The 144,179-nt window shown below is 46.8% G+C and overlaps 1 protein-coding gene across 1 annotated transcript; it reads right to left on the bottom strand.

Moving 5' to 3' along the window:
* Positions 1 to 77,608: 77,608 nt before the first annotated feature.
* On the bottom strand, positions 77,609 to 78,494 carry LOC103634952 (uncharacterized). The gene has a single exon (XM_008657525.3). It carries the CDS (start codon positions 78,381 to 78,383, stop codon positions 78,012 to 78,014), a length of 372 nt encoding a protein of 123 aa, XP_008655747.1. The 5' UTR covers positions 78,384 to 78,494; the 3' UTR covers positions 77,609 to 78,011.
* Positions 78,495 to 144,179: the final 65,685 nt, after the last annotated feature.

Raw genomic sequence — 144,179 nt, 5'->3', positions numbered from 1 at the left:
GTCTCATGGGCAAGGCATCCTCCCTGGATCCAAGTCCATAGACCAACATATATCCCATTATCAAGATGAATACAATCAATTCCTGACCTCGCGCGAGTGCTAGAAAAATCACTCGACTTCTACCGAGATCCTGATTAGCAAGCAGCTACTCGACCTAGCATACTAGTATTCATCTCAAAAAGGAGTCCTAAGTTCATGCAACTAGAGGTTTCAAGCAACTCCTACACTTAAGTGCACATTACAGTCCTACAAGCATTAAGTGTAGTAAAGTAGCATATAATAACATGGTTATGCATAAAACCGGGGCTTGCCTTCAATTGCTGGGGCTGCGGGGAGATCCTTAATAGCAGCCTCTGAAGCCTGCTCCTGGTCCTCCTCTTGGACAGGTCCTTGCTCGGGGATGAGCACGTACTCTCCGTCGGCAAGATTACAATCTAATGAATGCAATGCGTAAGATATATGCATGATACAATAGGTGCTTTAGAATTTACAACTTTTAAAGATGTAGGGTCTTTAGAATTTAAGCAGGTTAACCTTACTTATGTAAAACCTTTTAGTGGTATACTTAGTAAATTGGGTTAGTTTTAATGGGATGAGGTTTATTCCTTCTTCTCTTTTCTTTTATTCTCTTTAATGTTTTGGAGTAGGTTTGAACTACAAGTTGCTTTTATAGAATTCCAAAAATTCTGCAAAAATTTCAGTGGCTTGCTACTGGTGTATGATTCTCTGTCTCAAAATTTGGGGTTCAGAAAGTGAATGGTTTTCTCTGGACAAAATTGCCAAATTTTAGGGCAGAAGGGGTACTTTGAACTACAACTATTATTTAACAGTGGGTAATTCTTTAAAACTTATTTTTGCTGGCTTTTAGGTGTCATAACATGACTTGATACAAATTTCTAGTCATTAATACCTCTTAATTCTTTTCCTATGGTTTTCTTAAGGTTTCTAGCCAAAGGGGTGCTTTCTACTACCACTATGTTTGAAAAACATCAAACAACAGAGTTCTTATTTTTCTTAGCTAGTATTTTGTGCAAGAGCAATCATTCTGGAGTTTGGTTTCCTTTTGCTTAAGGGAAGGGGTGGTTTGCATTATTTAAGTCAAATGGCCTTTCTCACAAATTGCTAGCAAAAGGCATGGGTTCACTTCTTTTTCATGGGTTTGAATTTTTCTCTGGTGGTTTATCTCATCATGGACTTAGCTAATTTTTGGTTGCCCATTATCTCATTATTTGAGGTTGTTTATGATTTATTGGGAAAATGCCTTATAACCACTTTGTATTTATTTTCCTTACTTAAAAAGTTAGGCTGGGGTGCTCTGTATTTTTGTAGTGGGGCTCTGGTGGTTATAAGTTCACTGGATTTTTGTTAACCACTTTGGTTATGGTCTTGCAATTTTAATAATTGATTTTCAGTCTACATAAGGCTGATTAAAGCATCTTAATTAGAAACTGGTCCTAATTAATGGTCTCTGCATTTTTCCTAGGTTCTTGGTTGCATAAGTAAACTAGGAAAAATAGTACTAATCACTGTTCAACATTTTCTAATGCTTTTCTGATTTTCTCTAAGTTGTGGACAAAATGGCTTTAAATGAATAACTACACCATAATCTCTAATGCTGGGGGTTCTACTATTTTTAAACAATGTCTAATTAGGGTATAAGCATCTACAAATTTTCTTAAGCTCAGTACAGAAGAAAAACTAATTTTCCTTAATTAAACAAGGTTTAGGGGGTTTCTGTTTTTAAATTTAAACTCTAAAATTTGGAACAGAAAGCATATGGTTCAATAATTTTAAATGATAGATCATAATATTCCAGAGCTAGCAAAATTGGTTTGACAGCTTTTTATTAAGATTTCATCAAGTTATGAATTTTCTAAGTTCTCTGGTTATTTTAAAAGAATAACAGAATTGATTAAAGGGAAAAACACTTTGCACTGGGGTCCCTGGCGGTTTTTCTAGGTTTTCCTCGCGAATCAGTCCTTAGGTTACTATTCATATGAGTCGCTGACATTACAGAAAACCCCTCGGGTTCTACAGAACCTAACCCGAGGTCCTTCTTCTACCTCAAACAGTAGCCGCGGCGAAGAAAAGGGCGGAGGGGCTTACCGGCGGCGAGACTGTTCCGGTGAAGTGGTCGAGGGTGAAGGGGAGGTCGCGGGGATCACAACGGTGTGCGGAACGTCGACGGAGATGACCGGAGTCGGTCGGTCCACGCGCGCAGGCGGGGATGCTCGTCGGCGGCGAGGAGACCGGCCTGGTCACGGCGAGATAGTTCAATCAAATAGGTCAGGGAGGTCCACGGGATGCCAGAGAAGACATGAGCGAAAGGAATTGGGCGGAGACTCACTGGATAGCTCGGTCCACGCGCGGCGGCGGAAGACCGAAGTCCGGTGAGGTCGATCTCGGGCCTCCGGTGAAGTCCGGTCGGGTCCGAGGGCTTGGCAAGCTTCACGGGCTACTGGCGGAGCTAGCCAAAGCACTGGCTTGCCCAGAAGATGGCTGGGGTGGGCTGGCCACGGCGGTCGTAGCTCTGGCGGCAATGGCGGGCGGAAATTCGCTCGCCGGAGCTAAGGAACGGTGGCTGGCCGATGAGGGTGAGTGCGGGGCGAAGTGGGGCGCGCCTGGGGAGGCTTTATAGGCACGGCGCGGTGCACGGGCGGTCGTGGACCGGCGAGTGCGCGCGGGCGTGCACTGGGAAGGCGCGGTGCGCGAACGAGCGTGAACCAGGGGTGTCAGCCGCGGTCGAACACGTGTTCCCGTTGCCTCTGCCCCTGTTCAAGCGCCGATTGGGAGCAAATCTTCGCGAATTTGGGCAAGATCACTGCAAGGGATTTGTTCACCAGACCAAGCTTTGTCTTTTGTGTATGGACGACGTGCGGTTTTAGGCTAGGGACAGGGAGTTGTAGCGTCACCAAGGTGCCAGTGTCAGAATGCCTGGTCCCGAGGTTGAGCTGTGCCAAAACCGTGTCAAAAGGATTTGGTTTGAGTTCAAACTTTCCCAGAATGTGTTCAAGGTAATTTGGCACGACTTTGATATTTGGATCTTCTGGCTTTGAGTTTGGAAAAGCAGAGAACACAGGTGATCTTTGAGAAGAGGTCTGAAATTCAGAAATTCAGAAATCTGAATTTCTCTAAGGGTTCATTGATCAAGGGCTGATTTGGAGATTTATTTGAGTTATTTTGGCTAAGCCTTCTCAATCTTTCTTGTTGCTTAACAAATATACTTTAACTTATATAATTGGCTCAACTCAAAATTTTAAACTTTTCATCCTCTTTTCACATCTTCTTGAATTTTGTTCATGGGGTTTACTTAGGGTTTTGAATTAGGGTTGCACATTCTTTTCTTTCAAAAGTCTCAATTGTTTTGATCATGACACTTTTAAGTATATACTTGGTGAATTCTTCCTCACTTAAATTGTTTTGATGTTCATGCTTACTTTGGTTCACATAAAATAATGGTTCTTGGTTTGGCTTTTTAAGAGAAACCCTAAGTGACACTGGGGTGTCACAGCCTTCCCCCCTTAAAGGAATCTCGTCCCGAGATTCGGGCCAGAGTCCTCCCGGGGTGAAGCGAAGGGTGAGACTAGTAGGAAAAAGGATTTTGATTGTTATTATTAGGGCAAAACTGCTCTTCGAATGTCATTCTCTTTGCAACTTCAGAAGGAAGTCCTTTTAAGTTTTATCCTTTAGTTACTTCATTCTGAATTAAGATCATATTTTTGGAAATTAGATTCGAAAGGCAGGAGGAGGGGTTGGGGGTGATTACATACCAGCTTCCTTAGGTAGGCAATCGGGGAAGTTGGATCTTAAGAATTCCTCGGTTTCCCAAGTAGCTTCCTCCTCTGAGTGATTACTCCACTGGACCTTAAACATCTTGATCGATTTAGCCCGAGTTGATCTTTCCTTGCAATCCAGAATCTTGGAGGGGTACTCTTGGTACGAGAGATCTGGCTCTATCTCCAATTCTGGCTCTGCTAGAATCTCAGTCGGCAATCGAACACACTTCTTCAGCTGAGATACATGGAATACGCTGTGAATGGCAGACATCTTTGAAGGTAACTTCAGCTTGTATGCCACGGGTCCACATGCTTCTATGATCTCATAAGGTCCAATGTAACGAGGGGCTAACTTGCCTTTGATTCCAAACCTCTGCACTCCCTTGGTGGGTGATACCTTGAGGTATACAAAACTTCCCACCTCGAACTGGAGAGGTTTCCTTCTTCTGTCATGATAGCTCTTCTGCCTGGCCTGAGCAGCTTCTAGATTCTTCCTGATCAGCTTGACCTTCCTTTCGGCTTCAGTCACCAAATCAGGTCCAAAAACTTCTCTTTCACCAGGCTGAGACCAATTGAGTGGTGTCCTGCACCTTCTCCCATAGAGAGCTTCAAAAGGTGCCATCTTTAGGCTGGACTGATAACTATTGTTATAAGCAAACTCTGCCAAGGAGAGGTGCTTATCCCAGTTCTTGCCACAATCGATCGCACAAGCTCTCAGCATATCTTCCAGAATCTGGTTTACCCTTTCCGTCTGACCATCAGTCTGTGGGTGGTAAGCTGAACTCCTGATTAGCTTGGTTCCCAAAGACTCTTGCAATTGTTCCCAAAATCTGGCAACAAATTGGGCTCCTCGGTCAGAAACAATGGTCCGAGGTAATCCATGCAAACACACGATTCGGTCAATATACAATTCTGCATACTTCTGAGCCTTATCAGTGGTGTGCACAGGAAGAAAATGTGCCACTTTCGTCAATCGGTCCACAATAACCCAAATTGAATCATGACGACGAGAGGTGTTGGGTAGACCCACAATGAAATCCATGCTGATATCGTCCCACTTCCACGAAGGTACGGACAGTGGTCGCAAAGCTCCAGCGGACTTCAAGTGGCTTGCCTTAACCCTCTGACAGGTGTCACACTCTGATACATACTGGGCTATCTCCCTCTTCATTCTGGTCCACCAGTACAAAGGCTTCAAATCATGGTACATCTTGGTGCTTCCCGGATGCATAGAGAATTTGGAGAGATGAGCCTCATCCAAAATTTTCCTCTTGAGATCCTGGTCCTTAGGAATTACCAATCTGCTTTTGAACCATAACACACCTTTCTCATCCTGGCGGAAACAATTATACTTTTCAACCTTCTGATGGAGATTCTTCTTGATAATCTGCACTCCCTTGTCACTGAGCTGGGCCATGATGATCTGGTCTTGCAAAGTTGGCTCAACAGAAATGTGAGACAAAGAACCAGAAGGAATCACTTCAATTTGCATCTTGCTCAACTCATCACACAAGGTGTTAACACGGGAATCCATCAGAATACAGTTGCATTGCAACTTCCGACTCAAGGCATCAGCTACCACATTAGCTTTCCCTGGGTGATAATGTACCTCCAGGTCATAATCCTTGATCGGCTCTAGCCATCTTCTCTGCCTCATGTTGAGATCAGCCTGAGTAAAAATGTACTTAAGGCTCTTATGATCAGTGAAGATGTTGCAGTGGGTTCCCATTAGATAGTGCCTCTACATTTTCAATGCATGAACCACTGCTGCTAACTCAAGGTCATGAGTGGGATAATTTTGCTCATGAGGCCTGAGTGCTCTTGAGGCATAAGCAATGACTCGGTTGTCTTGCATCAAGACACAACCTAGCCCGGTGCCAGAGGCATCGCAATACACATCAAAAGGCTTGCTGCTGTCGGGTTGCGCCAATACCGGTGCTGTGGTCAGATGCTGCCTCAATACATGGAAGGCATCTTCGCACTTCTGACTCCACACAAACTTGACTTCTTTCTTCAGCAACTCAGTAATAGGCTTCGCAATCCGAGAGAAGTCCGGAATAAATCTTCGGTAATAACCGGCCAATCCCAGAAAACTCCGAATCTGGCGAACAGTCGTTGGTGGCTTCCAATTCATCACCTCTTGCACTTTATCAGGATCAACAGCTATTCCATCCTGAGAAATAGTGTGACCCAAGAATTTGATTTCCTTTAGCCAAAAATCACACTTGGATAACTTGGCATAAAGGTGGTGCTCTCGCAGACGTTGAAGCACTACATGCAAATGCCCGGCATGTTCTTCTTCGTTCTTCGAGTACACCAGAATATCATCGATGAAAACCACTACGAACTTGTCCAATTCCGGCATGAAAACAGAATTCATCAGATACATGAAATATGCTGGTGCATTTGTCAGCCCGAATGACATCACCAAGAATTCATACAGCCCATATCTGGTTGAGAATGCCGTCTTCGGAATATCACTTGCTCATATTTTGATCTGATGGTAGCCAGAGCGAAGGTCTATTTTGGAAAACACCTTGGCCCCGACCAACTGGTCAAAGAGGACATCAATACGAGGCAAAGGATACTTGTTCTTGATAGTTACCGCATTAAGAGGGCGGTAATCTATACACAGCCTCAAGCTTTCATCCTTCTTCTTCACAAATAGCGCTGGACATCCCCAAGGCGAAGTGCTTGGGCGAATAAATCCCTTATCCAGCAACTCTTGCAACTGCTTCTTCAACTCTGCCAACTCAGCGGGTGGCATTCGGTAGGGCCTCTTAGAAATTGGGGCCGTTCCCGGTTGCAACTCGATGGCGAATTCAATATCCCGGTCCGGTGGCATTCCTGGCAATTCATCAGGAAAGACATCTGCATACTCACAGACCACTGGGATCTTCTTCAGGGGTAACTCCGTCATAGAGAAAGCACATGACTGAGAAGAACCCTGACTAGGCAGAATCAAAGTGAAATTCCCGCAGAAAGGAGAATTAACTTCCACGGTACGACTGGCTACATCAAGCACAACTTGGTGCAAGGTCATCCAATTTGCTCCTAGAATAATGTCCACATTTTCCAATCCCAACACAAGAAGAGTGGTTTTGACAATGTGGCTTCCCAGTTGAATAGGCACACTTTGGTTTAATTGGTTAGTTGCAATTTTACCCCCAGGTGTGACTATCATGAATGACCCTTTTGAGTGAGAGAATGGCAGTTTGCAATTAGCACTGAACTTTTGGCTAATGAAACTATGAGATGCACCAGAATCAAACAGAATTAAAGCAGGTTGATTATAAACTGAAAAGGTACCGGTCATGATAGGAGCTCCTTCTGGCACTTCCTCTAGAGCAGTGAAGTTGAGCTTCCCTTGCCTGACTTGCACCTTCTGCTTTCTTCCCTTGTCTTGATTTGGTGCTGGCATCTGCCTCTGCTGGTTCCTGGGACAATTCTTGGCATAGTGGCCCACATTGCCACAAGTGAAACACTTGTTCCCATTGCCCTGGCGGAACTGCTGCTGCTGCGGAGGCTGATTGTTCCTTGGGGCGGGAGCTGGATAGCGGTTGGGTGCCGGCTGCTGCTGCTGCTGAGGTGGCCTGATCACCCATCTGCCTGCCTGCTGCTGAAAACCCCTGCTCTGATTGTGAGAAACAATCCGGAACCTCTGAGCCTGAGCGGATGGTGCTGCCATTGGTGCCTTCCTCTTCTTCTCTGCTCGGTGAGCAACAATGCAATCCTCCTGAGAGATGGCCATGTTGACCAACTCATTGAAGCTATTGGCCCGGACAGTGTTGAGTCGTTCCCGTAGCTTGGTATTGAGACCCCTGCGGAAGCGATCCCTCTTCTTTTCATCAGAATCAGCATGATACCCTGCATACTGGCATAAGTCGTTGAAGGCTTGCGCATACTGCAGTACCGTGTGGGTTCCTTGATTGAGGGCCAGGAATTCATTCAACTTCCTATCAAGAATGCCAGCTGGAATGTGGTGTCCTCTGAAGGCAGTCTTGAATTCCTCCCAAGATACTTCATGATCAGCGGGGAGCATAGCACGGAAGTGGTCCCACCAAGTCCGAGCTGGGCCGCGAAGCTGCTGTGCGGCGAAGCGAGCCTTGGCCTCATTAGGGCAGTCTCCCGTGAGGAGGGGAAACTTGGACTCGACGACGCGAAGCCACACGTCGGCGTCCAACGGATCCTCTGCCTTGGTGAACAAGGGCGGCTGCGTGCTCAGAAACTCCTGGTATGTTGCCATAGCCGGAGGTCGCTGATGCTGGCCTCCACCATGATGCTGTTGGTGGGGCTGGCGCTGCAAGAGCTGTCGCAGAATCTCATTCTGCTGGGCCATCAGCTCCTGCACTGTGGGAGCTGGAGGAGGTGGCGGGGGAGCTTGCTCATTCTGCCCGCGACGCTGCCTCGCTGCCATCTGAAAACAGAGATTGTCGCCAATGTTATCCTAACTCATATTTTCGAACGACAAGATATCATCTCATATGGAAGGAAAAGGCCATAATCATAATATTAGGTTCGAAAATGAAGATAACATGGTGACAAGGATCCCACAGATATCAAAAGTTTACAGGGTTACATTAATCAGGGGAAAGTACCCATAAGCCTAGTCCAAAATGTGATACTACTAAGCTCACATAGGTTTCTATCCGCCTAAAAATGTCAAAGCGACTGCTTAACCCTGAGCGGTGGAAGCGACACTGGATACGGGTGAAGGAGGCATCGCGGAGGTAGTCCCATTGGCACCAGGGGCTGGTCCTAGCTCCTCGGGAGCCTCTTCTCCCTCGCTTCCTGCTTCATTGGCCTCCATCTCCAGGTGGTGCATGTCCAAGTGGTCATTGGCTTCCTCGAGTTCCCTCTGCACGTCGTGGAGCTGGTTCTCCAAGACATCAATAGTGTTGTCTCGGATCTCCACTTGCGGCTCCAGGGTGGCGATACGCTGGCTCAGCCTCTCCACCTGCAGATCCTTCTCCACCAACTCTGTGGATAGGTCGACCACAAAATCTTCCCGACTGTCGAGAGTGAGCTTGGCAGCCTGAGCGATGTTAGCAAGAAGTGTCATAGCATCGCTCTGAAGGGCCTGAAGGCGGTACAGCGCACTCATGCACTGGACAGTGACCCTCCCAACCAAGTCAGGATACATTGCCCACACATCCTTCACATGGCTCACGCGGTTACACCACATGGGATCATCCTTCTTCTCAGCAGGGAAGAGTCCCAAGGGGTGCATCACCATCTCCAGGGGATGGTAGCCACAGAAAGTCGTCAGAGTCTTCATGGCTGCTGCCTCAACGGTGTCGTCCGTCCTAAGTCCAATCGTCTCAGAGTCAAGAGAACGCCAACCCGGCTGAAGGGGATGAGCCTCCAAAGTCAGCCAGACCCGACAACGAGGTACCCGATGCTCCTCATACAACTGCACCGTGTACAAAGGGGGCGTAGGGTAACCGGCGGAGTTAAGCACTTCCCACAAGATGGAAGGAAAGCCATCGCGAGAAAGGAAGTCAGAACTGAAACGAGAGTCTCCTCCACTGGCGGGGGTGGGTGAATTCATCTGTGGAAGGGAATCAAAGATAAAGATTATGGTGGAAGGAAAAAGAAAAAGAGAGCCCGGATGATTTCGAAGAAAAGGGGGTTAGCTCAATTTTAATTCATCTTTATGTTTTATAATGCATGCATGCGGAAAGAAACGTTGCCTCTCAAAAGGAAAATAGGGTGCCTTTTTAGGGCATCCTAAAATATAAGTATTGGCCCACAGGGCCTAATTAGTTAGCCACCTATTTCTCCCTCTATGACTAAGGCCTTTCGTCCTAGGTCTAGCGGTCTAGTCCTGACGATCCGTAGTAGTTTCTAGGCAGGTTTTAGATTTTGAAAATTGGTATTCATAGTTTATTGTCCTTCTCTGTGGTGGAATTTGCTCCGATACCAGCTGTGGCAGAACCGCCCGAATTATTCCAGCTTAAGTGCCTAAGTCACGCCTCAGGGGCCGTAACACACTTAAATCGGAATAACCCGTCAGTCCCTCAGATCTAGTCTGATAGAGCCACTTAACCAGGATCAAATTCCACAATCTCACTCGAAGGTGAGTCACAGAAGAAATACAATAAAACAGGAAACCTCAAATTAAGTACGGAGTTATTACATAAATCGGAGTTTTTGGAGTAGCAAATAAAGTTCTCAAATTAAGTGCAGCGGATAATCGATGTCGTCGGTAACGAGGAAATGGGCAAGGCCTAGCCCACTACTCCTCATGCTCCTCTCCTGCCGGAGCAATATCCCACTCGACCGTCCAACCCGGTGGCAGGGTGGTAGGCCAAGTCACACCATCAACTACATCCTGCATGGTACCTGCAAAAATGGTGCCACAAGCAAGGCTGAGTATACTAATACTCAGCTAGACTTAACCGGTGTGAGGAGTCTACTCCTCTACCTCTAGACTATGCAGCTGTTTGGCTGAGGGGTTTGGTTTGCCAAAAGCACTAGCTGTTTCTAAAATCAACTTTTAGCTTTTCAAATTCTACCATCATTATCTTAGCTAGATTTGCTCCTTCTAAGCATACATGGTAACAATCAATTAGTTCAATCAACAAGTTATCTCATATAATCCACATTCCACTTCTTACTCGATGCAGTACAAGGAATCAAGCAGTCTCATTAGCTGCGAGAAGCAGACGATTCGAATCGAGTTTTAAACCTTGCAAGGTAAACCTAAACACACGGCATGTCAGGGCACTCCGACCCCACACATGACAACCGTCCCCATCGATTCCCCGTTCGCGTCCAGGCCTCACCGCCTTGGCATACAATGCTCCACTGACCCCGGCTGCCGCCGTGCAGTGACCGCACTTGTACCCACCATAGCTAGCATGGGAGACCCTGTCTCAGGTCGCATGAGGGATAAAGTCCGCGCCCGGCTTCACTCAGGTACTAGGTTTACCGGTTACCATTTTTCCCGGCATGTGCTTAGTACGTTCAAAAGCTTGACTCAGGTATCCACACATTAATCCTTAATTCATTTTTCCCGTCTCATGGGCAAGGCATCCTCCCTAGATCCAAGTCCATAGACCAACATATATCCCATTATCAAGATGAATACAATCAATTCCTGACCTCGCGCGAGTGCTAGAAAAATCACTCGACTTCTACCGAGATCCTGATTAGCAAGCAGCTACTCGACCTAGCATACTAGTATTCATCTCAAAAAGGAGTCCTAAGTTCATGCAACTAGAGGTTTCAAGCAACTCCTACACTTAAGTGCACATTACAGTCCTACAAGCATTAAGTGTAGTAAAGTAGCATATAATAACATGGTTATGCATAAAACCGGGGCTTGCCTTCAATTGCTGGGGCTGCGGGGAGATCCTCAATAGCAGCCTCTGAAGCCTGCTCCTGGTCCTCCTCTTGGACAGGTCCTTGCTCGGGGATGAGCACGTACTCTCCGTCGGCAAGATTACAATCTAATGAATGCAATGCGTAAGATATATGCATGATACAATAGGTGCTTTAGAATTTACAACTTTTAAAGATGTAGGGTCTTTAGAATTTAAGCAGGTTAACCTTACTTATGTAAAACCTTTTAGTGGTATACTTAGTAAATTGGGTTAGTTTTAATGGGATGAGGTTTATTCCTTCTTCTCTTTTCTTTTATTCTCTTTAATGTTTTGGAGTAGGTTTGAACTACAAGTTGCTTTTATAGAATTCCAAAAATTCTGCAAAAATTTCAGTGGCTTGCTACTGGTGTATGATTCTCTGTCTCAAAATTTGGGGTTCAGAAAGTGAATGGTTTTCTCTGGACAAAATTGCCAAATTTTAGGGCAGAAGGGGTACTTTGAACTACAACTATTATTTAACAGTGGGTAATTCTTTAAAACTTATTTTTGCTGGCTTTTAGGTGTCATAACATGACTTGATACAAATTTCTAGTCATTAATACCTCTTAATTCTTTTCCTATGGTTTTCTTAAGGTTTCTAGCCAAAGGGGTGCTTTCTACTACCACTATGTTTGAAAAACATCAAACAACAGAGTTCTTATTTTTCTTAGCTAGTATTTTGTGCAAGAGCAATCATTCTGGAGTTTGGTTTCCTTTTGCTTAAGGGAAGGGGTGGTTTGCATTATTTAAGTCAAATGGCCTTTCTCACAAATTGCTAGCAAAAGGCATGGGTTCACTTCTTTTTCATGGGTTTGAATTTTTCTCTGGTGGTTTATCTCATCATGGACTTAGCTAATTTTTGGTTGCCCATTATCTCATTATTTGAGGTTGTTTATGATTTATTGGGAAAATGCCTTATAACCACTTTGTATTTATTTTCCTTACTTAAAAAGTTAGGCTGGGGTGCTCTGTATTTTTGTAGTGGGGCTCTGGTGGTTATAAGTTCACTGGATTTTTGTTAACCACTTTGGTTATGGTCTTGCAATTTTAATAATTGATTTTCAGTCTACATAAGGCTGATTAAAGCATCTTAATTAGAAACTGGTCCTAATTAATGGTCTCTGCATTTTTCCTAGGTTCTTGGTTGCATAAGTAAACTAGGAAAAATAGTACTAATCACTGTTCAACATTTTCTAATGCTTTTCTGATTTTCTCTAAGTTGTGGACAAAATGGCTTTAAATGAATAACTACACCATAATCTCTAATGCTGGGGGTTCTACTATTTTTAAACAATGTCTAATTAGGGTATAAGCATCTACAAATTTTCTTAAGCTCAGTACAGAAGAAAAACTAATTTTCCTTAATTAAACAAGGTTTAGGGGGTTTCTGTTTTTAAATTTAAACTCTAAAATTTGGAACAGAAAGCATATGGTTCAATAATTTTAAATGATAGATCATAATATTCCAGAGCTAGCAAAATTGGTTTGACAGCTTTTCATTAAGATTTCATCAAGTTATGAATTTTCTAAGTTCTCTGGTTATTTTAAAAGAATAACAGAATTGATTAAAGGGAAAAACACTTTGCACTGGGGTCCCTGGCGGTTTTTCTAGGTTTTCCTCGCGAATCAGTCCTTAGGTTACTATTCATATGAGTCGCTGACATTACAGAAAACCCCTCGGGTTCTACAGAACCTAACCCGAGGTCCTTCTTCTACCTCAAACAGTAGCCGCGGCGAAGAAAAGGGCGGAGGGGCTTACCGGCGGCGAGACTGTTCCGGTGAAGTGGTCGAGGGTGAAGGGGAGGTCGCGGGGATCACAACGGTGTGCGGAACGTCGACGGAGATGACCGGAGTCGGTCGGTCCACGCGCGCAGGCGGGGATGCTCGTCGGCGGCGAGGAGACCGGCCTGGTCACGGCGAGATAGTTCAATCAAATAGGTCAGGGAGGTCCACGGGATGCCAGAGAAGACATGAGCGAAAGGAATTGGGCGGAGACTCACTGGATAGCTCGGTCCACGCGCGGCGGCGGAAGACCGAAGTCCGGTGAGGTCGATCTCGGGCCTCCGGTGAAGTCCGGTCGGGTCCGAGGGCTTGGCAAGCTTCACGGGCTACTGGCGGAGCTAGCCGAAGCACTGGCTTGCCCAAAAGATGGCTGGGGTGGGCTGGCCACGGCGGCCGTAGCTCTGGCGGCAATGGCGGGCGGAAATTCGCTCGCCGGAGCTAAGGAACGGTGGCTGGCCGATGAGGGTGAGTGCGGGGCGAAGTGGGGCGCGCCTGGGGAGGCTTTATAGGCACGGCGCGGTGCACGGGCGGTCGTGGACCGGCGAGTGCGCGCGGGCGTGCACTGGGAAGGCGCGGTGCGCGAACGGGCGTGAACCAGGGGTGTCAGCCGCGGTCGAACACGTGTTCCCGTTGCCTCTGCCCCTGTTCAAGCGCCGATTGGGAGCAAATCTTCGCGAATTTGGGCAAGATCACTGCAAGGGATTTGTTCACCAGACCAAGCTTTGTCTTTTGTGTATGGACGACGTGCGGTTTTAGGCTAGGGACAGGGAGTTGTAGCGTCACCAAGGTGCCAGTGTCAGAATGCCTGGTCCCGAGGTTGAGCTGCGCCAAAACCGTGTCAAAAGGATTTGGTTTGAGTTCAAACTTTCCCAGAATGTGTTCAAGGTAATTTGGCACGACTTTGATATTTGGATCTTCTGGCTTTGAGTTTGGAAAAGCAGAGAACACAGGTGATCTTTGAGAAGAGGTCTGAAATTCAGAAATTCAGAAATCTGAATTTCTCTAAGGGTTCATTGATCAAGGGCTGATTTGGAGATTTATTTGAGTTATTTTGGCTAAGCCTTCTCAATCTTTCTTGTTGCTTAACAAATATACTTTAACTTATATAATTGGCTCAACTCAAAATTTTAAACTTTTCATCCTCTTTTCACATCTTCTTGAATTTTGTTCATGGGGTTTACTTAGGGTTTTGAATTAGGGTTGCACATTCTTTTCTTTCAAAAGTCTCAATTGTTTTGATCATGACACTTTTAAGTATATACTTGGTGAATTCTTCCTCACTTAAATTGTTTTGATGTTCATGCTTACTTTGGTTCACATAAAATAATGGTTCTTGGTTTGGCTTTTTAAGAGAAACCCTAAGTGACACTGGGGTGTCACACTACACCATCCTGAGGCACGAGTATACATGGTGCAAGGTCTACTCACCGGAATTCGACGACTTACGCAGCTACCCGCGGCGCACGGCGGAGATGTGGCGAAACGCAGCTTCGGTGAGGAATTCCCCCCCGCGCCACCATCAACTGAACTCCGATTAACTCCACCCGGCGCACAGTTAGGGACCCAACCGCCACCGTATGGCCCAATCGCAGTCCACTTCCCCACTGCCGGCGCGAATCTGACGAGGCGGTGATGTTCTTCCCCGCCTCCTTCGCCACGGCCGCTCGTACTCGCGCGGATTGGGTTCGGGATAGCTCCTAGCAGTATGGGCATGGGAGGACGCCCCACTCCCCGGGTCTAATGGGGGATGGTGACCCCGCATTAGCCGGAGCGGCCACGGCATACCGGAGAAGCTCCGTCTGGATCGTTGGTTAGTTGTGGCATCTGACCACTAGGCCCCACCAAACCGTGACCGAGCAGAGAGGTTCCGAGTGAAGCGCAGCTGACCGGAAGTCCCCACATGAGCGAAATGCGAGGCGCGCGTATAAACTGACAAGTGGAGCCCGCACGTCAGTGTGTCGTGTGTAGAGGAAGCCGATCGGGCCGCGCGGGTGGATTGGCCAAGTGGGCCAAATTCTGTTTCCTAGGCCCATCCGAGTTAAAAGCTCTTTTCCTTTTTATATTTCTTCTTCCCTTTCTTTTCCTTTTTAATTTCTAGAATTCAAATTTGAATCCAATTTCAAATGTCAATTTATATTCATTTTAAATGTACCATTTGAGCCCAATAATATGGAATGTCCAAACATTTTTATACATATTTCTTTATTTTTGTATAGAATTTTCCTTTCTTCTTTAAACCCTAATTTGAAAATTAAGGTTAAATTCCCAAATTTCAATATTAATGTATTTTTTCTATATAAATTTATTGTCACAAAATGCACACAAAATAAAATCCAGCATGATGTATAATTTATTTGAGTGTTATTTTGTTAATTATTTATCTGTGTAAGTAATGTGTTCACATGAAATGATAGATAGAAATAACACACTCATATATATAAAGGATTATAATTCCTCTTTTTAAACATTTCTTACAAAATGGGTGTTACAAATCCTACCCCCCTTAAAAATAATCTCGTCCTCGAGATTTAGGAAGAACGAGGGAAAAGATGGGGAAAATCTATGCGAAGCTCTTCTTCTCTCTCTCAGGTTGCTTCATCTTCTCCATGGTGACTCCATTGCACTTTGCACATCTTTATCACCTTATTTCTTGTAACCCGAGTCAATGTATCAAGAATCTTGATCGGGTACTCCGTGTAAGTCAAATCACTCTGAACACTGAGCTCTTCCATCGGTAACTGTTCCTCGGGGACACGGAGACACTTCTTCAGTTGAGATATGTGGAACACATTATGCACATCCGATAGACTAGCAGGTAGCTCAAGTTGGTATGCCATCTCTCCAACTCTCCTAAAGATCAAGAATGGTCCAATATAGCGTGGGGACAATTTGCCTTTAACTTTGAATCTCCTCATTCCACGAAGTGGGGACACCTTGAGGTACACATAATCTCCTTCTTCAAATTCCAGTGGTCTTCTTCTATTATCAGCATAGCTCTTTTGCCTGGTTTGAGCCACCCTCAAATTCTCTCGAATTATACGGACTTATTCTTCTGCTTCTTGAATCAATTCAGGCCCAAAGAACTGTCTTTCTCCAGTCTGATCCCAATATAGAGGAGTCCTGCATTTCCTGCCGTACAGAGCTTCAAAAGGTGACATCTTCAGACTGGCCTGATAACTATTGTTATATGAAAACTCAGCATAAGGTAGACTCTTATCCCAACTTCCTCCATGCTGAAGGGCACATGCTCTCAACATATCTTCCAAAACTTGATTAGTCCTTTCAGTCTGTCCATCAGTCTGAGGGTGATAAGCCGTACTAAAATTCAAATTCGTGCTCATGTTCTCATGAAAGCTTCTCCAAAATCTTGAGGTAAACTACGAACCTCGATCAGACACGATCTTCTTTAGTACTCCATGTAAACACACAATACGAGCCATATATAACTCTGTTAGCTGAGAACCTTTATAAGTAGTCTTCACAGGAATAAAGTGAGCCACTTTAGTCAATCTATCCACAATCACCCATATAGCATCATATCCTTTCTGGGTGCGAGGCAATCCAGTAATGAAATCCATACCAATCTCTTCCCATTTCCACTCGGGTATCTTCAATGGATGCAATAGTCCAGCTAGCCTCTGGTGTTCAGCCTTAACTCTTTGACATACATCGCACATAGCCACATGTGCAGCCACATCTCTCTTCAATCCATACCACCAATATTTCTGCTTCAAATCCTGATACATCTTGGTACTACCAGGATGAATAGAATAATCCGAATCATGAGCCTCCTTTAATATAGTCTCACGAAGGCTTTCAATATCAGGAACACACATCCTGTCCTTGAACCATACGGTGCCTTGCTCATCTTTCGCGAATTCCGGACCTCAACCCTCAGTAATCAGATCCTTAATCTCTTGTATTTTAGCATCACCAATTTGTCCTTTGCGAATTTCTTGCTCCAAGGTAGGTTCCACATCAATAATAACTCCTTCAGTGTGAGCAACTATCCGTAGGTTAAGTCTCCTGAAATCCTCAACAATCTCATCAGGTAGCTGGGCAACAATAGCTGAATGAACATGCTCCTTGCGACTCAAGGCATCTGCAACCAAATTTGCCTTGCCCGGGTGATAGTGAATCTCCAAATCATAATCCTTAATAAGCTCCAACCAACGGTGTTGCCTAAGGTTGAGATCCTTCTGAGTAAATATATACTTCAAACTCTTATGATCCATATATACTTGGCACTTGGTTCCCATAATATAGTGTCTCCAAATCTTAATCGCATGCACAATGGCTACCAATTCTAAGTCATGAGTGGGGTAGTTCAATTCATGTCTGCGTAACTGACGAGAAGCATAGGCAATCACATGTCCTTCCTGCATGAGCACACATCCTAAGCCTTGGCCACATGCATCACAATAGATATCAAATCCTTTCTGTAGGTCTGGCATAACCAATACTGGTGGTCACATCAATCTCTCCTTCAATTGATCAAAGTTGTCTTGACACTTCTCGTCCCACTTAAATTCTCTTCCTTTCTCCAAAAGCGAAGTCATAGGTTTGGCAATCTTAGAAAATCCTTCAATAGATCTCCGATAATAGCCTGCTAATCCCAAGAAACTCCGAATCTCAGTAACTGTAGTGGGTACTCTCCACTCCACTATCTCCTTAACCTTAGCAGGATCAACTAAAATCCCTCCATTAGAAATAATATGACCAAGAAATGGCACTTCGCCAATCCAAAACTCGCACTTGCTGAACTTGGCATATAGCTGGTTATCTCTTAGCTTCTGTAGCACCAACCTCAGATGTTCCTCATGATCACTATCACTCTTGGAATAGATAAGAATATCGTCGATGAATACCACGACGAATCTGTCCAAATACTCCATAAACACCTTATTCATCAAATTCATAAAATAAGCTGGTGCATTGGTTAGTCCAAATGACATAACAGTGAACTCATATAATCCATAACGAGTCGAGAAAGCCGTCTTGGGAATATCCGATGGCCTAATCCTCATCTGATGGTAACCAGATCGGAGATCAATCTTCGAGAATACCCTAGCACCTCTCATTTGATCAAATAAATCCTCAATGCGGGGTAATGGGTACTTGTTCTTCACAGTAACATCATTAAGAGATCTATAATCCGCACACATTCTTTGTGATCCATCCTTCTTCTGTACAAACAAAACCGGCGCTCCCCAAGGTGAGGAACTCGGACGAATGTACCTAGCCTCTTGTAACTCAGTTAACTGCTTCTTCAGTTCCTTTAACTCTTCTATAGACATCCTATATGGCCGTTTAGAAATAGGGGCAGTTCCAGGTAAGAGATCAATAACAAACTCAACTTCTCAATCAGGTGGCATCCCTGGTAACTCCTCTGGAAAGACATTCGAAAATCTCTAACCACACGGATGTTGTCACCAACAAACTCCTCAGGTATAAAGAACATTGCACGTTTGGATGAGGTGGTCACTGCAATATTAACTTGAAATCTTTCTCCTTTAGTGGTAGTGAGCTCTATGGTACCTCTACCACATGCTATAATGGCCTTTGCCTTTCTTAACCATGACATACAAAGGATCAGATCTATACTGCTTGACTCTAATATTATAGCAGTAGCTCCAAATTCTCTCCCCATAATTGTTAATGTCAATCTACGTGTCATTTGATTCGCCTCAACAGGCCCTTTAGGTGTAATTACTATCATGGGTTTTCTCATTTTTAGCAGTGGTATTTCATTTGTGTTGGCATATCTAGCAGACATAAATGAATGTGTAGCACCAGAGTCAAATAAGATGGTTGCAGGAATTGCATTAACATAAAACATACCAAGTACGATGTCAGCACCATCCGGAGTAGCATCAACGCTGACTTGATTAACCTTGGCAATAGAATATCCCTTGCCAGATCCTGGAGTTTGCTGTCTGTTCTGAACTGGAGTAGTAGCAATCCTCTGTGGGTAGACATTTGCTGTCACACCCGGTTTTAGAAGGCAAACCGAATGCGAACCATGTACGTGCCAGGATCAGTTATTCACGTACACAGCAGTTACATAACATGGACATCATCACACAGTGCTCAAAATAGTATTAATAAGGGAAATAGTAGTCGATTACATCATACGTCTGAGACGTCCATATAGTCCTTACAATAAATCAAAATGTGGAAAAGAAACGTAGATAACCGCGGCCTTCACAGGCAGCCGACTGGGGGTTGCCGCTAACCCATGCCTAGAACTCGTCGTAGTCTTGGAACTCCTGGAAGTCTCCTTCCACAGCTTCATCTTCGCCTGAGCAGTGGTTGCAATGCTGACAACCTGGGGATGGGGGGGTTGGTGTGTAGAGCAAGGGTGAGTACACATCAACATACTCAGCAAGTATCCTGTTTGGCTGTAGTGGACTAGCTTTATGTGGGGATAAGTCAAGCAGTTGCTTTTAGTTGGTCAGATTATTATTTACTAATAGAAAGCCAGGTTTTAGCATTAACCCAAATTATTAGCCCGATGTACCCTTTCCAAACGGAAAGAATACCACTTACCAGTACCATAGTCATAATCAAAACCATCGATCTCATAGCCACCTGTACCAAAGTATCTCTGATCAAGTACCACTAATCACTGGAGCTCCCTTGGCCGCTCATAACCGCGAGCACGGCTGATATATCAGTTTTCAAACACTCTGCAGAGGTTGTGCACTTTACCCACAAGCCGTGATTCCCATTCTGCCCGGAGATCATGACTCTCCATTGATCACTACCAAGGTGACCCAGCAGGGCATCACTACGTAGCCTTTACAAAGATTACCCGGGGCTGTAGCCACCCGTTAGGTTTCCTAAATGCACCGCACTCCTCCCCAAGGGGCGAACCCAAACTTGGCAGAGCGAGCCGCATACACCGAGCCCCATTGACGGCACGACGGCTAAGTGAACTACACCCCGGATCCTCTAATTATTCAGCTAAGGGCACCCCATTCCACCCTCATGGTTGCACTGTTTTCCCGGGCGGTCATCCATAGAACAGGTCCTTATGGAGAGGCACTCGAGAAACCGCTCGAGCCCCCTTAAAGGCCACAAGTATAACATCATAATAAGAAGAGGGAAAACAGCGTATCATAGATAATCTCATCATGTTCATTGATTATAGTTGAGAAATAGCATAAAGCTAAACAATAATAATCCAACCCAAATAGGTAAACAAGGACATGGATAACAAAAGCTAGTCAATCCTTAGGCATAAATGTGTAAAGCGGGAGGTGAATTAAATAATGAATAGGACAGAGATAGGTCAAGGGACACTTGCCTCCACCAACCGACTGCTGCTCAGGGGCTTCTCCTGCGAGTTCCTCGGGCTCTTCAACCGGATCGTTCTCTATGCGAGCGCAAACATACATACATCCACATATTTAATACCAAAGAACAGTACACCATACAATAGAATGCAATAAGTAAACAGACGTTCCACGCGGGTTCGCGAGTACGGTCAAGAGAGAAAGAGGAAAAGACAGTCGAGAAACGATTACGTTACATGATTATAGATTAACTACTCGCTTAATGGAAGGAAATTTAATGTAGACACTATGTTTAGCATAAAGTAAAGTCATGTTTCATGTCTAATTATTATAAGCAGGTGGAGATAAATAAAAAGATGGTTGCGCGGCGAGACGCGCGACAAAGCTCTCTAAAACAAATTAAGAAGTTAACGACTCGTCGCGCGACCGAGCACGCAACGAGGCACTTCGCCTTAGTTACGAGGAGACGTTAAGCGTCGCGCGACGAAGCGCACGACGGCATACGTCGACTAAACTGAGTCCAAAGTGGAACGTCGCGTGAATACACACGCGGCGTTACACCTTAAACAACCTGAAACAAAAAATGGATCGTCGCGCGACGAAGCGCACGACGCAACACAAGATGGAATCCGAATTTAGACAAATCCGTCGCGCGGCGAGGCGCGCGACGCAACACGCTAATTAACAAATAATCACCGCGAGCGCGGGCGAGCGGAGATACGGGCGGGCGAGGCCGGAACGGGGGAACGGGCGGCCGAGCCGGGGCCGGGGCCGGGGCGGTTGAACCGGCTAGGGGCGGCCGAGCCGGAGGCGGGGGCGGGCGAGCGCCACGCGCAGGGGCCGGGGAGGGGAGGGGGAGGGCCGAGCGCCGCCGCGGGGAGGGAGACCGGGCGGGGCCGCGCGAGGGGACCGGGGACGGGCGCTGCCGCGCCGGGGAGGGCCGAGCGGGGGGGGGGCCGAACGCCGCCGGGGCCGTGGCGGGCAGGGGTGCGCGCGGGCAGGGGGAAAAGGGAGGGCGCGCGCGGGGGGGAAAGAGGAGGGGAGGGAGAGAGAGAGAGGAGGAGGGGAGGGGAGGGGAGCTCACCTCGGGGTCCAAAATCCGGTGATCGCCGTCTCCAAACCCTAGGGCACCACGGGGAGAGAGAGGTGGAAGAGGGAGAGGAGAGGTTGTTGCGCGGGAGATCCAAATGAGAGAGAGAGAGAGAGGGAGGGGCGCATGGGAGGTTGGCGCCAGGGGCGCGCAGGCCGGGGCGGGCCGGGCCGGCTGGGTTGGGCTGGACTGGGCTAGGCCGGGCTAGGCCACTCCGCGGATCGAAAACCCACGACGTGCACGGACCACTAAACGGAATTAAATCACGAATCGAAATCCGGAACGGAACGAGACAAACACTCAACATCAGACAAAGAAAAGTGCTTCGGCATGATGCAACACCCATGACACTTATGTTTTGGTTTATACATGACACGGCATTTGTCGCTATACTGGTTTGAAATTGGGAAGAAGGAGCAAACGGGGAAAGAGAAAAGAGAGTAACGCCCGAATTTGGTGAGAGAAAAGAAGAAAAAAATTCTACCCCCAAATTCAGGGCGTTACATTTGCATAGTGTCCAGTCTTCCCACACTTGAAACACGTAGTGCCTGGACTCTATCCTGAAAACTTCGTCGAGGTGCCAGTGGGGGTAGCCTGTCGAGGAGGTGGAGTCCTCAGAGGTGATTGCTGAACTGGGCGCTGGCCTCCGGCAGTGCGAACTGGTGTACCCTGGGGTGAACTATAGCAAGGACGGACACTGCTGCTTCCTTGTCCTTGAGATATAGCCTTTCTCTTCAAATCTCCTAGCTGAACACGCTTGTTTTTAATAGCTAGGGCCTTATCGAGCAACCTCTGAAATGGTGGAAATGTGTGTGCCACTAGAGCATACTGCAGTGGTCCATTAAGTCCTTCAATAAAATGCTCCTGCTTCCTCTCATCTTCAGCAACTTCATCAGGGGCATATCTGGATAACTGAATAAACTTGTCGCGGTACTCGCTGACTGACATACTTCCTTGCTTTAGCGATAGAAATTCCTTCTTCTTAATCTTCATCAATCTAGCTGGTATATGATAATTCCGAAACTGTGTACTGAACTCTGCCCAAGTGATAGTATCAGCAGCATCGTGGGCAGCATTATATGAATCCCACCAGTCAGCAGCAGGACCTGTCAGACGTCCAGAAGCATATAAAACCTTCTCCTGGTCAGTGCATTGTGCAATATTCAACATCTTCTCAATGGACTTCAGCCAATCATCTGCATCCAATGGATCAGGAGAGCTTGCAAATGTAGATGGCTTATGACTCATGAACTCCCTATGCTTATCTCGGGGTGGAACTGGTGGTGGTGGAGGAGGCAGTGGTACTTGTTGCTGTTGCTGCTGTTGCATTTGCTGTTGCAGCTGCTGTTGCGCCCTCCTTTCCTGGCATATCTCCTCTCGCTCCTGGCACAACTCCTGTCGTATCTCTTCTCTTTCCTGGCGCATCTCTTGGCGTTCTTGCTGCATCTAAGCGCGCATATCCGCCATAGTGTCCGCCATTTGCTGCATCATCCTCATCTGAGCAGCAATCAGTGGGTCAACTCCGCCTGGTGGAGGATTAGGAGGATTCATTTCTGTTGGCTGTGGCTAGGGTTGTCTATATATCCATCGAGTGTGTCGATTAGGAGGCAAATCAATTCCACCACCCCGCCTGGTATTGACCATCTGAGTTAGATACATATGGTAAGAGAATAGTAGACAAGGCAGGTATTTACAAATCAGGTTACTTTGGGGGATTTATTAGCTAAGCAGATTAATATTTCACCTACTAAATCTAATTCAATACCTTATGTTGGTACATGCTAAGATGTCCATCTATAATAATTCAATCAATCAAAGAAGCAAATCAGGCATTTAGCATCAGCACAATCAACCAATCATTTTTAAATAAAGAAAATAGTTTTAAATTTTGTCTTAGGTTCCCTATCTCTTAAAAAGATCATAGTGGTAGGATTCCAAGGTGTGAAATCCTTCTTGTCTTAGAGTAGAAAAGATAAGAGTAACCAGAGTAGAATAGCAAAAGGTGAGACAGGATCAAGATGAGATGAGTATAGAATGAATCAGAGTAAGGTAAGTAGGAAAGGGTTTTATCCATTTCTATCTAGGTTTCGTCCTACAGTCAACATTTCCTCTGATACCACTTCTGTCACACCCGGCTTTAAGGAACAAAGCCAGGTGCATCTCATACATGCGCCAAGAAGACAACATATATAATAACAGAGTGTATAGAGACAAATGTCACAAAACATCAGAGTTTTTATTACATAGCGGAAGACTTATTACAAAATAAAAGAATAAATATAAAACAAACTAAGGATCGTCGTCGCCAATGTCAACTGAGAAACGCCACCTAGATCAGATCAAACTCCTCGCCTTGTGGCTCCTCCTGAACCACCTGTTCTTCTCCTGTGGGGGGGGTGTGAGACAGCAAGGGTGAGCTCACACAAGATCATAGCTCAACAAGTTGTGGGGAACCAGTGGACATGAACTCACAAAGGTGGGGGTTCATGTAATGTGTAAGGCTAATCAATGACAGGGTTAAAGCTGATCGTTGCTTTTAAGTAGTTGGTCAAACTTTTATTAGCAGTTACTAAGTGTAAGTAAATACCAAACCTTAAATGAAGTAATTGAACTAAATTAATAATAAACCCATGCAATGCAAATGACAAAATTGAATTTAAGTTCCATAATTTAAACATCAGAGAGTCCTGAGCTGCTCATGACCGTGAGCTCGGCTAGTATACCAGTTTTACACTCTGCAGAGGTTGTACCCTTTACCCACAAGTCATGTTACCCATCTGCCAAGGGGTCGCGACTCCCATACACCTCTACCTAGGAAGCGCGACAGGGCAACACTACGAGGCCTTTACAAAGTTCCACTAGCTTCCGAAAACCCGCTACAGTTTATGGGAAGAGCACTTGCAAGAATCCCCCGTCTGACCGCCATCGCAGCTAAATCAACCCGAGAACCTCCTTGCATGCAACTCCCCTACTGCCCTTGCCCCTTTCGGGTAAGGTAGTCTTCCACTAGCTTTCCTAATTAGTCAGCCAAGGGCGTCCCATTAAACCCTTATGGTGGCACGTGTTTCTCAAGTTAAGCTCTATGTTCCAATTAACATTAATGAACTTGACATGAACATAAATAGAATAACAAGAATAATTGGAACATAGACATAATAAATGATTATCCCAAAACCATGTAAAGCAATAGCAAACTACCCAAGTGATTCAGGGGTAAACAAGGTAATGAGATAAACAATCTAGGGTAACCTATTGGGTCTCATCAAAATTAACCTATGCATGAATAAATGGTATTAAAGAATATTATTGGGTAAAAAGTGGTCAAGGGCACAACTTGCCTTCAATGAGCTCCTGCTCAGCTACTTCAATCTGCTGCTCACCAAGATCCTCAGTCACGGGCTCTTCTACTCGCCACAATACAAACAAGCACAATATATAGGGAAAATTAACATCACACCAAACATGTGAACAAAATACACAGTAATAATCTACATATTAAAATAAAAACCTAGGAACAGAAATCATAATTTTTGAAGTTATAAATTTTAAGTTATGAATTTTCAAAGGTTTTATGTGCTTAAAATAGGATTAAGTGAGAGATTAAATTTCTTACTGTTTTCATGACAAAACAGAGACTCTAAGTTATAGAGAATAAAATTACAAAATTTTAGAAACTGGAACGAAGTGATTTGGAGCTCATATGAATTTTCTATGAATTATTGAAGTTCTAGTAATTGTTTTCATACTAAAAATCTATTTTCAATTCATTTATTCAATTTTAAGTCAGCTCCAGACTAGGCCTCAATTCTTGGAAAGTCCAGGGGGCTCTGGGTAAAATCTGCTAAGACACATAACGCTGAGCACGGACTGCGGGTTGGTTTCTATTTTCTGCAAGGGCTTAATTGCTAATTTGACCGGCCGAAGAGGTATGGAGACGGCTGGGCCGCTGGATCGTCGCCCGACGGTCCCGATTAAATGAAACACCCTATGGATCATCAAGCGCGCGGGATCATCGGATTTATGATGGACGATCCGGATCTACCGAGGTGGATGACACGCACTAACACATCGGGACCGCACACCCTGGAATCTATGGCTTAGATCCGACATCCCAGCGTCTAATCGTGGCCGTTGGACGAGGATCAAATAGCCCCTACGCTTCTTCCCACCTGAGACACCGCGCGGCGGCCCCAGCACTCTGAGCGCGGCGGAGCATCGTCGGAATATAGCTTCCTGGTGCCCAAGGGCCCTAGCTCTAATCTAGGAGGTGCCACACAAAGAGTAGACGAAGGCAAGAGCAGGTGCCCAGTTCATACCGGTGATGGTGGTGCGACGCGCGCAGACCATGGAAAGGGTGTGATTCCGCCCCTATTCTGATCTACTGCGAGGAATTACCGTCGTACAGCGCCCCAACACTCAAATCCACAGGTGCTACACCATCCTAAGGCACGAGTATACATGGTGCAAGGTCTACTCACCGGGATTCGACGACGAACGCAGCTACCCGCGGCGCACGGCGGAGATGTGGCGAAAACACAGCTTCGGCAAGGAATCCCCCCCCCCCCCCCGCGCCGCCGTCAACTAAACTCCGATTAACTCCACCCGACGCACAGTTAGGGACCCAACCGCCACCGTATGGCCCAATCGCAGTCCACTTCCCCACCGCCGGCGCGAATCTGACGAGGCGGTGATGTTCTTCCCCGCCTCCTTCGCCACGGCCGCTCGTACTCGCGCGGATTGGGTTCGGGATAGCTCCTAGCAGTATGGGCATGGGAGGACGCCCCACTCCCCGAGTCTTATGGGGGATGGTGACCCCGCATTAGCCAGAGCGGCCACGGCATACTGGAGAAGCTCCGTCGGGATCGGTGGTTAGTTGTGGCATCTGACCACCAGGCCCCACCAAACCGTGACCGAGCAGAGAGGTTCTGAGTGAAGCGCAGCTGACCGGAAGTCCCCACATGAGCGAAATGCGAGGCGTGCGTATAAACTGACAAGTGGAGCCCGCACGTCAGTGTGTCGTGTGTAGAGGAAGCCGATCGGGCCACGCGGGTGGATTGGCCAAGTGGGCCAAATTCTGTTTCCTAGGCCCATCCGAGTTAAAAGCTCTTTTCCTTTTTATATTTCTTCTTCCCTTTCTTTTCCTTTTTAATTTCTAGAATTCAAATTTGAATTCAATTTCAAATGTGAATTTATATTCATTTTAAATGTACCATTTGAGCCCAATAATATGGAATGTCCAATCATTTTTATACATATTTCTTTATTTTTGTATAGAATTTTCCTTTCTTCTTTAAACCCTAATTTGAAAATTAAGGTTAAATTCCCAAATTTCAATATTAATGTATTTTTTTTCTATATAAATTTATTTTCACAAAATGCACACAAAATAAAATCCAGCATGATGCATAATTTATTTGAGTGTTATTTTGTTAATTATTTATCTGTGTAAGTAATGTGTTCACATGAAATGATAGATAGAAATAACACACTCATATATATAAAGGATTATAATTCCTCTTTTTAAACATTTCTTACAAAGTGGGTGTTACACTTGGGTCCTTTCACATTAGAAACAAGCACCTTGGGTACCCAAACACAAGTCTTTGACCCCTTGTGTTTGGCTCCAACATATTTGGCAACTACTTTGCCTGATTTGTTAGTTAAAACATATGAAGCATCAAAAGACTTAAATGAAATAATAGGCTTATTTGATGCAATAGGAGATTTCTTTTTAGGCATTTTAACATGGGTAGAACGCCTAGAGCTAGAAGCCTCATTCTTATAAATAAAAGCATGGTAAGAAACAGAATGAGTCTTCTTAGCATGAATTCTCCTAATCTTATCCTCAGGATAATCAGCAGGATATAAAATATAGCCCTCGTTATCCTGAGGCATGGGAGCCTTGACCTTAACAAAATTAGACAATCTTTTAGGGGCATTAATTTTAACATTGCCTCCCTATTGGAAGCCAATGTCATCCTTAATGCCAGGGCGTCTCCCACTATAAAGCATACTACGAGCAATTTTAAATTTTTCATTTTCTAATTCATGCTCGGCAATTTTAGCATCTAATTTTGCTATATGATCATTTTGTTGTTTAATCATAGCAATGTGATCATGGATAGCATCAACATTAACATCTCTACATCTATTGCAAATAGACACATGACTAACAGTAGATGTAGAGGGTTTGCAAGCATTTAATTCGTCAATCTTAGCATGTAACATGACATTTTCATTTCTAAGATTGGAAATAGTATCATTGCAAACAATTAAATCCTTAGCCTTAGCAATTAATTTTTCATTCTCAATTTTAAGGCTAGAGAGTGATGCATTCAACTTGTCAATTTTAGAAATCAAACTAGCATTATCATTTTTGAGGTTGACAAGAGAATCATCACAAACATCTAACTTCTCAACCTTAGCAATTAATTTGGCATTTTCATTTCTAAGGTTAGAGATAGTATCATGGCAAATGCTAAGCTCACTAGTCAATTTTCCACATTTTTCTACTTCCTGAGCATAAGCATTTTTAACCTTAACATGCTTCTTGTTTTCTTTAATAAGGAAGCCCTCTTGGCTATCCAAGAGTTCATCCTTCTCATGAATAGCACTAATCAACTCATTTAATTTTTCCTTTTGTTGCATGTTAAGATTGGCAAAAAGATTAAGCAAATCATCCTCATCATCACTAGAGTTATCCTCATCACTAGAAGTTGCATACTTAGTGGAGGATCTAGATTTTACCTTCTTCTTCTTGCCGTCCTTTGCCATGAGACACTTGTGGCCGACGTTGGGGAAGAGAAGACCCTTGTTGACGGCGATGTTGGCGGCGTCCTCGTCGGAGGAGGAGTCGGTGGAGCTCTCATCGGAGTCCCACTCCTAGCAAACATGGGCATCGCCGCCCTTCTTCTTGTAGTACCTCTTCTTTTCCTTCCTCTTTCCCTTCTTGTCATCGCCCCTGTCACTGTCACTAGAAATAGGACATTTTGCTATAAAGTGACCGGGCTTACCACACTTGTAGCAAACCTTCTTGGAGCGAGGCTTGTAATCCTTCCCCCTCCTTTGCTTGAGGATTTGGCGGAAGCTCTTGATGATGAGCGTCATCTCCTCATTGTCGAGCTTGGAAGCGTCGATGGGGAGCCTACTTGATGTAGACTCTTCTTTCTTCTCCTCCGTTGCTTTGAAGGCAACGGGTTGCACCTCGGGTACGAAGGAAGCGCCTTGCTCGATGATTTTCTTAGAGCCTTTGATCATCAATTTAAAGCTCATAAATTTTCCTATAACCTCCTCGGGAGACATTAGCTTGTATCTAGGATCACCACGAATTAATTGAACTTGTGTAGGATTGAGAAAAACGAGTGATCTTAGAATAACCTTAACCATTTCATGGTCATCCCATTTTGTGCTCCCAAGGTTGCGCACTTGGTTCACCAAGGTCTTGAGCCGGTTGTACATAATCTTCATCCCCTACAGATGGTACCTGTACTCCAAACTCAACAACATCCCAAATGCTAGTGTGGAGTGAGGTTAGATGGTGCCTCATTTTATCACTCCACATACAATAATCTTCACCATAAAAAACGGGTGGTTTGCCTAATGGGACGGAAAGTAAAGGAGTACGTTTGGAAATGCGAGGATAGCATAGAGGGATCTTACTAAACTTCTTGCGCTCATGGCGCTTAGAAGTGATGGACGGCGCATCGGAGCCGGAGGTGGATGGCGATGAAGAATCGGTCTCGTAATAGACCACCTTCTTCATCTTCTTCTTTTTGTCGCTGCTCCGATGTGACTTGGAGTGAGAAGGGGATCCCTTCCCCTTGTTGCCGGACTCTCCCGATGGAACCTTCCCGTGGCTTGTGGCGGGCTTCTCGCCGGTCACCATCTCCTTCTTGGCGTGATCTCCCAACATTACTTCGAGCGGTTAGGCTCTAATGAAGTACCTGGCTCTGATACCAATTGAAAGTCGCCTAGAGGGGGGGGGGTGAATAGGCAAATCTGAAATTTATAAACTTTAATCACAACTACAAGCCAGGGTTAGCGTTAGAAATATAATCGAGTCCAAAAGAGAGGGCGAAAACAAATCACAAGCAAATAAGAGAGGATGACACGGTGATTTGTTTTACCGAGGTTCGGTTCTTGCAAACCTACTCCCCGTTGAGGTGGTCATAAAGACTGGGTCTCTTTCAACCCTTTCCCTCTCTCAAACGGTCACCTAGATCGAGTGAGCTTCTCTTCTCAATCAATTGGGACACTTAGTCCCCACAAGGACCACCACACAATTGGTGTCTCTTGCCTTGATTACAAATGTCTTGGGAACAAGAAATGGGGAAGAAGAAAAGCGATCCAAGCGCAAGAGCTCAAAAGAACACGGCAAAAACTCCCTCTTCTAGTCTCTATTGCTTTGAGTGGAATTGGGACTTGGAGAGATTTTGATTCACTCTAATTGTGTCTTGTATTGAATGCACTAGCTCTTGTATTGAATGTGTTGGCTGAAAACTTGGATGCCTTGATGTGTGGTGGTTGGAGGGTACTTATAGTCCCAACCACCAATATGGCCGTTGGTGGAGGCTGCTGTCGACGGGTGCACCGTACAGTCCGGTGCGCCACCGGACACAGTCTGGTGCGCCAGCCACATCACCCAACCGTTAGGGTTCGACCTTTGGAGCTTCTAACAACTGGGCCACCGGACAGTCCGGTGGTGCACCGGACAGGTCCTGTTCACTGTCCGGTACGCCTTCTGGTGCCTGCTCTGACTCTGCACGCGTAGTCCGCACTGTTCACTATTCACTTTTGTAGACGACCGTTGGCGCGCTAGCCGTTGCTCCCGCTGGCACAACGGACATTCCGGTGCTACACCGGACAGTCCAGTGAATTATAGCTGAGAGCATTTTCCAGAAACCCAAAGCTGAGGAGTTCGGAGTGAAATCTTCCTGGTGCACCGGACACTGTCTAGTGGCACACCGGACAATCCAGTGCGCTAGACCAGGGCAATCTTTGGTTGGTTTTGCTCCTTTCTATTTGAACCCTTTCTTGGACTTTTTATTGGTTTGTGTTGAACCTTTGGCACCTGTAGAACTCATAATCTAGAGCAAACTAGTTAGTCCAATTATTTGTGTTGGGCAATTCAACCACCAAAATTATTTAGGAAAAGGTTTGACCCTATTTCCCTTTCACACTTCCACGATGCTCTCGATACCCTATTGCGTCGGGCCTTCAACCGACACACTTGGTCCATCGAATACCGTTGTGTAGTCTACCAGCATCGTCGCGGGCTCTACCCAGACCAGTGGGAGGCTACTTGCTTGGTGCGCCGTCCAGACGATGATCTCCAGGGTGCAAAGGCCTTCTCAGAGCACTATTCTATTACTGAGAGGGATACTGTCAAGGCAGCCATGCAAGATGCAGCATGACGAGCACTTTCTCAGTATTGCTCGTTGTTCAGCGGGGTAGCTAATGGCCTTGACCTGAAGTACTATCCTCGTCGTTCGACCGGCAGTGCTGGAGGTGTGATTGTCTCGCCAGTGGGTGAGGGCAATCCCAGGCTGAACAACATGGTCAATCTGGTCACCATGCTCAACACAGAGTTGGACCACGCCCTTGATGAGTTGGGCAAGGTTCGGGCGGAGGTTGCGGTTGTGTGCTGAGTGCGCAGCACGCCACTATTTGGATGGTGGTTCTCCCGCCCCTATTAGGATTCAACACCCTTATCGTTCACCGCCCCGTGGTCGCTTCGACTATGGTACCCCAGACTGCAGGACCCAGATAGATTTGGATCCTTAGATCGACAGTCAGAGTCTGTAATAATGCTTAGTTCAATGTCGTAGCCTAAGTCAGTTTTAGTTAGAGTTAGTTTGCTTATCTTATGTTGGATGCTTATTATGATGGACATGTACTGAAGTTGGATCTTTGTAATGATTGTCACCAAGGTGTGGGTATCCCCTGCAACTTGGTGTAGTTATTAATAAAGTCAGTTATTTAGTTGGGTAATCCCTTTATTTCCCCTTTCCTCTTTATCTGAGAAGCTATCAATGAAGATGGTCATTTGTTCAGTATTATGGAGATTTTCTATACATCTTTTCTTATGCTGAAAGACTGCAGAGTCAGATTTGATATATGTGTGTGATTTATACAGATGTCTGAGAACAGGCACAGAGGTGCGAGGCGTGCTCAGCCTGAACAGCAGGCACCCCAAGAGGAGGCAGCCCTGCAGCAACATTTGCCACCGCCACCACCGATGACCATTGAGCAAATGTTCTTGATGCAGACCCAAGCAGTTCATGCAATTGGACAGACCTTAGCAGCTATGCAGCAGGTGCAGCAGCAGCCACCACGCCTCAACCTCCTTTGCAAGTCCAGATGCCACAAGTGCCCAGAGACAAGCGGGCAGAATTCATGAGAGGCCATCCCCCAGTCTTTGCCCACTCTGCTGATTCCATGGACGTAGAAGATTGGCTGCGTACCGTGGAGCGTGAGTTGCATACTGCCCAGTGCAACGATTGAGAGAAGGTGTTGTATGGTCCCCGATAGTTGAGGGGAGCAGCACAGTCTTGGTGGGAGTCTTACCTCGCCACCCATGCTAACCCTAAAGCCATCACTTGGGAGGAGTTCAGGGACAACTTCCATCGCTACCATGTGCCCGAGGGACTAATGATAGTGAGGAAGGAGGAGTTTCTCGCTTTGAAGCAAGGCCCCCTATCCGTCAGTGAGTATAGGGATAAGTTTCTGCAGCTGTCGCGTTATGCCCCAGAAGATGTCAACACAGATGCTAAGAGGCAGTACCGCTTTCTAAAAGGATTGGTTGACCCTCTCCATTATCAGCTGATGAACCACACCTTCCCTATCTTCCAGCATCTGATCGACAGAGAAATCATGACAGAAAGGAAGCGTCGGGAGATAGAGGACAAGAAGCGTAAGATTGGTGGACCTCAGGTTGGAAGCAGCAGCCGTCCTCGCTACTCAGGCAACCCACCTCAGCCATTCAAGCAAGGTCACCAGTACCAGCACCAGCATCAGCGTCAGAACCAGCAACAGCAGTACCAGAGGCAGTTTCCTCAATAGCAGCAGCAGCAGTACCGTCAGAATAGCCAGCAAGGAGGAGGTCATGCATGTTTCCACTGTGGGGAACAAGGCCATTGGGCAAATCATTACCCAAAGAAAGCAGCTCAGCAGTAGCCAGCTCCCAATGCCCGAGTTAGGTAGAATGCAATGCAGTGAGGAAGCAACAACCGTGGGCAACCTCGTGCCCAGTATGGAAAGGTGAACCACTTAGAGGCTGACACTATCCAGGAGACTCCAGGAGTGGCACTAGGTACGTTCTCGGTCGAGTACCATTCTGCAAATGTCTTATTTGATACTGGAGCAACACATTCTTTTGTGACTGCATCATGGGTAGAGTCACATAATATACAAGTAGCACCCATGTATCCACCTATGAGGGTTAGTTCAGTTGGTAGAAGAACCCAAACAGATAGATTTTGCCCTAGTGCAAGAGTCCAAATAAGGGGGATAGAGTTCCTCGCTGATTTAATAGTTATGGGTAACCAGGATACAACTATAGATGTCTTCCTAGGGATGAATTGGCTAACCAAGTATCAGGCCAGTCTTAGTTGTGATAAGAGAACAGTGAAGTTAGTGTCCCCATCAGGAGAAGAAGTGTTAGTAGAGTTGGTCTTGTCAGAACCCAGAAAAGGGAGTTGTCACCAAGTCACTGCCCATATTGAGGAGATTAAACCATCAGAAGCTATCAATGTAGTATCAGAGTTCCCAGATGTGTTTCTCGAGGAGTTACCAGGTATGCCACCTGAAAGGAAGGTTGAATTCGCCATAGAGCTTGTACCAGGCACCGCCCCTATTTCCAAGAGAGCCTATCGAGTGTCCGGACCAGAATTGGTGGAACTCAAGAAGCAGATTGATGAGCTATCAGAAAAGGCTACATCAGACCAAGTACCTCGCCTTGGGCAGCCCCAGTGTTATTTGTGGAGAAAAAGGATGGCACGAAGAGGATGTGCATCGATTACCGAGCTTTGAATGAAGTCACTATCAAGAATAAGTACCCCCTGCCCAGAATTGAAGATTTATTCGACTAGTTGGGAGGAGCCAGTGTGTTCTCGAAGATAGATATGAGGTCAGGTTACCATCAGCTTCGAATCCGACCTTCGGATATACCGAAGACGATGTTCACCACCAAGTATAGACTGTATGAGTTCATGGTCATGTCATTCGGTTTGACGAATGCGCCAGCTTACTTCATGTACTTGATGAACAATGTGTTCATGGACTACCTTGACAAGTTCGTAGTAGTGTTCATTGATGACATTCTTATATATTCCCAGAATGAGCAAGAGCATGAGGAGCATTTGAGGAAGGTACTTCAGAGGCTACGAGATTGTCAGCTGTATGCCAAGCTTAGCAAGTGCGAGTTCTGGATCAGTGAAGTCCTATTCTTGGGTCACATTATAAACCAAGAGGGATTGGATGTAGATCCGAAGAAGGTAACAACTATCTTGGACTGGAAAGCACCAAAAGATGTCCGATGAATCAAGAGTTTTATCGGAATGGCCGGTTATTATCGGCGTTTCATTGAAGGTTTCTCCAAGATTGTCAGGCCAATGACAACCTTGTTGGCAAAGAAGGTTGAGTTCAAGTGGACCCCAACATGCCAGAAGTCCTTTGAGACATTGAAGGAGAAATTGACAACGGCACCAGTACTAATTTTGCCAGATGTTCACAAGCCATTCTCAGTGTATTGCGATGCTTCATACACCAGACTGGGATGTGTGTTGATGCAGGAAGGGAGAGTAGTGGCATACTCGTCCCGACAGTTGAAGATTCATGAGAAGAACTATCCTATTCATGATCTGGAGTTAGCAGCCGTGGTTCATGCATTGAAGACCTGGAGGCATTATCTTTATGGGCAGAAGTGTGATATCTACACGGACCACAAGAGCCTCAAGTACATATTCACTCAGTCAGAGTTAAACATGAGGCAGCGAAGATGGCTAGAGTTGATCAAAGATTATGAGCTGGAGATTCATTATCACCCAGGCAAAGCGAATGTAGTTGCAGATGCTCTTAGCAGGAAGAGTCAAGTCAATATGTTGGCCGCTCACCCGATGCCATATGAGCTAGCGAAGGAATTCGACAGATTGAGTCTCGGATTTCTGAACAACTGTTGGAACTTGCTCTCAAGCGCAAGGAGGCCAACAAGGGTGAACAGTGGTGACAACAGGGTTACGTGCCAGGAGGCAATAGCTCTGTTGATCTAGCCTCTCACGGGCACTGTGCGGGGGTATTTATAGGTACCTGAGCGCCCAGCGCCTTGTGTTAAGGACACATGTGCCCTCAGCTACCCAGGTTATCCCCAGAATATTCCCATAAAGCAGGGTTACAGACCGTAATTACAGGAATGCCTTTACAAATGAGGCCCGTAGCACACAGCGACCGCGCTGGGCCCGTTACAATGGCCCAGATCGTACGTGGGCCTCCGAACTGGACGAGGCCGCACGGTGGGAGGACCTCGTCGCAGGCCTTCGTCTGGCGTCGTACCGAGCGAAGGGTGTCCCTGCCCGTTGTGTCTTCGTCGGACCGGCGGCACCGGCGAGGACTTCGAGCGGAGGGTGGTGGCTATGCCTTCGCCCCAACATTTGCCCTCCGAGGGACCAGTTCGACAAAGTCACCTTTTGCCGAAGACGTCGCTAGATGGCGGAGACGCTGCCCTCGCTCGAAGTGGTTCCGCGGGGGTTTTTGATGTGACCGTTGATTGACCACGTATTGTTGGATTGCGGGTTTCCCGAAGCGCCACGCTCTGCCTATAAAAGGGGGCGGGGGCCGACGCTTTTTGAACTTTACTTTCCGCGCTCCGCGAAAACCCTAGCCGCCCGCCGTCTTGCTGCTCGTCTGCCCGCCGTGCTCTTGTTCGCCGGAGATCTGGCACGAGTGAAGCAGACTGCCCGCCGCCGCCGACGGTATGTAGCGATGTCGTCTTCCTCTTCTTCCGCTGCCGCTACGCCGCCGGCCGGTTCCTCGCCGCCGGCCGCCGCCTCGTCGGAGGAGATGCTGAGCAGTTTGATGCCGGAGGAGTTGCGCGCCGGCGATTCTGTTGATTTCGGCGTGTCGCGAATGTCGTCGGCCCGCGTGGAGGATATGCAGCGGTTGGGCTACTTCGGCGGCGGAGTTGCCCATGCCCCGGGGACGGAGAAAGTCCCCGAGCCGGAGGGCGAGTTGGTTGTTTTCGAGGCGTTTTTCGCCGCCGGTCTCCGCTTGCCTGCACATCGGTTTGTTGGCGAAGTCCTGCGCAGGTTCAACGTGCAAATACATCAGCTGACGCCGAATGTCGTGGTGGCCCTGTCAAAGTATGTCTGGGCGACGACTTCGTACGGCGGACAACCATCGGTCGAAGTTTTTGCGAAGCATTATTGTTTACACTGGCAGAAGAGGATGATCGGGGACGAAGTTGCTCAGTTTGGGTCCTGCACATTCACGTCGAAGACCGGCAAGACCACGATGCCAGTAGTCGAGTTGGTCCCTTGCGCCCGCAACAAGTGGGGCAACTGGAATGAATTTTGGTTTTACGTTGCTGAGGGTACCGTCGAAGGCCACGAGGGACTTCCCGTGTCCGAGATGTGCTCTTATTTTTACTCGGCGTACCCGCCCTTTGAAGTGGCGGAGGATGACGTGGACGAAGGGGCCCTTCGGTGTGCCGCCGGCCAGAGTAGTGGGCGCGACTTGGTTGAAGAGTTTGTGGCGTATGGGGTATGGCCTTTGGCGCATGGTTGGGCGTTGGGCGAAGTATGCCCTCGCCAGATGCCTTTCCGTGGAGGAGAGATGGTGCGGAGTCCCGCCTTCGCGCTAAATCTGCGAAACCGTGATCTGGCCGCCTTCGTGCGTGAAGCTGAGGATGAGGCGGCGCGGATTGTTGGGCGTTATGTGCCGAGGACCGAGGGCCAGCGCAGCTGGGAGATCCGCGGGTCGAATGACCGTCTGAATAGGGTCTTCGAATTGAACCAACTGCCATATGACGGCTATCCTGGTCAAGACGACGCGGACCGCCGGGGGAAGAAACCGGTGGTGGAGGCTAAAGACGACCCTGCGCCGGCGGCCGCCCCATCCTCTAAGAAGAGAAAACTAGGTACTGCCATGGGAGGACTTGGGGTTTCCGATGGGTTTGCTAGAGAGTTGATGAGGACATGCGCGGCCCCGGGGGAAAGGATGTCTTCGCCCGAGCTCCGGGAGTCTTCGGCTCGGATGCTGAAGGTTACCGGGGGCTGCTGGCCTAGAAATGTTCCTATCCCCCCCGCGGCCGACGAAGACTCTTTTACATCTCGCATGGTTCGTAAATGGAGAGTTTTTCCTTACGGGCGGAATATTGCTGCTGTTGTGTCGGCAGTGATGGACAAGGATCGCCAGGGAGCTGCACAAAAGCGGCAGGCGGCCATCCGGCTTGTTGAAGCCAGGCCGAAGAGGCAGCGGTTGGGTGCGAAGGCTGCGGCCCCCGGCGGAGGCAAGCCGCCGCTGCCGGCGAAGTCGGGCGCCCCTGCATCTAGCAAGGTGCCGGAGGCAACGGCAGGCGCCGGGGGCTCCAAATCGGCAAGGGTGGTGCCGCCTGCCGGCGGAGTGGCGGAGGTCGCGAAGGCGGCCCAAGCGTTGCCGTTGTCAGGCAAACGCGTCGCCGACTTCGCCACCAACATTAGCGTGGACGACTATCTTGGTGGTAAGTCGCTGGGTTTTTTTTAATGTATTGTTGTTTTTTCGTTGATACGTTGCAGGGTCGGATGAAGGCCAACTTGTTATGGTTGCGCCTGCCGCGGCGACAGCGGTTGCCGCCACAGCGCCGAAGGCGAAGGGCGGGGCTCTTGGCGCCGGAGGCGAGGTGTCGGCCCTCGCGGTTGTCATGGATGAGGCGGGCGTTGCGACCCGCCGGCTGAAGGAGGTGACAGAGGCGCTAAGTCAGGTCCGCTGAGCTGGACTTCGTTCCCCCCTTCTTCTTTTTTTTAGCTTGCTGGGGCCGCGGTCTTACGATTGCTCTGCAGGTGGCTGACTTCGCCAGCCGCACTGCGTCGGGGGCCCTCACGGCAGCTGTGGCTGCCGAAGTCGAGAGACTTCGGACACAACATGCTGACGCCGTCCGTGAGAAGTCGGCCGCCGACAGCAAGTGTCGCAAGCTGGCGGACAAGGTGGCCACGCTGGAGGGAGAGAAGGCTGACCTCCGGCGTCAGCTGGCGGGGGAGAGGAGGGAGACCAACGAGGCTCTTGTTAAGGCGCAGGCTGCGCAGGCGGAGGCTAACCTCGCACAAGCGGAGGGCAATCTTGCCAGGGAGCGCGCCGAGCAGCTGCAGGAGCGGCTCACCGCCCTGGAGAGCCGCGTGGAGAGGGCCGAGGCCATGTCGCGCGCGGAGGCGGAGCGGACGCGCCAGCTGCTTGTGGATACATACCGTGGGCTGGGCGCGGGGACCGGTGATTTCGAAGTGCCGGACCGGGAGTCCGGACTTCGCTGCCTGGAGTGGGTGCAAGAGGAGTTGCAGGCTCTCCCCACTGTCGTGGAGGGGTTTATGGCGTATGCCTCCCTGGTCACCTGCGAGGGGGCGATGAATGCGCTCTCCCGGGAAGGGTGCCGGCACTTCGAGGTCTTCGACCAAGTCGAAGAAGATTTTGAGCGAGATATCTTTAAGGTTGAGGACCCCGTAGTGAAGGAATCCGCCGGAGCTATCTTCGACCGGCTATGGGGCGAACACGGTCGCGAGGTGGTCAGAGAGCGGGCTGAAACGGCGAGGGTTCAGGTAACGTTTTCGAATGTTTGGTGTTTGTTGGATGTAGGCTCTGTGTGTGTTTGATGAGTTTGGTGTGTTTTGTCTTAGGCGGCGCGTGGCGAGAGGGTCGACGACTTTGGGGCGCTGAACAACATGTTATCTGACCCGGAGCCAGCCCCGGCGGAGGCCGTGCCTGGGCCCGTCCTGGGGCCGACCCCGGAGACTGTGGGAGACGCGCCGGGTGCCTCCGTAGCCGCTGCGGCCGGCGAAGGCCTGCCCCCAGAGGTCGCCGAAGTCGCACCTGATGCCTCCGCGGCGGCTGCGCCGAGCGCCGTAGATCCCGCAGCGGTGGCGGCGGAGATAACAGCGGAAGCAACGGCGGAGCCAACGGTGGAGGCTCCCGCAGCGTCAGGGCCGTCGCAGGTGGCGTAGTGGGTGTAGAGGGTTGGGGAAATTTGTACATGTTACTGAATTTTGGTTGCTGCGCAGGTTCAAGATTTTGGGCCTGCGCACACAACCGCTACTACTAAAATTTTGGCGGCTTCGACCGCGGAAGATGGTAATGAATGTGGTGGGTCTGCATCTGAGTTTTTGGATTGTGCTGACTCTGGGAGCTCAGTTGAGTGGACTGAGGAGTCGTCGGAGGAGGACTTGGACTACTTTGCGGCCTTGGATGTGGCTGCGGCGGAGGCTTCGCCGCACGTCGCGGACGCAGGAGATGTGCCAGGTCCTAGCACCGGGCGACAACGACGAAGGGCGGTTGCGAAGCGTAGAGTTAGTGGGACGGAGGGGGCTCGGCTTCGTGTGAGTGGGACTGGCCGGCAGGAACTGTTGTCTTTGCCGGCCGCCGTGAATACGGGTGAAGGGGAACTGCGAAGTCTTTTTGCGGGTGAGGAGCTTAGGATAATGTTATTTAATTATAGGGAGATGGGAATTATTCCTAAGGTTGAGCCAATGTAGAGTGTGGTGCCCTCGCTTGTATATGTAGAGGCATGTATGATGAAGTTGTGTGCCCTCGCTTGTATACGTGTGCGAAGGCGTTGTATACTTTGTCTAGTATGTTTTGTTATGCTGTGCTGGTGTGATTATAGTTCGGCTGCGCCCTTAGGCGGCTTCTGCGGGGATAGCCTTCGCGGTAGGCTTCGGTTTTTCCGCACTTGTGCTAATCCGGCTGCACCCTTGGTCGACTTCTGCGCGGATAGTCTTTGCGATAGACTTCGGTTTTTTGCGCACTTGTTGTGCTAGTCCGGTTGCACCCTTGGGCGACTTCTGCGCGGATAGTCTTCGCGGTAGACTTCGTGTTTTTTCGCACTTGTTGTGCTAGTCCGGCTGCACCCTTGGGCGACTTCTGCGCGGATAGTCTTCGCGGTAGACTTCGTGTTGTTTCGCACTTGTTGTGCTAGTCCGGCTGCACCCTTAGGCGACTTCTGCGCGGATAGTCTTCGCGGTAGACTTCGTGTTTTTTCGCACTTGTTGTGCTAGTCCGGCTGCACCCTTAGGCGACTTCTGCGCGGATAGTCTTCGCGGTAGACTTCGTGTTTTTTCGCACTTGTTGTGCTAGTCCGGCTGCACCCTTGGGCGACTTCTGCGCGGATAGTCTTCGCGGTAGACTTCGTGTTGTTTCGCACTTGTTGTGCTAGTCCGGCTGCACCCTTAGGCGACTTCTGCGTGGATAGTCTTCGCAGTAGACTTCGTGTTTTTTCGCACTTGTTGTGCTAGTCCGGCTGCACCCTTAGGCGACTTCTGCGCGGATAGTCTTCGCGGTAGACTTCGTGTTTTTTCGCACTTGTTGTGCTTAGTCCGGCTGCACCCTTAGGCGACTTCTGTGCGGATTTGTCGCACGCGAGGGTGGCTAGCGCTTAGCCTCGCGGTGACCTCGAATTGGTCGAATGTCGAAGACCGTCGTCGCGGTCTTTTTTTCGACGCATGTTTTTGCGGGGGATTTTTCACACATATATTACATGGCTCCGCCTCGTTAAAAACCTCACCCCCCGGAGGAAAAGAGTGCGGGCCGGTACAAGATTGTTTTTGGCGAATTACAAGGCCAGAATCAGCCCCGATGAGTCAAATAAAAAATTTGCGAAGGTTGTCGATGTTCCAGGAGTGCTCCAGGTCTTCGCCGTTTGGCGTTGTGAGCCTGTAGGCGCTGGGGGAAGCTTTTGTCTTGACTATGAAGGGGCCCTCCCACTTGGGCTCCAGCTTGCCCCTGGACTCCGTCCGAGCTGTTCGGACGAGTATGAGGTCCCCTTCGCTGAACTCCCTCGGGATGACTGCGTGGTCGCGCCATGCTTTGGTCTGGGCTTGGTATTTGTTTAGGGCCTGTAGGGCGAAGACCCGCTCTCCGTCAATGAGATCTTTTGAAGTTGGCTCGTCCACGTCGGGGACGGCTGACGGAACTGTACGCGGGGACCCATGCTTTATCTCTTGCGGGGTCATGGCCTCCGACCCGTATAGAAGGCGGAAAGGAGTGAACCCAGTCGCCCTGCACTCAGTTGTGTTTAGCGCCCAGACTGCCTCCGGTAACAAATCGGTCCATCTGCCTTTTTTTCATCGAGGAGCATCTTCTTGACAGCTGTGAAGATTTTCCCATTGGCGCGCTCCACGACCCCATTGGACTGCGGGTGATAGACTGAGGCGAAGGCAAGCTTGGTGCCGATGGAGAAACAAAAATCCTTGAAATCTTGGCTATCAAACTGCTTGCCGTTGTCAACTGTTAGCTCGGACGGTACTCCGAAGCGGCAAACAATGTTTTGCCAGAAGAACTTTTGGGCAGTCTTTGATGTTATTGTAGAAACAGCCCTCGCTTCAATCCATTTGGTGAAGTATTCGACGGCTACGAAGGCGAACTTGAGGTTCCCCTGAGCGGTGGGCAGGGGCCCGACAATGTCCAGGCCCCAGCGCTAGAGAGGCCATGTATGGGCAACCAGCTTTGTATACTGCGAGGGGCTGCCTGACCGAGGAGAAAACTTCTGGCAGGCTTCGCAGGACCTTGTGACCCGATTCGCGGCGCAGATCATTGCGGGCCAGTAAAACCCTTGGCGGATCACCTTGGCAGCCAGGGCCCTTGGCCCTGCGTGCGAGCCGCACGTGCCACTGTGGACTTCACGTAGGATCTGCATGACTTCGGTTTCGGTGACGCACTTAAGCATTGACTGACTGACCCCTTTCTTGTAGAGTTGGCCCTCAATCAGTGCGAAGTCCCGGCTTCGATGTCTGAGGCGCTTGGCCTCACTGACGTCGGCTGGATGATAGTACCCCTGTAGGAACAGGGTTATTGGTGCCCGCCAGTCTTCGGTCATGATTAGGTTGACTATGCGATGGCCCTCGCTATCATTAGTTATTTGGAGCCCTTCGGGGCTTCGGACGGCTGGCGTGCCGATGGTGTGAAAGAACACGTCGGAGGGCAAGGGCTCGCCCCTGGCGGCAGCCTTGGCCAATGCATCGGCCTCCTCGTTCTTGGCCCTATCCACATGCTGCAAGGTGAATCCCTTGAACTGTCTCTCGAGAGTTCGGATGGCTGCGAGGTATTGCATGAGCGCGGGGTCTTTTGCTGCATAGTCTTTCTCGACCTGGCCGGCAACTATCTTGGAGTCTGTTTTGATGATACATGTGGTGACTCCGAGGGCCCTTAGCTTGCGGAGGCCGATGATAACCGCTTCATTCTCTGCTATATTGTTTGTGCATCTGTCGGATTCCAGGGCGAAGCTGAGGCGTGCTGCATATCTGTGTTTGACTCCGGCTGGTGAGGTGACGACTGCAGCGACGCCTGCCCCCGCATGGCACCATGCGCCGTCGCAGTGGATAGTCCAAACCTTCTCTGTGGACGGGTCTGGCTGCGTTATTGGCCCTGTCCAGTCGACGACGAAGTCTGCCAGGACCTGTGACTTGATGGCTGTCCTGGGCTCGAAGCTGATGTGGTAGCCGGATAGTTCGGCTGCCCACTTGGCAATCCTCACCGATGCCTCCGGGTTTCTGAATAGTTCGCCGAGTCCCCTGTCTGAGGTGACTCGGACCTTGAATGCTTCAAAGTAATGGCGCAGCTTGCGCGAAGACATAACGAATGTGTAGGCGATCTTCTCCAGCTCTGTCATGTTGCACTTGGACGGTGTCAGTACTTCGGAGACATAGTAAACAGGGCACTGTCTGACCGCACCCTCAACCGTCTGCTCTTGCACTAGTGCCGCGCTGACCGCGTGCGGCGAAGCCGCGACATAGAGCAATAGGGGGAGCGAGGAGTTGGGGCTCGTGAGGATTGCCAGCTCCGACAGGTACTGTTTCAGTGAGGCGAAGGCCGCTGCCTGCTCCGGTCCCCAGGCGAAGTCTTTTGCACCGCGGAGTGTTTTGAGGAAGGGGAGACTTTGCTCGGTGGACCTAGAGATGAACCTGTTGAGAGCGGCCAATCTGCCTGTCAGGCGCTGGACGTCCCTGGCGGACTGCGGAGGCGTCATGTTTATGATGGCCTGGATCTTGGTTGGGTTGGCCTCAATGCCGCGATGTGATACCAGGTAGCCTAATATCTTGCCCTGGCGAACACCGAAGACGCACTTTTCCGGATTTAGGCGGAGTCGTGCGTCTCGCATGCTCGCGAATGTCTCGGCGAGGTCGGCGAGATGGTCCTCCTTATTCTTGCTGGCGACGACGATGTCGTCCACATATGTAAATATATTTCTGCCAACCTGCCCTTCGAGTACTGTTTTGGTGAGTCTGGAGAAGGTGGATCCGGCATTCTTGAGTCCCTCCGGCATTCTGATGAAGCAATAAGTGCCGAAGGGTGTTATGAAGCTGGTGCTGGCCTTGTCTTCCTCCATCATGTATATCTGGTGATAGCCGGAGAAGCAGTCGAGGAGTGACATGACCTCGCATCCGGCCGCGCTATCGACTATTTTGTCGATCCGTGGCAGCGGGAAATTGTCCTTTGGGCAGGCCTTATTGAGACTGGTGAAGTCTATGCACATTCGCCATTTCCCATTTTTTTCTGCACCATTACAACATTGGAGAGCCACGTGGGGTAAGCCACTGGCTCGATGAATTTAGCCTCTAGGAGGCGGTGCACCTCCGCCTTGGTGGCCTCTGTCTTTTCGTCGGACATTTTGCGAAGCCTTTGCTTTTTTGGTCGCACCGAAGGGTCAATTCCCAAACTGTGCTCAATTATGGATCGGCTGACTCCGACCAGGTCGAGGGCGGACCAGGCGAAGACATCTTTGTTCTTGGCCAGGCAGCAGAGAAGCTTCTCTTCTTCATGTGATGTAAGGTCTTCGCTGATAGTGACTGTCTGCTTGGGCGTGGCCTGATCGAGGGGGACAATCTTGGTCCCGTCTTGGCTCTGCAGCTGTGCCTTGTCGTGCTGTTTATCGGTTGGGCTGGCGGGCGCGGGGACTTCGCGCTGGGTCGTGAGACAGTGCACGTTCCTCTGACCAGGCACGAAGTCCCGCTCTATGTTGCGCGCCGTCTGCTGGTTGTCGTAGACCGTAATAGCGCCTAGCGGACCTGGTATCTTCATACATAGGTACAGCCCGTGGATGGCAGCTTCGAACTTATTAATGGAGCCCCGGCCCATGATGGCGTTGTATGGATATACCATGTCCATGATATCAAAGGTTACTTGCTCACTTCGGGCATTGGGTGCTACACCGAAGGAGAGGGGCAGCTCTATCTTGCCAACGGGAAAGGTGCCCTTGCCGCCGAAGCCATACAACAGGTTGTCCGAAGGCTTGAGCAGGCTGTGGCTTATACCCATGCGGTCGAAGGCATGGAGGAAGATGATGTCCGCCTGACTGCCGTTGTCGACTAGGACTTTGTGTAAGTCCCAGCCTGCCACGCTGCAATTGATGACCATGGCGTCGATGTGGGGGGCGCTGCGCAGGTCGACGTCTCGTGCGTCGAAGGTTAGCGGTATGTGGGACCACTTTGTCTGCACGACTGGGCTAGTGACGGCGACATGGTTGATGCTGCGGTAGTGGTCCTGCTTCTGCCGCTTGGTGTCGAAGTCCGTGCTTGACCCCCCTGTAATCATGTGAATGACTCCGCGATATGATTGATCGGTGAAGTCTTCCTGCTTTGGGGCGTGGGGGATGTTTTGATGTTGCTGGGGTGGAGGAGGTACGATTTGTACTTCCTGATGGTGTTGGTAAGCGTGGTGCGGTGGATGCGGAGCGGGGGCGCGGATATATGGTGGAGGGGGTTGCTGGTAGTTGTGCGCGACAATTCTGGGGTTGTCGGCTGGCTGCGCCCGTGCCATTCTGTCTCTGGTGGCCTTCATTTCGGGGCAGTCTTTGGTTTGGTGGGCGCAGTCTTCGCCGTGAAAAAGGCAGTAGAATCGGCGCGGCGGCTGCGCGCGCCCTCGGCCCCTGCCACGAGTTCCATTTCCGCGGCCCTGGGGGGGATATTCCTGGCGGCGAGGGGGGTCAGCAGCGGGATGCTGGTTGGCGATGTTGTGTACTTGCTGCTGACTGCGGCCGTCTCGACCGGAGTCTGGCTGCGGGGTCCTCGTCCATGTGCGGCTGGACTACGGGGCATCTTTGGGCTTCCGCTGTGACTCAACCTTGCGCTGGTGGAGCTCTTCGGATTTGGCATATTTTTCAAAGAGCTGATATAGCTCCTGGAGGTTCTTGGGTGGATCTCTGATACAATGACTGTAGAGGACGCCGGCACGAAGGCCACTGATGGCGTAGTGGATAGCGATCTGATCATCGACGGAGGGCAGCTGTGACTTGAGTGTTAAGAATTTGCGGTAATACTCCCGCAGGGTCTCCTTTTCCAGCTGCTTGCAAAGCGAGAGCTCGGCCAAGGCGTCGGTGTCTGGGCGGTACCCTTGGAAGTTGAGCAGGAACTTGTCCCTGAGACTTCTCCATGAATCAATGGACAGCGGAGGCAATCTGGTGAACCAGGTGAGTGCTGGGCCCTCTAGGGCGATGATGAAAGACTTCGCCATTGTGGCGTCGTCCCCTCCGGCGGATGCAACGGCGACCTGATAGCTCATTATGTATTGCGTCGGGTCGGTGCTGCCGTTGTACTTGGGATAGGCTCCTGCTCGGAAGTTAGCTGGCCAAGGCGTCACTTGCAGGTGTGGCGCGAGGGGACTTCGCTCGTCGAGGTAGTTGACCCCTTGGAATGGCGCGCCGTGCTGGAAGGTGTAGTCACGCTGGGGGAAACGCGGGTTCTCCGGCTGTGCTCGGTGTTGCAGGGGTGGTCCATGCTGCAGGCCGAGGTAGTCTTCGCGCGTGTCTTCCGGTTGTGCTCGCGGCTGGAGGGTGGCTCTTGCTGCAGGCCAAGGTGGCCTTCGCGCTGCATTAGCGCGATCTCGCGCTCGAGGTCTTGGGCCTTCTGCTCCTCGTCGCGTATCATTTGCCGCACTTTGGCTAGTGCGGACACACGTTGGCGCTTGGCCTCCAGTAACTCTTTCTGCCTCTGGAGATTGCGGTTCTTGAGGCACAGAGCGCGCAGCTGTAGCTGTTCTTTCGTTGAGACACCGAGGACCTCACCGTCCTTAGTGAGGTTCGCGCCTTCCAGTGGGGCGAAGCCTGGGGGCGGCTGCGATTGTCCTTCGGGCCCTCAGGTGCGGAAGGTGTCGTCTTCGCAGGTGCGGGGAACATTGTCTTCGGTGGGCTCTTGGTGGGTGGATTGGGTGAGGGCGAGGGCCTTGCCCTTTCTTGCGGCGAGCAGTGCTGCCTTCGCAGCCTCGTCAGCCTTCGGGTTAGCTCTCTTAGGTGCCATCGCGGGTGGTTTTGTCGTAGCACGAACGGTGGGCGCCAAATGTTGGAACTTGCTCTCAAGCGCAAGGAGGCCAACAAGGGTGAACAGTGGTGACAACAGGGTTACGTGCCAGGAGGCAATAGCTCTGTTGATCTAGCCTCTCACGGGCACTGTGCGGGGGTATTTATAGGTACCTGAGCGCCCAGTGCCTTGTGTTAAGGACGCATGTGCCCTCAGCTACCCAGGTTATCCCTAGAATATTCCCATAAAGCAGGGTTACAGACCGTAATTACAGGAATGCCTTTACAAATGAGGCCCGTAGCACACAGCGACCGTGCAGGGCCCGTTACAATGGGCCGGATCGTACGTGGGCCTCCGAACTGGACGAGGCCGCACGGTGGGAGGACCTCGTCGCAGGCCTTCGTCTGGCGTCGTACCGAGCGAAGGGTGTCCCTGCCCGTTGTGTCTTCGTCGGACCGGCGGCACCGGCGAGGACTTCGAGCGGAGGGTGGTGGCTATGCCTTCGCCCCAACAACAACACCCAAGGAGTGACAATTGAGTTGGAGCCCACTCTAGAGCAAGACATCAGGAAAGGTCAGAAGGATGATGAGAAGATCAACGAGATCCGGCAGCTGATCATAGATGGAAAAGGCAAGGATTTCCGTGAAGATACAGAAGGAGTGGTATGGTTCAAGGACAGATTATGTGTTCCCGACATCAAATCGATCCAAGAACTGATTCTCAAGGAAGCCCATGAGACAGCATACTCTATACACCCTAGTAGTGAGAAGATGTACCAAGACCTGAAGAAAAGATTTTGGTGGTACGATATGAAAAGGGAGATAGCAGAGTATGTGGCAGTGTGTGACAGTTGTTAGAGGATTAAAGCAGAACATCAGAAACCTGCAGGTTTGTTGAAACCATTGTAGATTCCTCAGTGGAAATGGGATGAGATCGAAATGGACTTTATAGTCGGTTTGCCCCGCACTCGTACTGGTTATGACTCTATCTGGGTAGTAGTGGACCGTTTGACAAAAGCGGCCCATTTCATACCAGTCAAGACCACCTACAACAGTGCAGTGTTGGCCGAACTATACATGGCTCGGATTATGTGCTTGCATGGCATTCTGAAGAAGATAGTATTAGATAGAGGCACCCAGTTCACCTCTCATTTTTGGTAGCAGTTACATGAAGCCTTGGGCACACACTTGAAGTTCAGCTCAGCTTATCACCCACAGACAGATGGTCAAACAGAGAGAACCAATCAGATTCTAGAGGATATGTTGAGGTCTTGTGCCTTACAAGACAAGATAGGTTGGGACAAGAGATTACCATATGCAGAATTCTCTTACAACAACAGCTATCAAGCCAGTTTGAAGATGTCACCATTCGAAGCGCTTTATGGAAGGAATTGCAGAACTCCACTGCATTGGGACCAACCTGGTGAAAGACAGGTGTTCGGACCAAATATTTTGCTTGAAGCCGAAGAGAACATCAGAATGGTCCGAGAGAACTTAAAGGCAGCACAATCCAGACAACGAAGCTATGCTGACACCAGAAGAAGGGAACTCAGTTTTTAAGTGGGAGACTATGTCTATTTGAAGGTGTCACCCATCAGAGGAACCAAAAGGTTTGGAGTCAAAGGCAAGCTAGCACCCCGATATATTGGGCCATATCAGATTCAAGCAAGACGTGGAGAAGTGGCTTATCAACTCAGCTTACCGGAGAATCTGTCCGCTGTGCACGATGTGTTCCATGTGTCTCAGTTGAAGAAATGCTTGAGAGTGCCAGAAGAGCAGTTGCCAGCAGAGGATCTTGAAGTTCAAGAAGATCTGACTTATATTGAGAAGCCAACTCAAATTCTGGAGACAGCAGATCAGGTCACTCGGAGAAGTACCATCAGGATGTGCAAAGTCAAATGGGGTCACCACTCAGAAGAAGAAGCAACCTGGGAAAGAGAAGATGATTTGAAAGCCATGTACCCTGTGCTCTTTTCTAGCTAGCCCTGAATCTCGAGGGTGAGATTCTTTTAAGGGGGATAGGTCTGTAACACCCTGATTTTGGGGGTATAAAATTTCTATCTAATTATCACCCAAAATCATGTGTTACTCTTCTTTTTCTCACTCTAGGTTTTCTCTCTCTCTAGACTCTTTCTCCCTTCTTCCTTTTTGATTAGAAATAGCCTAAACTAGTGGAGGTTAATTATTTATCTTTGCCAAAACCTTATGAGTCATGACATGTTGCATCATGCTGAGTTTAAAATATTCTTTGAAGTGTTGCACAAGTTTGAATTTATTTGAATTTGAAACCTAGTTTGAATTTGGATTTGAAAAACCCTAGAGAAAAGAAATAGAAAAGGAATTAGAAAATTCAGAGAAAAAGAAAAAGAAAAAGAGAAAGCAGCCCAGCACGACCCACGCAGCGTGGACTGGGCACGCCGCCTATCACTGGAATGGACAAGCGCACGTCTTATCCGTAATGATTGCAAAGACGCGTGTAGCCCAGGGGCTTCATGCCAGTTTCCGCCCGTTGGCTTACGCCGTGCGTAGTAGGCCACGTGGCAGCATCGGGTCTCTGCCTGGGTAGGGAGCAGGAGTGTATGTGATAAGGTCCGGATCCCACTAGATCAGGTCTGGACACGTGCCGGCACCGGACCCCCGACTGGGTCCTGATTAAGGCCCGAGTATGTTCTGTCCTGGAACCCTGGGACCCCATACAGAGGGGTCCGGATCCCATTCCAGGGGTCCGGTTCGCACACGTGGAGGTCCTGGACCCCCATGGGAAGGTGCCGGACCGCCTAGTGGGGCCAACCTGTCGGTGCCAGTTTCCTTCGCCCGCTCTCTCTCTCTCTGTCTCACGGGCCCGGTTCGCCAGTCGCCGAGTCGATGCCCCGAACGCCCCTTTCTCCTCTCGCTGCGCTGTGGACCCTCCCTGTCAGTTCCGCCCCCTCCGCGTCACCGTGGACCGGCGTGTGCGCACTCACGCACGTCGCCGGATTTCTCGGCCACGACGCCCCCCACGCACCCAGCTCCCTTCTTAGAGCCCCGCCAGTGTCCCGCGCACACCCCTCACCTCATTTCGCGTAGCTTCGCCCTCTCTCGCGCTCTGCCCACGCCGCCAGCCGCCGCCGGAGACCCGCGCCCGCGTTCCTGACCATCCAGCTCGCTGGAAAGCGCGCCAAGCCTCTCCGAGCTCTGCCCCGAGGTGAGACACCCGTCCCCGTGCCCAATTTCCCTTATTGCGCCCTGTGCTCGGCCAGTTTAGCCTTCACCAGTGCTCGACCGCGGCGGTCTGCCGTGCTCGCGCGGTGACCGGCCGATTTAGCCCGGTCTAGTTCCCAGAGTAGGTCCATGTGTCACCTCTGCCTCTACTGAAGCTAGCCTAGGCCTTAGCGCGCCTTAAGTCCCCTCCCCATGGCCGGAATGGCTCACCGGAGTTACTCCGGCCCGCCCGAGACCTTCTCACCACCGTTCTCCCTTCTCTGCCCATGGATTCATGGCCTCTTCCCCGCCATTGAGTTCGCCATGGTGCCCTCTCCCTCTCTGCCCAACTCCGGCGACCCCGGAACCACCCTAGCTCGCGCCAGCCTCAACTCCGGCGACCTCAACGCCGCAGAGAGGAGCGGCGCCGCCCGCAGCCGTCTGTTTCCCCCTGGTCTGATCCCCTCCGTCCGATTTAGATTGAACGGCTCGGACCACGGATAACGCTTCGCGCATGCGTGCCCTAACACCCTGGCCCGCCTGTCAGCGCCCAAGTCCTCTAGCGCTGGGCCCGCTCGGTCAGTGCGCCCTCCCCCTCTGGCGCTGATGCCCCTGGCCCGCTTGTCAGTGCTCGCCCGTCCGCGCGCGCGCCCTCGGCCGCAGATCTAATCTCAGCCGTTGGTTTTAGATCTGACGGTTAGATTCACCAGATACCCCTTCGTGTGGCTGTTTTATTAAAGAGACCCTCGGTTTATTGGAAATCAACCCGTTGTCCCTAGTTTTCGCGCACAGGCCCCTATAATCTTGCAGATTGAACCCTAGACTTTTAAATATTCATAGAATTAGCCCTAATTTCATATTTTGAATTCCTAAACTTGTTTATTTCATAACTTTTGCATATGAACTCCAAATTTAGTGATTCAAATTGCAAAATGTTCATAGAATTATTCTCTGTTTAAATAAAATGGTTTCACTTACTGTCTACACACTCTAATACTTAGAATTGAATATGAACTAGTGTAGATATATTTTTATTTACTTAATAAAATAAATAAAAGGAGAACCTTAGAGATTTAAACTTGTGTAAGCTTGTGAGACTAATAATGTGTATTACATAAAATCATCTCTGGTCTAAATTTAGGTCACAATAAAATAAGTTGAACTATGTTTATGTACTTGTAAGTAACACTTAGGGGAATAGTAATCTATTTTCAAATAAAGTTGATATATGTTATAGTTTATGTTATACTTTGAATTCATTATCCCTTATGTAGTATTGTGTCTTTTTAAGAGGTGTTCCAATGTTTGTACATGTTTGGTGTGATGTTTATTTGTACTTTCCAAATGTATTGAATGCATGCTCGCTTTATTTAGACAACGAGCAGTCCGGGGTTCCTGAGTGTGTAGTTGGAGACCTCCTTGAGCAGCAACCTAGTGAAGGCAAGTGTCCTCTGACCTATTATGTCCTACATACTTTATGATTCACTGTCCCACATTACTTTATGAAACCTAAGGATTGACTAGTCTGTATTCACTTATCCTTGTTTACCTTTTCAGGTTATCATGGTTAGCATTTTGCTATTGCCTTAACTTAAATCAATGAACATGATGTGAATATTTATGATACGATACTATTATCCTGATTATGTGAATGATCTTGTGATACCTTAGGGGACTCAGACCTTTTTCCTGAGTACCTCTCCGTAAGGACCTGTTCGTGGAGTGACCACCCGGGATAACAGTACAACCATGAGGGTGGAATGAGACGCCCTTAGCTAATTAATTATATGAACTTGGGGGTGTAGTTGGCTTTGCCGGAGGGCCGTCAATGGGGGTCGGGGCGTAGTGCTCGCTCTGCCAAGGTTGGGGTGTAGAGGTTCTTTCGATTTGGTTTTGTTAGTCACCCACCTTGGGGAGGTGTACTGCGTTTGTACGACTGGAGAAACCTAACGAGCATCTATCCACCAGGGGAACCTTTGTAAAGGCTATGTAGTGTATCCCTGGCCATTCACCTTGGTAGTGAAGATCGGGTCTATACAACCTAGGCTGGAAAGGGATCACGACTTGTGGGTAAAGTGTACAACCTCTGTAGAGTGTTAAAACTGGTATATTAGCCGAGCTCATGGTTAAGAGCAGCCTTGGGATCCTCTTTGATTATAAGAACTTTGGATACTTTTATGATGATGATTAACAATGATGCTATAAAATCTGATCTTTGGTATTTCCTCGTTTGAGGAAGTACTTTTGGGTAATAACTGGGTTTATTACTAAAAGTTGGCTCTACTAATAATAATAAATACTTGACTAACTTAAAAGCAACTGCTTGACCTCAACCCCATATACAGCTAGTCCACTTTAGCCAAATGGGACATTTGCTGAGTACGTTGATGTGTACTCACCCTTGCTTTACACACCACCCCACCCTAGGTTGTCCCCACTGTACTCAGTACTCAGGAGGTGATGCTGGCAACATGGAAGATTTCGAGGAGTTTTAGGACTATGACGAGTTCTAGTTCTTTCTTAGTGGCAAAGCCCCAGTCAGCTGCCTATGTAGGCTTAGCTTCTACGTTTTGTAATCCCACACTTTGATAATTATGTTGAACAATGGTTATGTAATAGACTCTGTGGATGTCTTGGACATCTTGATGTAATAAAGTACCTTTCCGCTATTTATTTCGAGCATCGTGTGATGATGTCCAATTATGTAATCGTTGTGTATGTGAGTTTCTGATCCTAGCACGTACATGGTTCGCATTCGGTTTGCCTTCTAAAACCGGGTATGATAGAGACCTACTCTTAGGAACAAAAATAAAACTATTTCTATAGGTATCTATACGCTTGAGTGTTTGTTCTTATTATACCTGTCTGATTTGGATCTTTGATTGAGTGTGCTTAGTCGTGGAGTAATGTCCACAATTACATCTGCATATACGTATAGGCATAAATAGAATTCATAAGATAACTAAACAACTTAAATTATCCTTCATTAAAGTGTATCTATTTCATATAGATCCCTCTTATCTTATAAGGCTCTCTCTTATCTTAATAGATCCTTCTTACCTTAAAAAATTCTTTCTTACTTTAATGGATCCCTCTTAACTTAAAAGGAATCTATCTTATCCTAATAGGTTCATCTTGTGTTAAAAAACTTCTTATCCTCTTAAATTGTTTATAAGATAAACAAGACCCACTAGAATATATCAAATAGATCCATTTTATCTTGGAAGGTTCCTCTTATCTTAATAGATCCATCTTATCTTACAAGATTCTCTCTTATCTTGAAAGATTCATTTTATCTTAAAAGGTTCTCTCTGGTCTTAAAAGATTCTTTCTTATCTTAATAGACCCATCTTATCTCAAAAAGATTATGTCTTATCCTAATAGATCTAACTAATCTCAAAAGATTCTATCTTATTCTTAGAGACTCATCATGTCCTAATGAGCATACTTATCCCAACCACTTTGCTTATCTCATAAAAGTGTAACAAACATGATCTACTCCAAAATAAATTAAGTAGATCTTATCTAGTCAAATCTAGTGATACCAATTTAAATCCTGATCCCATCTAATCTGATTAGATCTAATCTAATGGACAAACATGATAGATAATACTAGGAAAATAGATTGGACCCTACTTCTATAAGCATGTTTTAACCTAAATTGGTGCTCTAGATTAACAAGACCACATACAGCTACCTAACCATATGTGACTACCTTAACCATCAGATAGTTGCATAACCCCTCTGTTTTAACCTGATAGAGATTCTAACCTACCTACACTATATAATCCTATCTCAAAGGATTCTAACACATATTAATAATACATATTCTACCCTAGTAGATCTATCTAACTTAAACTAAGTTTAATCCAGTTATATCCAATCTAATCTAGACCCTACCTAATCTAATATGGTCTAATCTATGTTACAAGTATTAACTAAACCATATTCCTATAAATGGGTTTTAAACCTAAATTGATGTCTGAAACCAACTCGTTTGTGAAACCATGACCTAGCCTATGTTATAGGTTGCCCGACCCATTTATCTCAAAAGCAAAGTAAAACTCTGCTCAATCTACCTACCTTGTGTACCCGCAATTGTTATCCCAACTTGGATAATGGCATCTAACACCACAACCGATGGTCCCTAATTCAGACCCCCAAAGGAAGCTAGATTATGCTATAGTACACTCATTCTATGTCAACACTCACCAAATAGCTAAAACATGATGTGCCCTTGTTTCTATATCACACTCGCTAATGGCATGAAGGATTTTAAGTGTAAAAAATATACTAATTGGAAGTTCCACTTAGATAAAAAAAGAAGATACTAGAATTTCATAAAGATAAAGTCAGCTTGTTATGCTTAGCTAAGTGGTATTCTTAAATGGGATTATAGGATCTAATGTGATCTAAGCTAATATGACCTAATCCAATGTGATCTGCTTAAACAGATTAGTGGAACTTGAACCCTTTTAAAGGTGTTAACTTAACTTAGCGCATTAGATTAACTCAACCATGAACCAACACAACCAATAGTGTCATGATGAATTGATTAATTATCTGTCCCCACCTAACATCAAACAAAATTTTGACCTACATCATGTGGTCTATCTCACCCATATCTGTCTCATCTTAGCAGATTCTATCCTACCTTTGGATATTCACCTTATACGACTAGCTACCATAAATCTGTACATAAAACAAAGATTAAGCCCTGCTAAAGAATCTTTGGATCATAACCAGCTACTAGCTTATTCATTCTGCTTACCAAATACTTTTCCTTGCAAAACTATCTTACCATATGCTTCTAACTCTCATGGTCAATACTAGAAAGGAAAGATTATCAGGCAACAACAAACAGAAATGAATCCTCCAGATCCTCCACCGGTTGAGATCGATCAAGTGGTTGCTACCCAAATGATGGTAATACAACAAATGACAAACATGGTTACCAAAATGCAAAATCAGATAAGACAAGAACGCGAAGAAATACGTCAGGACCGGCTGGAGATACGTCGAGAAATAAGGCAAGCACAGTTGGAAAGACAACAACAACAACGCCCACTACCTCCACCACCACCACTAGCTCCACCAAGCTACATAAACATATATATATATATGTATTACTACTATTTGTAAGATCTAAGTGTTAATTTAGTTAATAGTTGGTATGATACTATTTCAGGAGGAATAATAAGGTCTAATTGATCCCATGTGTTGATAATAAGTTATGCATCATGCTGAGATTTTTGTTTGTGCATATGTGTTGAGATAATATGAGTATACATACATATTCTTACAAATCTTGAGGACGAGATTTCTGTTAAGGGGGTAGGATTTGTAAGACCCAAAATTGGGTAGAGAAAAAATATAAAATAAATAAATAAACAAATATATTTATGATAGCGTTTTGAGAATTGTTAAAACCCTTGGAAAATTCATTTGGATCTTTTCTTCTCATAATCAATTAATGGGACTAAATTAATTAAGCAAACAATAAATAAATAAAAGTGCATCTCTCACTGCTGACTTTGTTGTGAGGTACTTTATTGAACACATAAATTTGACCTTAAAGTATAAATGAAAATATAGAATAGAAAATGAGAAGCAAAAAATGTTTATGGACCCATTTATTTCTTCTATAAATAAATGACAAGGAAAATAAATAATAATATGGTAAACAGTGGGGATTATAATAACATTATTACTAATTTTGGCACTCGCAAATCTGAAATACAAAATGAGAATTTGAATTTGGCATGGGTACTTGAAATTGAAAACAAATCAGAAAAATTCATAAAAGAAATGGAAAAGACCCACCAGCGCTCATGGCCCGAATTCCAAGTCCTTGGCCCACTAACCCCAGCCCATTGCCGACCGCACACTGCCCTCGCTTGGCACCTGGGTGCTGACATGTGGGACCGAGCGATCAGCCCCTCGCATCACGAGCCGCGCGACCCTGTTGAGCTACCGAAGTCATTGACTGATGGGTCCCACCTGGCGGACTTATCCCTTCCTCTTTCTGTTGCTCAACCCATCATGATCCTCGGTTGTGTTTGCAGGGAAGGCCAGCCGGTCTCCACCGTGGACTTGGCCGCCGCGCTATAAAGGCTGCAGCCTTTGGCCAGCACCTTCCCCGCCCCCTTGCAGCTGTGTGCCCTCAACCAGTCGCGTTCGGCCCGGGTGCCATGCGCTAGCATGCTTTGAGAGAGATGAAGGGTCAACGACGTCGACTCTCGGCCGTGTGGTCGCTCAGTGTTCGTGGTGTGCCCTAGGATGTTCACGGTCGTGTGCGCAGCGGGAGCTCGGTGTTGTCGAACTTGGAGGCAAATTGGAGTGCCACTGATTGCTCACCGAATCATGCTCTCATCCCACAACCGCGCTGCATCACACCCTGGCTGGAGTCGGCATCGCGAAATTGTCGGTATGCGCCACGATCCCTGTTTTGATTTCACTCACCCGAGGTATAGCGCCGATTGGGCTAAACGATAGATCACCATAGCCCTTAGAATTTGTCGCCGGTGTGGTTGTTGGCCACGGTGCCACCGCAGCTCATGAGCAGACCACCTCCGTCGCTTCAAACCTCCGATTAAACGCCCCCATGCTAGCTATTTTTCTCTGGTCTGAATTGGAGTAATCGATTGGGGATCTTGGGCCACCAGGCACGTTTGCGCCCTCTCGCCGGCGGTGCGCCGCCGTAGAACTTTTGCTCTGTCGGGCCTAGACAGGAGAATTGGGGGGGGAAGGTAGATGAGTCTGGGGCCATTGATCTCAAAACGGGTGGAGGAGATTAGTTCTTGGTATACCGGTTCATGGGGGCACTGCGCGCCGTTGGATCTGGCGTCTGTGGCTCTGATCTAAAGTCACTCATCCCTTCGGGCAAGTCTAATCTGGGTCGTCAATACCTAATCGGATGGCCATGATCTAGGCGTACCCCTTCGGCCACGTGTTTTTACAAAAGAGCCCCTGTGCTTCATAGGATTTAACCCGTCGTGCACGGCTTTGGCGCCTGTGTCTTAGGGCTCTTTACGCGGAGGTCCCTAAGTATTCACTTATTCATGCGCGAAGTCCAGGGAGCAGAGAAAATAAACAAATAATCCTAGAAATTGATTTTTAGTATTAAAATAAATCCAGAAACTTAATTAATCCTTAGAAAATTCATATTTTGTTCAAATAAGTTCATTCCAGTTCCTATAATTTTGTAATAATGTTGTTTATCATCCCGTGTCTCTGTTTTAACATGAAAATGGTATTCAAATTTATCTCTTAGTTAATCTCGTATCAAATACATAAAACCTTAGGAAATTCGTATCTCCTCCGTTTTAAATCCGATTTGACTCGTTCCAGTTGCATTGGCTTTGTATAAATATCTACTACACAATAGCAACATTTATTATATGATATTCCATACTTTTATATTTGGGTTAATGTAACACCTCGGGATACACAAACACCCCAGAATGCTACTAAACTACACCTCTAACATTCGTATATAAAATTTCGACAGCATCTCCTTTGAAAATTGCATAAAAGGTGAAGCAACAAAGTATAAATAGATATCATGATAAGAAAACATAATCGACATTAATAATCTACTAGCAATGGGAAGACAACCATAACGGTATGAACTAAATTAACCAGTGCGCACAACTAGTCAGAAACAAACATCCTTTGGCAAGAAGCTTCTAATTAAATCATGACTACGCCTAAGCAGCGTTATTATGAGAGTGAAGGTGGATGTGCTGCTACTTCCCACTTCCCTGGATGAACAACAAGCACCCGCATTGAGTAATGCAAGAGTGAGATGAAACATCTCAGCAAGCGAATTGTTTTGACGAGATATTTAAACCACAAATTGAATTAATCAACATTTTAAAAGAATCACAATTAAGACCAGAAATACTTGTAGATATAGAACTCAGTAGTCTGAATATAACCAATACCATCTCATTTCCTCGAACAACCACCATAGGTTCTATAACACTTCTCTGCGTCAACAAAACCTACAAATATCACTTCAATGTATGCGTAGGAATGCAAAGTGTAAGTACTCTGTCTTCATACCTCTGAAGGTATAAAACCACATCATCTACAAATATCACTTCAATAAATGCATATGAATGCAATGCATATGTCCTCTGCCTTCATACCTCAAAGGGTATGAAGCCGCATCGTACCCCTCCTCGGGCAACGTACGATGCTAAGTTGTACCGGTACGGTCGGACCATAGGTCACGACCCAACTTCAGATGCAAGTGAATCATGCAATGTATATGGCATGCTGCATTTATCAATATACTTCACTTCCTTCACATACAATACAACCTCAAATAATACTTCATTTACCTTCAGATACAATACCAACCTCAAATAATACTTCATTTACCTTCAGATACAATACCAACCTCGAATAATACTTCATTTATCTTTAGGGGTGTGAATTAATCTCATGAGTCATACTCGAATCATAATCATCATCAATATATGATTGAGCATCAGTATAATGCAAGCAAGTAAAGTATCACCATAGAGTCCAATTATGAAAGAATCCAATACTTCTGAATATTAGAGTGTAAGCAATAGAAATAACAGGTCAGAACGGAAGCAACCACCGCTACATTCACTTGCCTTCATCGAAGAAGAAGAAATGTACTAGGCATGATCTAGAGTGTAGCCACCTGCTAGCGGGCATAAAACTTAGTACAAATATTTCACAAGCATTTGCCAACAATCAACAAATCGCTCCTACACTTGAAACCAAGACCTGGTGGTAAGCCTTCCACCCTGAACCACATGTCATACAGCAGCAGCGCTGTTTGTTAATTTTGTATCTTTAAAATTATAACAGTGGTGATATCAAAAAAATAATCTAGGAGTATCTACACAAAATACCTTATAACTTCGGTATTCAATGGATAATTAATTCTGCCATCTATAAGTTCTAAAACATCTGACAAGATAACTGACTGAATCTATTTCAGACAGCAGCGTAGTTAACTTCAAAATTCGATATCTCACAAACCACTCAACCAAAAATCATGAAATTCTACTGGCAATAAGAACTTTTATCCCTCTACAGAAGTCTCCATAGTTGAAAGAGCCAATTTGGCCATTTACCTAATGAAACCTACCAGTGAACAGACCCGCTCATTTTTGTTAGGCAAACAGGAACAACCACAGTAAAACAAACATAACTGGAGTTTCATAATTCATATGAATGCACTTTTTAACAATCTGGAAAGCTTATGAAATTATCTACAACTTTTCTTACAAACCCAAGGTTCAATTCTGTTGATAAAATTGCCTAAATCTTAATAGAACAGATTCTGCACAGAATTATGAGACTGAAAAACTGCTATAATAAAATTGCAATAACTTTCTGATCTCATGTCCGATTGAGGTGTTCTTCACAGCCACGGAAAGGTCTACAAATTATCCGACTCATATATAGACTTTTCATTTTTTTGAGGCCACTAAGACCACGGAAAACTGGCATGAACAAAAACTGTCGAATCTGCCATTCCGCAGAAAACTAAATTCGAGATCAAAACCTAACCCCACATGTAATCCAACCTCTAATCCTTTAATCTCCATGATCCACAACGTCCAAAAGCACATAATTATAGGGAGGAACAAGGATTTCATCCATACCTAGGGTTTTCCCCAAGAAAATCTTCAAGAAGAGATGGGGAAGAACATCTCCTTGATCCTCTCTTCCTCTTCAATTCAACGTGCTCCTCTTCTCGATCCTTGCTGCATGGGGAGATCTAGAGGGAGGAGGGAGACATGGAGAGGGTAGGGGGCGGCTACCATTGGGGACGAGAACAAGAGAGGGAGGGGGCAGTTGCAACCCAATTGGGGAGAAGGAGAGGGGGCGGCTAGGGTTTTGGAGGAGAGGGGGGCTCCCATCCACCGGATCGAGATCAATGGCCCAAACTCGTTATCCCCTTTGAGCTCCTGACCCCAGCGGAAAAAAATGCCAAAAGATCTACTGTTTTCTGAGGAATGCCTCCTAAAACTCCAAACCTCAATGCCACAGAACATCAAAGAAAAGAGAAAAAAAGTTTAACTTCTTTTCAGAAAATTGGGGTATCACACTCTACCCTCCTTAAAAAGAATTCGTCCTCAAATTCGACCACTCCAACAAAACATCCAAGGTACCCCATATAGCAGCACCATGCAAAACATGGGTCCATTATTGGTCTTAATTAACACAAGAACTTCTACATCGACTAATTGTCTAAGGAAACTACAGAACCTGACATCAAGCATGAACCAACATGTAATGAAGCTCAAACCAAGTCATAGATGCAATCAACACTACGATTTCACAACATCGAATTTGGATGCAGCCATACATCAGCATCAATGTCTTAAAATGACACTCTTTTATGAAGGGTTAATACGCACTAAGCACAACCTTTACCAACTTTAACAATTCATTTTAATTCAATGGTGAAACATCCACACCAGATGAATGTATAAGAAGATCAAACACCTCACCTCACAGCACCACGAAACAAGTAGTTCTATTGATACAAAACTCCTAATCTTCCTAAACCTTGTTCTCGCCATAATGAAAAGATAATCATGTAATCTAACATACTTTGCACCCCACCAAAAGGGAGAAAATCTACAGAACTAATGGAGCAATAAAGCCGACAAGAAGCCAATAACATCTTGCGCGGCACAGTTTATCGAAGAAATGCCAAAAACTCTACATAGAGCACTGACAGCCCAACAACAACACAATACTTGCTTAACCCATGTCACTATACTTCATTCAACATCTCAACTAAGAAAAATATCCAACTAGTAAGGTTAACCTACACATAATATAAGTCTTCATCTACTGTAGTTCAGAAATTTACATTTCATTCTATCATATGATGCACTCAAAGTACCAGACCTAAAGGGTCAATACTAACCCCGTAACCCTTCACACATTTGGCAAACATCTCAAGCTGATGTAAAAACCACATCATTTAGGAATAGGTGACTAACCACACACAACCAACTCTAGGCTAGGCAATGACTTCATTCAAACCAATATATAAGTGGTCCAACAATGGCTCCACAAACATGCATCAGGGAGAGAACCATTAGATCCTCAATGTATTAATACATAATCAATGGATCAATAAAATCAAAGATTTTATTCTACAATTAGCATGACTAACATGCAACCACTTTAAACCACATCTAGGCTTTATGGCTACTAAAACACACGATAGAAGAGAGACATGTAAGCCATTCTGGCTATGTAAAGACTTCCCCCAAAATCCATATAAAAGTACCAATATTCATTTCTTTCAGAACTGGTTTCTCGACATAAACAATCATTCTTTGCAAAGATAGTTGGAGCTATCCACCAACCGCCCAACAACTTAAATTCAAATTAATGGTTACCTTGTAACCCAAAACACGCAATTCTCACTCCTCTTAGAAACATCCTCAATCAAGCATATATATATATCACCAGCATAATAGCAACTTCAATCTCACAGAAGACCAGCGATATCAATCGCATTAATAAAACAATATCAAAATTTAGAAATGAATTATATCAGGCATTAAGTCATAAATAACTTACCACATCACCGTAAAGGATTAGGGAGGATGAAATTATTTCATCTGCACTTCAAAGACATGAACATATATCAAAGATATTTGAACCCATACACTTCTTATATGTGCAAGTGAGTCAAATTTATCTTCAAATTGCCAAGAATCTAAAGCCTATGCTTTGATACCAACTGTAACACCTCGGGATCCACAAACACCCCAGAATGCTACTAAACTACACCTCTAACATTCGTATATAAAATTTCGACAGCATCTCCTTTGAAAATTGCATAAACAGGGAAGCAACAAAGTATAAATAGATATCATGATAAGGAAACATAATCGACATTAATAATCTGCTAGCAATGGGAAGACAACCATAACGACATGAACTAAATTAACCAGTGCGCACAACTAGTCAGAAACAAACATCCTTTGGCAAGAAGCTTCTAACTAAATCATGACTGCGCCTAAGCAGCGTTATTATGAGAGTGAAGTGGATGTGCTGCTACTTCCCACTTCTCTGGATGAGCAACAAGCAACTGCATTGAGTAATGCAAGAGTGAGATGAAACATCTCAGCAAGCGAATTGTTTTGACGAGATATTTAAACCACAAATTGAATTAATCAACATTTTAAAAGAATCACAATTAAGACCAGAAATACTTGTAGATATAGAACTCAGTAGTCTGAATATAACCAATACCATCTCATTTCCTCGAACGACCACCATAGGTTCTATAACACTTCTCTGCGTCAACAAAACCTGCAAATATCACTTCAATGTATGCATAGGAATGCAAAGTGTAGGTACTCTGTCTTCATACCTCTGAAGGTATAAAACCACATCATCTGCAAATATCACTTCAATGAATGCATATGAATGCAATGCATATGTCCTCTGCCTTCATACCTCAAAGGGTATGAAGCCGCATCGTACCCCTCCTCGGGCAACGTACGATGCTAAGTTGTACCGGTACAGTCAGACCATAGGTCACGACCCAACTTCAGATGCAAGTGAATCATGCAATGTATATGGCATGCTGCATTTATCAATATACTTCACTTCCTTCACATACAATACAACCTCAAATAATACTTTATTTACCTTCAGATACAATACCAACCTCAAATAATACTTCATTTACCTTCAGATACAATACCAACCTCAAATAATACTTCATTTATCTTTAGGGGTGTGAATTAATCTCATGAGTCATACTCGAATCATAATCATCATCAATATATGATTGAGCATCAGTATAATGCAAGCAAGTAAAGCATCACCATAGAGTCCAATTATGAAAGAATCCAATACTTCTGAATATTAGAGTGTAAGCAATAGAAATAACAGGTCAGAACGGAAGCAATCACCGCTACATTCACTTGCCTTCATCGAAAAAGAAGAAATGTACTAGGCATGATCTAGAGTGTAGCCACCTGCTAGCGGGCATAAAACTTAGTACAAATATTTCACAAGCATTTGCCAACAATCAACAAATCGCTCCTACACTTGAAACCAAGACCTGGTGGTAAGCCTTCCACCCTGAACCACATGTCATACAGCAACAGCGCTGTTTGTTAATTTTGTATCTTTAAAATTATAACAGTGGTGATATCAAAAAAATAATCTAGGAGTATCTACACAAAATACCTTATAACTTCGGTATTCAATGGATAATTAATTCTGCCATCTATAAGTTCTAAAACATCTGACAAGATAACTGACTGAATCTATTTCAGACAGCAGCGTAGTTAACTTCAAAATTCGATATCTCACAAACCACTCAACCAAAAATCATGAAATTCTACTAGCAGTAAGAACTTTTATCCCTCTACAGAAGTCTCCATAGTTGAAAGAGCCAATTTGGCCATTTACCTAATGAAACCTACCAGTGAACAGACCCGCTCATTTTTGTTAGGCAAACAGGAACAGCCACAGTAAAACAAACATAACTGGAGTTTCATAATTCATATGAATGCACTTTTTAACAATCTGGAAAGCTTATGAAATTATCTACAACTTTTCTTACAAACCCAAGGTTCAATTCTGTTGATAAAATTGTCTAAATCTTAATAGAACAGATTCTGCACAGAATTATGAGACTGAAAAACTGCTATAATAAAACTGCAATAACTTTCTGATCTGATGTCCGATTGAGGTGTTCTTCACGGCCACGGAAAGATCTACAAATTATCCGACTCATATATAGACTTTTCATTTTTTTGAGGCCACTAAGACCACGGAAAACTGGCATGAACAAAAACTGTCGAATCTGCCATTCCGCAGAAAACTAAATTCGAGATCAAAACCTAACCCCACATGTAATCCAACCTCTAATCCTTTAATCTCCATGATCCACAACCTCCAAAAGCACATAATTATAGGGAGGAACAAGGATTTCATCCATACCTAGGGTTTTCCCCAAGAAAATCTTCAAGAAGAGATGGGGAAGAACATCTCCTTGATCCTCTCTTCCTCTTCAATTCAACGTGCTCCTCCTCTTCTCGATCCTTGCTGCGTGGGGGATCTAGAGGGAGGAGGGAGACATGAAGAGGGTAGGGGGCGGCTGCCATTGGGGACGAGAGCAAGAGAGGGAGGGGGCAGTTGCAACCCAATTGGGGAGAAGGAGAGGGGGCAGCTAGGGTTTTGGAGGAGAGAGGGGCTCCCATCCACCGGATCGAGATCAATGGCCCAAACTCGCACTCCCCTTTGAGCTCCTGACCCCAGCGGAAAAAATGCCAAAAGATCTACTGTTTTCTGAGGAATGCCTCCTGAAACTCCAAACCTCAATGCCACAGAACATCAAAGAAAAGAGAAAAAAAGTTTAACTTCTTTTCAGAAAATTGGGGTATCACAGTTAATCTATGTCATTGGATTAACTTCTTTAAAATTAAAATAGTATTCTAATTTTATGGTTATAATTTAACTAGATAATCTTTAATCTAGTAATGACTTAGTTTAAAGTTGAGTTAATAAGATATTCTCTCATATGATGTATACTAATCAATTTATAATATAGTTTAATAGTTAAATCACATAGATCTTTTATAAATCATAACTCCTTAATAGTAATTTCGATCTTAGTAGTTCTCGATCCCATGATCTCGTAGCGACACATAGATCATTATTATGCAATTTGTTCTTATGTTTGGTGTGATGTTAATTTTGTTTATACATTGTTTGTTTGTATTGCTACGACTAGCAGTGAGGTCATGAGGATCTGAAGAATCATCCTAGTAACTGGAATCTCAAGTGCCAGGCAAGTTGTGCCCTTGACCACTTTTTACCCAATAATGTTCTTTGTTATCACTATTCAATGCATAGGTTTAATTTTGATGGAACCAATTGGTCACCCTAGTCTGTTTATCCTTTTTACCTTGTTTACCCCTGAATCACTTGGGTAGTTTTGCTATTGCTTTATATGGTTTTGGGTTAATATTTCATTATATCCATGTTCTAGTTATTCTGTTATTTTACTTATGTTCATGTCAAGATCATTAAATGTTAACTGGAACATGGAGCTTAACTTGAGAAACATGTGCCACCACAAGGGAGGAATGGGACCCCTTGGCTAACTAATTAGGAAAGCTAGTGGAAGACTACCTTACCCGAAAGGGGCAAGGGCAGTAGGGGAGTTGCATGCAAGGAGGTTCTTGGGTTGATTTTGCTGGGATGGCGGTCAGACGGGGGATTCTTGCAAGTGCTCTTCCCATAAACTATAGTGGGTTTTCGGAAGCTAGTGGAACTTTGTAAAGGCCTCGTAGTGGATCCCTAGCCATTCACCTCGGTGGTGTCTAAGGTCCTTGCAAACCCTAGCGACAAGGGATACATGACTTGTGGGTAAAGAGTATAACCTTTGTAGAGTGTACAACTGGTATACTAGCCGAGCTCACGGTCAAGAGCAGCTCAGAACTCTTGCATGATGAAATATGGAACTTAAACTCAATTTGTCATTTGCATTTGCATGTGATTATTTATTAATTTTGTTCTATTATTTATTATGGTTCGGTATTTACTTACACTTAGTAACTGCTAATAAAATTTGACCAACTTATTAAAAGCAATGCTCAGCTTTAACCTCTATTGTTGATCAGCCTTACACAGCACATGAACTCCTACCTTTGGTTAGTTCATGCACATTATTCCCCACAACTTGTTGAGCGATGAACATGTGTGAGCTCACCCTTGCTGTCTCACACCCCGCACAGGAGAAGTATAGGTGGTTCAAGAGGAGCCACACAGCGAGGAGTTCGATTTAATCTAGGTGGCGTCTCCTAGTTGACTTTGTGGCGCTAAGGATGGATTTTAGATCCTTTTATATATTTATCTTTTTATTTTGTAAGACTTCAGCTATGTAAAAAGTACTCTAATTATATTGTGACATTTATCTCTATACACTCTATTATTGTATGTGTTGTCTTCTTTGGTGCATATATGAGATGCACCGGCTTTGTCCCTTAAATCTGGGTGTGACAAGCTAGAAGATGTCCTCATTAAAAAAAATCAAAGCTTGGAAGAGTTGACTAAACAATATGAGGAGCTAAAGTGCTCTCATGTTGATTTGGTCCAAAGGTACGAAACTATTTCAATTGAGAAAGATAACTCTTTATTCTGTGTCGCTCAATTAGTAAATAGGAATACTTTGCTTAAGGACCAAATAGAAAGGCTAAAAATTGAAAATCTAACTTTTCAAGAAAAACATGATATGCTTCTATGTTCTCATGAAAATCTTATGGGTGATCATATCATGTTAAACATTGCTCATGAGGTTGTGATAGAAAACTTAAAATCTCAACAACCTCACACATGCACATGTGTTCAAATTGAAACTATATTGCCATGTGCTAATGCTTGTTGCTCGTCAACAAGTATATCCTCCTTTGAGCTAGAATTTCCAGGAATAAAAGATGATACATGTCAAGAGCTCAAGGAAGAAAATGAGAGACTAAGAATGAGCTTGACACAACTAAAAGGGAAATGCACTGCTCAACCTTCTCAAGGTAACCGTGGTTACATGGTGAAGAAGCTTGAGACGGGAACAACCATAGCATGCACAAAACCCCTCGAAGAAAAAGTCAAGAACTTAAGGAATGTCAAGAGGAAGGAACAAAAGAAGAAAATAAATACCTCTGCCAAAAGCCTCAACCATGCCTCAATGCAAGGTAACATCCAAGGTAATGATCAAGCCACACTTCACACTAAAAAAAGTAAGAAGTGTAGTGAATGCTTTGAAAAGGGGCACTTGATTAGGTCATGTCCCTATATTAATGAAAATGGATTGATTATTAACAAGGATGATAAAAATTGTTTTAGATGCTCTGAGAAGGGACATTTAGTTAAGTCATGTCCCTATGTAAAGCAAAAGGGCATAGTTTTAGAAAAGAAAATATTTACTAACCATGTAGCAAGCAAGAGACAAGAAAAGAAGAAATCTTCAAAACATGAAGATAGCCCCTGCTACATATGCCGAAAGAAGGGACATCTATGCAAGGATTGTCTCATTGGTAAATATCCCTCTCCTAGCTTGTCAATTAATTCATATGTAATTAGGCAACCCAAAATTGCAACTTGTGCTAGAAAGGTAATGAGTTTACCAAGTGCTAGCACAATGGACATTTGGGTTCCTAGATCTTTGTTGACTAACCTTGATGGACCCATCAAGAGATGGGGACCAAAATATGCTTGACAAGCTTTGCAGGGGAAGGAGATGATAAGAAGCTTTGGAAGTGCTTGAGCGGGTTAATTCAATTCTTATTAACTCAAGCTATCAATCTTACAATGTTCTATATCTCTAAGATTGACCCAAAGTTATTTTGAATTATTATATCTAAAACTCATATCATCTCGAGCAAGATACTGATGTTGTAGGAAATAAAGGATTATCCTGTGTGGAAAACCAAAGCCTACAACATAGAGGAAAGCCAAAAGATGGTAACACTTATGTCTTTAAGTGCAAGTATCTTCAATTATCATTTCCCTTGTGTCTTTTGTAGTCACATTGAAAATGAAGCACTTAAAAATGTTTTTAAATTATGTCATCATTCTTTGGAGAAAATTCCTCTCATATGGTAGATTGCATTTTCATCATTCCTATATTATGGAAATCTACATGCTTTAAATTGTTGTAAGTACCTTATGGCATGTTTTACACTAATCATCCTATTATTGTCATGTTCTAGACATAGAGAGATATTCCAAGTTCTTAAAAGAATAAGGTGTCATATAAGGAATTCAAATCCTTAGGACACTTGTAAAGGGAATCTCTCTTTATGACTAGAATCATGAGACTAATGCTTTTGTCTAATTGGCTGAAGTAGTCTCACATCTAGAGAATGAATTTCTCTATGGAAATGCGTAATCTAACATAAAAGGAAAAATCAATCCAATGATTTATGATGTATTTCTTCTTGCTTAAATTGGATATGATTCTTCTTCATCAATCGCTCTCCATGTTATGAATTAGATTTGTTCCCATGATCTTGAGAGATTAACTATGCTTATTTTATGAGTTAAAACTGAGCATAACATCATCTATGGGATAATCTAGTTCATGTTATGAAGTTTCCATGTTTTAGTAATCTACTTTTCATTCCTTCTCAAAAATGATTACTAAAAGGGAAACTAGTGCTTGTGTTACTAATGACATGTCTCTTGAGCATATTTATAAAAATCTACAAGAGAGTGAGTGCATGTTCAATTTATTAAAAGACACAAGCCTCAAGGTTGCTCTTCACCTAAAGGAAGAAATCTAATAGCAAAGGTATGGGAACTCATCTCCTTAATCAGTAATAGTTCCCATCAATTGGTATTTCTTCTAAACTATCATAATCCACCTATGTGAAGATTAGATTCCTTTTTGGACTTAAATCAGCTAAAGGTGCTTACAATCTTGCTTTCATATGTCCACTAGTCCATTAGAATCTAATTCATGTCCTTGCAATATCTGTGCTCATATTGATATGCTTCCAAGTTATGTCAATCAATTCTGTGTGAAGAAACATCAATATGAAGAAGTAAATTTCCTTTGATTTGACTATAAATTTTAAAAGGTGCATATTCCTTTTTCTGTCGCTATGCACTAATATAAAGGATTTTACTTCATGTCTGTGTGACTTGTGGATGATGATTTGTTTGTATCTCTTATCTAAAGAAATCATCATTTGTCATATACTCCCTTGTGCTTCTAATATCACTTTTTCAACTATTTTCAATAAGTTTGAAAGGAAAAAGAGACAACTATAAAGGGAGGACACTCAAATGAAAAAGAAAATGTCAAGAACAACAACACCTGCTTAGACAGTAAGATCTTCAAATTAATCAATGGTGTGGTTGTAAGTATTCTAAACCTTTTTCATTTTGAGAATACCAGGCATAAACTGATTATTACAAATTTTATATGCCTTAATCAAGATGAATTATGCTTTCCCCTATTTTGTCTTTAAAAGTGAATGTATCTAACCAAGTCATTCAAATACTTCATACACATCCTTAAGGGGGAGCCCATTTCTATATTTTGATTATGTTGGAACTAACACTCAAGTATGTGCATATGATTTGTGCAACCTTCATTATTACACTTGTGATCTACTTGATGTGTGATAATAATGGTTTGTTTAAGGAAAAGGATCACTAGTTGAAAAATTCTCGCTTGTGCAAAATAATTCTATACTATGTCTTGAGCTTAGGACTTAAGTAACCAAAACCAAGGATAAAGCACAATGAAGAGAGTGTCTCTATGTGAAGGTACAAAAGGGTAAAACTACTTGCTATCATTTGCACATGTACCTAGATCTTTCTCTTATACATATATTGCATATCTTTAAAGATACAAGAGGAAGAAAAGGCATGTCTATGCATAACCCTGCTTCATACCTAGTTTAACCTCTCAAAATTTCATTCCTACTTTGATGCATTTCTATTAAATCTAGGTGAAGTAATATTCTTGTCAAAGAGCTTAAAGCTTACCTTGTAACGAGGATAATTTACCTTTATTTCAAAGGTGGAGGCTCCTTAAGATTCTTTGAATCCTTACGGGTAAATGCTTTAGATGTTTATAACATGCTTTCTTAAGTGCATAGTCTGTCATGACCATCACATTTATATTATGACACATTGCACGTCACAATTTCTATGATATAGATATGTTCTCATTAACCTCATCATGTGCATTCGACATTTAAGGCCAAAATATGTATTCCTCTCAAGGCACATACTCAGAGGGAGTAATCTATATTATAGGATTATGATAAAGCTTAATTGATATATCTTTTGAACTTATATATCTCCTTCAGTTGGTACTTGCTCTCAATTCATATTTTTGCTTATACCAAGGTTCAAGCGTAGAACTTGCATCCTCGGTCCTCACATGTTCTAAAGTGCATTAATCTACAAATATGCATCACTTGTATGCACAAGTTTAGGGGGAGCAATTCTCTACACATTAAATCTTTGAGACTAACCATTCTTCCAGTATATGTTGTGCTTAGTCTCAAATTGAAAGGGAAATGGAGTTTTGAGCAAAGGGAGCGCTTCTACTTCATATTCGTTCGGTATCAAACACCCTTGCTAAAACTCATACATTTCAATTCCAAATCTATTAAAAAGGCCTCAAATTTTTCTTCATTTTTGGTGCTTAATGCCAAAGGGGGAGAAAGCATCAGGCCAAAGCAAAAGGACCACACCACTATGTTAAAATTCAAAAATTTCAATTGGTATTTCAATTGGTATAATTTCATTTGGTATCTATTTTCAAAAATGGAAATCATTTCAATTACAAAAACCCTCTTGACAGCTAAGGGTAGAACTTTTTCAGGGGGAGCTTTTGTTTAGCCAAAGGAAAAGCATTTGAAACTAGGGGAGAATTTTCAAAATCTTGAAAATGCTTTTTGAAATCATATTTTATACCATTGGTTATTTGCAAAAGAATTTGAAAAGACTTTTACAAAAGATTTGCAAAAACAAGCAAAGTGGTGCAAATGTGGTCCAAATTTACAATCATGTCAATTTCACTTATATTCACTTAGAACAACTTCCATTTCAATAGCTTATGAACACTTGACCAGTTGCAAACTAGTTACAATTTCATACTTCATATTTGCTTTGGTTTGTGTTGGCATCAATCACCAAAAGGGGGAGATTGAAAGGGAAATGGCCATAAAAACCATTTCTTATATTTTGGTGCTTGATGACCTTCACAACCATTCGAACTGACTAGTTTGCCTAGTCTCTGGTTCATAGGTTCATAAGATCAACAATTCAGTTTCTAACTCAGAATCAGCTCAGTTCCAACCAAATAGGGGTAATACATGGAATAGATGAACTACCAATAGTTCTACTCTTTGGACAAATTCTAAATACCCCGAGAAACCTTTTCAACAAGTCTAGAAAGGTTGGAAAGCTCGAAATCAACATATCACTATTGTGGAGCTAGTACTGGGCAAAAGAAGATATATGAGTGAAAGAATCAAAATGCAAAGAGAAAATGAGGATGCAACACCTCAATAGAAGACATAAAAAGAAGCAAAAGGTCCAAGACTCAAGATCATAAGAAGCCCAAAAGAGTCAGCAAAGAAATCCAACAACAGGGCAAGACAGGCTCCAGCCTGCGGTGCACCGGACAGCGTCTGGTGCCCAGGCTGGCACGCCCAACGAACTGGCCGCTCTCGTGAAAACAAATAGCTTCACGGCTAAAATTCACCGGACTGTCCGGTGAGTCTAGGGCCAACGGTCATCTTCACCAATGGTCGACTGCTACGCGGTCAGAAAGGACAGAAGGGCAGAAGTGGTCAGAGAAAGTCAGTCGCACCGGACTGTCTGGTGTGCCACCGGACTGTCCGATGTGCCACAGGGCAGACAAATCCAACGGTCAACTCCAACAGGCGACTGACGTGGCTAGCACTGGACATTGAACAGTGCCGTGTCCGATGCGCCCGTCGACAGAAAGATGTTGCTTTCTGTCCAATAGCCATATGGGGGTTGGAGCCTATAAATACCACCCCAACCGGCCATTTCTATGTGTGGGAGCCCAAGCAACATATCAAGGCATATAGTTAACATATCCAAGCCCTCCCAACCACCTCCATTCATTGATCTATCTCATACACAAGATTTAGGCCACATCAAAGCCTCACAAGTGCCACAAAAGAGAGATCAAGCAAAATAGAGCTACTCGTGTGTGTTTAGCGATAGTGCCTTGTGAGAATCATTAAGAGAAAGTGTGTGCTACATCTTGTGATCATTTGAGCGTGGAGTTTTGACTCCCATTCATCTTTCTCCAAACTTTTTGGAGACTTGTAAAGCTAGCAAGAGACACCTAAGAGTGTGGTGGTCCTTGCGGGGTCTTAGTGATCCTTGAGATTAAAAAGAAGCACTCACCAGTCTTGGTGATCGGTGGAGACTAGAGAGAGGGAAAGGGTTGAAAAAGACCCATCCTTAGTGGACTCCTCAATGGGGATTAGGTTCTTGGTGAACCAAACCTCGGTAAAACAAATCACCCATGTCACTTATGCTTATTGCTTGTGATTTATTTGTCTTCTCCCTATCTAAGTTCTCTTACACTATTCTTTGTTGATATCACTTTGTGTTGTCTCAAGTTAAATTCTTATTTATAGAAGCAACGCCACGCAAGAAAGAACTTGTGTCATTTCTCTTCCCATTTTAAGCCCTCTTGCATTATTCTCCATAAACATTTAGGTTGTGTTGCTTTTGTTAATTCCACATTATTTTAAAGCAATACTCTTTTAAGCAAAGGACTTAGTTTTATACTCCGATAAATTGCTCATATTGTTCTAACAACTAATCAAGGGATCAAGTCTAGGTTTAGAGTTATAATTTTCAGGTTTCGCCTATTCACCCCCCTCTAGGCGACTTTCAATTGGTATCAGAGCTTGGCACTTCATATTGAGTCTAACAACTTGAAGTGATGGCTCGAAGAAGATCCCAAAAGAACAAGAAGACACATTCGCAGAAGAACAATGAGGTAACTCTTGAGATATTACTTTTCGATTGTTCTAATTATGCTTCATGGTCTATTAGTGTGATAAATGCTTTTAGAACCATAGACTCACAATTAGAACAAATCTTAGACAAGAGTATTATACCTTGTAGTTATGTTAAGAAAAATGTTTCTGTGGAAGATCAAAGATGTTTACGCTTAAATCATCTTGCTTTTGACATCTTAGGTAATTCTCTTAACAAAGAAGATTATCATGCCTTCATAATTAGATATAATGAACCTATTCATGATGCACATGACATTTGATTGGAATTAAAAATAGATTTGATGAGTCCAAACATGTTAGTTCATATGATGCTTCTACTTCCTTTATTCCTTGTGATACTAACACTTTGAAGGAATAAGAAGAAAATGAACGTTGGAGACCAAACGATGAATCCACCTCTCCAAAAGGTTGGTCCTCCCATTTCAATTCCCACATATGTTGTGTGGCTAATGAAAATGATAGCGGAAGCACAAATGAGGATGAGGAGGATGAAAGAAGCTTCATGCAACTCTACACTCATCTAAGCCTAGAAGATAAGGCGGTCATGCTAAAACTTTTAAAAAGAGCGAGAGAGCAAAGCGAAGCTCTTCACAAGCTAGAAGATGTCCTCATCACAAAAATCCAAAGCTTGGAAGAGTTGACTAAAGAACATGAGGAGCTAAAGTGCTCTCATGTTGATTTGGTCCAAAGGTATGAAATTATTTCAATTGAGCAAGATAACTCTTTATTCTGTGTCGCTCAATTAGTAAATAGGAATACTTTGCTTAAGGACCAAATAGAAAGGCTAAAAATTGAAAATCTAGTTTTTCAAGAAAAACATGATATGCTTCTATGTTCTCACGAAAATCTTATGGATGATCATATCATGTTAAACATTGCTCATGAGGTTGTGATAGAAAACTTAAAATCTCAACAACCTCACTCATGCACATGTGTTCAAATTGAAACTATATTGCCATGTGCTAATGCTTGTTGCTCGTCAACAAGTAAATCCTCCTTTGAGCTAGAATTTCCAGGAATAAAAGATGATACATGTAAAGAGCTCAAGGAAGAAAATGAGATGCTAAGAATGAGCTTGACACAACTAAAAGGGAAATGCACTGCTCAACCTTCTCAAGATAATCGTGGTTACATGGTGAAGAAGCTTGAGACGGGAACAACCATAGCATGCCCAAAACCCCTCGAAGAAAAAGTCAAGAACTTGAGGAATGTCAAGAGGAAGGAACAAAAGAAGAAAATTAATACTTCTGCTAAAAGCCTCAACCATGCCTCAATGCAAGGTAACATCCAAGGTAATGATCAAGCCACACTTCACACTAAGAAAAGTAAGAAGTGTAGTGAATGCTTTGAAAAGGGGCACTTGATTAGGTCATGTCCCTATATTAATGAAAATGGATTGATTATTAACAAGGATGATAAAAATTGTTTTAGATGCTCTGAGAAGGGACATTTAGTTAAGTCATGTCCCTATGTAAAGCAAAAGGGCATAGTTTTAGAAAAGAAAATATTTACTAACCATGTAGCAAGCAAGAGACAAGAAAAGAAGAAATCCTCAAAACATGAAGATCGCCTCTGCTACATATGCCAAAAGAAGGGACATCTATGCAAGGATTGTCCCATTGGTAACTATCCCGCTCCTAGCTTGTCAATTAATTCATATGTAACTAGGCAACCCAAAATTGCAACTTGTGCTCGAAAGGTAATGAGTTGACCAAGTGCTAGCACAATGGACATTTGAGCTCCTAGATCTTTGTTGACTAACCTTGATGGACCCATCAAGAGAGGGAGACCAAAATATGCTTCACAAGCTTTCCAGGGGAAGGAGATGATAAGAAGCTTTGGAGGTTCTTAAGCGGGTTAATTCAATTCTTATTAACTCAAGCTATTAATCTTACAATGTTCTATATCTCTAAGATTGACCCAAAGTTATTTTGAATTATTATATCTAAAACTCATATCATCTCGAGCAAGATACTGATGTTGTAGAAAATAAAGGATTATCCTGTGTGAAAATCAAAGCCTACAACATGGAGGAAAGCCAAAAGATGGTAACACTTATGTCTTTAAGTGCAAGTATCTTCAATTATCAATTCCCTCGTGTCTTTTGTAGTCACATTGAAAAATGAAGCACTTAAAAATGTTTTTAAATTATGTCATCATTCTTTGGAGAAAATTCCTCTCATATGGTAGATTGCATTTTCATCATTCCTATATTATGGCAATCTACATGCTTTAAATTGTTGTAAGTACCTTATGGCATGTTTTACACTAATCATCATATTATTGCCATGTTCTAGACATATAGAGATATTCCAAGTTCTTAAAAGAATAAGGTGTCATATAAGGAATTCAAATCCTTAGGACACTTGTGAAGGGAATCTCTCTTTATGACTAGAATCATGAGACTAATGCTTTTGTCTGTTTGATTGAAGTAGTATCACATCTAGAGAATGAATTTCTCTACGGAAATGCGTAATCTAACATAAAAGCAAAAAATCAATCCAATGATTTATGATGTATTTCTTCTTGCTTAAATTGGATATGATTCTTCTTCATCAATCGCTCTCCATGTTATGAATTAGATTTGTTCCCATGATCTTGAGAGATTAACTATGCTTGTTTTATGAGTTAAAACTGAGCATAACATCATCTATGGGATAATCTAGTTCATGCTATAAAGTTTCCATGTTTTAGTAATCTACCTTTAATTCCTTCTAAAAATGATTACTAAAAGGGGAACTAGGGCTTGTGTTACTAATGACATATCTCTTGAGCATATTTATAAAAATATATAAGAGAGTGAGTGCATGTTCAATTTATTAAAAGACACAAGCCTCAAGGTTGCTCTTCACCTAAAGGAAGAAAGGTAAAAGCAAAGGTATGGGAACTCATCTCCTTAATCAGTAATAGTTCCCATCAATTGGTATTTCTTCTAAACTATCATAATCCACCTATGTGAAGATTAGATTCCTTTTGGACTTAAATCAGCTAAAGATGCTTACAATCTTGCTTTTATATGTCCACTAGTCCATTAGAATCTAATTCATGTCCTTGCAATATCTGTGTTCATATTGATATGCTTCCAAGTTATGTCAATCAATTCTATGTGAAGAAATATCAATATGAAGAAGTAAATTTCCTTTGATTTGACTATAAATGTTAAAAGGTGCATATTCCTTTTTCTGTCGCTATGCACTAGTATAAAGGGCTCTCGGGAAAACGAAGAGCTTCGCGGCTAAAATGCACCGGACTGTCCGGTGTGCATCGGACTGTCCGGTGAGTCTAAGGCCAACGGTCATCTTCACCAACGGTCGACTGCTACGCGGTCAGAAAGGACAGAAGGGCAGAAGCAGTCAAAGAAAGCCAATCGCACCAGACTGTCCGGTGTGCCATAGGGCAGACGAATCCAACGGTCAACTCCAACGGGCGACCGACGTGGCTGGCACCGGACATTAAGCATTCTTCCAATTACAAAACCCTTGCTTGTGAATGCATCAATACCAAAATTTTCATGTCTTTGTTGTTTGAATAGATAACAGTAAAAACAAAAGGCAGCATCTTTGGTAACACTATACTCTAACCAATTATGGTTCTTGAACCATGAATCATGAAAACTTCTTTGTCGATCTCCCATCTTTTTAGGATATATATGGCGAATTGGTTGACATGGACCCTGTAACAAATACCCTCTTCTAACAGCATCCCTAATGTTAACATTGTATTCATCAATTGGTTTTCTAAGCCCAGGATCAACAACTATATTGAATACCTGCTCAGAAGGTGGAATTTCTTGCTCTTGTTCATGTGAAGTTGGATTTACTACTGCCTCAACAGTAGCCTCCTCAGTTGCAATTTCTTGGGCTTGATTGTTACTGGTTCCGATTCCCACTGTTGGTTGAGAATTGAGGTTTGATCTTGGCTACACATTAGGCATGACAGGTGTCAGAGCTGGAGAGAAAAATAATTGCAATGTTCTATGCCTCTTCTTCATTTTGATTGTTACTGGCTCCTTGTATTGTATCTGAAACATTTCACAAACACAATAAATCTCTATAAAACATCTAATTAAAGCCTTAAAAGTTAAAAGGGATTGAAGTCACGATTAACCATGAACAATGACTGACCACTTTTGGAAGAAAATCTAAATCTAAAGTCACGGTTAAGATTTGCCATGAACAATGACGGACCTGTGGAATGGAAGATAATCTAAAGTTCTAAACCATGAACAACGAGGGACGGGCTGACGCTGGACGGGTGAGCTGGCGAGGTGACTGGTCAGCCGCAGCCGCAGGGCGCGACGGCGCACGGTGTGTGGCCGGGCGGGTGCGGGCGAGGCGAGCCACAGGCGGCAGGCCCGTAGGCCGCAGCCGCACGGCGCATCCGCGCGTGGCCGGGCGGGTGCGGGCAAGGCGAGCCACAGGCGGCAGGCCCGTAGACCGCAGCCGCACGGCGCGTCCGCGCGTGGCCGGACGGGCGAGGCCAGACAAGGCCACACCGCCGCAGGGCGCGAGTGCGCGATGGCGCACAACGCTTGGCTGGGCGGGCGGTCGAGGACGGGAGTGCGCGTGGCGGCTAGGGTTCAGTCTTCGCCTCTTCGGTGTCTGTCCGTGGGCAGTAGGCTGCGTAGAAGTTCTAATTTTTTTTGGCCTGTGCCCGAGGTCGTGGCCCAGGTGGCCATGGGCCTAGATCCGCCCCTGTTTACGGGGGAATGAGAATGTGTTTTGCTTCCCTTACAACCTTAATAAGTAGTACAAATCTGTCGTACTTCTCATTAATGAAATTCACTTGAAGCCAAAACAAAAAGGAACCAGCTTAAGAACCCAAGAAACGATAATGAACTCAAACACGAATATTCGGTAATGAAAAAAGGTGGCAAAATATGTTAAGAATGTTTGACTAATTTAGAGAAACCTAATATACCACATGTAATTAAAAGAACAGAGGGCCTAAGTTGCAGCTTCTTCCTCCAACGAGTAGCCCTCACCACCACTGTTGTTGTCACATTTAATTTAGACCGTGATTGATCCGCGCTAACTATCTAGTACAGTGCCTTAAAAGCTAAAAGCGCAAGTTGACAGCACACTGCATGGTTCTCCTCCATGAACTGTGGCAACTCGGCGTGGACGTCTCTCCTCTCAAGCCCGGCATTTGCAAAGAAGTCAAGCTACATTTTTGGTCTTGACATGTCTATCCATCCCTGATTGGCCATTTCAGTATAGAAAGTTGGGGCGACGTGATGTTTCCACTTGTGCGCGATTAACTCTTCCCGCTTTTCACCGCAACCGTTTGTTCGTTTTGTATGCATGCATGTGTACCTGCATATAATTTGTTCGTTTTGTACTGATAGGTAGCCAGTGATGTGTTGTCATGCATGTGACGTTATTGGTCTGTGCTAGATATAGCTACATCTTCTCTGTTGGTTCATTCAAACTAAGGGTGTGTTTGGTATGGTTCCAGAGCAAAACTCTAAGGGCTAATTTGAGAGTCCAAATACCAGAGAGTATTGGAGGGGCTAAAATCCCCTCCTTATTCAAAATTGAATAAGCAGGGGAGTTTAGCCCCTCCAATCCCCTCCGGTATCGTGGCTCACAAACTAGCCCTAAGGAGGAACTGGTCAGGGCATGTCAAACACCTAACTCCAGAGTTGTAAACTCTATGGAGTTTTTGGAGCTGCAGTATAATTTTTTAGAGTACCTCTTTTGCTGCTCCGAAAACTCCAAAAAAACAACCTAGTCATGGAGTTTGGAGTCATTTACCGCCACTGCCACCGATTATAAGAAACAATCTAAACTATAAAGTAGAGCTGCTCTACCCAAAGTTTTAGAGTAAAGCTGCTTTAGGGTGGAGCAGAACCATATCAAACACGCCTTAATTAAGTACATTATTTTTTAGGAAGCATATCGGGTGCACATAGTTCTTTGATGTATATATAGTGTACATATTAATAAATCGTAAGCATCATCACTATCATCATCATCTATATATTGCCATTGCCGCATCGGTAATGCACGCAACATGCATTGATCTACTAGCATCGGATCAGATGATAGCGATTCTTTTTTTCAGCTGGATGGTAACTCAAAATTAAAGGGAATCCCACGTGAAACGTCGACGAGCTTGAACTCGTTTTTTTTTTCGCAACATTCCACACACCACACAGCAACCAGAAAGCGCCATGAATAAATGGACAATATATGTATAACCCAAAAACTTCAAGTTTAGCATGTATATGAATCTGAAACTCCGGTGCTGATGCATGTGATGTGTGTGCGCGTCATGGCTTGTGAGGAGATCTCTCTTTCTGAAACTGAAGCAGGAACTCTGGAACTGAGATTACAGAGGGTATAATCAATATTAATAGTACGCGCGCGCTCGCATGGTTGCGCTACCAGTACTTGGCACGAGGTCGAGGTGTGGCGATCGATGGTGGAAGAACATGGGCCGGCGCACGGGGCGTGGAGGTGGGAAGACGGAGAAGGAGAGGTAGCTAGTGGCCGACGCCGGGGCTGGGCACCGAGCCCAGCATGCGGCTGCGGGGTGGCGACGATGCCTCCTCAACAGTGATGGTGGGCGGCGGCGGCAGAAGGTCGAGCTCGAGCGGGGGCGGCCTTTCTTGCACCGACGCTGACGCAGGTGTAGATCCGGACCTGCTACTGCTACTCGTCGTCGTCGCTGCGTGCACTTCTTCCTCCTCCTGCTTCTGCCGCGGTTCTAGACGCCGTCCCTGGCCATCGCTCGGCGTCGTCCTGGCCGCTTGCAGCTGCAGCAGAGACGACGACGCCAGGCCGAGGAGCGCGACGAAGACGAAGGCCGCCGCGGTGCGGCGTAGCGACGACGACGGAGACATGGCAAGCTGCATGCGTGTACGGGTACGTGCCCCGTCCGGCGCCGGCCGGCCTCAGATCCCCTGCTGGTGTCTCTGTGTGTGTTGGCTGGGTGCGTGCGATGCTTGCATCGCAGTCGCAGCTAGGGCCGGGATGGCATGTGAGCGACGTTGCAGCGTATTTATATACATATACAGGTGGTATGCTGTGCTGTGGCTTGTGGGCTTTGGCTGTGCTGACTGATCCGTGCAGTGTAGAGCCCGCAAACACGTCACTGCGGATCAACAAGGCTAATAATGTAATAGTGTTGCCGGCGGCGAGGCCTCGGTAGATAGAAAATCCATGCCCCGACCGACCATGTCCTCCATGGCGGCAGCCGTAGCTCATCAGTCGTCGTCAACGACGTCGATGCATGCATGCATGGTGAATGGATCATCGGATGCATGCAAGTTGGCTGTAACTGATGAGAGAAACAGACGAATACAGCTCCTCCTCTCCTGTATGCTACGAGCAAGGTAATAATGTACCTCACATATATAGCGAGTTTTATGATTGTTGTCGTATTTCATATAGCCAACAAAAAAACCTAATTATATACTTAGTTTAATACTTGTGTGTGTGTCTATATATATATATATATATATGGTTCCCCCAAATTAAATTAAGTGAGATGTATGTAGCCGCCGTGCTGGATCGGTAGGCTCTTGACCAAATCGTAAGCAAGCAAGCAAGGCTCTGTCGTGGAAGACTGGAAGTCGTCACACACGCACCTCTAGGTACCTTGATGTGCATGCGTTTTGCTGGTCCAGTGGAAGACAAAACCACCTGATTTACCGTGCCTCGATCGCGTACTCTCGCCGACTCGCCGCATGCATGCATGTGATTATATATATGTGCTGACCTACACATCTACCTGCACCATATAGCCAGTACTACTTGTACGAGAATGTACACCTACCAATACACCTTTTCTATTTCTACGATGCCGATGACGGCGAGTACATGCAACAACTGCATAGTGGGCACTGGGAATTGAGTCGGGGCGTTGTGCTTTTGTGCCAAATGGGTTCAGCCCAAAAAAATAAAAAAAAGGAAAACAATCACTACCGGAATCCGAGGCTTTGCCGAGTGTTGGCCTCTTTGCCGAGTGCCTTTTGTCGGGCACTCGGCAAAGAAGGTTTTGCCGAGTGCCACGCTCGGTAAAGTTAGGAACCCGGCAAACCGTGCTTTGCCGAGGGCTGAACACTCGGCACAGAACGACACTCGGCAAAGACAACTTTGCCGAATGTTAAACACTCGGCAAAGGGGGCTCTCGGCAAACGTTCAATGTAGTTCTCCTAGGTTTCTACACATAGTGTCCCACAACTTTCTCCAAACATTCTAAAATTTTTATCGCAGCCTGTACATATGATATCATGACACGTGAACAAGTTTCAGGATTTTCTGACTTTTTTTGTGTTTTATACAATTTTTAAACATGTGTATGGCAAGTTCACGGCTATGTTTAGTGAGCATGTTGCTCGAAGTTTCCGGTCCGCTCCTGAAATCGGTCGTAACTTATGCTAAGTAACATGAATATCATTTTTGCATGCACGGTTTTCCAAGTTTCGAGTGACCTACAGTTCAAATCTAAATTTTCCGAAGAAATTCAAATAAACGAACTAAATCTACTAACGATTGAAAACTCTGTTAAAATTGTCCACAAATGATACATGTAGGTCTACATAGTGTAGGAACACACCACAAAAGTTTGGTTGCCAAAAATAAAAAAAATAAAAAATACTTTGCCGAGTGCTGTCCAGTTAGCACTCGGCAAAGACAACTTTGCCGAGTGCCTGTCCTTGGGCACTCGGCAAAGTCTGTACAACACATCTTTGCCGAGTGCTCTACAGCTAGCACTCGGCAAAGGCGACTTTGCCGAGTGCCCGAGATCCAGCACTCGGCAAAGTTTATTTTTTAATTTTTAAAAAATCTTTGCCGAGTGCTGGATCGCGGGCACTCGGCAAAGAACGTTTTAATAGCGTTACAGCGCCCCCACTCACTGTCTCACTCTCACTCTCACTATCTCTCTGCCGCCACCAGCCGTCGCCCGCCGTCCCCCGCCGTCGCGCCGCTCGAGCCGCCCGCCGTCGCACCGCCACCCGCCGTCGCGTCCGCGGCTAGCACCGCCGTCGTCGCGCCGCCACCCGCTGTCGCGCCCGCTGGTATATTCCCTTTGTTTTTTGTTTTATTTTATTTTCTGTTTTTATTTCTTTTGTATTTCAATTTATAAATTCGAATTCAATTCAAATTTCACATACTAATGCTTAATTCATGAGAGAAAGGAGAAACAAAACAATTCACTCATATCAACATTTGAAAATATTTATGTTTATTAACTTCTAATTTTAGAGTATGTTTTAACTTCTAGTTTTGAGATCCAAATCTAATTATGACAACTCACAATATAGAGATGTGACTTGCATTCATCGTGTCGTTTGTATATGTGCGTGTCAGCCATCGTGCTGTTAGATCTATTTGCAGGTTTTGGAAACCTCCTCGTACAGGGGAAGTGCTGCCGATTTTTTTGACATGCTTGTTTATTTTTTACAGAGAAGATACTTGTCTTCCTAGCCACTGCGGGTCTGCCAGCACCGCGTCGCGTCGCCACTGCACCGACCCGCCACAGCCCCGCTATCCTGATTCCACCGTCACCCTAGGTATAACCTCTACATCCGCATCATGGTCGTAGATCACGTAACCCAGTTAGACGTCTCCCGTTCGAAAGAGATACGGTGTAGATATGCAGATCTTTGCATATCTACAAATGTATCAGTTTCGAATTGTCCACGTTTTTTGGACAGCCTGCGGTTGCGTAGATGGTGTTAGTTTCCATGCTCTACTCCGGTCCGAGATAGAGTTTCGGCGTCACCTCCCTGTTGTTCTCCGGACAGTACACTCTCCCTGTCAGGTCGTGTATCCGGAGAACAGCGGGTAGGTGCTGCCGAAATTCTATCTCGGATCGGAGTAGAGCATGGAAACTAACTCCATCTACGCAACCGCGGGTGGGATTAGGACCTATCATCACCTATTAGAAGGTAGGAACGTAGTGTACATGCATTACATGTCTATATTAAACTATACTCGGTTATATATGTTAGAGGATGGAGGACCGTGAGTGGATGTACACGGGCCGCGTTCGACATAATGATGTCACCCCAGAATGGATTAGGAAGACCGATGCTTTCGTGGAACGGGCATATGGCGAAGCTGCTAAAGGAGCTAGCCTAGTCCCTTATCCGTGCAGCAAATGTGACAACCGGAAAAGAAAACCAAAGAAGGCCATGGTAGAACATATTTGGAAGAATGGATTTACGTCGAACTATACTCGGTGGATCTTCCATGGTGAAGCGCATCGCACGAGAGAGGAGGTGGTGAGACAACGCGTCGAGGATTACGATGCTGATGCCGGGGTAGCGGACATGTTGAACGACTATCACGAGGCACAGTTCGCCGAAGGATGTACGGAGGACGAGCCAGAGGCGACCGCAAAGGCATTCTACGACATGTTTGACGCGGCACAGAAACCCCTTCACGGCAAGACAAAGGTTTCTCAACTGGATGCCATTGGGCGTATAATGGCGTTCAAGTCGCAGTATAGCATGAGTCGAGACGCCTTCGATGGTTTGTTGACAGTTATTGGCAGCCTGCTTCCGGAGGATCACGTTCTCCCAAAGAGCATGTACGAGGCACAGAAACTCCTTCGTGCACTCAAGATGACGTATGAGCAGATACATGCTTGTCCGAAGGGCTGCGTCCTATTTAGGAAAGAACACACTGAGGCAAAGTACTGTCCGAAGTGTAAATCGTCTAGGTTCATAGAGGTAGACTCTGGTGATGGACAGAAGAGGCAGCTCGACATCCCCGTGACAATCCTACGCCACCTTCCGTTCATACCGAGGATCCAGCGTCTATACATGACAGAGGAATCCGCGAAACAGATGACATGGCACAAAAAAGGCAAACGATACAATCCTGACAAGATGGTTCACGCATCCGATGGTGAAGCATGGACCCACTTTGATGTCATTCACCATGAGAAAGCTAAAGAGGCTCGTAATGTTCGTGTTGTGCTGGCCACAGATGGGTTCAATCCCTATGGAATGATCGCTGCCCCATACACATGTTGGCCTGTGTTCGTTATCCCCATCAATCTCCCCCCTGGCGTATGCTTTCAAAGACAGAACATATTCGTGTCGTTGATAATTCCTGGAGACCCGGGGAATAAAATGGGCGTGTACATGGAGCCTTTGATTGATGAATTGGTCCGTGCTTGGGAGGAAGGGGTATGGACGTACGACCGAGCTACGAAGACAAACTTCAAAATGCATGTTTGGTACCAGTACTCCATGCATGACTTTCCGGCGTACGGGCTATTTTGCGCCTGGTGTGTTCACGGTAAGTTCCCATGCCCAGTTTGCAAGGAAGCTCTTAGGTTCATTTGGTTGAAGAAGGGTGGCAAATATTCGTCATTCGATAAACATCGACAATTTCTCCCTCCTAACCATGCATTCCGACTAGACATCAAGAACTTTACGAAAGGTGTCGTGGTGACAGACCGCCCACCTGCAATGATGACTGGTGCCGAAGTTCGTGAAGAGATAGATGGTCTCGTGGCCAACCCAGAAGGTGGTTTTGTGGGATATGGTGAGCAACATATGTGGACACATAAGTCAGGATTGACTCGGCTCCCCTATTATGATGACCTGCTCCTTCCACACAACATTGACGTGATGCACACTGAAAAGAATGTCGCCGAGGCACTTTAGGCAACAATTATGGAGATTCCTGATAAGTCAAAGGATAACATAAAGGCAAGAGTGGATCTGGCAGAGTTATGTGATAGACCAAACCAAGAGATGAAGCCGCCTAGTGGTGGTAAGACATGGAGAAGGCCTAAGGCCGATTTCGTCCTGAGCAGGGCCCAGAGGAAGGAAGTACTAGAGTGGATCAAGATGTTAATGTTCCCTGATGGGTATGCAGCTAACCTTAGTAGGGGGGTGAACTTATCTACTCTGCGAGTCTTAGGGATGAAGAGTCATGACTTCCACATATGGATTGAACGAATTCTTCCGGTGATGGTTCGAGGCTATGTCCCTGAGCATGTCTGGCTAGCGCTTGCAGAGTTGAGCTATTTCTTCCGCCAGCTTTGTGCAAAAGAGTTAGCTCAGACCATGATTGCAGACTTGGAAAGGATGGCACCCGTGTTACTATGTAAGCTGGAGAAGATCTTTCCACCTGGCTTCTTCAATCCGATGCAGCATTTGATTATTCATCTCCCGTATGAGGCACGAATGGGGGGGCCCGTGCAGGGACGTTGGTGCTATCCAATCGAGAGATGTCTAAAGACTATCCGAAAGAAATGTAGAAATAAATGCAAAATCGAGGCTTCCATTGCAGAGGCATACATACTGGAGGAGGTGTCAAACTTCACAACAACTTACTATGGTGACAAACTGCCGAGCGTGCATAATCCACCCCCTCGTTACAATGATGGCGACAATGAATCGAACCTCAGCATTTTTCGAGGGCAACTCGGAAGCGCAAGTGGTTCGACCACCAAGACCCTGAGACATGAAGAGTGGCGCCATATCATGCTATATGTATTGACCAACCTTGAAGAGGTGACGCCATACATGGAGCAATTTCTTCATGAATTCTGGCGTCGATCAAGGGACCCAACTCCACAGGAATATGATACCCTTCTTCGAAAGGGTGCGGGAAATGGATTGCCCGATTTCATTTCCTAGTTTAAACGTAAGGTACGTGCTTAGTTTGTCATTTGAAGTTGCTCTTACGTGCGAATAATATAACAATCTAGCGTGTTTGAACTTGCAGGGCCAAAGAGAGCCATCTATGAGTGCCGAGTTGAGACAAGTAGCCAATGGCTTTGCCTATAGGGTCAGGAAATTTTCTGGGTATGACGTCAATGGATACCGTTTTCGCACAACAAGCTACGACCAAAGCCGGCCCAATCGAAAAACCACGTGTTCTGGAGTCTATACGCCCGGGCTTGACGAGGTCGAGTATTATGGAAGAATTGAAGATATATATGAACTCAATTTTTATGGTTCCAAACCTCTTACTCCAGTGATATTCAAATGTCATTGGTTTGACCCTGAAGTTACGAGACGGACACATTCTAATCTTGGGCTAGTCGAAATTCGACAGGATTCCACCTTACCAGGAGACGATGTCTATATTGTGGCCCAACAGGCCACACAAGTGTATTATCTTCCATATGCGTGCCAAACGAAACAACATCTTAAGGGTTGGGATGTTGTGTATAAGGTATCACCGCACGCTAAATTACCTGTTCCAAACGATGAAGATTATAACTTAGACCCGGACACATATGACGGAGAGTTCTTCCAAGAAGATGGGCTCGAAGGGCAATTTGAGATAGACTTAACCGAAGCGATCAGAATGGAAGTAGATATTGAAATGGTTGTTGATGACGAGGATGATGAGGTGCAAAATGAGAATGACTTAGAAATACTTGAAGGCAATGCCAATGACGAAATTGCGCCTTCAGATGATGTCGACTATGAAATGGTTGATAGTGATGATGACACTTATGATCCGGCTAACCCGGACACATATGAAGATTATTTTTAATCGATGTAATGCTATATTTCATTTATTTTGCATATGTTTCTAAATACATATTTTTTATCTGTGCTTAATTGTTTACTCTTAATTGCAGGTTGTTGGACAAAGATGGTGGGCGGTGGGACGAGGACGAGGAGTGGGAGGGGGAGGAGGAGCACCCGTAGGACGGAGGAGCAGGCGCAGCAGGACGACGCCGTACAGCAGCAGGTGGAGCAGCAAGCCGCTGTCGATGCGGCACAGCAGGACGACGACGATGCGGCGCAGCAGGACGACGACGACGACGACGCCGCTCAGCAGGACGTCTCAGGTTCTGGCTCCTCAGGTTCGAGGAGTACTGTCGGGGACCATAATTAGGGGTACCCTCAAGACGCCTAATTCTCAGCTGGTAACCCCCATCAGCATAAAGCTGCAAAGGCCTGATGGGCACGATTAAGTTAGGGATCAGTCCACACGAGTGACTCGATCACGCTTCACCCGAGCCTAGCCTCGGCCAAAGGCAGCCGACCTCGAGAGACTTCCGTCTCGCCCGAGGCCCCCTTTTTATGGCGGACACATCACCGGCTCGCCCAAGGCCTTGGCTTCGCTCAGAAGCAACCTTGACTAAATCACCACACCGACTGACCAAATTGCAGGGGCATTTAACGCAAAGGTGGCCTGACACCTCTATCCTGACACGCGCCCCCGGCAGAGCCGAGGTGACCGCCGTCACTCCACCGCCCCACTAGCCAGTCTGACAGAAGGACAGCGCCGCCTGCTCCACTCCGACTGCAGTGCCACTCGACAGAGTGAGTCTGACAGGCAATCAGGCCTTACCAAAGGCGCCACGGCGAACTCTGCTCCGCCCGACCCCAGGGCTCGGACTCGGGCTAAGACCCGGAAGACGGCGAACTCCGCTCCGCCCGACCCCAGGGCTCGGACTCGGGCTAAGACCCGGAAGACGGCGAACTCCGCTCCGCCCGACCCCAGGGCTCGGACTCGGGCTAAGACCCGGAAGACGGCGAACTCCGCTCCGCCCGACCCCAGGGCTCGGACTCGGGCTAAGACCCGGAAGACGGCGAACTCCGCTCCGCCCGACCCCAGGGCTCGGACTCGGGCTAAGACCCGGAAGACGGCGAACTCCGCTCCGCCCGACCCTAGGGCTCGGACTCGGGCTAAGACCCGGAAGACGACGAAACTCCGCCTCGCCCGACCCCAGGGCTCGGACTCCGCCCTGGCCTCGGCCGAACGACTTCCGCCTCGCCCGACCCCTTGGCTCGGGCTCGGCCACGGCAACAGAAGGCAGACTCAACCTCGGCTTCGGAGGAAACCCCACGTCACCCTGCCTAGGGCACAGACCGCCACGTCAACAGGAGGCGCCATCATCATCCCACCCCGAATCGACTCGGGTCACGGAGGACAAGACCGGCGTCTCATCCGGCCAGCTCCGCTAGAGGGGCAATGATGGCGCTCCACAAGCTCTATGACGACGGCGGCCCCCAGCTCTCTTACGGAAGCAGGACAACGTCAGCAGGGACTCGACCGCTCCAACAGCTGTCCCTCCATCAGGCTCCGCCGCACCTCCGGCAGCCACGACACCACACCAGCAGGGTGCCCAAATCTCTCCGGCTGCCACATTGGCATGTACCTAGGGCGCTAGCTCTCCCTCCGCTAGACACGTAGCACTCTGCTACATCCCCATTGTACACCTGGATCCTCTCCTTACGACTATAAAAGGAAGGACCAGGGCCTTCTCAGAGAAGGTTGGCCGCGCGGGACCGAGGACGGGACAGGCGCTCTCTTGGGGCCGCTCGCTTCCCTCACCCGCGTGGACGCTTGTAACCCCCCTACTGCAAGCGCACCTGACCTGGGCGCGGGACGAACACGAAGGCCGCGGGACTTCCACCTCTCTCACGCTCGGCTCCGGCCGCCTCGCCTCTCCCCCCTTCGCGCTCGCCCACGCGCTCGACCCATCTGGGCTGGGGCACGCAGCACACTCACTCGTCGGCTTAGGGACCCCCCTGTCTCGAAACGCCGACAGTTGGCGCGCCAGGTAGGGGCCTGCTGTGTGCTGACAAACAGCTCCCCGTCAAGCTCCAGATGGGCAGTCTCCAGCAACCTCTCCGGCCCGGGACGGTGCTTCGTTTCGGGACTCTCGAGTTCATGTCCTTCGACGGCAGCTACGACATGACACTTCTTCCACCGCCGCGCGACTACGACAACGGCGGCCGACAACCCGCCCGCCGGCGGCGGAATCGACGACGTCTTCCCCGCGTGGTGAAAGAGCAATATTCGGGCTCGCTCCGTTCTCTCCCCGGCCAACGGAGGAGGAGGCGGAGCCGTCAAGGCCAGACGGGAGGCCGCGCTTCGTCGGCCGTCGAGCGAATCGACGCCCCCGACGCCCCGACGGAAGGCACGCCGGACGTCGACCTCGCGTTCGAGACGGAGGCGAGCGCCGTCCCCCCGCGGCACGCTGACCCCGAGCAAGAAGACGACGCCGGCGCGCTCGCGGAAAGCCTGCAGGACGTCGCCCTCGAACCAGAGATGACGGCGCAACCAGTCCCCGATGTGACTACGTCGCTCCTCGTCGACCAAAAGGTAACGACTAACTCCCATCTTGCGTCATTTCGACTCGGCCTCAACCCGCCAAACGACCTCGTTTTGGCGGGCGCTCTCATTGAGGCGAGTGCAACCCCACTGAGGTTCTGTATGCGGTCACCTTGGGACCGACTGACGGACGTCTCGACCTACGGGCCCTCTGGGTCCGGGGAAGATGACGATCCCAGCATCGGTTGGGATTTCTCCGGACTTGGCAACCGCAGTGCCGTGCGGGACTTCATGACCGCATGTGACTACTGTCTGTCCGACTGTTCCGATGGAAGCCGCAGCCTTGGCGACGAGAGCTGCGGCCCAGGCCTCGAATGTTTCCACATCGAGCTAGGGGATCCCACCGAAGGCAACCATCTTGGCATGCCGGAGGATGGTGATCTCCCTAGGCCGGTGCCTCGCGCCGACATCCCACGGGAGCTAGCTGTGGTCCCCGCTCCGGCGGGGGGTTACGACCCACAACTCGAGCAAGTCCGCGAGGCGCAGGCCAGGCTCAACGAGGGAACAGGAGCGCTTGAGCCGATCCGTCGGGACGTCGGACAGGCATTGGTGGGCCAACCCCTGGCCGGAGAAATACGTCATCTGCCCCAAGGTCTCCAGCACCGCGTCGCCAACGATGCCAGGATCAGGCCGCCGCCCGCATCCAGTGGGGTCGGTCAGAACCTGGCAACCGCAGCGATGCTCATCCGCGCGATGCCGGAGCCGTCAACCACCGAGGGTCGGCGAATCCAGGGAGAACTCAAGAATCTCCTGGAAGGCGCTGCGGCCCGGCGGGCGGAGAGCACTGCATCCCGGAGGCAAGGATATCCCTCGGAACCTCATGCCGCGACTTCCCGATTCATGCGGGAAGCCTCGGTCTACACCGGGCGCACGCGCAACACCGCGCCTGCGGCCCCGGGCCACCTCGGCAACGAGCACCATCGACGCGACCGTCGGGCTCACCTCGACGAAAGGGTGCGCCGAGGCTACCACCCCAGGCGTGGGGGGCGCTACGACAGCGGGGAGGATCGGAGTCCCTCGCCCGAACCACCCGGTCCGCAGGCTTTCAGTCGGGCCATCCGACGGGCGCCATTCCCGACCCGGTTCCGACCCCCGACTACTATCACAAAGTACTCGGGGGAAACGAGACCGGAACTGTGGCTCGCAGACTACCGCCTTGCCTGCCAACTGGGTGGAACGGACGACGACAACCTCATCATCCGCAACCTCCCCCTGTTCCTCTCCGACACTGCTCGCGCCTGGTTGGAGCACCTGCCTCCGGGGCAGATTTCCAACTGGGACGGCTTGGTCCAAGCCTTCGCTGGCAATTTCCAGGGCACATACGTGCGCCCCGGGAATTCCTGGGACCTTCGAAGCTGCCGGCAACAGCCGGGGGAGTCGCTCCGGGACTACATCCGGCGATTCTCGAAGCAGCGCACCGAGCTGCCCAACATCACCGACTCGGATGTCATCGGCGCGTTCCTCGCCGGCACCACTTGCCGCGACCTGGTGAGCAAGCTAGGTCGCAAAACCCCCACCAGGGCGAGCGAGCTGATGGACATCGCCACCAAGTTCGCCTCCGGCCAGGAGGCGGTCGAGGCTATCTTCCGAAAGGACAAGCAGCCCCAGGGCCGCCCATCAGAAGAAGCTCCCGAGGCGTCTGCTCCGCGCGGCGCCAAGAAGAAAGGCAAGAAGAAGTCGCAATCGAAGCGCGACGCCGCCGACGCGGACCTTGTCGCCGCCGCCGAGTATAAGAACCCTCGGAAGCCCCCCGGAGGTGCAAACCTCTTCGACAAGATGCTCAAGGAGCCGTGCCCCTACCATCAGGGGCCCGTCAAGCACACCCTCGAGGAGTGCGTTATGCTTCGGCGTCATTTCCACAGGGCCGGGCCACCCGCCGAGGGTGGCAGGGCCCACGACGACGACAAGAACGAAGATCACCCAGCAGGGGGTTCCCCGAGGTCCGTGACTGCTTCATGATCTATGGAGGGCATGCGGCGAATACCTCGGCTCGGCACCACAAACAAGAGCGCCGGGAGGTCTGCTCGGTGAAGGTGGCGGCGCCAGTCTACCTAGACTGGTCTGACAAGCCCATCACTTTCGACCGGGCCGACCACCCCGACCATGTGCCGAGCCCGGGGAAATACCCGCTCGTCGTCGACCCCGTTGTCGGCGATGTCAGGCTCACCAAGGTCCTGATGGACGGGGGCAGCTGCCTCAACATCATCTACGCCGAGACCCTCAAGCTTCTGCGTGTCGATCCGTCCTCCGTCCGAGCAGGCGCTGCGCCCTTCCACGGGATCATCCCTGGGAAGCGCGTCCAGACCCTCGGGCGACTCGACCTCCCAGTCTGCTTCGGAACACCCTCCAACTTCCGAAGGGAGACCCTGACGTTCGAAGTGGTCGGGTTCCGAGGAACCTACCACGCCGTGCTAGGGAGGCCATGCTACGCGAAGTTCATGGCCGTCCCCAACTACACCTACCTGAAGCTCAAGATGCCGGGCCCCAACGGGGTCATCACTGTCGGCCCCACGTACAAACACGCGTTCGAATGCGACGTGGAGTGCGTGGAGTACGCCGAGGCCCTCGCCGAGTCCGAGGCCCTCATCGCCGACCTGGAGAACCTCTCCAAGGAGGTCCCAGACGTGAAGCGCCATGCCGGCAACTTCGAGCCAGCGGGGACGGTCAAGGCCGTCCCCCTCGACCCCAGTGGCGACACCACCAAGCAGATCCGGATCGGTTCCGGGCTCGAACCCAAATAGGAAGCAGTGCTCGTCGACTTTCTCCGCGCAAACGCCGACGTCTTTGCGTGGAGTCCCTCGGACATGCCCGGCATACCGAGGGATGTCGCCGAGCACTCGCTGGATATTTGGGCCGGAGCCCGACCCGTCAGGCAGCCTCTGCGCCGATTCGACGAGGAGAAGCGCAGAGCGATTGGCGAAGAGATCCACAAGCCAATGGCGGCAGGGTTCATCAAAGAGGTATTCCATCCCGAATGGCTTGCCAACCCTGTGCTTGTGAGGAAGAAAGGGGGGAAATGGCGGATGTGCGTAGACTACACTGGTCTCAACAAAGCATGTCCGAAGGTTCCCTACCCTCTGCCTCGCATCGACCAAATCGTGGATTCCACTGCTGGGTGCGAAACCCTGTCCTTCCTCGATGCCTACTCGGGGTATCACCAGATCCGGATGAAAGAGTCCGACCAGCTCGCGACTTCTTTCATCACGCCGTTCGGCATGTACTGCTATGTCACCATGCCGTTCGGCTTGAGGAATGCAGGCGCGACGTACCAGCGGTGCATGAACCATGTGTTCGGCGAACACATCGGACGCACAGTTGTAACACCCGGTTTTAAAGGGACAAAACCGGGTGCATCTCATACATGCGCCAAGAAGACAACATATATAATAACAGAGTGTATAGAGATAAATGTCATAAAACATCAGAGTACTTATTACATAGCGGAAGTCTTATTACAAAATAAAATAATAAAGATAAAGCGAACTAAGGATCGTCGGCGCCAATGTCGACCGAGACACGCCACCTAGATCAGATCGAACTCCTCAGTGTTAGGCGGCTCCTCTTCGACCACCTGCTCTTCTCCTGTGGGGGGGGTGTGAGACAGCAAGAGTGAGCTCACATACGTTCATAGCTCAACAAGTCGTGGGGAATAATGTGGCATGAACTCACCAAAGGTGGGAGTTCATGTAGTGTAAGGCTGATCAATGAAATAGAGGTTGAGGCTGAGCATTGCTTTTATAAGTTGGTCAAAATTTTATTAGCAATTACTAAGTGTAAGTAAATACCAAACCTTAATAATAATAAAGAACAGTAATAGTAAAATAATCCCAAATGCGATGCAAATGTCAAATTGAATTTAAGTTCCATAATTAATCATGTGAGGGTCCGAGCCGCTCTTGACCGTGAGCACGGCTAGTATACTAGTTTTACACTCTGCAGAGGTTGCGCATCTTTACCCACAAGTCGTGTATCCCATGTCGCCTGGGTTTGCAAGGCCCTTAGACACTACCGAGGTGAATGGCTAGGGATCCACTACGAGGCCTTTACAAAGTTCCACTAGCTTCCGAAAACCCGCTACAGTTTATAGGAAGATCCAGTACAGGGTTCCTGGCTGACCGCCATCGCAGCAAAATCAACCAGGGACCTCCCCGCACTGACCTCTCCCCTACTGCCCTTGCCCCTTTCAGGTAAGGTAGTCTTCCACTAGCTTTCCTAATTAGTCAGCCAAGGGCGTCCCATTATACCCTTGTGGTAGCACTGTTTTCCCGGGTGGTCGCTCCATGTTCCCATTAATTTAATGATCTTAACATGAACAGTAATAGTAACAAGATAATAACAGAATAATCATGAGTAGTGTATCTCCATACCCAATCCACATAAAGCAATAGCAAATACTACCCAAAAATATTTCAGAGGTGAACAAGGTATAGAGGTAATCAAAACTGGGGTAACATAAAGGCTCCCATCAAAATTAACCTATGCAGATCATTAAAATTAATAAGAACATGGCTGGGAAAGTAAGTGATCAAGGGCACAACTTGCCTTCAATGAGCTCCTGCTCAGCTACTTCTACTTGTTGAAGCTCAGGTTCCACAGTGGGTTGCTCGTCTACTCGCATCAACACAATACGTACATAGTATAGCCAAAATCAACATCACACCAAACAGATGAATGAAATATACAGTAAAAATCTACACATTAAAATGAAACCATAGGAACTGGAATCACTAAATTTTGAGTTATAGAATTCAAGTTATGAATTTCCTAAGATTTAAGGTGATTATAATAGGATTAGATGATAAATTAATTTTCTAACAGAGTTCATGTCGAAACAGTGATTCTAAATGATAGAGAATATTATTACCAAATTTTAGGAATTGGAATGACTCAATTTGGAGCTAAAATGAATTTTCTATGAATTAACTAAGTTCTAGGAATTATTTTTGTATTAATAATACCTTTACTAATTCATTTATATGTTTTAAACGTGCTCTGGACTGGGCGCCAATTTCTGGAAAGTCCAGGGGTCTGCGCGAATAAAATCCTAGACTCAGTGAATAGTAACACATGGACTGCGGGTTGATTCTATAATATCCCAGGGGCTCTTTAACAAAGTATACCCGCGAAGGGGTATCGACGATTTCTGGCCGTCCAGATCAGATCCAGAGGCCAGGAATGGATCACGCATGAACCAACCTCGCACCCGCGTGACCGCCCGATCAACACCCAACAGTCACGATTTAAAGAACCTAAATCTAATCTGATGCATACGATGCAGGATCGACGGCTCGGATCAAACGCGGCGAAGGGTTAAGTCACTTCTAATCCTGGCCATCGAAATCCAAATCTACGGCTTGCACGTCGTCTTCAACCCCCGACTCCCTCTCTCTCTTTTTTTTTTCCACGGCCGAACGCCAACACCGTCCGCGCCCCGCACGGCGAGCGCACTCCAGAATCCCGCCCAAACTACGACCAAGTGATCTACCCTGCGGCAATCTTGAGAAAACGCATAGGGGAACACACCAGACTTGGTGGAGGACATCTTACCAGCGAATCGTGACGCAAGGACTCACGCGCGCGCTGCTCCCTTCCTCCCAGTGACCGAACGAAGCGGCACAATGTGCCCAGCGGCAGCGAGCATACCCACCAGGCCCGCCGGTGATCCAGAGCCCCAAATCCAGCGATGGCTGCATGAAATAGGAGCGACGAACAGCGCCCTGGAGTGCGCGACGGCCGCGACGAACTCCCGCCGTGAGGACAGGCGCGGCATGGTCTCTCACTCATCTACCATCACACCGGCCATGAAGCACAGCGGCCAGGGAGGTCGACGGCAGGCGCTAGCAGGGACACGTGCAAGGTGGAGTTTCAACGGCTGGCGAGGGGGAGGTGAGAGCGGGGAAAGAACTGGAGCCAGATCCACGAGAGGAGGCTTTATGCAGCTGGAGAGGTGCGGCCACCGCGGAACTCGCGTAATCCGTTGCCGAAATCGCCGCTCGAATTTCCCTCGATCCACCGCGTTCGCGATTAGTTACGTGGAGAGAAGACGATTCTGGTGTGGCGGTCCCACACACAGGAGAGCTATCGAGCGAGGCGAGCGAACGCGGTCCACCAGGCAGTGTTCGACCGAGCAGTACTCACATGCATGCGGCAAGGAAAGCGACTAACCAGAGCCCACCAATCAGTGGCCCGGCAGAAGAAAAAAAAAACAAAAGAATCCCACCAGCAGTGGAACGACGGAGCGAGCGAGCTGGACTCCAAGTCTCCAAGCCGCGTTAGACGTCTGTCGTGAGAAAACGCATAGGGGAACACACCAGACTTGGTGGAGGACATCTTACCAGCGAATCGTGACGCAAGGACTCACGCGCGCGCTGCTCCCTTCCTCCCAGTGACCGAACGAAGCGGCACAATGTGCCCAGCGGCAGCGAGCATACCCACCAGGCCCGCCGGTGATCCAGAGCCCCAAATCCAGCGATGGCTGCATGAAATAGGAGCGACGAACAGCGCCCTGGAGTGCGCGACGGCCGCGACGAACTCCCGCCGTGAGGACAGGCGCGGCATGGTCTCTCACTCATCTACCATCACACCGGCCATGAAGCACAGCGGCCAGGGAGGTCGACGGCAGGCGCTAGCAGGGACACGTGCAAGGTGGAGTTTCAACGGCTGGCGAGGGGGAGGTGAGAGCGGGGAAAGAACTGGAGCCAGATCCACGAGAGGAGGCTTTATGCAGCTGGAGAGGTGCGGCCACCGCGGAACTCGCGTAATCCGTTGCCGAAATCGCCGCTCGAATTTCCCTCGATCCACCGCGTTCGCGATTAGTTACGTGGAGAGAAGACGATTCTAGTGTGGCGGTCCCACACACAGGAGAGCTATCGAGCGAGGCGAGCGAACGCGGTCCACCAGGCAGTGTTCGACCGAGCAGTACTCACATGCATGCGGCAAGGAAAGCGACTAACCAGAGCCCACCAATCAGTGGCCCGGCAGAAGAAAAAAAAAACAAAAGAATCCCACCAGCAGTGGAACGACGGAGCGAGCGAGCTGGACTCCAAGTCTCCAAGCCGCGTTAGACGTCTGTCGTTTGGGCCCCATGGTGTCAGTTGCTCAGAGAGAGAGAAAAAAAAGGGCGAGCTGATGTGTTGGAGTGGGCTGGGACGACCGAGAGGGAAAATCGGCCAAGCGCCATTTGTTTCACTTTTCTTTTCCTATTTTGTTTTCTATTTCAGATTTTTCCTTTTTCTGTTATTTTCTGTTTTCTTTTCTTTTATATTTTTTTGAATTTCAAATTCGAATCTAAATCCTGTTGTGAATTTTGTACTTAGACTAAATGGACAAATCACAAATGCCAGTATAAAAAGGTGTATTTATTTATATATTCTTCTTCATATTTTATATAGGACATTTCCTTTTCTAAAATGGTTCTTGGTTTTTTTTCCAAAGCTAAGTTCTCAATTTGCAACTCTCAAGTATAATTTGAGATATCAGAATTTACTAGTTCATTCCTTCATGTATTTATTTAAAAAAAATTATACAGATTTTGGGTATTACAAATCCTACCCCCTTAAAAAGAATCTCGTCCTCGAGATTTAAGAAGGACTAGATGAAAGATGGGGAAAGTCTATGCGAAGCTCTTCTTCTCTCTCCCAAGTAGCTTCTTTTTCTTCATGGTGACTCCTTTGTACTTTGCACATCTTAATAACTTTATTTCTTGTAACTCAAGTCAGTGTATCAAGAATCTTGACAGGATACTCTGTGTAAGTCAAATCACCCCGAACACTGAGCTCTTCCATTGGTAACTGTTTCTTAGGGACACAGAGATACTTCTTAAGTTGAGACACATGGAATACATTATGCACATCCGATAGACTAGCAGGTAACTCAAGTTGATAGGCCATCTCTCCAACTCGCCTAAAAACTCAGAATAGTCCAATGAAGCGAGGGGACAATTTGCCCTTAACTTTGAATCTCCTCATTCCACGAAGTGGTGACACCTTGAGATACACATAATCTCCTTCTTCAAATTCCAGTGGTCTTCTTCTATTATCTGCGTAGCTCTTTTGCCTGGTTTGAGCCACCCTCAAATTCTCTCGAATTATACGGACTTGTTCTTCTGCTTCTTGAATCAATTCAGGCCCAAAGAATTGTCTTTCTCCAGTCTGATCCCAATACAAAGGAGTCCTGCACTTCCTCCCATATAAAGCTTCAAAAGGTGACATCTTCAGACTGGCCTGATAACTATTATTATATGAGAACTCAGCATATGGTAGACTTTTATCCCAACTTCCTCCATGCTGAAGGGCACATGCTCTCAACATATCTTCCAATACTTGATTAGTCCTTTCAGTCTGTCCATCAGTCTGAGGGTGATAAGCTGTACTGAAATTCAACTTTGTACTCATATTCTCATGAAAGCTTCTCCAAAATCTTGAGGTAAACTGCGAACCTCGATCAGACACGATCTTCTTTGGTACTCCATGCAAACACACAATCCGAGCCATATATAACTCTGCTAGTTGAGAACCTTTATAAGTAGTCTTGACAGGAATAAAGTGAGCCACTTTAGTCAATCTATCCACAATCACCCATATAGCATCATATCCTTTCTGGGTGCGAGGCAATCCAGTAATAAAATCCATACCAATCTCTTCCCATTTCCACTCGGGTATCTTCAGTGGATGCAGTAGTCCGGCTGGCCTCTGGTGTTCAGCCTTAACTCTTTGACATACCTCGCACATAGCCACATGTGCAGCTACATCTCTTTTCAATCCATACCACCAATACTTTTGTTTCAAATCCTGATACATCTTAGTACTACCAGGATGAATAGAATAGTCCGAGTCATGGGCCTCCTTTAAAATAGTCTCTCGAATGCTTTCAATATCAGGAACACATCTCCTGTCCTTGAACCAAACAGTGCCTTGCTCATCTTCCGTGAATTCCGGAACTCGACCCACAATAATCAGATCCTTAATTTCTTTTATTTTAGCATCATCAAGTTGACCTTTGCGGATTTCTTGCTCCAAAGTAGGTTCCACATCAATCGTAACTCCTTTAGTATGAGCAACTATCCCCAGGTTGAGTCTCCTGAAGTCCTCGACAATCTCATCAGGTAGCTGGGCAACAATAGCTGAATGAACATGCTCCTTTCGACTCAAGGCATCTGCAACCAAATTTGCCTTGCCCGGGTGATAGTGAATCTCCAAATCATAATCCTTAATAAGCTCCAACCAACGGCGTTGCCTAAGGTTGAGATCCTTCTGAGTGAATATATACTTCAAACTCTTATGATCCGTATATACTTGGCACTTGGTCCCCATGATATAGTGTCTCCAAATCTTAAGCGCATGCACAACGGCTGTCAATTCCAAGTCATGAGTGGGGTAGTTCAATTCATGTTTCCGTAACTGACGAGACACATAGGCAATCACATGTCCTTCTTGCATAAGCACACATCCTAAGCCTTGGCCACATGCATCACAATAGATATCAAATCCTTTTTGTAGGTCGGGCATAACCAATACTGGTGGCGACATCAATCTTTTCTTCAATTGATCAAAGCTGTCTTGAAACTTCTCGTCCCACTTAAATTCTCTTCCTTTCTCCAAAAGCGAAGTCATAGGCTTAGCAATCTTAGAAAATCCTTCAATAAATCTCCGATAATATCCTGCTAATCCCAAGAAACTCCGAATCTCAGTAACTGTAGTGGGTACTCTCCAATCCATTATCTCCTTAACTTTAGCAGGATCCACTGAAATTCCTCCATTAGAAATAATATGACCAAGAAATGGCACCTCGCCAATCCAAAACTCGCACTTGCTAAACTTGGCATATAGCTGGTTATCTCGTAGCTTCTGTAGCACCAACCTTAGATGTTCTTCATGGTCACTCTCATTCTTAGAATAGATAAGAATATCGTCGATGAATACCACGACGAATCTGTCCAAATATTCCATGAACACTTTGTTCATCAAATTCATGAAATAAGCCGGTGCATTTGTTAGTCCAAATGACATAACAGTAAACTCATATAATCCATATCGAGTCGAGAAAGCCGTCTTGGGAATATCCGATGGTCTAATCCTCATCTGATGGTAACCGGATCGGAGATCAATCTTCGAAAATACTCTTGCACCTCTCATTTGATCAAATAAATCCTCAATACGGGGCAACGGGTACTTGTTCTTCACCGTAACATCATTAAGAGATCTATAATCCACACACATCCGTTGCGATCCATCCTTCTTCTGCACGAATAACACCGGTGCTCCCCAAGGTGAGGAACTTGGACGAATGTAACCAGCCTCTTGTAACTCCGTTAACTGCTTCTTCAGTTCCTTCAACTCCTCTACGGACATTCTATATGGCCGTTTAGAAATAGGGGCGGTTCCAGGTAAGAGATCAATAACAAACTCAACTTCTCTATCAGGTGGCATCCCTGGTAACTCCTCTGGAAAGACATCCGGAAAATCTCTAACTGCACGGATGTTGTCACCCACAAACTTCTCATCTTCTAAGAATGTTGTTAGACTGATGGTGGTAGTTACTGCAACTTCAACTTCAAATCTTTGTCCTGGTGAGTTCTACAGTTCCCTTAGCACAGTGTATATACTGCCTTTGCCTTTCTTAACCATGACATACCAAGGATCACGTCTATAGTGCTCTCTTCTAACACTATAGGGGTAGCCCATCTGGGTTAGAAACACAGGGGACGAAAGAAAGGATTGTAGACAAGGCAGTGATTACGAAGCATGTTACTTTGGGGGATTTATTAGCTAAGTGTGTCACCTACTAAAGCTAATTCATTATCTTATGGTGGTACATGCTAAGATGCCCATCTATACTATTTCAATCAATCAAAGAAGCAAATCAGGCATTGATCATCAGAACAATCAAACAACATTTTTTTAAATATAGAAAATACTTTTGATTTTGTCTTAGGTTCCCTAACTCTTAAGAATGTCATAGGGGTAGGGATTCCAAGGTGTGAAATCCGTCTTGTCTTGGAGTAGAAAAGGTAAGAATGATCAGAGTGGAACAGTAGAAGGTGAGACAGGATCAAGATAAGTGTAGAAAGAATCAGAGTAAGGTAAGTGTAGAATGAATCAGAATGAGATAAGTAGGTAAGGGTTTGTCCATTCTATCTAGGTTTCGTCCTACAGTCAACATTTCCTCTGATACCACTTCTGTAACACCCGGTTTTAAAGGGACAAAACCGGGTGCATCTCATACATGCGCCAAGAAGACAACATATATAATAACAGAGTGTATAGAGATAAATGTCATAAAACATCAGAGTACTTATTACATAGCGGAAGTCTTATTACAAAATAAAATAATAAAGATAAAGCGAACTAAGGATCGTCGGCGCCAATGTCGACCGAGACACGCCACCTAGATCAGATCGAACTCCTCAGTGTTAGGCGGCTCCTCTTCGACCACCTGCTCTTCTCCTGTGGGGGGGGGGTGTGAGACAGCAAGAGTGAGCTCACATACGTTCATAGCTCAACAAGTCGTGGGGAATAATGTGGCATGAACTCACCAAAGGTGGGAGTTCATGTAGTGTAAGGCTGATCAATGAAATAGAGGTTGAGGCTGAGCATTGCTTTTATAAGTTGGTCAAAATTTTATTAGCAATTACTAAGTGTAAGTAAATACCAAACCTTAATAATAATAAAGAACAGTAATAGTAAAATAATCCCAAATGCGATGCAAATGTCAAATTGAATTTAAGTTCCATAATTAATCATGTGAGGGTCCGAGCCGCTCTTGACCGTGAGCACGGCTAGTATACTAGTTTTACACTCTGCAGAGGTTGCACATCTTTACCCACAAGTCGTGTATCCCATGTCGCCTAGGTTTGCAAGGCCCTTAGACACTACCGAGGTGAATGGCTAGGGATCCACTACGAGGCCTTTACAAAGTTCCACTAGCTTCCGAAAACCCGCTACAGTTTATAGGAAGATCCAGTACAGGGTTCCTGGCTGACCGCCATCGCAGCAAAATCAACCAGGGACCTCCCCGCACTGACCTCTCCCCTACTGCCCTTGCCCCTTTCAGGTAAGGTAGTCTTCCACTAGCTTTCCTAATTAGTCAGCCAAGGGCGTCCCATTATACCCTTGTGGTAGCACTGTTTTCCCGGGTGGTCGCTCCATGTTCCCATTAATTTAATGATCTTAACATGAACAGTAATAGTAACAAGATAATAACAGAATAATCATGAGTAGTGTATCTCCATACCCAATCCACATAAAGCAATAGCAAATACTACCCAAAAATATTTCAGAGGTGAACAAGGTATAGAGGTAATCAAAACTGGGGTAACATAAAGGCTCCCATCAAAATTAACCTATGCAGATCATTAAAATTAATAAGAACATGGCTGGGAAAGTAAGTGATCAAGGGCACAACTTGCCTTCAATGAGCTCCTGCTCAGCTACTTCTACTTGTTGAAGCTCAGGTTCCACAGTGGGTTGCTCGTCTACTCGCATCAACACAATACATACATAGTATAGCCAAAATCAACATCACACCAAACAGATGAATGAAATATACAGTAAAAATCTACACATTAAAATGAAACCATAGGAACTGGAATCACTAAATTTTGAGTTATAGAATTCAAGTTATGAATTTCCTAAGATTTAAGGTGATTATAATAGGATTAGATGATAAATTAATTTTCTAACAGAGTTCATGTCGAAACAGTGATTCTAAATGATAGAGAATATTATTACCAAATTTTAGGAATTGGAATGACTCAATTTGGAGCTAAAATGAATTTTCTATGAATTAACTAAGTTCTAGGAATTATTTTTGTATTAATAATACCTTTACTAATTCATTTATATGTTTTAAACGTGCTCTGGACTGGGCGCCAATTTCTGGAAAGTCCAGGGGTCTGCGCGAATAAAATCCTAGACTCAGTGAATAGTAACACATGGACTGCGGGTTGATTCTATAATATCCCAGGGGCTCTTTAACAAAGTATACCCGCGAAGGGGTATCGACGATTTCTGGCCGTCCAGATCAGATCCAGAGGCCAGGAATGGATCACGCATGAACCAACCTCGCACCCGCGTGACCGCCCGATCAACACCCAACAGTCACGATTTAAAGAACCTAAATCTAATCTGATGCATACGATGCAGGATCGACGGCTCGGATCAAACGCGGCGAAGGGTTAAGTCACTTCTAATCCTGGCCATCGAAATCCAAATCTACGGCTTGCACGCCGTCTTCAACCCCCGACTCCCTCTCTCTCTTTTTTTTTCCACGGCCGAACGCCAACACCGTCCGCGCCCCGCACGGCGAGCGCACTCCAGAATCCCGCCCAAACTACGACCAAGTGATCTACCCTGCGGCAATCTTGAGAAAACGCATAGGGGAACACACCAGACTTGGTGGAGGACATCTTACCAGCGAATCGTGACGCAAGGACTCACGCGCGCGCTGCTCCCTTCCTCCCAGTGACCGAACGAAGCGGCACAATGTGCCCAGCGGCAGCGAGCATACCCACCAGGCCCGCCGGTGATCCAGAGCCCCAAATCCAGCGATGGCTGCATGAAATAGGAGCGACGAACAGCGCCCTGGAGTGCGCGACGGCCGCGACGAACTCCCGCCGTGAGGACAGGCGCGGCATGGTCTCTCACTCATCTACCATCACACCGGCCATGAAGCACAGCGGCCAGGGAGGTCGACGGCAGGCGCTAGCAGGGACACGTGCAAGGTGGAGTTTCAACGGCTGGCGAGGGGGAGGTGAGAGCGGGGAAAGAACTGGAGCCAGATCCACGAGAGGAGGCTTTATGCAGCTGGAGAGGTGCGGCCACCGCGGAACTCGCGTAATCCGTTGCCGAAATCGCCGCTCGAATTTCCCTCGATCCACCGCGTTCGCGATTAGTTACGTGGAGAGAAGACGATTCTGGTGTGGCGGTCCCACACACAGGAGAGCTATCGAGCGAGGCGAGCGAACGCGGTCCACCAGGCAGTGTTCGACCGAGCAGTACTCACATGCATGCGGCAAGGAAAGCGACTAACCAGAGCCCACCAATCAGTGGCCCGGCAGAAGAAAAAAAAAACAAAAGAATCCCACCAGCAGTGGAACGACGGAGCGAGCGAGCTGGACTCCAAGTCTCCAAGCCGCGTTAGACGTCTGTCGTTTGGGCCCCATGGTGTCAGTTGCTCAGAGAGAGAGAAAAAAAAGGGCGAGCTGATGTGTTGGAGTGGGCTGGGACGACCGAGAGGGAAAATCGGCCAAGCGCCATTTGTTTCACTTTTCTTTTCCTATTTTGTTTTCTATTTCAGATTTTTCCTTTTTCTGTTATTTTCTGTTTTCTTTTCTTTTATATTTTTTTGAATTTCAAATTCGAATCTAAATCCTGTTGTGAATTTTGTACTTAGACTAAATGGACAAATCACAAATGCCAGTATAAAAAGGTGTATTTATTTATATATTCTTCTTCATATTTTATATAGGACATTTCCTTTTCTAAAATGGTTCTTGGTTTTTTTTCCAAAGCTAAGTTCTCAATTTGCAACTCTCAAGTATAATTTGAGATATCAGAATTTACTAGTTCATTCCTTCATGTATTTATTTAAAAAAAATTATACAGATTTTGGGTATTACAACAGTCGAGGCCTACGTCGATGACATCGTAGTCAAGACACGGAAGGCTTCCGACCTCCTCTCCGACCTTGAAGTGACATTCCGGTGTCTCAAGGCGAAAGGAGTCAAGCTTAATCCTGAGAAGTGTGTCTTCGGGGTACCCCGAGGCATGCTCCTAGGGTTCATCGTCTCTGAGCGAGGCATCGAAGCCAACCCGGAGAAGATTGCGGCCATCACCAGCATGGGACCCATCAAGGACTTAAAAGGGGTACAGAGGGTCATGGGATGCCTCGCGGCCCTGAGCCGTTTCATCTCACGCCTCGGCGAAAGAGGTCTGCCTCTGTACCGCCTCTTAAGGAAGGCCGAATGTTTCGTTTGGACCCCTGAGGCCGAGGAAGCCCTCGGTAACCTGAAGGCGCTCCTTACAAAGGCGCCAGTCTTGGTGCCGCCAGCGGACGGGGAAACCCTCTTGGTTTACGTCGCCGCGACCACTCAGGTGGTTAGCGCCGCGATTGTGGTCGAAAGGCAGGAGGAAGGGCATACATTGCCCGTTCAGAGGCTGGTCTACTTCATCAGCGAAGTGCTGTCCGAGACTAAGATCCGCTACCCACAAGTTCAAAGGCTGCTGTATGCTGTGATCCTGACAAGGCGGAAGCTACGACACTACTTCGAGTCCCATCCGGTAACTGTGGTGTCATCCTTCCCCCTGGGGGAGATCATCCAGTGCCGAGAGGCCTCGGGCAGGATCGCAAAGTGGGCGGTGGAGATCATGGGCGAAACGATCTCGTTCGCCCCTCGGAAGGCCGTCAAGTCCCAAGTGTTGGCGGATTTCGTGGCCAAATGGGTCGACACCCAACTACCAACGACTCCGATCCAACCGGAGCTCTGGACCATGTTTTTCGACGGGTCGCTGATGAAGACGGGGGCCGGCGCGGGCCTGCTCTTCATCTCGCCCCTCGGAAAGCACTTGCGCTACGTGCTGCGCCTCCACTTCCCGGCGTCCAACAATGTGGCCGAGTACGAAGCTCTGGTCAACGGATTGCGGATCGCCATCGAGCTAGGGGTCAGACGCCTCGACGCCCGCGGTGATTCGCAGCTCGTCATCGACCAAGTCATGAAGAACTCCCACTGCCGCGACCCGAAGATGGAGGCCTACTGCGACGAGGTTCGGCGCCTGGAAGACAAGTTCTTCGGGCTCGAGCTCAACCACATCGCTCGGCGCTACAACGAAACCGCAGACGAGCTGGCTAAGATAGCCTCGGGGCGAACGACAGTCCCCCCGGACGTCTTCTCCCGGGATCTGCATCAACCCTCCGTCAAGCTCGACGACGCGCTCGAGCCCGAGGTACCCTCGGCTCAGCCCAAGGTATCCTCGGCTCAGCCCGAGGTACCCTCAGTTCAGCCCGAGGTACCCTCGGCTCAGCCCGAGGTACCCTCGGTTCAGCCCGAGGCACCCTCGGCCCAGCCCGAGGTACCCTCGGCCCCCGAGGGCGGGGCATTGAACGTCGAGGAAGGGCAGAGCGGGGCCACGCCAGACCAGGATTGGCAGGCCCCGTACCTGCAATATCTCCGTCGAGGAGAGCTACCCCTCGACCAAGTCGAGGCTCGGCGGGTAGCGCGACGCGCCAAGTCATTCGTCTTGCTGGGCGACGAAGAGGAGCTCTACCATCGCAGCCCCTCGGGCATCCTCCAGCGATGCATCTCCATCGCCGAAGGTCGGGAACTACTGCAAGAAGTACACTCGGGGGCTTGCGGCCACCACGCAGCACCCCGAGCCCTTGTTGGAAATGCTTTCCGGCAAGGCTTCTACTGGCCAACGGCGGTGGCTGACGCCACTAGAATTGTCCGCACCTGCGAAGGGTGCCAATTCTATGCGAAGCGGACACACCTGCCCGCTCAGGCTCTGCAGACAATACCCATCACCTGGCCCTTCGCTGTATGGGGTCTGGACCTCGTCGGTCCCTTGCAGAAGGAGCCCGGGGGCTACACGCACCTGCTGGTCGCCATCGACAAATTCTCCAAGTGGATCGAGGTCCGACCCCTGAACAGCATCAGGTCCGAGCAGGCGGTGGCATTCTTCACCAACATCATCCATCGCTTCGGGGTCCCGAACTCCATCATCACCGACAACGGCACCCAGTTCACCGGCAAAAAATTCTTGGATTTTTTCGAAGATCACCATATCCGGGTGGACTGGGCCGCCGTGGCTCATCCCATGTCGAATGGGCAGGTAGAGTGTGCCAACGGCATGATTCTACAAGGGCTCAAGCCTCGGATCTACAACGACCTCAACAAGTTCGGCAGGCGATGGATGAAGGAACTCCCCTCGGTGGTCTGGAGCCTAAGGACGACGCCGAGTCGTGCCACGGGCTTCACGCCGTTTTTCTTGGTCTACGGGGCTGAAGCTGTCTTGCCCACTGACCTGGAATACGGCTCCCCGAGGGCGAGGGCCTACAATGAACAAAGCAACCAAGCTAGCCGAGAGGAATCGCTGGACCAGCTGGAGGAAGCTCGGGACAGGGCCTTGCTACACTCGGCGCGGTACCAACAGTCCCTGCGACGCTACCACGCCCGAGGGGTCCGGTCCCGAGAACTCCAGGTGGGCGACCTGGTGCTTCGGCTGCGACAAGACGCCCGAGGGAGACACAAGCTCACGCCCCCCTGGGAAGGGCCATTCGTCATCGCCAAAGTTCTGAAGCCCGGAACATACAAGCTGGCCAGCAATCAAGGCGAGATCTACGGCAACGCTTGGAACATCAAACAGCTACGTCGCTTCTACCCTTAAGATGTTTTCAAGTTGTTCATATACCTCGCACCTACGCAAAGTTTAGTTGTCAAGGAAGGGTCGGCCTAGCCTCGGCAAAGCCCGACCCTCCCTCGGGGGCTAAAAGGGGGGAGACCCCCTCTGCGTCGAATTTTTCCTCGAAAAAGGATCTCTTTTTAGCAGGATTTCTTTCGTGCTTCTTGACTACTTCGGAAAGCGGATCCTGGAAACGACGAGGTACACGTAAGCAGCCAAGGCTGACCGAGCCGAGGGACTCCTACGCCTCCGGGATACGGATACCTCACTCGTCCCTTTCTGTGATAAGTAACTTGCGCTCGGATAAAGCGACTCCGTGGACCGAACGAGTCATCACGTTCGGAAGCTCTCCTGCCGAAGCAGTCCTTCAAGCTTTCTCGACTAAGTCGGCGACAGGGCCTCATGGACGGGTGAAAGTACGCGTAAGCGGCAAGGCCAACCGAGCCGAGGGATTCCCACGCCTCTGGGATACGGATACCTCACTCGTCCCTTCCGCGAAAAGCAACTCTCGCTCACACAAACATCCCTGTTACCGACGAAGTCCAGATGCTCGAAACAGGAGGAAAAAAGACGCAGCTTCGCAAGCGGGGCGAGGGTGTGTTCTTCTGGCCTCGGCGGCCGCGGAAAGCACACGCTACAAGATGATCTGATCCTGCAGGCTCGGGTCTTCACGCTGAAGGGAGCCGTAGCACCCTCGGCATCGACGACGTCTTCAGCAAAGCCCGACCCAGCCTCGGGCGGCGCCGCGGTCCAGGGCTCCTCCGGGAATCCGGCCCGAGCAGGCGGCTCAACCGGTTACCCCTGGGGCCTCGGTCAACCGGCTTCCAAGGGCGCCAGCCCGATCCGAGGCCTCGACTGACCGACTTTGGCGTCGGCTCCGCTGACGGACGACACGGCTAGGCTTCGGCCAACCAGGTTCCCCATTCTCGAGCCAACTCCGCCTCTGTTCATACTGATATCGCTACCCCTGGCCTCGGTCCACCGAAGGGCGGCCGAGGGGTCTCTTCAACTAAGCTAGAGGAGCCCCAGACAACAAGGCCGAACGGGCCGAGGGATTCCTACGCCTCCGGGATACGGATACCTCACCCGTCACCTTGACACGGGGCAACTCATGCTTGGTAAAGCGGTTCAGATAATCAAACAGGCGAGACTTAGTGCTCGAAAATGAGGAAAAAACACGGCTCAGTGCCGAAATTACATACACGTTCAGGCCTCGACAGCCACAATGAACGCACAACCCCCTCCGAAGGGGAAGGCCTGCGGAGTAGCTGAAGAACGATGGGCGGCTCGCTGCCGCCCGTTCCAACACGCTCCAAGGCCCTCCCCTGCGACTCGGGGGCTGGGTCCCGCATGTCATGCAAGCCGGCTCAGGGCAAAAGAAGCCAAACCGCCGCGCATGGTGCGCACGACCGTCCAGCGGTTACAGGCGACCCCCCATTTTCGCCCAGACCAACGGGCAGAAGGGGCGGGCAGCCATGCAGGCGGCACGCAACCGCGCCAGATGGACGCGCTTCTCCGACTCCTGACACGCCAGCCTGGAACCCAGGCCCACACGTCGAGCAACCGGCGCGCCAGTTGCTGCATGCAAGCAACCGCACCGCCACTTGTGCCACCATCGCGCCTCTTCGGTTGCGAAACCTATGCCACGACTCGAGGCGACCCAACAGCGCCAGACTGGCGCGTCGGTCAAAGCGACCGAAAGTGGGCCGGCAGTAATAGCGGTGGCAGGCGGGCGGGCGCAGCGGTCACGTCGTCAGCCAGGCTCACGTCCCATCCTGAGACAGCAAGAGAGCCTCCTCTCACGGCGTGAAGACGGTGCACCCGTGACCCGTTCCTCGAACGGATCGCGCACACGTAACGGCCGCCCCGCCAACCACTCGCCCCGTCGCATTAACTCCGCGGCGGGACACGCGGCGCTTCTGGCAGGAGGAGCGCGCGACGCTTCACCTTCGCCGTAATAACCGCGTCAGAAAAGGTACGCCACGTCGTCCGATTTCGTATCCTTTTCCGTTTTCCTCTTTCTCTATCTCTTGCAACAGGGACCGGGAAAGGGGGATACCCCGAAAGGGATCCTTCTCCGCGAAGGAACCGGGCTCCGAGCCCCCCATTACTGATCAGGGGTTCGAAGGCTGGCCCCCCGAGGGTTCAACAGTCGCCTCAGATCGCGTGGGCCCGACACCCACTACTGGTCAGGGGTTCGAAGGCCAGCCCCCCGAAGGGCTCCATGGCCGCCTCAGGCTACTAGGGCTCCGCGCCCATTACTGATCAGGGGTTCGAAGGCTGGCCCCCGAAGGGTTCACAGTCGCCTCAGACACCGAGCGAGGGATGACCAGGGGTACGTTCGATACATAACCGAGGCTCGGGCTGCGCTCCCGAGGTACCCTAGGACATTTCCGAGACCAGCGGGAACGATCTTGTAACGGAATCCCATCGGAGGGAGGCATCGAGCCCTCGGACCCCGTCGCCAGGGGACCGGGTCCGGCAAATCACCCGCAGGTACTTTTGGGCGTGCCTCTGGGCCCCTAGCCGACCCCCAACGAACGGGGCACGGACGTCCACTCGGATTACCCGCTTGCAGCTCACCGGAGACACCATGTTCGGTGCCCATCGAGGGTAACATGGCGCACTCCCCCCTCCTCCTTGCGGAAAGGCGACGTAGGGGCGTATGTAAAAAGCCGAGTCTGCCCCTGATCGTCCTCTCGCCCTGTGCAGAGGCTCGGAGGCTGCTCTCGCAAAAACCGGCTCCGGCCAAATCGTTGACAGCGTCAACATACCAGCCCGAGAGCTTGGGCCCCGACCGTGCACCCGGGCTACGACCAGTTCGCATGAGGGAACGACCAGACCAGCCGAAGTATTAAGACCTCGAAGGAGTGTAACCACTCCTCCGAGGCCTCGGGGGCTACACCCGGCGGGTGCGCTCGCGCGCACCCACCGGAACGAAATGCAACCGAGAAAGGCTGGTCCCCTTGCAAAAAAGTGCGACAAAAGCCTCCAAGCGAGTGCTAACACTCCCTTCGAGGCTCGGGGGCTACTGTCGGGGACCATAATTAGGGGTACCCTCAAGACGCCTAATTCTCAGCTGGTAACCCCCATCAGCATAAAGCTGCAAAGGCCTGATGGGCACGATTAAGTCAGGGATCAGTCCACACGAGTGACTCGATCACGCTTCACCCGAGCCTAGCCTCGGCCAAAGGCAGCCGACCTCGAGAGACTTCCGTCTCGCCCGAGGCCCCCTTTTTATGGCGGACACATCACCGGCTCGCCCAAGGCCTTGGCTTCGCTCAGAAGCAACCTTGACTAAATCACCACACCGACTGACCAAATTGCAGGGGCATTTAACGCAAAGGTGGCCTGACACCTCTATCCTGACACGCGCCCCCGGCAGAGCCGAGGTGACCGCCGTCACTCCACCGCCCCACTAGCCAGTCTGACAGAAGGACAGCGCCGCCTGCGCCACTCCGACTGCAGTGCCACTCGACAGAGTGAGTCTGACAGGCAATCAGGCCTTGCCAAAGGCGCCACGGCGAACTCCGCTCCGCCCGACCCCAGGGCTCGGACTCGGGCTAAGACCCGGAAGACGGCGAACTCCGCTCCGCCCGACCCCAGGGCTCGGACTCGGGCTAAGACCCGGAAGACGGCGAACTCCGCTCCGCCCGACCCCAGTGCTCGGACTCGGGCTAAGACCCGGAAGACGGCGAACTCCGCTCCGCCCGACCCCAGGGCTCGGACTCGGGCTAAGACCCGGAAGACGGCGAACTCCGCTCCGCCCGACCCCAGGGCTCGGACTCGGGCTAAGACCCGGAAGACGGCGAACTCCGCTCCGCCCGACCCCAGGGCTCGGACTCGGGCTAAGACCCGGAAGACGACGAAACTCCGCCTCGCCCGACCCCAGGGCTCGGACTCCGCCCTGGCCTCGGCCGAACGACTTCCGCCTCGCCCGACCCCTTGGCTCGGGCTCGGCCACGGCAACAGAAGGCAGACTCAACCTCGGCTTCGGAGGAAACCCCACGTCACCCTGCCTAGGGCACAGACCGCCACGTCAACAGGAGGCGCCATCATCATCCCACCCCGAATCGACTCGGGTCACGGAGGACAAGACCGGCGTCTCATCCGGCCAGCTCCGCCAGAGGGGCAATGATGGCGCTCCACAAGCTCTATGACGACGGCGGCCCCCAGCTCTCTTACGGAAGCAGGACAACGTCAGCAGGGACTCGACCGCTCCAACAGCTGTCCCTCCATCAGGCTTCGCCGCACCTCCGGCAGCCACGACACCACACCAGCAGGGTGCCCAAATCTCTCCGGCTGCCACATTGGCATGTACCTAGGGCGCTAGCTCTCCCTCCGCTAGACACGTAGCACTCTGCTACATCCCCATTGTACACCTGGATCCTCTCCTTACGACTATAAAAGGAAGGACCAGGGCCTTCTCAGAGAAGGTTGGCCGCGCGGGACCGAGGACGGGACATGCGCTCTCTTGGGGCCGCTCGCTTCCCTCACCCGCGTGGACGCTTGTAACCCCCCTACTGCAAGCGCACCTGACCTGGGCGCGGGACGAACACGAAGGCCGCGGGACTTCCACCTCTCTCACGCTCGGCTCCGGCCGCCTCGCCTCTCCCCCCTTCGCGCTCGCCCACGCGCTCGACCCATCTGGGCTGGGGCACGCAGCACACTCACTCGTCGGCTTAGGGACCCCCCTGTCTCGAAACGCCGACAAGTATCTACCTGCGAGGTCTCGCGAGCCTCCCTAAGCGACCCATACTTCGTGACAGACGTCCGCTGATACGACCCGATGGAGAGAGGTAGGTAACTTTAGATATTGTTGCTGCTTTTTCATATTATATGTTCAAATTAATAATAGAAACTAATACTTCATCTTAATCACTTGGACAGGTCTTGGATGGTTTTGGAGACTGCAGGGGGTCACGGCCGCAACCCCAAGGGCATCCTCGGCCTTCTATGCCGGGAACACTTCCCTGGACTTGTCGAGTACGCCGGAGTGACGAGCCCAGCATACACCTTCGACCACTACGCCGTCGCCCCCGATGCAGTAGATCGGGACGGCAGACAATTCAACAACAAGGCGGAGCGGGTGAAGCAAGAGCTGTGGGTAAGTCTTCCTCGCACTATATTGTTTAATAAGTCGCATTTGTTGCATATTCTTGAAATAATGTATGGATACATCGTCTTTGTATGTAGGATTTCTTCAGGTGCGATGCTGGATACGAGGCCAGGGCGGATGTGGTGTCTACGACATGCTGTAAGAAGCTCGTCGTGGACATGCACTACGAGGCGCGCATCCAGGCCATCGTCACTTACCACGGCTCCGTCCTTGGGGAGAAGGTGAACAAGAAGGACGCCCGAACCATGTCGTTGACTCCGGACCAGTACTTGCAGGTAAATACAAAACTTTATTATTGGTACTAAATATGCTTATTTTTTTCTTCTGATATGTTGTGTACTTATATTTTTTAGATGATTCCTCATTGGTGCGCCGCGCATCCTGAGTGCTGGGAGCAGATGGTGCAGAGGTGGTGCTCGGCTGAGTGGGATGAGGCGCACAACGCTAGCCGGGAACGGCGTTTGCTGATGCAAGGTCCCTCCCACCATCAAGGCAGCCGCAGCCTGGGCAAATACGCGGAAGCATGGGTACGCGCTCTTTTTTATTTAGGTATATAACTTTCGATTAGACATGATTTCTAACCATCTCGTTGGTTTTCTCGCAGTCGGCGGCACATGGTGGCGCGCCTTGCTCCACGTTCTCGGCATATGCCATGGCCCACAAGGGGAAGGCGACGTCCGATGTCACCTACAACCCGGATGACGGGCCCGAGGCGTACACCAACCCCGCCATCCACAGCCGACTCAGTGAGTACACCGCCATGGCCAAGGAGGTCCATGGGCCAGATTACGATCCAAGGACCGAGGACATCGACGGAAATGTCCTCATGAGGGTCGGAGGAGGCAAGAGGCATGGGCGGTACTGGATTGCCGACGGGGCAATCGACTCGTCCTCCACTCCCACTCTCTCTCAGGTGCGAGCAAGGAGCACGAGCGCGAGCCCAGCCATACGACCTCGGCAGGACACCTCACAGCATCGTATCCAGCAACTCCAGGTTATTCCTTATCTATTCATCGTTCATTGATTTTTATATATCTTCTCTTTGCATTATCGTAACATTAGGGCGAAATATTACAGACTCAGCTAGATGATGAGAGGAGGCAACGTGAGGAGCTGGAGAAGAGGATGGCGGAGATGTTCGCGTACATGCAGAGCCTTGGCGCCGCACAGGGTCATGCTCCACCACCTCCGTTGTTCCCTGCAGCTAACCCTACAGAGTTCACTACTCCTGTGAGTATCAAAATTTTAGTACTGGATGATATATATTCGTATGTTCTCACACATACAATCTCTTCTCTGTGCAGGGTCAATCGGCGGCGTCGAACAACCCTCATGCTTCGTCCAGCCCTTCGCCGAACCAGTCCAGATGCCCACCTCGTTGATGATTTGTTTTGTGATGATCCAGACTTACCTTTATGAGTGTTGGTGATGTTATTTACACTTTATCTTGTGAGATACTTGGTGATGTTAGTGATGATGCAGACTTGTATCTGTTTTGTGATGATCCTGACTTTAGTGAGACTTGTGATCTGTTTTGTGAGACTTTAGTGAGACTTTGTGATATATATGGTGTTGATGATAAATGTGTTCATTCTGTGATGTGCTTGATATATAATGTGATGTGAATGATATATATCTTTTGTTTGTTTAGATGGAACAACAAAAGCAAATAAAAAAGGGACATCCTGGTCACTTTGCCGAGTGTAACACTCGGCAAAGGGTTGCTTTGCCGAGTCCTATGACCATGGCACTCGGCAAAGAAGGAAACCTGGGAACCGGTAAAGCCATCTTTGCCGAGTGCTGACAGTGGCACTCGGCAAAGAAGGAAACCTGGGAACCGGCAAAGACATCTTTGCCGAGTGCTTTTGCCAAGGCACTCGGCAAAGATACTGGCAAAGGGGCCCACTGGAGGGTTCTTTGCCGAGTGCCAGTCCACCAGACACTCGGCAAAGAAACCTCCTTTGCCGAGTGCCTACTAGAGCTCTCGGCACAGGGACTGGCTGTGGGGTCCTTGGACCAGTCTTTGCCGAGTGTCGCCGTAGGCACTCGACAAAGGATCCGTCACCGTCACTTGGCGCCGTGACGGTGACTTTTCTTTGCCGAGTGTCAAATGGCACTCGGCAAAGTCTTTGTCGAGTGCCCGACAAAAAGTACTCGGCAAAGATGCTGTTGCCGATGTACAGTTTGCCGAGCTTTCTTTGCCGAGTGTTACACTCGGCAAAGCCTTTGCCGAGTGTAAAATAGCCTTTGCCGTGTGTTTAGAACACACGGCAAAGGAGCTGATTCCGGTAGTGAATGATTTAGTCCGACTCTAAATCACGTCGTGACTTCGTAGGTCCATGCCGGTCCAAGCACTGCCCATATATTTGACCACATAAAATCAAAATATTACAACCACATAAAATCCATAACATATTAAACAATCCTAGCATCATTTAACCATATAAAGTCCAAATAACACAACAATATAAAGCTCGTAGCTTATTAAATTAAAGAAATTAAATAATATATGCTTCGTTGGACCGTGCCAATCCAAACCCGACTCATCTGTGTGGGCCGTGTCGGGGTACGATGGGCTGAATTTTGAGGCCCAACCTATACCCGGCTTCTGGCCGTGCTAGTCCAACACTTATATTATTTCGTGTCGGACCGTACTTTATGCTACCTTTTTTGGACCGTGCTTTTGCTGGACAAAAAACCTTACGCATATCCTACGCAGAACCCATGCACACGCACATTTCCATGCTACGACGATATATATCCGTCCTTGTGTGTGCATGGAACGGCACGGACGACACCCTGCCAAATCGCCAGAGTTTATTCAATTCATGCCCACAAAAGTCATAAACCGAAGCTCTTCTCTTACTATACTACTGCTCCCAGGTAAACTTGTTTGTCCTGGTCCCGGGCCATGCATGTGATTTGAGTGCCCCCAAAGCGCGCGTGTTCCTTTTTCTCCATTCACTGTTCACTTACGTCGGTCTCGTCTCGATCTGTTCCAAATCCAAAGTCACCACAAATCCACCGACCAAATCACAAGAGCATTGCATGGCATTGACCTACACATGTCTACCTGGACTAGACTTAGATGCTGTAAGTACGGCTTGATGCAAAACAGCCAGTATGTATCAGTGTATCACACGGATCGAAACGTGTGTTCGTTCAGCACAAACATGGGTGCGTTGTTCAGGGGCATGCAAACGTGTTGGGTGTTTCCTCCAACGGAGAGCAGCGTGGGATGAACTTCGTTGACTGCCACTACGACGTACTACGGTTATACTCTATTCTATGTTGTCTTAGGTGTTCCAGTGGCTCTCGGGCTCGTTCCTCGTCGTCGCGAGAAAAAGAAACAAGGAAATGGAACCGTAGTACCTTGCTCTACCTTTCATAGCAAGCATGCATGCATTCTGGATGAACCAAGAATTGGCTAGGCACCGCATTATATTTGTTCTAGGGATAGTTATTGGTACACTACCAAAATCCGATACTTTGCTGAGTATAATTTATCAGACACTCGGCGAAATATACTTTATTGAGTGCCACTTTCGACGAACTAAGACTCTCGGTACAGACCTAATTAACCAAGGGCACAACACTCGGCAAAGGAGACTTTGCCGAGTGTCAAGCTTATTTGCCGAGCACGCTGTGGTTGCGACCCTCGGCAAAGAAGCAACCTTTGTCGAGTGACTGCTAGAGCACTCAGCAAAGGCCTGGCAAAGGGGCCTACTGTTGCTCCCTTTGTCGAGCGTGCTACTCTAGCAGGCACTTGGCATAGACTTCATCACCGTCATTTAACGCCGTAATAGTGACTTTTTTTTGCCGAGTGCTCAATAAAAAGTCCTCAACAAAGAAGCCGTTGTCAATGTACAGTTTGTTAAAACTTCTTTGCCGAGAGTTACACCCTGCAAAGAGTTCGTCAAATGAGCAAGCAGGTGGGCAGCTATGTCTGGTAGTGGTACCTCGTGTTTTAAGGTTGGTTTACTCTCTACTGCAAGCCGTCGAGTGCCAGTTTCAGTGTTTTCACTGTTTTTACCACAGATGGTACTGAATTTGTCATTCATAGATCACTGCTACTAGTTCTATGAGATTGGTCCTGTTAATTAGTTTATCCATCAATCGAATATAGATTGGTTCTGTATTACTCCCTCCGTCAATAAATGTTTGTCGCTATGGTATTCGTGCTGATCAAATTTTATTAAGTTTGACTAGATTTATAGAATATATTAGCAACATCTGTATCTTTAAATAATTTTACTACAATAATAAATTTAAAGATCTATCTAATACTATAAATATTAATATTTTCTTATATAAACGTAGTCAAAGTTAAAAATTGTTGACTCATTGAAAAAAAGTAAGAACGACCAACATTTATAGTCGGAGGGAGTAGTACTGAAACATTCAGGCTAAAGCCCTAGCTACAAGATATTTGGCATGAAATGTGCTCAGTTAGGTGAGAAAAACGGCAGTGCGTGCGAATCCTGCCAGTTAGCTGAGGATTTCGTGCGTGCTAGAAGGGTGCACTGTCATTCTCCGATTAAAGTACTACACACCGTTGCCGGCGAGGAGGTGTCTGGGAGGGGGAGCACCGGAGCACCACGGAAGAAGGGCAGGCAGTGTATCAGATCTCAGAAGATGCAAGCCCTGGCAGTGGCAGCAGCAACGACAACGACCGACATGATCTCCGTGCAGTTCATGCAGAAGGTACGGCCGGCCGGCCGGCCACGAATTACCAGGAGCTCTCGACCATCCCGGCCTCTCTCTTGCTCGTGATGCTCGTTATAGGACAACGACAGTAATGTGGTGCATTTGCTGCTGTTTGATACTCTGACTGATGCAAATTAATGATTATGACGCAGCACAAAACTCTAATTAGGGTCAATAATATATATCGGTATACGCAGAATTTGGATCATAAATTCAACACTGCGGGGCACTAGGGTCTGGCCGTCGTGGTGCTGGTCTACTCCGTCGGCCACGCCACCGTCGCCTTTGCCGCGTGCGGACGCTTCCCCTGGAAGCAGGTCAGTGTCAACCAGCAGAGGTTAGGGGCTACGTATACGTGGCGGCGTCCTAATGTTGCTGACTTGCTGTGCGCCTGCGTACGTGCACGAACGCATGCGTAACGCAGGTGCCGTGCTACGCGGTGGCCCAGGGTGCTATGGGATCCACGCTGGCCAGCCTGACGCTGCGCCTGGTGTTCGATCGGCGGCGCCACGGCGCGCGGCCACTTCTTCGGCACGGCGCCGGCGGGGACGGACGCGCAGGCGGTGGCGCTGGAGTTCGTCCTCTCCTTCTACCTCATGTTCGTCACTTCGTCGTCTCCAGCGTCGCAACCGACAACAGAGCTGTAATTATTCATCGTCACCGAGATGTCTTCTCTTCTTTGTTCCATGCAATCGTACAGTCGTACGTCGTCAAGCCAGGCAAGCTCTTCGCCGGACAGGGTGGGTGTGAAGTGTGAACTGTGAAGCAGCTGACGCTTTGGCGATAGTGCGAGATTGAGATGGGCCCGTGTTCTGAGTTCTGAGATTTTTCTTTTATTTGGCGCGGCCCACAGGCCCATCACAGGAGCGTCGATGAACTCGGGGCGGTCGGACCTTGGGCCCGGCGATCGTGGCAGGCCGGTACACGAGCATATGGTTGGGCGCGTGGGCCTACAACAAGTCGCCGCTGCGCGAGATCACCAAGAGCGGCTCGTTATCTCCTCAGTGCAGCGGCCAGCACAAGTTAGCAGCTCGCTCAAACCCCAACGAATCTGCTGCTGGGCTATCTTACTACTACGGAGATACGTAGTGGATTGCTGGAGTTTGGGTGGTTGTCTGGTTGTTACCCACACTAGATAATGAAGGATGTTTGAATCTCATTCTTATATGTGTTGCTGATTTGGTTGGAGTCCAATGATGAAATGAAGATTGCGGATAAGGCTACAGCGAGAGCAATGGCTAAAGACGCGTTCATTAACAAAGGTACGTCTTACAATCTATTTTCTGTTCTTAATACTGATAATGTTGTTCTTATGGATGTTGCGCACGAATTAGGGGTTGAATTAGGATCTTCTGTTAATGAAGTTGTGGAAAATTTAGACCTGATAAAATCGTTAGAGCTTTCTAGGAAGAATCTTGTTGTGCAATCTGTTAAGTGTAATTTTGATCCTAACAAGGCAGTTATTCATGACTCTGATATGGATAATAGTGTCCATAATAAAGGAGAGGATAATGCTTTGACTGATCTTGAAAATGTGATGGTGCTCAGAAAAGGTCGCAAAATTCGCCACAAAAAAAAATCTGTGAGGAAAAAGAAAGACAACAAATCTCCTAAACATAGGAATATTCCTATTAAAAGGAGAGGTATGAATGAGGGGCTCACCCAAAGTTGTTCAGAATAATAGGCTTAATTTGGAATTGTCAGGGCCTAGGTAAAGATGTGAAAAGTGATTTCTTAAGAGATATTATTAGGAAAGAGAGAATTGATTTTATTGGTCTTCAAGAAACCAACAAAAAAAACTTTGATGACTCTTGGTTGAATTTTATTGGTGGCAATAGAAATTTTGCTTGGGTTTGGTCCCCCCCTAATGGGAGATCTGGTGGCTTACTCGTAGGGTTTGATGCTGACATTTTTGATGTGAGAGAAAAAGATTTGGGGGAATTTATGATTCGTATTCTGGTGATTCATAAGGAATCAGGCTTTATTTCGAACTTCATAAACGTGTATGGAGCTGCTCAAAATGACCAGAAACATAAATTTCCGAGTGAGTTGTCTGCTTTCTGTTCCAAGTGCTCTCACCCATGTTAATTGGTGGTGACTTTAACATCCTTAGGAATGAGTCAGACAAAAATAAACCTGGTCCAATAATAGGTGGAGTTCTTTATTTAATTCTATTATTGATATGCATGATCTGATTGAACTGGAGCTTAGTGGTAGACTTTATACCTGGTCCAATAATAGAAATCCCCCTACGTATGAGAAGTTGGATAGATTTCTTGTTAGCCCTGAGTGGGATTTGCATTATAATAATGTAAATGTTTCTGGTCTCAGTAGATCTTTTTCTAATCATGTGCCTTTATGTCTCAAAACTGATTTTGCTCCCCCTTTAGTGAGAGATTTTAGATATAAGTTGTGTTGGATGCTTATACCTGATTTTATAAATCTAGTTGAAAAGAATTGGTCTTTGCCAGTCAGAGGTAAAAAAAGTATTGATATTTGGAAAGAAAAAATAAAACGTCTCAAGAAAATGTTGAAAGGTTGGAACATAAATGTTGAAGGTAGGTATTTAAAACTGAAAAAAGATTTGATGAGTAAAATTGACATTTTAGATAAAAATGTGAAATTTTGGGCATTTCGGATGCTGAAAGAATTGGAAAGCTTGAGTTGGAGTGGAATTTGAAAAAAATTATGGAAGAAGAAGGGTGCAAAAAAAAGCAAACTGCGAGGGAGAAATTCATTAATGAGGGGGATGAGAATACCAAATTCTTTCATCTTATTGCGAAAGGTCGGAAACGACATGTTAAAATTCCTTTTTTGATCCATGATAGTGCTTCTGTGAATGATTCTGAAAGTATCAATAAGATTGCGTCTTCTTATTATAAAGATCTTTTTGGCCCTTCTGTCCACTCTAGTATTAATGTTTCTAATCTCAATATGAATCAGTTGTCTGACACACACATATCGCTTTTAACGGCTCCTTTTAACATCAATGAAGTTAAAAAAGTGGTGTTTGAGATGAAACATAATAGTGCTCCTGGTCCGGATGGTTTTCCTGCTGAATTCTTTCAAAATTTTTGGGAGCTTATCCACATGGACATTTGGAACTTATTCAAAGACTTCTATGAGGGAAATCTAGATATTGAAAGATTGAATTATGGGATGGTTACTCGCATACCAAAAGTGGATAATGCGGTTGATATGAAGAACTTTAGACCTATTTGTCTTTTGAATGTTTACTATAAAATTATTACCAAAGTTCTGAATAACAGGCTGGCTAGTTGCATCACAAAGGTGATTAGTGGCTCTCAGTATGGTTTTATTAAAGGTAGATACATAATGGACGGGGTCGTCTCGCTCAATGAAATTCTTCATGAGGTTAAGAGGAAAAAAACAAAGTGGTGTGGTCCTTATAAGATTGATTTTAAAAAAGCTTATGATAAAGTGAATTGGCATTTTCTTTATGTCATGATGGAGAAAAAAAGGTTTTGGGAGTACTTGGTGTGATTGGGTGATGAGAACTGTGCGAGCTGGCAAAGTAGCCATAAAAACAAATGATATGTTGGGTCCATACTTCACTACGCATAAAGGGGTGAGACAAGGGGATCTTTTCTCTCCCCTTTTGTTTAATTTGGTTGCTGATGGCTTGGCGTGTATGATTCGTAAAGCCCAAGATGAGGGTTTGATTGAGGGTCTTATACCTCATATCATCCAAAACGGATGCAGTTGTCTTCAATATGCTGATGATGCTATTTTTCTTATTCAAGATTGTTTAGAAGGAGCCAGAAATCTCAAATTCATTTTGTGTTTGTTTGAAAGTATGTCGGGGTTGAAAATAAATTTCCACAAAACTGAAATTTTTTGTTTTTGGAAAAGCTAAGGAAATTGAATATTTGTATGCTGATATTTTTACTTGTCCTATTGGTAATCTTCCTATGAAATATCTTGGTGTGCCAATTGATAATAAGAAGATAAATAAAAGCCTCTGGGTTCCTATGATAGAAAAATTGGAAAAATGGCTTGCTGGGTGACAGGGTAGATTTTTGAGTCTGGGTGGTAGGCTAACTCTTTTAAATAGCTGTCTATCAAATGTTCCGCTTTATATGCTTTCGATTTACCCAATTCCTAAATCGGTTATAAGAAAAGTGGATATTTTCAGGAGACGTCTTTTATGGCAAGGGAGGCATCAGTCAAAAAAATTCATCTGTTGATTGGGTGTCTGTGTGTTCTCCTAAAAATCAGGGAGGTTTAGGGGGTTTGAACCTTGAATTTATGAATGATTCCTTACTAACTAAATGGCTTTGGAATATTGAAAATTCAAATGGTTTACGGCAAAAAATCATTGCAAGTAAGTACATTAAGGGAAAACTGAAAGGGAAATGTGCCCTTGGGCCATTTCTAGTATATTTTGGTGATTAAGTGCCCAACACATATTGAGTGAGTAATTATATGCCAAATAATAGATGAAGTGCAAATCATCAAGAAGGTATGATTCTAGACTTAGTACATTTGTTTTTGTGTACTAATAATTTTGTCTAAGTGCTAGAATCAGGAAAAGAAAAGGATTGGACAGCCAACTGATGCTCAGTCTGGGTGCACCAGACAGTGTCCGGTGCGCCAGGCTGGCTCTGCCGAACTGGCCTCTCTCGGGAATTCGTCGGCGGCGTACGGCTATAATTCACCGGACCGTCCGGTGGTGCACCGGACTATCCAGTGAGCCAACGGCCGCCAGAGCAACGGTCGACCGCGCAATCCGCACGCGACGCGTGGCCCTAGCCAACGGTAGGCTGGGGCACCGGACTGTCCGGTGTGCACCAGATAGTGTCCGGTGCGCCAACGGCTACAATTCTACAACGGTCGGCTGTGCCATTTTAGGAAGGAGATCTGCACCGGACTGTCCGGTGTGCCACCCGACAGAAGGCAAGAATTGCCTTCCAAGAATGCCTCCAACGGCTCCTAGCTGCCTTGGGGCTATAAAAGGGACCCCTAGGCGCATGGAGGAGTTACCCAAGCACTCATTGATCATTCCTAAGCACCAAGACTTCATTCTCGCGCATTCGATTCTTTGTGATAGTGACTTGAGCTCCATTTGAGTAGAGAACTCTTTGGGTTGTGTTGTGAGCTCAAGTTGTGGCTTGTGTGCGTGATTGTGCTCGTGCTTTGAGTCTTGTGTGTGTTGCTTTTCCCACCCTCACTTCTGTGCTTCTTTGCGATCATCCTTTGTAAGGGCGAGAGGCTCCAAGTTGTGGAGATTCCTCGCAACGGGAAAGAGTAAAAGAAAGAAAAACACCGTGGTATTCAAGTCGATCATTGGATCACTTGAGAGGGGTTGAGTGCAACCCTCGTCTATTGGGACGCCACAACGTGGAGTAGGCAAGTGTTATACTTGGCCGAACCACGGGATAAATCACCGTGTCTCTTGTGCTTGTTTTCCTTGTGACTATTGTGTTTCATAAGAGCTCGGTTCTTAGCCACTTGATTCTATTGTGCTAACACTTAATCAAGTTTTGTGGCTATAAGTTTTAAGTTTTTACATGATCACCTATTCACCCCCTGTCACACCCGGTTCCAGGGGGTAGAACCGAGCGCATACCACATGTGTGCCAGGATCCATTTCCACACATATGTTGACGTCACAAGTGTAATATATCAAAAGACAATGCAATAAAGGCGTAAAGAGAGTATAATACTTTATTACATCATTTGAAACATTGTATCTTTAACAAGTATCACATCAAAGTAAAGCGGAAATAAACAACTGGGCAATCTCCCACAGGAAGATGACCGACGCATCGTTAGACTTAGAAATCATCGTCGTCGATAAAATCTCCATCAAAGTCTCCAACATCACCCTCTGATCAAAATATTAGCAAGGGTGAGCTCACTTATGGTCGGGGCTCAGCAAGTGGGGGAAAAACTAATGCAGGTATAACAAGGTGAGGCTAAGGTTGAGCAGTAAGCATTTTAGTTGGTCAACATTTTATTAACAACACCTGTCTTACTAATAAGTGTGAATCCCAAATATCCCATGTAAACAAAGGAATATGAATATATCAAAAACACTTAATTGAAACCACTTAAGCAGATTATTGGCGGATCATCGGATCTCAATTTAATTCCATCTTCAAGTTCAATTATCATGTGAGGAGTCCAGGTCGCTCATAACCGGGAGCACGGCTGATATATCAGTTTTACACTCTGCAGAGGTGGTACAACTTTACCCACAAGCCATGTATCCCATCTAGCCCGGGTTGATCGGACCCTTAGACACTGCCGAGGTGAATGACTAGGGATCCATTATGAGGTTTTCACAAAATACACTTAATACGAAGCAACCAGCTAAGGTTTCTAAAGACGATGGTGGTGGCCCCCTGGGTGAGGTACCTTAGACAAGAATACGTCCCCATGTTAATGTGGGCTGCCAGCACCTACCGCTCCCCCTCTTGCTCATATTTCAGGTAAGGTTGCTAGGCACTAAGCATATAGAGCTAATTACCAAAGCCAGAGCCATGATAGCACTCGTGGTTGCACTGTTATCCTGGGTGGTCACTCCATGTTCCAATTAATTCGGAATAATGTTATCTTAACTATCAGGTTAATGTCATAATTGCCAATTAAATTTTTGGAACATTAAAACCAATTAATGAGTGACATTAAAAATCATTAAGTTGAGCGGTAGCACAAATCTTGCACAGCTTAATAATTTTTCCAGGTTAAACAAGGAATACAGGTAGTAAATCTAGGAAATCCTTAATTAGGTAAACCCATCAAATTATGCAACATATCAAAGAGTAAACATTATTATATGCAATGAGTAGGTACAAACAGAATATGCAGAGGGAGAATCCACTTGCCTTGCTCAAAAGCGTCTTGCAGGTCGTCCTCGAACGTATTCGAATCGCCTACCGCACAATCGGCTTCTAATAGAGTCGCATAGCGCACATACAAAAATAAAACATACACAAATAAATAAACATGCACCATTTCATAAACATACACCAATACATCATTAAACACAAATTAACATATCGCACTAATCACACCTTAAAGTCGTCTTAATCGCATAATTACTTATTAATTCAATTATAGCTATTAATGTGAGTCTTAATGGTGAATTTATGGGTGGGTGCAATAAATATAATTTTAACTAATATTAATAACTTTAACATCATCAATGAAAATAATTATCGTCTTTTAATACTAATAAATTAATACCTTTTATTATTTCTAACTCAAATTATTTAGTATAGCAAAAATGAATTTAACATTCTAAAAATCCTTATAAACTACTAATTGAACATTTTCTAACACAAGCGAGGTTATTTGACATAAACTAGTACTCTAACAATTTAAGTGCTAAATTTGTGAACATGCTTATTTGGCTAGTAGAAATCTACTTTCCATACTACCGGTGATATTTTCTCTTTTCTTTCAAAAAAAAGAAAATGTTAATAAAATAATTAGATAAATTATCTAGAAATCCTATATTATTCATATGACATGAGTTCTATACCAATTTCTAAAAACCATTAAAATGCACCTATAACTATAATTCTCCAAGTAGTTTCTAAAATTTATCGTGACCAAATTTGACTACAAATTCTTATCTAGTATTTTTATCACCAACGTGTGACTATTAAATCTACGTCATATTTCTCTAAACCAAAATTCAACGCCACGACTAACATGAAATATAACGGTGCACTAATAATCGCATATCTCTAACAAATTCCATAACGCACACATATACATAAGTCGCGAATCACATGTGTTCATATTACAACAAATAAAATATACAACTCATGAATCAAACCAAAAAGTACTTTTATAAAATACACAAAATAAATTTGGGTCGTCTTCAACCTTAGGTTCGCGCGTGTGACGGGGATGGATCGACAGGGTTCGGCCGGGTGAAGAAAAGCAGGGGCTCGACTACGGACGACGAATACGTGGCTCCCGCGATGAACGGCACACTCCGGCGAACTCCACGGGCTCCGGCGACGAACGACACTAGCGTGAAGCGAGGAGCACTAGAGAGAGAGGCGAGCTCGAGTAGGGAAGAAGGGAGAGGGCTCTGCTGCCTTTTATAGAGAGAGGGAGGGAAGAAAGAGTATGCCAGGGAGAGGAAGAGGGCATCGACGTCATCACTGGCCATCAATGGTAAAAACCGAAAACTGCCGTCGTTAGTGGGAGGAGAGGAAACAGAAGAGTGAAGTGCCATAACGTCGAGACGAAGAATGGTCGGGCTCGCTCTACCGCGGCGTGTGTAGGGGCGCGGCTTGGATGGAGACGCGGCGTCGGCGCGGCTGGGGTCGAGGGCAGTCGGAGTCGCGCGCAGGGTGGCTCGCTCGACGCTGTGCAGGGCGGGCGCGCTGCTTGCGTGCAGGGCCGGCTCGGGCTTGGCTCCACGCGCGGGCGGTGCCGCGGCTCGACGTCGAGCGCGCGCGTCGCACGTGGAGTAGAGGCTAGGGTTTGGGGTCATGGGCCCCTAGTGGGCCGGCTAGTTAGGATTTAGTTTTTTTCTTTTTTTTTCTAATTCCGAGATGCAGTTTTAAAGAGCTCGAAAAATCATAAAAATTCACCAAAAATATTTATAAATAAAATACTTGTTTTTTTGGACTAATAATTACTATATTACTCAATTATGATTTTAATTACTAGGATTTCTTTTTAAAAGGAAGTTAATAACAATCATCCGATCAATCAAGCGCATACAAAGAAAATGATCAACATGCAAATAACTAAACAAACACTTAAAAGTAAAATTATGATTACCATATTTTACTAATTTTATTATTTTTAGTTGATGGATTTTGTGGTGTTACACCCCCCTCTAGGTGCTCTCAATTGGTATCAGAGCCGTTCTCTTCACGAAAGGGACTAATCGCCCGAAGAGATGGATCCTAAGGGAAAAGGGATGGTGGTCAACGATAAGGAGAAGGAGTCCATCTTCAACGAGCCAAGAGACGATAAGCGCACTGACTCTGGCTCGAGTCACAAGAAGAAGGACGGGAAGAAGAAGAGGCACATCAAGAAGATAGTCTACTACGACAACGACGAGTCTTCCTCTTCCCAAAGAGACGACGACGACGAGAAAAAGAAAACGGTTAACTCAAACTTTTCTTTTGACTATTCTTGTATTCCGTCTAACTCCAATGCTCATTTACTTTCGATTCCACTTGGGAAACCTCCGCACTTTGATGGAGAAAACTACTCATTTTGGAGTCACAAAATGCGTAGTCACCTATTCTCTCTTCATCCAAGTATTTGGGAGATTGTTGAAAATGGGATGCTTTTTGATAGTACTGACAACCCCATTTTCATTAATGAGCAAATCCATAAAAATGCACAAGCTACCACTGTTTTGCTAGCATCCTTGTGCAGGGACGAGTACCACAAGGTGAGCGGCTTGGATAACGCCAAGCAAATTTGGGACACCCTCAAGATTTCTCATGAGGGAAACAACGCCACCATGCTCACCAAGATGGAGTTGGTGGAAGGCGAACTGGGAAGGTTCGCAATGATCAGGGGGAGGAGCCAACCCAAACGTACAACAGGCTCAAGACCCTGGTCAACAAGATCAGGAGCTATGGAAGCACAAGATGGACGTACCACGACGTCGTCTGACTTATGCTCAGGTCCTTCACTGTACTTGATCCTCATCTTGTGAATTCTATCCGTGAAAATCCTAGGTACACCAAGATGACGCCCGAGGAAATACTCGAAAAGTTCGTAAGCGGGCGTATGATGATCAAGGAAGCAAGATACGTTGATGAGGCATTGAATGGTCCAATGCCCATCTACGAGCCTCAAACGGTTGCTCTCAAAGCAACAAGTAGCAGGGAGGCACTACCTAGCAAGGTGGCGCAAGTTGAGGCGGCCGGGCTAAATGAGGATGAAATGGCCCTCATTATAAAGTGCTTCAAGACCGCATTGAAGGGACGCAAGGAGTACTCAAACAAAAACAAGGCAAAGGGAAAGCGTTCCTGCTTCAAGTGCGATAAGACGAGTCATTTTATTGCTCAATGTCCCGATAATGAAAATGACCAGGGAGACGAAAGACATGGGAAGAGAGAGAACAAGAAGGTTTACAAGAAGGCGAAGGGCGAGGCACACCTTGGAAAAGAGTGGAACTCGGATTGTTCTTCGTCCGACTCCGACGACGAAGGACTCACCGCTTCGGCCTTCAACAAATCGTCGCTCTTCCCCAATGAGCGCCACACTTGTCTAATGGCAAAGGAGAGGAAGGTAAACGCTCGAGAAACTCCTAAGTACTCTACTTCTAGCGATGAGGACTCTAGTGATGATGAAGTAGATTACACTAGCTTGTTCAAAGGATTAGATAGATCTAAAGTATAAAAGATAAATGAGTTGATTGATGCATTAAATGAAAAAGATAGACTGCTAGAAAGGCAAGATGACATTTTGTATGAGGAACATGATAAATATGTTAGTGTTCAAAAGTCTCTTGCCTTAGAGATTAAAAGGAATGAATTACTATCTTCTGAATTATCTATTTGCAATGAATCTATTTCTAGCTTGAAGATTTTGAATGATGATTTAAATGCTAAGCTAGAGGTAGTTAATAAATCTAGTCCTTGTGTAGAGCATGTTGTAATTTGCAATAGATGCAAGGATTTTAATGTTGATGCTTGTGATGAACATTTAATTTCTATTTCTAAATTAAATGATGAAGTAGCAAGTCTTAATGCTCAACTTAAGACTTGCAAAAGTGATTTTGATAAATTAAAATTTGCTAAGGATGCCTACACTGTTGGTAGACACCCCTCAATTAAGGATGGGCTTGGCTTTAAGAGGGAAGCCAAGAACTTAACAAGCCAAAGGGCTCCCATTTTCAACAAGGAAAAAGGGAAGGCTCCTATGGCTAGTAGTAGTGAAAAGAATCATGCATTTATTTATGATAGAAAATTTTCTAGGAATACTCATACACTACACGACGGTTGATCTTTAGCGACCCTTATTTGTTACCAACTGTTAGTTGCTAAAAGTTATAGACCGATGGTTGGTCGCTAAATCCGTTTGTAGCAACAGTCTGTTGGTCGCTAAAAGTCTAGAAATTTAACAACTTATGGTTGGTCGCTATAGATCTCGTTGGGGACCAACGATTGGTCGCTATAGAGAAGGTGTCGCTATTAAATCTTATAGCCTAATTAATCTGTAGATGTTACTGACTAAAAAATAATTAAAACATTGATCGCTAAATTATAGAAAAGGAAAAAAGATTTGTATAAAATCAAAAAAAAAGAATTATAGAAAAGAAAAAATTATAAAAATAGTATTTCTAAGGTTTGAACCGTAGATCTATATATTAATTAAAATGTCAATGACTTAACCAATTAGACTCATGGTTTTGGTTTTTATTATGATTCTTTCTTTCTTATTTACTTAGAAAGGCCCATCTAAAGATTTATCCACTAAGAGAAACCCTAGTCATGTTCCACATCTCCACCACCTGCCAGGCCATTAGCTGATGCCTTGCTGTGCATCCCGCCGCAGCCATATCCCAACGCTCGCCATGGCCCCACCTCGACGCTCGGCCATGGCGGCGCATCTGTGCTCGGTGGCGGTGCGTCTCGGCGCTCTCTGGCCGAAGATGAGGGGCGGTGCGTCTCGGCGCTCTCCCAACTGGCGGCGCGCGGTAGCTCCCTACAGGCCCATGCCAGGCGCCCATGCCAGGCGCCACGTACCGGAGACTCCTCGTCGTCGCGCCACTCTCTCCGCCCGCGGCCCCTCCAGGCCAATGCCAGGCGCCCGCGGCAAGGTCGCCAGAGCCGCCGAGGCAGACGTTCCACTGTTCTACGCCCCCCTGGGGTTCAGGTCCACCCTGGCATCGTGGGCCGGTCCCTGTCTGGGGGAGGGCGAGGGCGAGGGCGTGGATACGGGGGCTGAGAAGGGGCTGGAGATCGCGAGTGAAAGGATCACGATGCCCAAGAGTGGGGGTGAATTGGGCTTCTCTAAAAATCAACACTAATTAAAACCTGAGCAAGAGCTAAACAAGAGCCCAACTTCACCCCAACAACTAGCACTAAGAAAATAATACTAGAAATGTAACAAAGCTAAGACAATGCTTCAAATACTTGCTAAACAAATACACAAAGTAAATAGCTTGAATTAAGTGCGGAATGTAAAGCAAAGTTTAGAAGACTCCTCCAATTTTTCCCGAGGTATCGAAGAGTCGGCACTCTCCACTAGTCCTCGTTGGAGCACCCGCGCAAGGGTATCGCTCCCCCTTGGTCCTCGCAAGAACCAAGTGCTCACTACGAGATGATCCTTTGCCACTCCGGCGCGGTGGATCCCTCGAGACCGCTTACAAACTTGAGTCGGGTCACCAACAAGATCTTCACGGTGATCACCGAGCTCCCAACGCCACCAAGCCGTCTAGGTGATGCCGATCACCAAGAGTAACAAGCCATAGACTTTCGCTTGACCAAGAGAAGCCTAATGCAAGTGGTGTGTGCTCTAGGTGGCTCTCACTAGCGCTAATGAGGAACAAGCGCGGATTATGATTCTCTAATCTCCTCACTAGGCTTTTGGTGCTTGCAATACTCTACCAAGGTGCTGGAATAAATGTGGAGTGCAAGACATTGAATATGGTGGGTGGAGGGGGTATAAATAGCCCTCACCCACCAACTAGCCGTTACAGGCAATGTGCTGTGCGATGGCGCACCGGACAGTCCGGTGCGCCACCGGTGCGCCAACGGTCACTTCCAACGGCTAGTTCCGACAGCTAGCCGTTGGACTCATGGCGCACCGGACAGTGAACAGTTCACTGTCCGGTGCACACCGGACAGTCCGGTGCGGTGTCCGGTGTGCCACTAAAATTCATCTCCGAAGTCTGCGCTCTCGGGTTTCTGCGACTGGGAACACTCTGCTGAGGACCAGCCTGGCCCCACCTGGCAGAGGGTGCACCGGACAGTCTGGTGCACACCGGACAGTCCGGTGCCCCAAAGCCAGAAACACTAAGTCTTTGTTTTTCAGCTGATTTTCAAATCGGTTTTCGCTCTAACTTGTGTGTGAGTTCTAGAGTGACACCTAGCACTGTATATGAGTGTGATTGTGCACAAACACTACACTAGAACTCTCTTGGTCAAACTACTCATCGACAACCCCTCTTTATAGTACGGCTAAAAGAGAATAAAAGACTCAACTAAATCGCGAGTGTCCACATCTCCTTGACACTCGGACTCCTTAGACCTTCACCTTTTGTTCTGTCGTTTTAGCCGTCGCTTCGAGTTCTTATCTCCGGGATTATTTTCACCGTTGTAGTACTTTTACCTGTCATGCGACCTAACTTACCATTTGTCTCTGCAAAACACACGTTAGTCACATATATTATTACGTTGTCATTAATCACTAAAACCAACCAGGGGCCTAGATGCTTTCAATCTCCCCCTTTTTGGTGATTGATGACAACCCTACAAGTTTTGTGAGAGTAGTTTGTTTTGAAGATTCTGTCAATAGAAAGGATGGTTAGTTATACTCAGTAATCTTTTGACAGAAAGAATGTGTACCATAATAATAAGAGTGAGCGCATACACATCATAAGATTCTTGTTCATATAAAAGAGAAAGTAAATTAATGAAACAAGAGCTGGAAGACTGGTGATATGATATAAGGTGAAAACATAGTACACACAGTCAACCATACGCAACGAGAGTATATGACGAGTTTGTGAGCCAAAAACATAAAGCTAGTACAGAGAGTAGCAGGCACAAATATTACATCAAAAGGACACTGACTCTCTACTAACTCTCTAACTCCCCCTAGCTCTCACAACTCATATCTCTCCCCCTTTGGCGTCAAACACCAAAAGGGACCTGAACCTAAACATCTGAAGCAGGAGGAGGCGGCGGGGGCGCATCCGGTCGAGGTCGAGGTAGCAGAGCGAACGCCGACGGAGGGTCAGAGTCAGTCTCGGATCCAGGATCTGCGGTAGAAGCTGGAGCTGTTACTGACTCGGACGCAGGCAGCGCTGCAGGAGCTACCGGAACAGAAGCGATCACAGATACTGCCACAGCGGTAGTGGTAACAGCAGACGCTGGTGGCACTGGCGGCTGCGGGCAGACAGAGCTGAGAACCGGAGAAGTGAACGCCAAGGTGACCGGCCGGAGCGGAGAGGTAACAGCAGGGGGTGCAGACAAGATCGAAGGCACCACTGGAGCCTGAAGCGAAGAAGGCGGAGCAGACTGAACCGGAGGTGCTGAGATACTAGAATGCTGAAGCATGAGGGCCATGAATGCCCTATTCTCTGCCCTATCCTGAATAAGCTGCTGCTGAAGTGCATCCTGCCTGTCCTGCATGTTCTGAAACATCGAGAGCATCCTATCGGATAAACGGGCCTGCTCGGCTGCCAGGTGAGCCTGCTGCTGAGTGAGAGTCTGGAGAATCGAAGCAAGAGCAGGGTCCATAGCCTAAGGAGTAGCAGGGGCAGCACTAGAGCTCCCAGCCTCATGATCATGTGAGCGTGGAGGCATAGGAGGCGGAGGCGGAGGAGGAATCCCAAAATCATCATCATCATCATCATCAGCTGCTGTACCCTGGGTGTCAAACTGTCGAAGTGCTGCATCCTCGGCCTGAGTGTCAAACACAGGAGCATAAGCTGGCACTGGAATCTCAGGAGCAGGACGGTAAGATCCAAACACAAGGCGTGAGGCCTCAAGGGTGCTCTGAAATCGAGGTGGCTGAATCAGCTGCGCAAATATGTGGCACAAGTAGTGAGCATAGGGTAGCTGCCGTCGAGCACGAATCCCATCCAGAACGGTGTCCTCAATCTCACAGATCAGAAAGTCCACAACATCAAACTCAGAGTGGGATACCAGGGCACCAAGGAGCCAAAGCTGAATATGAGTGGTAGCCTCCCTGTATCCCATCCTAGGCAGGAGTGTCCGTCTGACGAGCTCATATAAGTACTTCGCTGCAGTAGTGAAGTCTGCTGGAGAACGTCGCGACCCATCTGTGAAAGGCGGGCGGAACAGAGCCGCGACGTGAGCTGTCCCTGGAGCCACACCGCCGTGAGGGCAACGTGGAGGATCTGAAGTGCCGTAGCAGAGACTGTGAAGGCGAGTAGTCGACTCAGGGAAACCAAAAAGCTGTCGGATCTGACTAGCAGTGATCGTAACATCCTCGCGCTCAAAGCGAAACCTCATCCACTGATGATCCGGGTCAATCCAAACAGAGGCATAGAAGACGCGGACCCACTCCTCAACATATCTGCCGCTGATAGTCAGAAAGGACAGAAGGCCTGGCAAATAGGTGAGATGCGCCTCAGACTCAGCACCGGCTGCTAGCAAGAAGGCTGGAAGATCCAATAGGCGGTGCACTCGCAGCGCAATCTGAGCAGACATCTGAGCCCTGAAGAATGACTCCTGAATCCGTGTGCTGAAAAGAACTCCTGCTGCTGGGTCTCTCTGAGCAGGCAGCCAAGACTCCACGGGTACGTACCTGAACCGACGTACCCGGGCTACAGTAGCACGCTGAAGATCAAACAGACGAGGATCCGAAACCAGTGGACGGACCTCGGTCTCATCACGCTCCCGGAAGCGAGGTGGAGGAACAGGCGGAGCTGAAGCGGGAGCGGGGGCAGGGGAAGCAGTGGAAGCTGGCGTAGTGCTGGTAGTGGGTATGGCGGTGGAGGTGGATGGAGCAATAGGAGTGACTGGAGCAGGCAGAGTGGGTGGCGGAGTGGAAGCGGAGGTGTGAGTGGAGGAGCGAGACCGGGAGGCGAGACGACGAGCACGGAAAGCAATCTGATCTGATGGAACATCCGGCTGATCTCCAAGTGCTGCCTGCGCAGCGGCTGCTGCAGCTGCTGCTGCTGCACGAGCCTCTCTGTCTGAACGCCGCTTCTTGCGGCCTTCCTGCTGCTCCAAAAAGACAGTCTTGCCCTTCACCTGCCTGAAGGGGCGACGAGGGTCCTCGTCATCGCCACCCCCTGACGCCGACGCATTCTTCGTGCGCGGCATCCTGAACTAAAGTCTGCAAATGAGATAGAGAGACTAAGTACAGAGCAAAAGTGACCGATAGATTTAGCAAAGAGTGAGATGTCTACCTGGAAAGCTCACACGAGAGGTGACGATCCAGGCAGGACGGGAGACGGCACACGGTCACACAAGGTCACTGAAATGACAGAAGAGGTGAGCACGTATTAGTCACATAGTCATAAGCATATGAAATGTGAAGAAATACATACACAGAGAGATATGGCACGAGACAGGACGATCAATAAGTCAAACGACGTGAAAACGACGTTTGACAGACAAATAGAGACATAGGATGATTGGAATTCGAATTGAGGCACGAAACGATATGGGATTGAGCCGATACTTCACGAATAGGTTTATATAGGTGAATATGAGTGAAGTGTGTGCTTGGTTGGAATTTAGGCGAAGAAATAGGGTTTTGGGCACTCGGCTCGGAAACGATCGCGCAAAACGGGAATTTTGGTGAAATTTAAGCCTGGGATCTCGGATTGGCGTGAAATTTGGCAAGTAGGTTACTGGAAGTGTGGTGAAGGTGCCTAAAAAATGTGGGTTCAATTGGAGCAAGTTTGGCTGGTTTGGGCATTTCACCGAGCACGTGGTGTGCGGGGATCTAGGGTTTTGGTGAAACGGCCATTGGAGGTGGGAATGCCCTCCCGAAGGAGCTAAAAACTTGCAGGGATACACAATGGGGATAATGCAATACATTCCACCAGCAGGATTCACAAAATTTCACAAAGATTTGAAGAAATTGCTCGAAGGGAAGAGGTGGGAGGCTCTGCTCACCAGAACAGAGAAGAACTGAGAGAGGAGGGAGGGAGAGCCGCTCACCGAGGAGGGGAGAGGAGGGGGACGAGGTCGCCGGAGATGGTGGCCGCCGGTGGCTGGGAGTTCGCCGGCGGTGGAGGGGTGAGTCGCCAGAGACAGAGAGAGCTGAGAGCTCGCGGGCGCTGGCTTGGGAGAAAGGAGGTCTCTGGCCGGTCGGGCTGGGGGCCGATTTTTTAAAACGCGAGATGGGCACACCGGACAGCCTACAGTGCCTGTCCGGTGCACACCGGACAGCGCACAGTAGCTGTCCGGTGAACCACCGGACAGCGCACAGGAAAAAGGCAGTTTAGCGCGCGGCTGCCGGTGCACCGGACATTGCACAGTGCAGTGTCCGGTGCACACCGGACTGTCTGGTGAGCCCAGACAGAGGGGAGTTTGGAAAATTTGAATTTTTCTATCTAACTCCTAACCAAACCAAATCCCAACTTATAATCACACAAAAGAACACTTGTTGGGACAGGTATTGGCACCCTCATATACTTTTCAAAATATTTTGCCATAGGCTAGATAATTTTTAGAGAAAATAGGCAAATGGTGAAATTTGCATTTGAGCTTGCACTAGGGGTTTTCAAGAGTGATTTGAGTTTTGAATACTCCCCCTAAGTGCAGTACCTCATGCATATTTCAAGAACCAATAATTGCATGAAAAGAAAGAATTTAAGTGCTAAAAGCTTAAAAACTAAGACTTGTCAAGTTTGACCCGAGTTAAGCTTTTTCACTCGCTTTGTTGGCGGTTATCTCAACTAGGTTAGACAAGCCCTAGATGCAATACAATGAATTTTAAATATGCAATGCAAGCTTGACAATCACCATTTGACATTTCACATAAAATTTCTGAGATCAAGAATATTTAGTTCATTCCTCAACATGCAAAAGCGGGTCTTATCAAGTGGTTTGGTGAAAATATCCGCTAATTGATCTTCCGACCTCACTCCTTCTAAAATGATATCTCCTTTAGCAACATGATCTCTAAGGAAGTGATGACGAATATCAATGTGCTTGGTGCGAGAGTGTTGAACAGGATTATTAGCAATTTTAACAGCACTCTCATTATCACACAACAAAGGTACTTTTTCTAGAACTACACCATAGTCTAGAAGAGTTTGTTTCATATATAAAATCTGTGTGCAACAAGCACCTGCGGCAATGTATTCCGCTTCGGCAGTTGACAAGGCAACACTATTTTGCTTTTTGGATGTCCATGAAACTAGTGATCTACCAAGCAGATGGCATCCCCCAGAAGTACTTTTCCTATCAATTTTGCAACCGGCATAATCCGAATCGGAATAGCCAATTAAATCAAAAGTAGCTCCTTTGGGATACCACAGACCAACGCTTGTGGTGTGCTTGAGATACCTAAGAATTCTCTTAACAGCGCGAAGATGAGCTTTCTTAGGATTAGATTGAAATCTAGCACACATGCAGACACTAAACATAATATCGGGCCTAGATGCGGTAAGGTATAATAAACTACCAATCATAGAACGGTAGAGAGTTTGATTAACCGGGTTACCTCCCTCATCTAAGTCGAGATGTCCATTTGTAGGCATGGGGGTCTTGATTGGTTTGCACTTCTCCATGTTGAACCTTTTCAACAAGTCTTTGGTATACTTCTCTTGTGATAGAAAGTTGCCATCTTTCATTTGCTTGACTTGAAAGCCGAGGAAGTATGTTAGCTCACCAATCATTGACATCTCGAACTCCTTCGACATCAACTCACCAAATTCCTTGCAATGACAGTCATTTGTCGAGCCAAAGATTATATCATCAACATATACTTGACAAATGAAAATATCACCGTTATGTTTCTTTGTGAAGAGAGTTGTGTCGACGGTCCCGATTTTGAAGCCCTTTTCGATGAGGAAGTCGCGAAGACGCTCATACCAAGCCCTTGGAGCTTGCTTTAGCCCATATAGCGCCTTGGACAACCTGTAAGCATGGTTAGGATATCTAGGGTCTTCAAATCCAGGCGGTTGCTCAACATATACAAGTTCATTTATGAAGCCATTTAAAAATGCACTTTTTACATCCATTTGATAAAGTTTTATATCATAGCATGATGCATATGCAAGTAGGATACGGATGGCTTCTAGTCGAGCAACCGGTGCAAAGGTCTCTCCAAAATCTAAGCCTTCAACTTGAGAGAATCCCTTTGCGACAAGTCTTGCCTTGTTTCTTACAATCACACCTTGATCATCTTGTTTGTTTCTGAACACCCACTTTGTTCCAATGATTCTTGCATCTTGTGGGGGCTTCTCCAGGGTCCAAACTTCGTTACGGGTGAAGTTGTTAAGTTCTTCATGCATGGCATTCACCCAGTCCGGATCCTGTAGCGCCTCATCTATACAAGTAGGCTCAACACAAGAAACAAAAGAGTGATGTTCAATAAAATTAGCATGTTTATGTGATCGAGTAATAACCCCTTGTGAAGGACTCCCGATGATTTGGTTTTGTGGATGAGCTTGAAGTAGTGATGAGTTTCTCCTGTCAATCACTTGGGAAGAAGATCCTGGAGCATCAACATCTTCGGCTTGTACCCTTGCTTGTTCATGAGAGACAAATGTATCTTCATTTGCATGCCTCTCATCTTTTTCATCATCTTGTGGTACATTTGATGAAGAAGGCCTGTCAATGATTTGCACCTCTTCTTCATCTTCTTTTGGTTTGATAGCTCCAATAGGCATGTTCTTCATTGCTTCCCTAAGTGGCTCATCACCTACATCATCAAGATTTTCAAGTGCTCCTTGGGAGCCATTAGTCTCATCAAATTCCACATCATATGTTTCTTCTACCACGCCAGTGGCATGGTTGAATACTCGATATGCTTTGGACTTTAATGAATAACCCAAAAGAAAACCAATATCACAACGTCTTTGGAACTTCCCTAGGTGATGGCGTTTCTTGTAGATGTAGCATTTGCACCCAAATACCCGGAAGAAAGAGACGTCTGGCTTTTTCCCATTTAGCAGTTCATAAGGAGTCTTCGCAAGTAGCCGGTGAGGAAATAGCCTGTTTGATGCATAGCAAGCAGTGTTGACAGCTTCGGCCCAAAACCTCTCCGGTGTGTTATACTCATCAATCATTGTTCTTGCAAGGGTGATCAAGGTCCTATTTTTCCTTTCAACAACTCCATTTTGTTGAGGTGTATATGTGGCAGATACTTCATGCTTGATCCCAATTTCATCACAGTACTCATGAATGTTGGTGTTGTCAAATTCTTTGCCATTGTCACTTCTAATCTTCTTAATCTTGCAATCAAATTCATTTTGTGCTTTCTTGGCAAACTTCTTGAATATAGATGCAACTTCAGATTTGTCATGGAGAAAGAACACCCAAGTGTATCTTGAGAAGTCATCAACAATCACTAGACAGTAGAGGTTGCCACCGGCACTGACATAATTTGTAGGTCCAAATAAATCCATGTGAAGTAGTTCCAGTGGCCTTGATGTTGACATGAAAGCTTTAGTGGGATGTGTATTAGCAACCTGCTTTCCAGCTTGACATGCACTACATGGCTTGTCTTTTTCAAATACCACATCCTTTAATCCTCTGACCATATCTTTCTTTAATACCTTCTTGAGTGTGCTCATCCCAACATGTGCAAGCCTCCTATGCCAAAGCCAACCAAGAGAAGCTTTGGTGAAGAGGCAAGTTCTTAAGTCTGCATCTTCTGAAGTGAAATCCACTAAGTAGAGGTTGTTGTATCTAAATCCCTTGAATACCATTGATTCATCATCCATTTTTGTTACAATAACCTCTGATAGAGTGAATAAGCATTGAAGTCCAAGATCACAGAGTTGTCCCACTGATAATAAATTGAAGCTCAAGGGTGCAACTAAGAGAACATTTGATATTGATAAATCATTTGAGATTGCCACCTTGCCAAGTCCTTGTACTTTTCCTTTTGAGTTGTCTCCAAATGTGATTTTATCTTGATCATCAACATTCTCATCTAGTGAGGTGAACATCCGTGGGTTGCCTGTCATATGTTGTGTGCATCCACTGTCAATAACCCAATGGCTCCCACCGGTCTTGTAGTTCACCTACATTCACAGACAATTCAAGCTTGAGTTTTGAGGGCTCTATATTGCATAGGACCAGTGACTCTCAATTAAGGACTTTGCCACCCAGATTTGTCTAGGTCTACTTTTATTTGGTGGACCTAGGAATGTAACCTTAATCTTTCCATTTGCAACCTTTCTTAGAACATAGTGAGCATTGAAAGCAAATGGTCTTGAGTGCTTGGGCAAGGGAGTTGGTGGTTTAGCTTTGCAGTTGTGGGCAAAATGACCTTCATTTCCACACTCAAAGCATTTGATAGGCTTGTGAGTCTGCTTTGGCTTGTATTGAGTGATAGCTTTCTTTTGCACAAAGGCATTGTATCCAATACCACTCTTGTTATTTTTCATAACAGTGTTCATAAGCAGCTCATTTTGGAGGTATTGACCCTTGTTGAACTTTTGCACACTTGTTGCAAGATGTTCATTTTCACTTTTTAGTTTCTTGACCTCATTCTTAAGCCTTTGATTATCCACTGCCAACTCATTGTTGAAATCATTGTTCTCAATAGCAACTTTTCCTCTAGTAGTTGCATCAGTCAAATAATTCTTCAATTTTTGGTTGTCTAGAGTCAGGACTTCAACTTTTTCAGTCAATTCAGCATGTAGACTAGTTTGCTCTTCTTAATTATCACATGAGGTTGCTACATCAATCTTTCGTTCACCCCTAGCCATGAGGCATAGGTGAGAAGTGGATGATGGCGATGGTGGTGGTGAAGAGAAGTCCCCGGCGATGGCCGCAACTTTTTCATCATCCTCTTCTTCACTTGAAGAAGATCCACTTGATGATTCGATGTCGGTGAGCCAATCGCCAACAATATAGGCCTTTCCATTCTTCTTCTTGTGGAACCTCTTTTGCTTCCCATCCTTCCTCTTGAAAAATTTCTTTTCCTTCTTTTCATCATCGCTGTCATCTTCCTTCTTGCCCTTGAACTTGTTCTTCTTGGGCTTGTTGCATTGATGAGCAAGATGACCAAGCTCACCACAGTTGTAGCAATCCATCTCAGAAATGGGCTTTCTTTTGTTTGAAAAGAACTTCTTCTTTCTTGAATCAAATTTGATGCCTTCTCTATTTAGCTTCTTCAACATCTTGGTGGTCTTCCTTACCATCAAGGCAATGTTTGCATCAAGGTCATCATCACTTGAGGACTCTTCCTCAACTTGTATTTTTGCTTTTCCTTTTCTTTCATGATTTGCTTTGAGAGCCAAATCCTTTCTTTTGGAAGATGATTCTTCTTTGTTAATGTGCATGTACATTTCATGGGCATTGATCTTTCCCAAAATTTGTGTAGGTGTGGTAACTGAAAGATCCATTTGATGTAGCATAGTGACAATGTGTCCATATTTGTCTATTGGGAGGACACTGAGAATCTTCCTCACAACATTCGGTTGTGAGATTTGAGTAAGCCCCAATCCATTGACTTCCTCTACAAGAATATTAAGTCGTGAGTACATAGCGTTTGCATTTTCATTAGCAAGCATTTCAAAAGAATTTAACTTTCGCATAGCTATGTGATATCTTTCCTCACGTTCACTTCTAGTTCCTTCGTGTAGAGCACAAATGTCCATCCACAAATCATGAGCATTTTTATGATTCCGAACTCTATTGAACACATCTTTGCAAAGGCCTCTAAAAAGGGTGTTTTTGGCCTTCGCATTCCATTTCTCATAATTGAACTCATCACCTACAAGATTTGTGGGATCTCTAGGTTGGGGAAACCCTTGTGTGGCGGCTTTATAGACACCAATGTCTATAGCCTCTAAGTATGCTTCCATACGAATTTTCCAATAAGGAAAATCGTCACCATCAAAAACGAGAGGAGGTCCATCCCCACCGGACATCGTAACTCTAGCGGTTAAGCTAATCTATGAGCAACAAGGCTCTGATACCAATTGAAAGGATCACGATGCCCAAGAGGGGGGGGGTGAATTGGGCTTCTCTAAAAATCAACACTAATTAAAACCTGAGCAAGAGCTAAACAAGAGCCCAACTTCACCCCAACAACTAGCACTAAGAAAATAATACTAGAAATGTAACAAAGCTAAGACAATGCTTCAAATACTTGCTAAACAAATACACAAAGTAAATAGCTTGAATTAAGTGCGGAATGTAAAGCAAAGTTTAGAAGACTCCTCCAATTTTTCCCGAGGTATCGAAGAGTCGGCACTCTCCACTAGTCCTCGTTGGAGCACCCGCGCAAGGGTATCGCTCCCCCTTGGTCCTCGCAAGAACCAAGTGCTCACTACGAGATGATCCTTTGCCACTCCGGCGCGGTGGATCCCTCGAGACCGCTTACAAACTTGAGTCGGGTCACCAACAAGATCTTCACGGTGATCACCGAGCTCCCAACGCCACCAAGCCGTCTAGGTGATGCCGATCACCAAGAGTAACAAGCCATAGACTTTCGCTTGACCAAGAGAAGCCTAATGCAAGTGGTGTGTGCTCTAGGTGGCTCTCACTAGCGCTAATGAGGAACAAGCGCGGATTATGATTCTCTAATCTCCTCACTAGGCTTTTGGTGCTTGCAATACTCTACCAAGGTGCTAGAATAAATGTGGAGTGCAAGACATTGAATATGGTGGGTGGAGGGGTATAAATAGCCCTCACCCACCAACTAGCCGTTACAGGCAATGTGCTGTGCGATGGCGCACCGGACAGTCCGGTGCGCCACCGGTGCGCCAACGGTGCGCCACCGGTGCGCCAACGGTCACTTCCAACGGCTAGTTCTAACAGCTAGCCGTTGGACTCATGGCGCACCGGACAGTGAACAGTTCACTGTCCGGTGCACACCGGACAGTCCGGTGCGGTGTCCGGTGTGCCACTAAAATTCATCTCCGAAGTCTGCGCTCTCGGGTTTCTGCGACTGGGAACACTCTGCTGAGGACCAGCCTGGCCCCACCTGGCAGAGGGTGCACCGGACAGTCCGGTGCACACCGGACAGTCCGGTGCCCCAAAGCCAGAAACACTAAGTCTTTGTTTTTCAGCTGATTTTCAAATCGGTTTTCGCTCTAACTTGTGTGTGAGTTCTAGAGTGACACCTAGCACTGTATATGAGTGTGATTGTGCACAAACACTACACTAGAACTCTCTTGGTCAAACTACTCATCGACAACCCCTCTTTATAGTACGGCTAAAAGAGAATAAAAGACTCAACTAAATCGCGAGTGTCCACATCTCCTTGACACTCGGACTCCTTAGACCTTCACCTTTTGTTCTGTCGTTTTAGCCGTCGCTTCGAGTTCTTATCTCCGGGATTGTTTTCACCGTTGTAGTACTTTTACCTGTCATGCGACCTAACTTACCATTTGTCTCTGCAAAACACACGTTAGTCACATATATTATTACGTTGTCATTAATCACTAAAACCAACCAGGGGCCTAGATGCTTTCAGCGAGGCTGGGGACCTCGCCGTGGATCGTGGAGAAGCTCGCCGCGCGGGGCATCACCAGGCTCTTCCCCATCCAGGTGCTGCCTCCCTCGTGGTAATTGGATGATGATACAGTTTGCCCTCAGTTTGTGCCTGATTTTCAATGGAAATGGTACTCTCGTCCTTTCAAAAGCTTTCGAACTCTGAACTGTTACGATCCTGCGATGTGCTACCGTGAATGAGACTATTCGGTATTGAAACGCTAGTTTTAGCTGAGCTCCAAGGAATTGTTTCGTGGAACGGAGGAGAATGCATTTCTTAGTTTTGTAATATCAGGGTTGTCTAGTACGATGTAAACTGCGCTTCTGATACTGTGCCCTGCAACCTGTTCAGGCGTTTGCAATTTTTCGGCAGTGATTTTGGTTCGTAACCTATGAGATTATATTTATAGCGTTGTTTGGAGTGTAGTGGGGAGAGCCGTCTGTCCGAGTGCACTGGCTCTGCATTGTGCTGTATTCTTCCAGTGAGTCCACACCTTGTATAACTATTAGCTTTTGCCTTCTTTTAGTAAAATGCTAGGTTAATATGATGTCTCCATATTTTGCTTTTTTTATAAACTACTAAGTCAATATGTTGTCTCAATATGTTCTAACGTAAATGCTAATCAATTACTCCCTCCGTCCTAGTATATAAGGCATAACCACTTTTTATTCTAGTCTCATAATATAAGGTGTGATCTCTCTAGACATGCGTACATTGATGTAGTAATATAGATACATTTTTTTAGTTTTTGAACCAGAGCTGGTTATGCATTATATACTGGGATGGAGGGAGTAGATTGATCAGAATTGGATCTCCACCTATTTCCTGTTCCATCTTAATGGAAAAGGTACTATATGTGTAACTCTACTGGGTTTCCAATCTGATTCGGTTCATGCTATTTTGCTGTCCAGAGGGCTGTTCTTGAGCCAGCAATGCAAGGAAAAGACATGATTGGTCGTGCTCGAATAGGGACTGGGAAGACCCTGGCTTTTGGTATTCCTATCATGGACAAGATCCTCAGCTACAACGAGAAGAATGGGTTTGTTTCTCTTTCACATGTGGAATTCTTTTTAATTTATCCACCAGGGAGATATAATATATTGTAATAATTGCATAGTACGAAGCATGCGGATTTGGCAGGAATCCTTTAGCCATAATCTTGGCACCAACAAGAGAACTTGCTCGGCAGGTTGAGAAGGAATTTAGAGAATCTGCTCCCTTGGACACCCTCTCTGTATATGGAGGTGTTCCTATCAATCAGCAAATGAGAGCTCTTAAATATGGTGTTGACATAGTGGTCGGAACTCCAGGTCGAGTTATTGACCTTCTGAGAAGGGGTGTTTTAAACCTTTCACAGATCCAGTTTGTGGTCCTAGATGAAGCTGATCAAATGCTGGCTGTGGGTTTCGATGAAGATGTTGAGGTGATCATGGAGCAATTGCCACAGAACCGTCAAAGCATGCTATTCTCAGCAACAATGCCTAGTTGGATAAGAAAAATTTCGAACAAGTACTTAAAGGATCCAGTTATAATTGACCTTGTGAGTGACTTCTTTTATTATTTGAGTGTGATTTTTGTCTTACTTTCTCTAGCTTGTCTTGTGACATTCGTGCATTCTTTTGTATGCACGTATATATGAAGTCCTGCATTGAATAGATCTTCCTGGGACTAGAAACATTACTGAAGCATCTGATGAACACCAACACTTTCATTTATAAAAAAGGATACCAAATCAGCACCTTCTTGAACTACAATGAATGTGCGTTGGAAGGAGGTGACTAGGGAGGGTTCGACATGAATGGCAGAGGGAGTGGGGACATTGGTGCATACAACTTTGGGCGAGCACAAGTTTGTTCTCGTCCTAGGATTTGGCTGCTTGAGTGGGGAGAGATGCGATTCGGCGGCCTAGGACGATGGAGCAAAGGCGAGCTCAGTCCCTACTCAGTCCTGGGACAATTTGTGCAAATGATTCTCTTTCCTTGTTATCGGTTTTGAGTGGGCAGTAGTGACATCCCAATCTTTAAACCCACCCCCATTGGTAGATCTTCCTAGCATGATAGGGCACTAATCCATGAACATTCTTCTGTGGTTAAATTTTTGGACGAAACTTTTACATTAATCAATTTCAGCATACATTAAAATACTGTGAACAAATGAATAGTGTTTGGAAGACACGTACATGAGGACCAATGGGATTATTGACGGATACTTGTCTTAGGTTTTCTAGAAATTGGCTAGTAATGTAACTCAGTATTTCTAGAAAACACTAATATATATGTTTTGGCTATGGTGGTCATTGAAGAAACGTACAGTGACAAGCATATGTTCCTCCTGCTTTACAAGGATATTTGATGTTAGTTCACTTTTGTCAGAAAGCACATCCAGCTACTATTTTTTCCTCCCATTGGATCAGCATCTTCAGTCTTTTTGTTTAGGCACATTGTAGTCTTACAAGCCTCCACACTAGAGATACATGATAGATACTACACATATGTAATGAACCAGATTCTACATTACTCTTAACACAAATTATTTTTTGAGTGTATGCATCTGTATTTTTTGAATAGATCTTCCTTGATTGTACCAGCTGAAGTTGGTGCATATAAGGTTGCAACACCGTCTAGTGGAGGTAGATAAGGCATCAAAACTGTATTTTTATTTGCAAATGTACCAACAATATACTAATTTGATGTAATTTTTTATAGGGTGTTCTGGACAAAGAAAGCTTGTACCTTAAAATAGGAGGATACAAGAAGCTGGAGTGGTTGTCTGAAGGCTTTTGAACTGCTTGAAGCATTAGTGTAGTTTTGGTGCTTTTGTGACTGATCAGCTCTGGAGTAGCTAGAATGATGTAGTTGTGGGCTTTTGAACAATAGCTGGAGTGATATGAAACATTAGTGATGTAGTTGTGGGCTTTTGAACTGCTTCAAGCTGGAGTGATGTCGCTGTGGTGTTTTTGTGACTGATCATCTCTGGAGCTTTTGTGAATGATCTAGCTAGCTATCTGTAAATGATCTAGTTGTGAATGATATTATAATTGGTGATGCTTTTGTGAATATATAATTGTGGTGCTTTTGTGTTTATGTGATGGATCTATGACTGTGGTATACTGATTAACTGTGTATGTCTTTATGATTTGTGTATAAAAATCTGTGATTTGTGGTGCTTAATTAAATGTATATTATTATTAATAATAACTGTAAAAATGGCGACTTTATGTTGGTTGCTAAATGTATAATATGACAACTTACGGTTGGTTGCTAAATCTATAGTACAACAACCCACGGTTGGTCGCTAAATATACAATATTACCAACGGACGGTCGGTCGCTAAAAAGATGTCGGTCGCTAAAGCCTTTAGCGATGGCACTTACAGCGACCATCCTTATGGGTCGCTAAAAGTTTTTAGCGACCAACCATAGGTTGCTGAAGGTCGTTTTAGCAACCAACCGTAGGTCGCTGTAAGTGAACCGTCGTGTAGTAATAATAGGAGTTATAATGCTTATGATTCACATGCCATGATTGTTTCAAGTTCTTCCTTTATGCATAGTAGAAATATGCCTAGAAACAATGTTGTTCATCATGTGCCTAAGAAAATGCAAAATAAATTTGCTACTGTTTTTCATGCCTGCAACACTGATTTTGTACTTTCATGTAAAAATAAGAAAGTGATTGCTAGGAAATTGGGGGCAAAATGCAAGGGAGATAAAACTTGCATTTGGGTCCCTAAGACTATTGTTACTAACCTTGTAGGACCCAACAAGAGTTGGGTACCTAAAACCCAAGACTAATTTGCCTTGCAGGTTTATGCATCCGGGGGCTCAAGCTGGATCATCGACAGCGGATGCACAAACCACATGACAGGAGAGAAGAAGATGTTCACCTCCGACGTCAAGAACAAAGATTCCCAAGATTCGATCATCTTTGGAGACGGGAATCAAGGCAAGGTTAAAGGACTAGGAAAAATAGCTATTTCATCCGAGCATTTCATATCAAATGTGTTCTTAGTTGAATCGCTCGGGTATAACTTGTTGTCCGTTAGTCAACTATGTAATATGGGTTACAATTGCTTATTTACCAATGTAGATGTGTCTGTCTTTAGAAGGAGTAATGGTTCATTAGCTTTTAAGGGTGTACTAGACGACAAACTCTATTTGGTTGATTTTTCGAAGGAGGAGGCCGGTCTAGATGCATGCTTAATCGCTAAGACTAGCATGGGCTGGCTGTGGCATCGCCGTCTAGCACATGTTGGGATGAAGAACCTTCATAAACTTCTAAAGGGAGAACATGTGTTAGGTCTAACCAATGTAACTTTCGAAAAAGATAGACCTTGTGCAGCTTGTCAAGCAGGTAAACAGGTGGGAAGTTCTCATCATAGCAAAAATGTGATGACCACATCAAGACCTTTGGAGCTACTTCACATGGACCTCTTCGGACCTGTCGCCTACCTCAGCATCGGGGGAAGTAAGTATGGTCTTGTTATTGTTGATGATTTTTCCCGCTTCACTTGGGTATTCTTTTTGCAGGATAAAACAGAAACCTAAGGTACCCTAAAGCGCTTCCTAAGGAGAGCTCAAAACGAATTTGAGCTCAAGGTGAAAAAGATAAGGAGCGACAACGGGTCCGAGTTCAAGAATCTGCAAGTGGAGGAGTATCTTAAGGAGGAAGGAATCAAGCACGAGTTCTCCGCCCCCTACACACCACAGCAAAATGGTGTGGTAGAGAGGAAGAACGGGACGCTCATAGACATGGCAAGGACGATGCTTGGAGAATTCAAGACGCCCGAGCGGTTTTGGTCGGAAGCTGTGAACACGGCTTGCCACGCCATAAACCGGGTCTACCTTCATCGCCTCCTCAAGAAGACGTCGTACGAACTTCTAACCGGTAACAAACCCAACGTGTCATACTTTCGTGTATTTGGGAGTAAATGTTATATTTTAGTGAAGAAAGGTAGAAATTCTAAATTTGCTCCCAAAGCTGTAGAAGGGTTTTTGCTAGGTTATGACTCAAATACAAAGGCGTATAGAGTCTTCAACAAATCATCGGGTTTGGTTGAAGTCTCTAGCGACGTTGTATTTGATGAGA

This window comes from Zea mays, chromosome 8 (assembly GCF_902167145.1).
Source record: "Zea mays cultivar B73 chromosome 8, Zm-B73-REFERENCE-NAM-5.0, whole genome shotgun sequence".
Classification (NCBI taxonomy): Eukaryota; Viridiplantae; Streptophyta; class Magnoliopsida; order Poales; family Poaceae; genus Zea; species Zea mays.
Note: the sequence above shows the minus strand (reverse complement) of the source record. Positions and strands in the feature narration are given on the sequence as shown.

Excerpts from the sequence above, each read along its gene's own strand:
- LOC103634952 (XM_008657525.3), bottom strand. The coding sequence starts at position 78,383 with ATGCAGCTTGCCATGTCTCCGTCGTCGTCGCTACGCCGCACCGCGGCG.